Source organism: Phaseolus vulgaris, chromosome 7 (assembly GCF_051622355.1).
Source record: "Phaseolus vulgaris cultivar YP4 chromosome 7, ASM5162235v1, whole genome shotgun sequence".
NCBI classification, from domain to species: Eukaryota; Viridiplantae; Streptophyta; class Magnoliopsida; order Fabales; family Fabaceae; genus Phaseolus; species Phaseolus vulgaris.
This window is the reverse complement of record NC_143504.1, coordinates 53491909-53613804: the sequence shown is the minus strand read 5'-3', so window position 1 is coordinate 53613804 and position 121896 is coordinate 53491909. Positions and strand designations below refer to the sequence as shown.

Genomic DNA, 121896 nt, shown 5'->3' with positions numbered 1-121896 from the left:
TTATACGTATCTTCGTGTCTGTATCCGTATCGTGTCAGTATCTATGCTACATAGTTCAAATCTTGTATAAATCTTGTATGAGAAACTTTCTTCCTTACCATACTCTTTTCATACATATATTTATAATGATTATTTTTATTAACTAATCCAAATTATTACTTTATATTTCTCAAATTTACTTTTTAAAATAAAAAATTTCTAACACAAATTAAATTCACGTTCCATCATGTTTACTCACATGAGTCAGGAAGAGGAGAAAAATAGGAGAAAATTTAAAAGCCTATTATGATGAGAAAAGGGGCAACCAAAACAAGAAAAAATATACTTTACAAATCAGATCATTGTTGCAATTTTGACCATTGCAGTGGTGTTGAACTTTTTACATCACCTAAAAACTACAGTGTAAGATGAAAAAAAAAAAAACCATCCTTGATCCATGGTAGAAGCAACGGGCGTTATTGCCTCCATTATCTGTGTAAATACAACTTACAAAACTTACAAACATAAACCCCACAAAAAATTATTGCAAAAGCTCTCCATCTAAAAAATTGAAAAGAAACAAAAAATCATCAACGTCCCATATAAATAACATGCTTACTTTCTACTACCAGTTTTACGTTTCATGTCAATTGGAGCTGGATGTCTCCCTGTTCGATGTAAGACACCATTTGGTTGTTTTCGTGAAGGTGAAGGACCAAGAGAAGAATGGATGTTATTCTTGCTGCAAAAATTGCATCAATTAAGTTATCAACATGCATGTTTCTTTCATCTTAATTTTAAAAAAACTACAGAAAAACATGACTTTTTCTTTCAGAATAAACTCCCACTAAGAGAAAAACTTTGTAAGTCTTTTCATGAAGAAGCAGCATTACCTCAATATTGGGCTATTTGTTGGCTTCGAGACAGGTCTCCTAGCCTTTGATGCATTACCATTGGCTATGCTGGTAAGTTTGGAATTATTAAATTGCCAAAGCAAGTCAGGCTCCGAGGAATCAGTGGTTGTATCATCAAGATCATCCATGTCATCTGAACCAGCAATGTTAAATTGGTTGTGCCCCATGAACATATTGTAGGATCCATCTGAGTACATTTTGGAAGAATCTTGAAGATATTTCTGATAAAAGGCCTCGGATAGGTTCCCACTGTCTGCTTCCCAACAGCCTAAGATGTTGTCAGTTTTGTTTGCATCTTGCTTGTTTACCATGACTTTATCAACCCACTCTCCTGAACCAGTTTCTTTGTCATCTTCCCGGTAGTTTTGTCCAGGATTGTTCACTGGTGGCCAGGGTGGTGAATTCGTAGACATCTCATCAAAATCATAGCTTTGAGTTTTTTGTCTCAATGGGGTATTACTGTGAAGCTGCATGATCAATGGTTAAAATTCCATCAGTGTTCAACATAAGTAAATTGATTGTTCAGATTCATGCAACTTTTAGGGCGGTTACATAATTTTGAGGATCCAGCTGTTTGTATTGAACTGCAAAATTTGTATAAAGAGGAGCTATGTACATTTAACTTAATTTTGAGGATCTCTATTAATTAACAAACATGTTCTTCTCCAAAGTTAAGGGGATTACGTTTCTCCTACAATCTGACCATTCTTGCAAAGTGGACGAAATTAGAATACTGATCAAAACAGAAAACAATGAAGTATGCACACCTCTATGTTGCCGACATCAATCATTGGTTGCCGGCATCCTAGGCTATCACTCCCAATATCTACTCCCCGTTGGTTTGCATGATAAGGCGTTAGCTCGTTACCCGTTGTCCTATATTTTCCAGAGCTTCCAGATAAAGAATGCTGAGATTCACCATCCTTTCGTGCCAATGCTGCCTTGAGGCTGGCTATCTGAAACATTATTCATAAATTTAGCTTAACTGTAGTGCCAAGACTTTCTAAGATTATTATGAAGAGCTACATCGGTCAAATTTGAATATCAACCTGTTCTTTGAGCTCTTTGACATCTGCCCCATCCTTGTTTACTCGAGCAGCACCAAGTTCAACAGTGGCAACTCTTTCTGCAAACTTTAAGGTGCTAATTGTTTCTCCAATGGCATCGACCTCTGGGCTTATGTGAACAAACATAAGTGTCTTGGCCTGTCCTCCTGAAATAAACGCCAACCAACGTAATGAGATAATCAAATTGGAGAAAATTGTGTATCCAAGAGTAGAAAAGTGTACAGAAAGGAGCTGTGTACAGAAAACTAGCTTCTTAAACCTTACCAAGTGAATCTTGGAGTAGCTGTGTGAGTTTGCTATTTCTATAAGGAACGTGTTGGTTCCTCTGAGCAAGGGAAGCAATGACATCACCCAGAGCTGAAAGAGATTTGTTAATATGCTGAGCCTCTTTCAACCTGTCTCCCGTGGCCTCAGATTTGTCAACTCTCTCACTTCCTGCCAAGTCAACCAGATGCATGCATCCACGTAGAATAGTTCCAGACGTTAAATCTCTTCCTTGAACATGAACAGTCAGGCAACTGCCAATTTGATAATTTAAGAAGTCAATGGTTAATTTTTTCATTTAAGGAAACACTATAGAAACAAGAATGGACGACAGGACAATGAATAGGTTATACCTGTGTGATCTGCTACTACGGTCATTAAGGGCCGTAGCCCCAACTGCACGATTCCTTTGGCCCAGGTTCATTAGTTCAATAACATCTCTTGTTGATGATACTGGGACTAGGCATGCATCTGGTACACTGAGCCCTCGATGAGAATTACTACGAATTTCCAACGTAATCAATGGTTAAGGGAAAAAAACGCATCATCAGTAATGGTTGTTTTGTTTTCATCAGTCAAAAATTCAAAAACTGAAAAGTCAATTATATATGTATTCTAAATCATTTTAAGGTAACAGCTAAAAGGATATCTTTTGTTTGATCCATCAGAAACCAATAGATCTCTGACTTGCTCATTATAAATCTCAATCATTTGGACAGACACATCATAGCAAAAAGTGTCTCTTCTTTGATCTGCTGTAAGAAATAGATCACTTAGGGCCCTGTAATTTACACCTTGGCTTTTCTCTGTGATCTCTTTCGGTCCAGTCTACAAGATAAAAACATAAATAAGAAAAGTGTCATTAAAATTTCAAGTATTTTTAGGCCACAACTGACAACTAAGTGTAACTTACCATTGTGTAAGTTTTTCCCGATCCTGTTTGACCATAAGCAAATATACAAACATTGTAACCATCAAGAACAGACCTAATGAGTGGCTGCATATCAGAGAAGACCTCCGCTGAACGCAAGACAATTTTTTTTTATCAATATTTACTAAGACATAGTGATCCTGAGATAACTGAATTGAAAACCAAACCAACCTTGGGATGCAGCCGGTCCAAAGATTTTGTTGAAGTTGAAGGATCTGCGCCCTTTCCCATTCTTTGAAGGAATACTAATTGTGATAGTTCCATCTTCAATATTATCCACTGTGCTCGAATAAATTGGTTGTGCAGATAAGAAGGGTCTTACTCGACAGTACACCCTAATACTTCCTGATCAAACAAAATTAACCATCTTGCTTTTATCAAGACAAAATCCTTACAAAGGTGTGAATGGGATATAGGATATAACTCATAATAAGCTTAAAGCAGCTAGTCCAGCAATTTACCCTTAAGATCCTGGACTTTATTGTATAGTTTGCGATTTTCTTCAAGTACTCTATGATATCCAGAAGCAGCATGAGCTAAGCCATGAACGTGCTTGCCTATAAAGAGAAATGGAAAATCAAATAAGATGCAGAACCTCATTCACCAATGATAATGCACATTATATAGGAATGAAACAATATAGAAAAGAACTTCAAATAAATTAATCACAAGCAAAATATTACCTAGATTCGAGAACTCCTCATGAAACTTGATTTGCAGGAACTGCATACCAGCTTTGGTGGTGTGAATTGTATGCTTTAGTTCCTTAAATAGACACAGGAGGTAATATTTTACTAATAAATAAAAAAAATCGAGAAGTTAAAAAGATTAATATTATCTTAGCTGCTCCCTACTTGAATATCTCTTTGCTGTTGATCAAAGAGCACTTGCTGCTTCAAAAGTTGCCTTTTTGATTCCTCGTCATCAACAGGGGTTTTATGGAGGAATCCTTCTTTCTTCGGAACTGTAGGAATCTTGTTATCCATCTAGTCAAATAAAAACTGGATAAGTATGAGCATTTTCAAGTTTCATGAAGGTCCTCTAATATGTTAAGCTCGGGGTCAGTAGTACTATATTACCTTTTTATCTGCCATAACAAACTTTGATACAGAACCATTGCCTTGGGACCCAGCACCTCTTAAAATTTTTGTCTGTAAATTAAACTATTAATAAATAATCAAGAACACAGCTTGTCAAAATGATCAACTAACAGTTTTTCTTCCTACTAATGGAGCCATGTAGAGTACAAAAACTCACCCAAACATCACCTAAAAACAATGACATTATACATTAATAAGGTGAAATGGCATTGTACCTGTTCTCCCTGGCTTGCAATGCGATGCTCAAACTCCTCTACTACCTTGTTCAAGACTGATTCAACTAACTGTTCCACGGAGAAGACAATGTAACTTAAAGCAAGCAATCTCAAAAGCCCTCTTGCATTATGAATGACAAGATTGAGATGAGTGAATGCAAGACTAGTTTATAAATATCCGTACAGTCATTAAAGGCATAATAAGGTAGTAGATATTCCAAGCTTACGACATACTGTTGGAATTCAATTCCAAAATGTCACAGACTAATACACCATTTGTCTAATTTAATAAATAAAATTATCTAGTGAATACAGAAAAACGTAGCCCCTTACCAGTGGAACTTCTTCGGGCTTCTTATCTAATAGTACTGCACGAACAAGCATGCTCAAAGAATGAGACCCGGACTGCATGTGTAAAAATGAAAAGAAAAAATCATTTAGTTATTATTTCTGTTCACTAGATAAATTCACAGAACAGGCCAAGGCCAAAAATAAAGCTTACCAACCATTTTATTAGACTCAATATCAGATGTAAGAGTGGTCATGGATTTTTCATTGATGGATGAGTTTCTCGACAAGGAATTAGTAAATGGCTCAGAGTTTTTTCGCACAAAAGATTTTGCGGAGATTGTGGGTTTGACAGTTCCACCAAATTTCCAAACACCATTACTCCCACTCTGTTTCCATTCACTATAGGACTTAAGGGCTAAGACGCTGTTCACAATCCTGGCTGATTTTCCTCCCTAAAACACAAATCAATCATTTAGCAGAAAACCAACTCAAAACATTATAAAACTTCCAATTTCCAATGTACACAACGTTGCTAAGTGCCAAGGAATTATGTGTTATTAACAATTCAGTTCACCATGACACATTTGTTACTCAAAATTTTGAAACTGTAATATGTATGTGGTCCTTTACATACTTGATCAAGATCAGATGCCTCAAAGGTAGGAATTCCAATTTCATGCACAGCCACCAGAAAGTTCCTCACGTTTTCAAAATACTGAAATGCCGATAAGGGTGCCCCATCAGGGGTTAGTGCAGAATTAAGAGGACTCTCCACAACCTTTAAGAGTAATACAGAGTTTACATTAGCAAATAAGCAACAACATTAAAACCGAGTATAAAAAAATTAAAACCATGCTCACCTTCGGTACAGCACCAGGTTGAACCTTATTAAGAACATTGCAGAGGATGATCCCACTTCTCAAACCAAGCCTAAACTCTTGCTCAGAAGGCTCTGCTGGCAAATCTTTAGCTGCAACAACTCCAACCATTTTCCTCAGCCATCCTGCTGCTTCATACCTTCTGAATGCTGCATTTTAAATACTTTCAATCTCAGGATAACTATTTTACAAGAAAATGGCATGCATCAAGCGGTTAACCTTCAGTAAAAGCAAAACTAGCATAGCAAAAAAGGATTATAATTTAACACATTCATGGATAAACATGACAATTAGACCTGGAACAAGTAAACATTACAACGAAATGCAACGAACCCGAAATTCAAAAAAACTGAATTTTGACAAAATCCCAGAAAAAATAACGGGAAATTACCGGCTTCTTCTGCTTTTCTAGATTCCAAATCAAGATCTTTGAGACGAGTACCGTGCTGTTGAAGCACATCTTCCACCACGGATGCCACTGAAAACGACAATGCCGCCATAACAAACTACACCACACACCAAGCGAGCCTTAAGCTAACCTCTTTATCCCCCACCAGAGACTATGCTTAGCAATTCAAACTCATCAACATTGTCCTCACCAGAAGCTGGATTCCACAGCACCCAAAAAGAAAAAAGAAATGATATTGATGAGTAATTACAGAGAAGCAATGGAGAGATAAAAAAAAAGTTGAGTCTCTTCTCTCTCTCTCTCTCCCACTCACTCTCTTTATGTCTCTCTGATTATAACACTTGATGATGATGATGGTGTTGAGGGTTGCTGAGGTTTCTTTGTTACCAATTCAAACACACAGAGATTCTCATCGTGACCTTTTGCTTTTCTCTTTCTCTGTACAGATAACAAAGTGGTACTCAAACAACTCAAATGCTTCTTCCTCTCTCTTTCTCTATTACTTTCTTTCTGTATCCACTTTATACTCTCCACCACTCTGTTGCTTCTCACCTTCCCATGCCTCAACTCCGAACCTCTCTATATTCCGAACCCACGTTCCTCTGTTTTAAACTTTAATAAACACGTATTAATGTTTTGTTTTGTTTCTAACTCCGTTCTGATTTCCATCATCTTTTCTTTCACTTCATCCCAAAGCGCGTGCACTTCAACCTAGAAAACTGCAAATTTTTGTAACACTTTATTTTTTAAAGCTAGTTTTTTTTTCTTCATATTTTTCAACGTGAATGGAAGCAAAACCCACAAAATCAATCACATTCTTTAAAAGATAATGAATATTTATAATATGATGAAAAATACAAATAATAGAATATTTATTTTTTAATTATTTGACTGAAGAACAAAAACAAGTATGTGTATAAGATTATATAAATACTTTTAAATAAAAAATGTGAGATAAATAGAAAAATCACTTTATAAACAAAATATTTATAAATTGTGCATGAATCCCAACACAAAAACTCCTCTTCTTTCCCTCAATACATTTATCCAAACAAAGGAACTCATGTGGTTTATCTCCATTCATTATCATCCATCTTGATACATGGTAACAAATAAACCAGTAATCAAATAAATGATTGTTTCCTTTTCAAAATTCATAATTTTTTAACTATTAGGATTATGATTTTTTCTAGCTTCTTAGAATATTTTCAATAGATATCACGTATAAAAATTGTTTATGAATAAAATACTATTTTAATATAAATCTTACATATATAAATGGTTTTATATTAAAGAGAATGCTTTCGTATATAAGTTATGCTTAAAGCTAAATAAGATAGGACCTTTCTTCAATTTTAAACCGCTAGAACTTATATTAAAATAATACTTTATTTATAAGTAATTTCTATTAAAAGTATTTTTAATAAAACTACAAATAGAATTTGTGTTAGACCAGAAATAGTTTATTTAACTTTCCAAAAATATATTATCACAATTTGTGTTGTAAATTGATCTACACCTGTTTTTTTTTTTACTTACAACACGTTAGTTTTACCGTTTTATTATTTAATTCAGTGTTTTTCGATTAGTCTACCAATCTTTGGTCAAAAAAATACACTATTTATCTCTGTATTATATTTTTAAAAAAACATAAAATGAGAAGGAGTGATAATTGCTATTAAAATAAGTGAATGATTTGTGATACGATATATTATTTGATGATGTGAATAATTAAGAGAGAGTAAACAAAATTGTTAAAATGAAATAATTAAGACACTACATACACTCAAAAGATGAAGTATCTCATTTATATATAATTAGAGATACAAAAAGAGTTTTAAGTGAAAAATAAATATATTTAAAAAACAATTTGTTTATTATCTTTTTGCATTATTTTTTAAGTGCAAGCTTAATTTTTCTAAAATACTTATTTATTTAGTCTATTTAATTTTAATATGCAGCATCGTTTGTCATTGTTCAGACATTGTCTTGAAGAAGAATAACATTTGTTTAAATAAAACTCGAAGAACAAAAAAGATGATATATTTCAAAAATTTAAAATACTAATTGGATAAAAAATACAGGAAAACTATATCTGAAGATTAACTATTTAAATATTTTAGAGTTACAAGAAACATATATCATCCTATATTTAATCGAAACAAATACTAATAAGAAAAATCGAGACAACCTTTGACTGTTATGAATCTCAAACACCAAAGTTTTTTCTAATAATCTTTACCACTGTGATGGTTTAGAAAATACATAAAATTAATGTATTTTCACAAGCCACTTCCGTATTAGTGATTGATAAACAGTGCTGTTTAAGCCTTTGTTTTTTCAGGTGCTTTCTGGGACCACCGTTTTTACTGGTACAACTTTATTTTTGAAGGGATACTGCTCCAACTCATGCACATGAAAAAAAAAGGTTGCCAGTGTTTTTGTTCCCTTAGAATTATCTTCATTTTTTTGCAGTCTCTAGTTTAAGAAATTGTTTAAAAAGCAAAAATACGAAAGTGTTGCAAATGAAGTTGTGTCACACTCCTCTTAAATGGCGTGTCAGTGTCCGATACTTTTATGTATCGGACACCGACATTCGTATGACATCTGTAAAATACGTATCCGTGAAGTGTACAATTCAAAAAGTATTTGTTAGATTTCTGACAATTTTAATATAGTTCTAACACAATTTTAAAAAGAAAAAATACATTAATTTTTTAAAAATTCAAATTTTATTGTATAAATTGTTATTGTTATTATAAAAATAAGAAACAAATTATTGTGAACTAGTCATGAAAAACATCTTTCTGTTCCAGAAAATAATCTAGAACATACTTGTGCACATAAATCTTTATTGTCAATTTATATAATTCATAATTATATAATATATAGATCCGTGTTTTTGTATCCTACATTTTAAAGATTTTATGTATCTTCATGTTCGTGTCCGTGTCGTATGAATGTTCGTGTTAGAATATCTATGTTACATAAGAATATCTATGTTACATAACTTGCAATGCATAAGCAATGTTTTTACAGGGCCCGGATTCTAATACTAATATGTTATATAGGTTGTTGTCATAATCTCCTTTTCTCAATATTTTTCTTAAACAAGTTTAAGTGTATAGTTTAAGAAACATGATATGATGAGAGTCACTTAATGCCACGACCATTTAGACACCCTCTACATTATTCCTTACAATTTAAGTCCCACTCTGAAAGAAAAGTTGTGTACTATTTTCTGCCTAACTTAACTTAGAATAAAAATCCCACCTTTGGGATTCAAAAAAATATTCAAACACTCAAAAAATTGTCATTGAGAAGTTGGAGGTGGTGGTTGGGTTTGTCTACCTCACTAATGCTCATCCACGACACCACCTTAAGTCAATCAACTTTGTTCCAAAGAATTATTTTGCTCTTTGATTTCAAAATGTAAGAATTCAGTGGGTCCCTATCCTGTTGCAATTTTTAAATTAATCATGGTTTTATAATTCTAATAAGATAATATTAATAATGATTATGACCACCATGCAAGAGCTTCTTCTTCTATCTTTAAGTATGACTGTGACTCTAGTGACAAAATGCCTTATTATTATCATTGATTAGGCTAATTAATATGAGGAATATATAATTTAAACTTGTGGTGATGAATTGGAATTTTATGTGAATTCGTTCAGTGAGTGTCATGTCATTGTCTGATGTTAAGAATCTGTTTTTTTTTTCATCAAGTTTTCACGTCAAAATGCACAAAATCATACACAATTCAACGTTTTGATGCATTAAGATGGAACATGATCAAGTTTCGAAATTACGAAAGTGGATTATGGATAAACTTGGCCAAAATTGCCACCCAGTGTTGGATTGAGCTGTTAAAAAGGTTGCAAACTTTCAAATCAATTTTCTCACAATCTTTTACCATAAATGATACAATTGGTCTAAGTATCAACTTTATTTTAGTAGACAGAACGTCTTTGTCGGTTAGTGAAGTGGTTGTTGGAATATAGCAATTTTTATCAATTAAAAAACAGTCTAATTAATCATTAATTAATGTTTTTAAGATACTTAATAAGGAATTAGTGGATAAAAAAAAGTAGGTATTCTTCTACGGTTTCGTAGAGACACTGTATTTTAATATATGACAATAATTTTCTGTTTAATTGTTGTTCTAAGTAAGAGATACAATTATTGTTTTGAGTATAACTGTTATTACCATTATATATATATATATATATATATATTAATTTCAATTAGAATTTTGTTATCACATACAACACTAATTAATAAGATAGCATGAAATAAGAATAAATTTTGATCCATAAAAATTTCAATCAAAGTACTTTAAGAAAAAGTTAGAATTTTTTTAACTTTTGTAAGTTTTTGAAGCAACTTCTGTGAATAACACTTGAGTAAAAGTAAGGAGGGCTAATTTTTTTCTCCCTGGTCATTTTAATTGATTTGGATTTTGAGGTTAATAATTAGTATAAGTTTATTGTGTTAAAATTATGAACAAAATACTATACTTTTAGTATTATTGTAATTAATTAGAATCCAAATGTGATAATATTACAATTTGAAGTAATTTGAAGTAATTAATTTTGAGTTAGAAATAATTTATTCATGTTATGATATATAAACATTATATAATGGGTGTTTGATTTTTGTTGAAATAGTTGTGACACTGATTTAGGATTTAAGATTTTGATTTAAATAAGTTAAAGAGAACCATTAAGAGATTGTAAGGGTCATGTCTTCTATTTGGATAAGCTAAAAAACATCACCAAGAGAACACAATGGAGAGAGCCACCACTTGAACACTTACCATAGACTAGAAAGTCTTAAGAAATAGGAAAATTCACACTTCTTACACTCAAACATTGTTGTACTAAATTATCACTACAAAAAAATACCATTTAGTAACTGATTTTAACAATCAAAATAATTTGGTTGCAAATTGTGATCAAAATAGCGACCAATTTTGTTTTGGTCACTAAATTAGTACAAATTAGCGATTAATTTGATTTCCTTCACTAATCTGCTTGAGTTAGCGATCAAAATTAAGTTAGTCGCTAAATACAAATATATCATTATAAATTAACGACTAATTTAATTTCAGTCGCTAAATTCCTATAAATCAACGACCAAATTTGATTTCGGCCGCTAATTTTTAGGCCCCGTTTGAGATTGGGGTGGAGATTTGTGGGGAGGGGAGGGAGTGGATTAGAGAGGATTAGAGGGAATGTGTGAGGATGTGTGAGGTTGTTTGGATTGATGGATGGTAGAGTGGATTTATGAGGATTAAATTTATTGAAATTTGTGAGTGATGTGATAGTTAGAAGATAATTTAGAAATTATTTTAAAAATATAAAATGTAAATTTACAAATTTATCCTTGTCAATAAAAAATATTTTAATAATGAATTATGATATATTTTTTGTAAGTTTGAGTTAATTATTTTTTCCAATATATAATATTCATAATTACTCTTATTTTGTAAAAAATAATAATTTTGTGTTAAATTCAAATAAATTTATAAATATTAAAAGTATAAATATAAATATAATAAAAGTATAAATATATTTATAAAAATTAAAAACAATAAATACATAAAAAAATAAACAACAGAGTACAAATATAAATACAATTATTAAGATTAAAAAGTAAACATATAAAAAAAATTAAACAGTATCTTCTAAATGAAAAAGATATAAAAACAATAAAAACATAATATATATATATATATATTTATAAAAATTAAAAACAATAAAACATAGAATGAAAAACTAAACAACAAATACAAAATAATAAAAAATATAAAAACAGTAAAAAAAATAATAAGAAAATATAAATAAATTTATAAAAATTAATAACAATAAACACATCAACAAATGTAAATGTATTTATAACAATTTAAAATAGTATTAATAAAATTAAAAATAATAAATACATAAATCGTATTAATAAAAAATGACATTAAACACATAATACTGTAAAAAATAAAAACAAATAAAAATTACAAAATAAAAACTAAGCAATAAACATAATAATAAAAACTGTAAAACCAACACATAATAATGAAATAATGAAGAAAAGTAAATACATTTAGAAAATTAAAAACTATAAACAATAAACATATATAAAAGAATATAATTACATTTATTAGAAATAAAAAACAGTAAACATAAAAAAAAATATAGTAACCACACTTAATAAAAGAAATTCTAAATAAAAAAATATTAAAAATTTAAGTGAAGGATAAAGACATTAGAGAAGAAGAATAAGAACAAATTGGAGAAGAAGAAGAACAAACTTGAGAACAAAAAGAAGAAAGTTTGTGATGAACAAAACCAACCAAAGAACCAATTCCAAGATGCAATATGAAAAAAAAAAAAAAAACAGAATCAATTCCAACACTTTTCTCATATAGGGAGAATTGATTTTCCTTCTACCTTTAAAATGCATAGAATCGATTCTCGTTTTACCTTTAAAAGCTACAAAATCGATTCTCCTCCTACCATTAAAAGTCACAAAATCGATTCTCTCATACCATTAAAGTCACAAAATCGATTCTCTCCTACCTTTAAAAGCCACATAATCGATTCTCTTCTACCTTTAAAAGCCACAAAATCGATTTTGCACTATTTGGAAAAATCAAAAATCGATTATGCGTCATTTCAAAAAATCAAAAAATCGATTCTCCACCATTTCGAAAAATCGAAAATCGATTTTGCACCAATTTACTAGGATAGGAAAATCGATTATGAACCATTTGGAAAAATCGAAAATCGATTCTGCACTTCCAATAATAAAGAAACTGAAAACTCACTGCCCACATTATTTAATATTAGAACTGATAAAAGGATAGCAACGTAAATGTCTATTTGTGCCTCTACAATCAGAGTAAATCTTCTCAATTTTACGAGAAGTGAAAAAACTACTGAACCCGCTCGCTCGTCCACACCCACGCCCTCACATACCCTGATCCAAACAAAAGTTCTTCCCGCTCGCCCCTTCCTCCTCCGCTATCACACCTAGAAGCAAACAGAGTGTTACTGATTTAGCGATTGAAATTAAATTAGTTGCTAAATAAAAGATGATTGGTCACTAATGCCCTGTTTGCTTTTGCAGATGAGGTTGGAGCGAGAATTGGCGAGCGGGTGACTACCTTGTTTGTTTTCGCTGTTTTGGAGGTGCCTATGCGGATGGAGGAGCGGGTGGCTAGCAAATTGTCATCTTCACACAAATGCGCGATTTGAGATGATTATACGTAGGAGCATACGTTTTTACCTTGATACCCTTGCAAGCATCACAATTTTCTCAAATTGGGCACTGTGCAAGGAATCAAAGAATTCTGGAAAAGATAAAATCGATTTTGCATGCAATGTGTAGAGAACTAAAATCAATTTTGGAGATTTTGTATGGAAAGAAAAATTGATTCTTGTTTAGCTTTTAGTCATGAAAATCGATTTTGGAAACTTTGTACTCATGAGAGAATCGATTCTCATGCCTTTATAAAACACCCAAAATCAATTTTGCTTTCTTTGGTGCCATTGAGAATCGATTCTCATTCAATTTGAACTGCATAGAGAATCGATTCTCCTTGTATTTGACCTACATAGAGAATCGATTCTCTTACTGTGTTTCTTTTTTTTGGTTTTTTTTAATTATTAAAAATTTATATTTATATTTTCTCTTGCTTTTCAGGTTATATCTTGAGTGGTTGGAGTTGTGTAGTTGAAACCTAAAAAAAATATTTGATAGTACTTCAAACCTAAAAGAAAATATATCATAACTCATTATTTAAATATTTTTAATAGAAAGGATAAATTTGTAAACTTACAATTTACACATTTAAAAAAATTTAAAAACTCTCTTCTAACTATCACATTCCTCACAAATCTCAATAAACCATCCTCACAAATCCACTTTATCATCCCTCAATCCAAACAACCTCACACATTCTCTCTAATCTTCACAAATCTACTCTCTTCCATCCTCACAAATCCCTTCCCCAATCCAAACAGACCCTAATGCATTGTTTGGATCCATTGATCAACTTTTAGAGCGGACGTGCGAGCGGGTGACTCGAACGTTTGGATCAACTGATGTGAAAGAGGGTGTGCAAACGGATGAGGGAGTGAGTCTTTTTTTTTTCCCCCTCATATGCGAGGATTAGCACGGATGAGAGGGTGCATACATGTATACCCATTCAAAGTTACTGTAATACCCTTATTTCTTCATGTGTGTGTGCATGTGGAAGGTTCTTAGATTTGTTCAAGGTTATGAGGTTGAGAAAGAGGAAGAAGAAAGCATAGGAAAAGCACTCCAAGTGAGTGAAATAAATATCACTGAAGGGAGAATCGATTCTCCAGTTGTGGTGGAATCAATTTTCATGCACTCTATGTAGAAGCAGAATCCATTCTTAATTAATAATAATAAATTTTAACTATTAATAATAAATTTTAATTAATAATAATAATAATTTTAATTAATAATAATAATAATATTAATTATTATTAATCTTATTATACATACACAATATATTCATTATATTATATTATATAATAAAAATAAAATAATTTAAAAAAATATTAAAAGAATATAAATAAAATTATTAAACATTACATAATAATAAAATAAAATTATAATAAAAAACATTATATATAATAAAAAAGTTATACAATAATTATTATTATTTTCATGAATTATTATAAAATTATTACTATTATTTAAATTTAATGCAAAATTATTTTATATTTTATTTTTAAAAATTATGAATATTTCAATAATTTATTTCTATGTAACAATTTTCAATTTTTACATATATTCATTATTTTCCATCTAAAAATTATTATAATTATGAATATTATCATTTTATTTTTTAATTGAATATGAAATCTTAAAAAAAATACCTCATATTTCATTATTTAAATATTTTAAAACACAAGGGTAAATTTGTAAATTCACATTTTACACCTTTAAAAAAATATATAATTTTTTCCCAACCATCACATCACTCACAAATTTCAATAAATCATCCTCACAAATCCACTCTAACATCTCTCATTCCAAACAACCTCACATATCCTCACACATCCTCTCAAATCTTCACACATCAACTTCCTCAAATCCCCACAAATCTCTTCCTTAATCCAAACACAATCTAAATCCCTACAAATCAACGATCAAATTTGGTTTCTATCGCTAATATACATTAATTTAGCGACCAAAATCCAATTGGTTGCTAAATACAAATATATGATTATAAATCAATGATCAAATTTATTTTTCGTCACTAATTTATACTGATTTAACTATCAAAATATAATTTTATTATTATTATTATTATAATTATTTTATTATTATGATTATAATTATTTTACTATTATGATTATAATTATTTTATTATTTTAATTTTAATTGTTATGATATTTTTATTATTAAGATTATTGTTTTGATTATTATTAATATAGCAATAAAATTAATTGTAATAATAATAAAAATAATACTAATATTATTATTAATATAATAATAATAATAATACACATCTCAATAATAATTATATATTAATAATCATAACAATAATAATAACACTAATAATAGACGTAATATGATCATAAATATTATTTGGTGTAGTGGGTGTAAGTTTTATCTCTACGAACTTGTGATCAATTCCCTCTTACACATCGTTAATAATAACAACAATATTATTGAATTTGTCACTAAAAATGATTTCATTTTAATTTAAAAACTATATTTTTGGTTGTTTAATTGGTTTTCTTAAAATTTGGATAACCAAATTCTCTACGACTAAAATAACAATCGATTTTTTTAGTTGTAATTTTGTGACCAATGAAAAAAGTGGTTTGCGACTAGGGTTTTTGCTACCACCTTTGTTTGGTCACTATTTCAGTCGTAAATCAGTTTAGCTACTAATTTTTGCATTTAAACAACTGATTTTGGTGGTCGTTAAAAATAATTTTTCTTTTAGTGTATAATCAAGTTGTGTTATAAGACTCACTTGAATTCTTTTATATAGGCCTTTGACCATGAGCTAACCAAGACAAGGAAGGATATGAAACTTGATTCCTTCTCTACCAGGATTAGTTACCCCTTTATTCAAATAATTTGGATTCACACTAGCTAACCTACGTCAATGTTCACAATATTAATTACATGATTTATTTTCTACTTTATTTTTACAATATTCTTCTTCATGTTTTCTAGTCACTTTTCTTCCAAACTTTCCTTTACATGAAGATTTCATTTTCAATATCACATTAGAAATGAACATGCATATAGTGATTTAAAATGATATATTTTATTGAATTGATGGTACGTTAGGTTTGATTGTTTAAGTCATATATATGTAGTACAATATGTGACTCAATTTGTGTAATATATGCATTAAGTACATGTACATATAGTTAAGATATACATCCTAACTTCACTGAATGTTTAAATTACATACCTTAAGACCTTGAATGATAAAAAACTAACAAATTTCACATTTGAAACACACATGTGTCTGGGTATTGAATGTCTTAAATTTATCGCAAATTATAAAACTGATTTTTATATACCCAAGGTGCTTAAAATAAGTTACATTAGTATTTAATATGATATTATGACTCTTTCGATTTCTTGTTAAATATCTTTTTGATACTTAGATCCATGTATTTATCTATAGTTAATGGAATAAATGAGAGTTGATAAAAAAAAGGAAGAAATGAGACTTTGGATTATGAATTTCTTTATAGTATATGCATATTCAATTATAATTTGATTCTCATATTATCATCTTTATTCTGATAGCTTAATCTTTTTGTTTATTATTTATGTGGAAACTTTATGTGATTGTATGTGTTACATGAGCAAATGAATGTGAATGTGCAGAAATTGAACCTGGAAAATATGTATATATGTTTTGTACATCTTATTACATTTTGGATGAATGAATGTGTTTTGTACATATATTACTTTGAAGTACTATTTTGTTTGGAGGAAATGATGTATGAAGTGGAAAAGAAGGAAAAGGAGTGGAAAGTGAGATGGTTTGGATTAAGAGAAAGAGAGTAGAAAGTGAAATGAAAGTTTGTAAAAGTGTTTGAATAATTTGATAGATATGATAAATTTAAAATAATTATAAATAATTTAATATAAATTAGAATTAAAATAAATTTTAAATTAAAAATAAAATACATATTAATAACTAAAATTTAAATTATTTATTTATAATTTAAATTATTCATTTTATTATAATATAAATATATATATTAAGAATTATACATATATTTATATTAAAACATAATTTTTATACATAATCAGTATATATAAAACTAATTCTTATAAAAAAGATACTTTCTACACAAATCTCTTTAAAATAATAAAGAAAAATTGAAGGAATAAAAAGCACATATATTTTTTTTTTGTTTTTCTAACTTTGTGCTCAATATTTTACTTTTCTTTACAATGAAACGAACGGACCATTACTGTTGTAATCCTTTACCGATATATAAATTTCATATAATACCATATAAATTATTTAAAATCCTCCAACCTACTCTAAACTTTAGCTTCTTCGTGTTATATTTTGTTGGATTTAAGTAAATGCAAGAAATTATTTACGTTTTCACTTGATTTTAGAAGGTAATTTTTCAAAAATCATAATTTCACGAGTTTAATTTCTTACACATTGACATTTTAAAGATTTTTACAGTAAATATTTTATACTATCAACCAATAAAAAGTTACTATAAACATAATATAAGATTAAATGACCGTTTAGAAAACCTTTACGGAGTTAAATGTACATTAGTAGTTTACAGTGTTATTTAACTCAAAAGATATAGCTTTTAAAACGAAATAAAAAAAACCTTCGCCATACATGTTAATATATAATAAATAACAATATAAAATTTATTCGGTGAAAGAATTATAATTTAAGTTTTTTAAAATAGTCTAGAAAATAGATTTGTTGATGTGTTGTTTTAGAAGTAGATGGAAATAAAAATAAAATATTGTGCAAATAAAAGAAAGAGATGGGTGGGTATAATTGTGAATTCACGTAGAGGAGCACCGTAACGTTCAAAATATTCAAAAATGTGGTTTGGTACCAGAGCAGTGAGGTTCGGAAGCATAGGAAGAGACCACGTAGAGCATCTAAAGCGGGACCCACAGCGTGGAAACGGAGTGGGAAAATGGTTTGGACGTGGCGCCTTTCTCTTCCATCATCATAACCGCCGGCAGCTGCCAACGTGCTACTCAGTACTCACCTCTCCTTCACCAAAACCACTCTCCCCTCAAGCGCGTGCACAACAAATGCGATATTTTTGGTTTTATTGGAGATCAAGTTAAATATGATTTATTATATCCCAGATTTTTAAACGTCAATGCAAACACATATTATATTTGTCACACCACTCAATTGCTACTGATTAATGATTTCGATTATTAATGCGTGGTTTTAGTGGATAATTATGAATCAATTAAAAGATATCAAAGGGGAGATGAAAATAAGTATCCTTTCTGTGTAAAAAAAAGGTGATGATGATAACATTCATGGAAATACAGAATATATATTTTTTAGGTAAGTTCATCCTTAATTGAATTCTTAACTTGATAAAGTAAGGAGTTAATTATTATAAGTAAAGATGACTATAATACAGTTCTTGAGCACATTTTATTATTGAATGTGGTAGTTTCCCTCTCTCTTGTTTTTTTTTTCTCTTTTATGTGATTGAAACAATAAAAAAAATAAGATAATTTAACTAGAATTTTATCACAACTTTCATATTATTATATATTTAAACTCATAATACAATATATTTCAAAAATATTAAAGAGTTTGTTAAAACTGTGCGACCATAATTAGCAATTTTAAGGTATATTGTGAAATTAAGTTTTGAAAGAAAAGAATAAGGAAGATGATTTTTATTTTTATTAAATACTCTTCAATAAAAGAAAAGAGAAAAATGAATTATCGACTTGAATTTTCTTTAGACTGATATTCAATAACAAATTGTTATATGCCTTTGATAGTAATAATCTAAAATTACATTATTAATTGATTAACATTCAACAGGAGAATAAAAACAATCTTACGTTAAAAACTAGTTTTAGTATGATCTTTAAAATAGTTATTGTAAAAGTCATAAAATAAACTTAAATATAAATATTTCGTTTATTTTATGATCATATAAAAAAATATTCATTGTTATATTCCCTTTTTCTTTTACGCCCCTCAAAGTTGGAAGTTGTTTAATTAGGTCAACATCGTACTTTTTTCATCTTTGTAATGATGGTTAAAACTTAGAAATCGAAATACGGAATATAGTAATACGCATTGGAGTTGGAATATTGTTAGAAGTTTATATGGGAAGAAAAGGTTGAAAGCTAGGGTTATTATAAAGTTATGCGTTATTGCTTTTTCTTTATTATGAGTTTCACATGTAAAGTGAGCCCGGGTGCTGCCTAAACTGTTATGATTATATTCATGAACTCCCCTTTGTGAGGTTTACATCACTTTCTGGTGCACAAAATGTGCAGATTCATGCTGTCAACTCTCAAGATGGCAAGCCACATCAAACCATGCAAGCACATGCATTCCATCTTCTGGAAAGCTATGCTTCATCCCCATGACCAAAAATCAAATTACAAAATCCCTCCCAACACCTCTAGTGTATACCACTCCACCTTCCCAAAACAACCAAATATCCTCTTCTTAATACATCTCCATGTTCCTTTTCTCATATATTAAAATTGCATACACTGAAGAAGTAATAATCTGTTCAGATGGCACAAACAAAACTAATTACTCTACGAGTCTATGACCATGTTTGATATTGTTGAAACTCAAAAGAGGACAAAAATGCGAGCATTATTATTACAATCTGGTTGGTATTCTTCTTTAGTCTTTATGAATGTAGTGTACCTTTTGGCCATGATCCATAAGATGACCCCAAGATATGTGAAGATTGTTACCTACCCTATTCATAGCAATGACTTTCTGGAGGATAACTTTAAGCTGAGAGACTATTTGTTTATGTCTTGGCACAAATGCTTATTATATTTCCATTGTACTTCTCACCAGCTATAAATTGCGTGCAAAATTTCTTAAAACCCGAAAGTAAACTGCACAAAACTTGAAAATATGGCATGTAAATATTTTATATATATAAACCAAAGAGAAGGGTGAAGAAGGCCGAGCTTTACTCTTAAGTAAAAAACATAGGTTGTTGTTACATTACCAAAATGGCAGTAGGTAGGTTTAAAGTGTTTGTTTAGAAAGAGAGAAAAAGGTTACTTAATCGTTTTGTTAATTAACGGAATAAGTTGTGGAATGGTCCTGCAAGAAAAAGGGGAAAGAAAAAGGTTACTCTTTGTCACTCTTTCTCCCCCACAAGCACCACACTTTGTGAAGAGGTGGGGTAGCAGCATTCCAAAAAGAATCATGAAAGCATGTCACTCCCTGTTGTTTTAATGGGCTTAGACCAAACTATGATGAAGGTGAAAGTGTGGGTGAAACTAAAAGATTAGTGCACTGCTCTGATCCTCATATCTCACTCCTACTCCCACACATGTTTTTCTTAGTTATCCTATAACACTGTACTTCTGCTGACACCTTGTTTCTTATCTCACAACAACAATAACGCCACTCACAAAACATGAGTCCCCAATGTCAACTAATGCCATCTCCAACTTTATTCCCTCTATGTCTTTCCCATATCTGACCAAAATTTGTGAATAATATTAATCATCTTCACATATACGTACGCACCTTCACCAAAGCTGAAAATAAAGCCACAGTAAATTTCTCTTGTTTCCTCTGGATGTGATACAACATGACAAACGAATCCAATCCTATGTGTCTTGTCCTGGGATGTCTCAACTTTAGATGCCAAACACTCAAGCCTAATCCTTACTCTTTAATCTTATTTAGTTAGTACCCCACTTTATATTCACCAATGAGTTGTCCAATTATGGATCATCATTACCTTAGATTGCATGACTAAACTGCCATATTAACCCTATAAAGCTTCATTTGGAAGTAAACATTATACTTTAAACATAACATGTAGTTGATCTAAGGGGAAACGGAACCCATCACAGTCTGAAAGATAGCATGCTTAGCAACAACTGTGACCTTTCTTCATGGTTTAATACTAGGATTTAAGATGGGGGAAGCAACCCATTTTGAGTCACTACGTTTTGTTTCTTTATTTTCTTTTATATAACTTGTAAACATCCGAAAGGAAATGCAATGATTGACACTTTCATTCCCATTATTATCCTTTCGTTACGCGTGATATTTTATTTTGGTCTTCCTTCAGCCTCGGTTCCAAAATCTACACAACAATAATAATAACAAGTGACTAACACTGCATATTTATCTTTTTAGGGTAGTTGCGTTGAACCTAAGTTTAAGGATGTCCTACAACTAGTCCTCAAGGTTGGGATTGCCCCTCGTCTCTACACCTTTATCCGGCATTATGGTAAGGGGTCACATTCAATAGCTCCCCTATGGCACACACAACATCCCATTACCAAGCACTTGAACAACAATGGTGCTGAGGAGTAGCAATAGGTGCCCCTGTGCGACCAAATTCGTGGTCCAATTTTCTAGTAACACTACACAGTAGTCATGTTCCAACCTAGGGAAAAATTAACAATCCACTGAACCCAGAAAATCCTTCACCATCAACTTCTTTGTGACAGTTTAACTAACTATAGAAAATCTTTTAAATGGTAAAAACTAAGGAATTAGAATGATGTGCTGATAAAATTTATACAGCGTTATATTGTCTTGACCTAATCATTGGGTCTGTTTATATCAACCACCGAAGATCTTTTGTTCCTTCTTTACTCTGCCTTTAGTCATGTATTATGTATATCATTTGGTGGGTTACAGAATCTCAACGCTTCACATTTGCCTTTCACATTTCGTCTGTTTAGGGGATGGGCCATCCGGCCCAACAGAGGCCCACGCCACTGGAAAATTGGGCTAGGTACATCCAACGGCAAAAGTGTCTACACCGGATCATGGGAGCAAGGTCCCAAGGACCGACCTAGTACATTAATTGGGCTGCAAAATCAAACTCTTTCCGGGCCCTTCAAGGAAGAAAAAGATTGTGACACTTTAAAAAGAACTACAGGATTCTTACATGCACATCTTAAAAGATTATTTTGACATAAAAAAAAATCTTGGAATTTTCAGAAGACTACGTAGGAATGTGATTTACCAGATTTGTTAACAATGCTTTTATAATTCAAACTTTGTTGTTTTATTTTTAATAGATTTTTATTTTAAGAACTTAAAAGATTTGGAAGAATTTTGTATATTTATAAGGTTTAAAAAAATTCATGATTTTTTTAGTAAAAATATCAAAAGTATAGAAGTTTAGGGAAGTTAATAAAAACTGACAAGGTTTAGACAAAGAAAACTAAAAGAAATACATTTATTTTATAGTTTATTATAGTTCTAACTTCATATTCTCCTATATTATTCTTCTCCCTTACATCTTGTTTTGTTTTTGAATTTGATAAGTATAGATTGATGGTATTTATGATTATTTTTGCCTCAAATCTGTTGAGATGATATCACTATAGTTAATCACTACATTCGATGTATTATCCGCTCTAGAGCTTCGCATTCGAAGTATTGTCTGCTTTGAAACTCCGAGTTCCGTTATAATTTTGTTCTTAAAAGTCTTGATAGACTAAGAGAGAAATGTGTATATAAATTGTTTTTAGTTTCAATTCCTACGTGATATAAATTTATATTAAGAATATTATGTAAATTACACATGAATTATTATAACATTCTTCATAAGAAAGTTATAATTACACATAATTATTTATGCAAAGAAAAAATTGTAAGGGGAAAGAAAGAAAAGTTTGAGAATAGAAAAAAAAAAGTCTAAAAAAAGTGAAATTGATTAATAAATATAATATATATCTTACTTAAAACCACGTGAAATCTATCAAAATCATCTTAACAATAGTTCATCAAATTTGTATAATTTTAAATACTAAACAACCTTTTAGAAACTATAAAAAATACTGATTAAATATCCCAAGATCTTACTACTTTTCTTAAAAAAATTCTAAGTTATAAAATCTGATAGTAAATTTTGCATAGTTTGGGCGTATATTTCTTTTATAATTTTATTTGTATACATAAAACTTATTCACATAATTTGGAAATCTTAATGGAGTACTACAAAATAAAATTATCGAAAAAATATGTTAAAATTCATCCAATAAGCTTCCTATTTTTTTAGTGGGTAGTTAATAGTGAATTATAAGGCATGAGGGAGAACATCAATGGGACAGAATCAAGAGATTAAGTACAAAAGTAAGTTCCTGACAGCTAAATAAATATGCTTCCTGTACAATGCCAGATGATTATATGAAGGAAGACAGACACGTGGTCACCAAACTTTTTAACCTAAGTTATTTAATTTTAATAAATATTAAATAAATAAATAAATAAAATTAGGAGAATAAAATTAATTATTTTTTTATATTCTATTTCATTATATATTGAATACAGTTCATTATTTCTTCTCATTTTTTTTTCATTCCATGCTTAAAAATTAAAAAAAATAAAATAAAACACAAATCCATTATTTCTACTCGTTTCTAATTTGATTTGTTCTATATTCATAAAGAAAAAATAAAGATAACTTTATCTTAACTTACTTTTGATTTGATTTGTTCCATTCATATTGAAAAAAATAAAGATAACTCTATCTCAACTCATTTTGTAGTAAAATGTTAGTTTTATACTATAATATTCTTTATATAAGCTTCTACTATATTTCGTGCAAAAAGATTTTTTGTCTAAAAAGAGTCTAAGGGAAGAATGCTTGAAAATTATATTTTGTATTCTTTTTCATATTCTAACACTCTCTAATTAATTTGAGTATTTTTATTTTAAATACTCTAACAACATCTACTCTTTGTTTGAAACTTTTTTTGAGAAGTAAAATTAAATTTCATGCTATATATATGTTTTTTTTGTAACTAGTTATGAAAGATCACCCTTTATATATGTAAGATGTTTTTATAATTATAATTATATTAAATTATGAACTATTTTTATTATATTGATGACAATGATTATATATAAATAAAAATATATTATTTGTACTCTCAAAATTATTGATAAAAATTTCTATATTTCTTACAAGTTTAAATTTAGCATATATGAGCTTTGATGTATTCAAGATGTTGGGATCCTACAAGCCTGAGATATAATTAATGCAGCAATTGTGGTGAGAATGTTTAACTGGAAACCTTATATAGAAAGCCAAACACTGCAGCAAAATCAATAATGCATTCAAAATCAGTGGTTATATCTTATACGTTAAGTGATGTATAACTAACACATTTTATGAGAAAAAAAATTGAAGTATTGTACGTATATATAAAATTCTTTCAAATATTACATTACTGTAAAATTGTATCCAAAATTTGGAAAATACTGATAAAGATATATTTATAATTAACCATCCAATTCAAACTTTTAGGTAGTTCAATAATTACAATTTAACCATCTGCACAAATACCATGACTATTACAATTTGTTCCTCTACATAGATGCATGTGTGCACATACGCACACAGAAATGGGAAGTTGACCAGCTTAGAAAAAAAAAAAATAATCTGCAATTGATGAGTCTATTATGTTTAAGATTCCATATATTCTAGAGATAAAAACACTTTATAATATATAACTGAGCGTAAATCTTATATTATAGGTCGATTTTATAAGATTGAATTAAGTTTAAACTCTATTTCTTAATATGGTATCAGAATTATCTAAAATCTATTTTAACGAGAGTTTGATGAAATCTATCAAGTGTGTTGGAGATCCCATTTTCTAAATATCACATCTTCTAGAGATAATGACATTTTGTTAATATATTATGTATGGGTATGGTAAATTAGGCCCACGAATATAGCCTGAGAGATTACGGAAGAACAAATAAACAAGTTGCGCAGGAGGCAGAAGTGGCGAGAAGTGTAAGATGTGGATGTAGTTGAAGGAGCGAGAGAAAACCACAGGTGGAAAGGGGAAAGAAGGATTATATGATGGGTGTGGTAACCGAAAAGGTGGTGCAAGGAAATTTAATTTTCCCCTCTATTTAGGTACCATACTCATACATAATTGGTTTATCAGCATAAACCAACCATTAGAACAAGTAGGTTCTTGAGCTACTGCTGATACATAGTAAAATAGATGCAAGTTAACAAATTGATAACATTAATAAAACAGTGTTTTGCTACACAAAATGTGTGTAGAGTCTGCAGACAGACTGAATGCCAGTAAAATTAGGAAATATGCAGAGGCCGAGTAAGAAAATTATGCAAAATGAAGTAAATCCAGTAAGACGTTTTGTAATATGGAAAATGTCCCCATCATAGTAATGAATGTGTATTCATAATGTGATATTAATGGAAATATACCTGGGATGATATAGTTAGAATTAGACATGTAGAAGCTTGTAAAACATGATGCATACCTGGGGACATTAATGTTGTTAGAAAACTCCATAGGAGAGGTGTAAACTAGGAGATAGCACGAAAAGGGTGATTGGAAGGTTCATTGAGAAAACAGAACTGTTTAACATACTGGCTGTTAGGTGAAAGTACACTTGGTATAAATCAAATAAACCCACAAAAGCAAGTTCAATAGAATTTTAGTGTCCCACAAATGGATGTAACAATGGTTGGGGTGTAAACATCACTATGTGTTAAGAACATCACATATACATTGGGTCCAAAACCGTTCAAATTGTTGGAGGCCTGACACAATGCTAATGGCCTTAGTGAACTAGTGAAAAGGAAGTGGAATATTTATAGAGTGACTGGGAATGACATGGTAGCACTAAGGGAAAAGTTGAGAAGGCTCAAATAGGACCTAAAAGAATGGAATATAAATGTTTTTTAGTATATCAGTATAACTAAGCAGGGACCAATAATCAGGAAAATTGGGGAGCTGGATAAGATGGATGATGAGAAAATCTAGATGATGAAAGGAAGTTGGAGTGATTTGAGCTCTTTACTGAACTTAGGATGGTAAACCTTAAGCAGAAATCAACAATGAAGCAAAAATCTAGAGTTAAATTAGACTAGGAAGATTATTCTTAGTATTTCCACTCAATGATTAAATGGTAAAGAATCAAGAATGAGATTAAAGGTATGGAAATCCAAGGAAACTGGTGTGAGGAACCAAAATTTATTAAAGATGTGGTTAAAGAGTGTTATGAAAAGAGTCTAAGTGTAACATTGACATTGACATTAATCTCGGTAATAGCAAGTTTCCATCTTTAACAATTGAAGATAATAGGATGCTAACGAGTTGTATTGAAGAGTTAGAAATTAAGAAAGCAGTGTGACAGTGTGGGAGCTCAAAGAGTCCTGTCTCAATGGTTTTAACTTTAACTTTATTAGGAAATGCTAAGAGATTATAAAATAGGGGTGATATAAGCAGTTCACTATTTCTAAAGCTATGGGAACATACGTAAGGGTTGCAATGTGTCTTTAATAACTCAGTTCCTAAAATCGATAACCCTATTGGACTTGATGACTATATGCCTATATCTTTGACTAGGTGCACGTATAAGATAATATCCTTGTCCAATAAGTTGAAGAATATGCTCCCTAATATCTTACTTACACTCTTCTTAGTCAACATTTACTAAGGGAAGAGGATTGTTGGACAATTGCTAATGAAGTGGTGGAAGAAATTAGACTGAAAAAGAAAAGTACGGATAATAGTTAAGGTGAATTTCGAAAAAGCTTATGATTTTATGAACTGGGAGTTTAACTTTTACATAATGCATGTTTTGAGTTATACACAATTCCAATTTTGATAGACGAAAGATCATTTTAGGAATTTAAATAAAAAAAGGTTGAGACAAAGTGATCTAATAACTCATTTCTTATTCCTAATAACGGTATAAGGTTTATCTGGATGGTAGGATAGGATTAGAAAGCATATACTTAATGAAGTGAAAGTACAGAATAAGGAAATTGAGTAATTTATTACAGTTTGCTGATCACACAGTATTTGTGTGTGAATCAAAGATTCACAATATACGGGTGATAAAAAGCATATTTTGATGATTTGAGTTGGCGTCAGGGCTTAGGGTAAACTTCCATAAAACGCCTTGGGTGTTGAGAATGATTTAGGGTAAACTTCCATGAAACCTGGCTATGCATTGAAGGTATGTAGCTCCACATGGAAGTAGGGGTATAATGTAGGATATATAAGCTATAGTTGCACTATTGTTTCAGGTCTCACAAAAAATAGTGTCATTATGGTTAACCAATGTTCTGTGAAAAGAAAAACAAGCAGAGATTCTAATGTGAGTATAAGTAATGGCAAAAGACATGGCAGGGGGTGAGTTGAGTATTAAAGGCATAGCAGATGATGTAGTGATTGAAATCTACTATATAAGGGAATAAAATACTAAGCTAGAATATAACAAAAATTATTATCAGATATATAACAATGGAAAGTAAAGATGCGAGGGTGTAAAATAGCAGTGGACTAGTATCCAAACACAGTTGGTATCAATGATCGTGGGGGACATAAGGTCGGGAGTTATGTGAGGATAAATATAGGAAATGAGGAAGTATGATGTAGGGGGTGAATATGGTAGTGAACTATTGTATGGTAGCAGTAGTGTAAATAAGGTATAAAGTAGATGGGGGTGATAACTCTTTATCTGTTCCTACTTTTATAGACAAATTGCATTTCCTAAGTGCTTCTTTTGTTGTTATTCTTTACTTTTAGTATAGATTTTTATTTTTAATGTTAGATAAGTGTTTTAGTATGAATTGACTTAATTCTTTGTTTTTGAGCTGAATTTTTGTACTTTATTGACTAGTACTCATAGTTTGAACCTTGTAGGTAGCATTTTCAGATAAACAATTGGATGAGTAGATGACTGAATTTTGAAGCTGTAATGAAGACATGAAGATTGGAATACAAAACAGTGAATAAGATGTACAACAGCTGCAACAGTTTAGTTTATTTCTTAGAATTTGTATATAGGGGTGGAATTGCAATTTCACATGCTGCAGTGAAGCGGACCCACATTAGTTCATCAGTTTAGGCCCATGATTTTGAATGTTTCAGACATTATAAATAAGCATTGATTGAAGTAAAACAGGGACACACTTAGATTTGAGAATTAGAAGTAGAATACACTTTTACATTTTTCAGTTTTCTTTTAATTTTTGGTTTTTACAGGTAGTGGAATTCTCTGCCTTTTCTCCAAGAATTGTTCGGTTCATCTTCTCCATTGCACTTCTGCATTTTTTTTATTGTTTCTAGTTCTTCCAAGTTTCGATATCAACATACAACTGCATAGAGATTTCAGAGTGATCAAATTCATCGAACAAGAGTAGTATTCCTAGTTAGTTTACTGTTTTCTGTTTTAATTGTTTTCTATTTTCAGTTCCATTTTCATTCTTAGTTTGATCTCGTTCATGCTTTCATATCTGCTACGAATTACAGTTTCCTTACTTTTACATTCAGTTTTAATGTTCATTTGCTTCAAATCTAAATAGCAATTTCAATTTTTGGTTTAGTTAGATTTTTCAGTTTCTGGTTGTTCTAGTTAATACAGTTTTTACAATTGATAATTGTTTCTGGTTTAATTCCTGTTTTAGTTCAGTTCGGTTTCATATTTCTTTTGATGCCTACTTTCAATTCAACTCTTTAATGTTTCTTTTCGAATTAATTGAAATTTCTTGTTCATACATTCAATTTCAGCTTCTCACAAAAAAAGTTCATTCTGTTTCTGTTTTCTGTTAAAACCGTCAATCTCGTTAATTGCTATTCATATGTTTCTAATTTGATATTTTTTTAGCATTCTGTCTTGCTAGTTTCAATTCTACAACTGCATTTTTAAGTTTTCAATTCTATCTTTGTTTTTCAATTCTGTGTTGGTTTATTCATTTACATTTTTACTTCCATTCATATATGTCATTGTTCATTGTTTCCACCATTCAATTATTTTAATCCGTCAAAGAGAAAGTATCAAATAATGGACCTGTTTAGCATGTGTTCCAGGATTCGACCTAAATTAACCTCTTTACTCACGCAAAAATCCACCTAGATACATTGAAAGTTTACTCACGCAAAGGGAATCTAAGTTTAATACTAGCAGCACACCCAAGCTATGCTGCATGCATAGAATGTTGTGAGAGAAGAAAGAAGAGTAAATTCATGCAATTTGCCAATGGCTGCTATCACAGAAGCGTTACAGTAATATAAGGTGAAGAATTTTGTAGTGACTCTAAAGACCTCAAATGGTTGATGGTGTCTATAGGATGTGGAACTGCAAAAGCTGTTGGCCATGGTGCTCTAGCTGTAGACAAGTCCTCAACAACAACTACGTTGAGTAGGATCATGCCTACAACTAATGTTTATGGTCTATATAGCATGACCGTGACACGTGACACGGATAGTGATATGATAAGAACACAAAAATACACATAATTTCTAAAATGTATGATACGGGGACACAGATCTATATATTATATGAATTTACAATAAAAATTTATTTGCACAAATATATTTTAGATTTTTTGAAACATAAGATGTTTTTCATAGCTGATTCAAAAGGATTTATCCTTATTTTTATAATTATATTAAAAATTTATATAATAAGTTTGAGATTTTAAAAAATTAATATTTTTTTTCTTAAAATTATGTTAGAATTGTCATAAATCTAACAAATATTTTTTTAATAAAAAACTTTTTCGAAACAATTCCCTTTCAAGACCTTGCATTCCACATCTATTAGTAGACCATGCAGAGTAACCTTATTGAATCTCCCTTGTCGAATATATTGTGAAAATTTAGTAGGAAGATCCTACAACAATATCGAAATAATAAGAAAATAGAAATGAAGTAGAATATAATACAGAACATTTTTAAATAAATCAATTTTATACTAACCAGATAATTGAGTTTGATACTTAATCGAGACAACTTTATGGAAAAATGATCGAAGGGACCAATGCTTAAGGGTTCCTTCCCTTCAATTTCTTCCAAATAACGTTTACTCCACTCTGAGGGACGTCATCCATATAAACAGTTATATGGAAGGCGTTGTGACCCACATATTGGAATAAAATGTAGTTATCATCTATGAAACCATAAAAATCAAACAAATTAAACCATCCACTCAATATTTTCGGCGACAATAAATTTTTGTTATATTCCACTATATGAACGTTTCCTTCTGAATCAGCCAGGGTCTACTCCTTTCCCAGTTCTTTTTTAAACTCGATGGCGAAAGCCCGATCTACATAACTAAGCTATTGTTTTTTAAATAAAGAAAAAAATGTCAACAAATGAAGAAAATGTTGAAAAGAAGAAATTTTGGAAAAAAAAGATAAATATACATACTTCACCATGGCTGTTCATAAACCAAAAGACTCCTCTTGTTTGAAGTCTAATGATTTCTCATTAAATGAGTAATGAAGAAAACACCAAAAACTCAGTAGGAGAGAAAAAGAATAATAAAGAAACCACCAGAAAGAAAGTAGTAGAACACCAGAAAAAAAGTAGCAAAAAAGAATATTTTATAGAAGATTTAAGCATAAATGAGTACGGTTGTAAATAATAAAAAACACCACAATGTTATGACCTTTGGTTTGTCCAATGTCTATTTCATTTCAAGTACATCATTAATTAATTAATAATCATTTAATAATATTAAAAAATAACAATTAAACTGAATTATAACAAACATATTACAATATAATAATACAAAATACGTAATTATATAATATATATAATATTATATATTATGTATATAAATTTTTTAATATTTAATTATAATAAGAATAAAGTTTAATATTATGTAGTCTTGGAACCTACTTATTGTCACTAATAGGTAGCATTGTATTTCCCCTGAGGGAATAGAAGTTTGAGAAACACACCTCGAATCTGATGCACAGCAGTTAGCTACTAGTGGAAACATCAGATTTAAATGATAGGAAAATGATTTTTTGAACCCATTACTCTATCTTACACTCCATTAAATATTAATATTTTATTTTTTTTAATTTTTTTAATTTTAAAAATTATTTAAATATTTTGTATTTTATTTATATTTTTATTAAAAGTATTGTTTTATTTTTTTAATATTTTTTATTATAAATATTAATATTTTGTTACGGATGTAAGTGGGATTGAAAATATTATTGGAAAATTTTTGTGTAGGATTATAATTTCTAAAGTTAACGGGGATGTATTTTACAGCTTACAACTTTCATAATTTGAAAAGCTAGAATGATTGTAGACAGTTTTGATAGATATACTCTACTGACAAGAGAGGCAATCAGGATTCTGGAGGGTTGATGAGAATATATTGTTTATTAAAATGGAATTAAACGTAAAGTAAAAATAAAGTATTGTTTTTACCGAAATAGATAGATTTTAAAATAATATTATAGGGATAAGTTGCATCATAGGGTCAATGTTACAGGAGAAGTTGTGTTTTACCGATTTTGATTTAAGTTAAACTTAAGTTATTTTTATATTAGATTGAAGTCGTGTACCTTTAAACAAACTTCTACATGGATTATATTTCTTAATTTTAATGTAGAGTTTCTTATAACAGTCTATTATTAAAAAAATTGTTTATACACAATATATATTTTTATATGAAAATGTTATTTGTTAAATTTAAAATTAATATTGTGCAATTAAGAAATAAATAAGAATAGTAGGTAATTTTTTAGAAATTAGTAATTAAATGTGAGAATTTTTTTTAAAAAAAGTGGCACTATAAATTTGACCACGAAATGAATAAAAGGGAAAGTTAATAATGTAAATTGTAATTAAATTATAATAGAAATTCTATTACATCACGTCAACTAATTTATCTATTAGATAATGTGTCATAAGGTCGTCTTCTTGTTTGTTTTCTAGACATTCATGGAGGGTGATATTCGGAAGGAAGTGAAGGTGAATCATTTATTGTCTTTGTCGTTATCATTGTCAACTTTGCTGATATAAAAATCGTTTTCACCTTTAATATTAGGTCTTGTGATTTATAGCTTCATTTTCTTACACTATCCCACAAAATAATCAAACAAATGTTATATATATATATATATTATATTATATGTGTGAAGCTAATTTTCATGCTATTCTTGATCAATCCTATAATTTATATATTTTAACATATTTATTTTTCTTATAATTTTTTTATAAAATTACGTATTGATCTTGTTTTTTTTAATAATTACACAATAATAATTTTACATTTCATAAATAATATTTTTAGATAAACAAATAATAATAACATATTATTAATTTTTTTATATAGAATTGTATGTATTAATATTAACATAAATTATAAAATAATCTCATGTAAAAGTCGAGTCAAGGACATACGATTTTAACACAACTTCATTTAAAATAACAAAAGTATTAATTAAAATTAATCAAAATCGTGAGTTAAACTTAGCTTCTCCGCTTATACTAAAGTTGTGTTTTACTCTGACAAATCTTTACTCTCAAATTTAAAATAGTGTCATTTGTAAGACTTTTTCACAATGAAATCATACTATGTTAACACAATTTATTCATATAAATAATTTTTTATATGTGTCTATTTTAATAATTACTTTGTAAATACATTATTATGTTAAAAACCTTTAAAAAATATCACATTATATATGCCCAACTTTTTTATAATTCTCTATCTTATTCTAATTTTTTTAACTTTTAAAATTATTATTATATAATAATAATAGTAATAATAATAATAAAAACAATAAATATACTAATAATAATAATAGAACACTGTGCAGTTCTAGTCCTTTCCGTCATCTTTCTCACTACAAAAATCTATAATTTTAGTAGGGGTTTATTACTAGAGGTTATTATAACCTCTAGTAAGACATAGACTTAGTAGAGGTTTTCCAAACCCCTGATATGACATACACTTTGTAGAGCTTTTCTAAACCTCTAGTAATTTTCAAGGATTTTTTTTGAATGAGTGAGTAGTAGAATTTTTTAATTTTTTTTACCTTTCTCCTTTGTTAGTTTCTCCTTTTTTTTAGTTTTCTCCTTCATTTAATCTAATCCCCAATTCCCATTTTTCGATCACCTCCAAGGATTCACCTCCGACTCCAAAGAATCATCCCTCAAGAGAGGATTAGACACCACCGAAGATTCTTCTCACACAGCAATTCCCCTCAAACACGGTCGTATTGGCAATGTCATCCCTCACCGCGCCGATCTCCATGCGGCCGTTCAAATTCAAAACCCTACTCCTCCTCCTCCTCTTCCTCTCTCCCAGCCTCCGCCACATGCCGCTACCAATGGAGACCCTCACGCTGTGGAAGGGCAGAGGAAGCACCCGGTGTTTGACTCCGATTTTCTGTCCAGGGCTCTCGGTGAAGCTGAATCGTTCTTTCCGCAGAATTCAGGCGATAACGACTTTAACTTTGACGTAGAACCTGGAGATTTTAGTGCACCTTATCTATCGCTGAATGATTATCGGAGGACTCGGAAAGTGGAACGTTTTCGACAGATAACGAAGGAAAGCGCTACTCACTATGCTTGATTCACCTCGGAGGAGACCACAAACGAAAGGTCGTCGTCTTCTGCTGCGCCTCTAGGAATCGAGGATTCCACATCTCCGTTTTCGATCTCGATGAAGGCGATCAAAGAGGGAGGCGAAAAAGAAGCTTGTTTGTTTTTACATCACTGCACGTGGTCACAACATGGAGGTCCTTGTTTTAAAGGACTGTAGGTAAGTGCTGCGTGAACTCTTTACTAAAGATGCTGAGCTTGAATCAGTTGATGTTTGATTAACCATTCACCACTCATTGCGCATTGATTAATCATTATTTCTGACTTTTGGTTAACTGTTAGTCCCTCTTTGAGAATGACAACCATTATTTATAAATTTGTTAGTTCTTTCTAACTTGGAATTATGTTTGCTAGGAAATCTCAAATTCTGATCTCCTTGTTATCTTTCGTTACCAAATATTATTTTTCACTCTCTTGTTATTTATGTTTCTTAATGTGCAGAAAATTAACCAATGCATCAATAAAAGTCATTGCTGAGCACTGTCCTGGGTTGTGTACACTCGATCTTATGTATTTTGGACAACTTGACGGATTTATCCATGGGATATCTTACAAATATTTCCATACATTGAAGCTCTGCCGTAATCCATTCAGGTGCTTTTTTGTTTTCTGATATTTTCTCTTTCTCTTTATACATTTGCACATTACTTTTGCTAGTTTCTGATATTTCCCGTCTCATTATAAGTTTGCTGTAATCTGTCTTATCTTTGAAAGATAGATTCTTTTGTAGGAGGTTACAGTTTTTAAATAAGATCATAATGTTTGTTCCTGTGGTAATATGAATTCTATGTAGGAGTGGTTAATTAATAATTTCAAATTTGTTTTGGATATTGCTCTGATGACTTTCTCGACTTGAGTTAGATTTCAGAAGTGTTTTTAAACAATTTTGATCACATGAATTGATAATGATTTTGTAGCATTTGAAATGTCAGGAGTATTTTCTATTATGGGTCTGATCGACACGCTCCTTGTCACCAAGAGATTTGAGAAAATTCTTCTATGCATCTGTTATTATCACCATTTTTGCATATGATACAATTGGTGTTACTGGGATGCTGATAAAGAGATCTCTTATTAATTCTTGTCGATGAATAAATTTAACACAATTTTTTCTCCACTAGTGATGAAGCAATTGCTGGATTTTTGGAGATTGTTGGAGAGTCCTTAAAAGAACTTGCACTTAATAATGTTAAGAAGGTGCGTTTTTAAATTTCCTTGTTGACTTTCCCTCGATTGGCTCATATCTTACACACTTTAATAACCAAGCCCCTGATTAATTACATTATTATTATTATTATTATTATTATTATTATCAGTTTAACCTAAAAATTAATGATCGTGCCTATTATATTTCTGGTTTTTGGCATAATATGAAACAATCTCTCCCAATTGGAGGAAGACAACGTGTAATCAACTGACTCTTTAATATTACTTAATGAATTAAGGTCGTTGTTAATGTTTATTCTATTTGGTTTTCAATTAGCATTTTGGTTGTATTGACGAACAAAATCTTATTTATAATGTTTTATTTTCTGACTGTATGACACATTTGGTTTAATTCAGGTTAGGCACCATACAGCCTTATCACTTGCTAGTCATTAAAAAAATTTGCATACTCTAGATCTGTCCTGGTGCAGAAAGTTGACAGACAATGAGTTGGGTTTGATTGTAGATAGCTGCTTCTCACTGAGGTTGCTTAAACTTTTTGGATGCTCACTGGTAAATATGTTTTCATTTAACTGAACTTAAAGGCATTTCTGTGATGAATCTCCACTGGTCATAGAAAAATATATAACATTGTCGTATTAGAAGTCTTTATAAGAAGAAATAAGATGATTTTGTAGGAAAAGGTTTATTGATCTCGTCTTTGTTCTTGGATGTTACCGTTCTTTATTAGCTTAGTAATTACTTGTTCATATAGTGCAGAAAGAGGATGTCCATCATTCTATTTCTACTTTCCAGAGGCCAAAGCATCAAGGCAGCAGCAAAAGCACTTGAGAGCAATAAAGAATTATATTAACTTTTAAAGTATTGTACTACCATGACAACCACCTACCCACTTTGTCTTTATTCTTCTATTCTCTCTGTATTTGTGTAATAATAGTGCCTAAGGGAGGACAATGTCAAATTAATGTGTTTAGTAGTCATCTTTCTTTTTTGTTTAGCTTCTAATACTTATTTTTGGGAGAGCTGCATGTTAATATATTTTAGTGAATTAATTATCTATTTAAGATGAATTAACTAGAAGAATGGTTAATTAAGTCAACATATAAACTATTTTACTATTCTTTTGGTAATCTCCTTAAATTGGAAATACACTTCCGTGCAATAATTCTCCCTTCAATCTTTCATTTACTTGTATATGGTATGTCCATTGATTCATTCTAGTTTCTTTTGATGCAATCACCATTTGAATTGCAACTAGCTCTTTATTGTAGGTGGTGCATTTCCCAGACTAATAATCACCTTCAGGTTCAAGCTGAGACCTTCATTTTTCTCTGTTTTGATCAACATTTTTTTTTCACCTAGCATTTGTTCAGATTATATGGATTCATTTGTTATGATATCTCAATTTTTCATGTATAATTATTCATTCTTTTACAATGTACTGTATTGATTCTAATTATATTCAATTCTGAAAAGTATACTTTCTTACTTTGGTTCTAATTATATCAGATTTATTTTTATCATATCACTAACTTTTAAATTGGTAACTAATATAAAAAAATGTATGGTTTTTATTAGTATGTGTTAAATCGATTATGTCATAGATACTGAAATTTAAATATAATAAATGTACAATCAATTATTTTAGTTAGTAGGAACTATACACATTTAACCGATTAAGACAAATAAATATTTGATTAAATTTTTTAATTATACTCAAATGAAAAATGCTACGTATTTACTATTACACTGGTAACAGCATGACGCATTTGAATTTTTATTGCAATTCACATTATTTATAGTGATGTTGATATTTAGTTATGATTCATTTATATATTTAATAGTTTTCATTCATTTGAAAAAAAAGAGTGATGTTCTTAAATGTCCTAAAATAATAATCAATTAAAAAATTGCTTAAAAATTAGTTTTTATATTCGTAGTATATAAATTATAATATTTAGTATTAGAAAGAAGATAAAAGAGGATTAGGCACCAGATTAATCAAATTCTCTCTAATAAATTTATTAGCACACATGTTTATATATTTTAATTTAAAAATATTTGAATCTCTTTGAATATTTGTTATCGCTAAAGCCAAAAACATTTTGAATAAACATATATAGACTTTGCTTATGTAATATATGGAAAGCGTATATTTAAAAATGTAAATTATACTTTTAGATAAAAATTTATTTGTAATTTATTTTATTATATTTAAATTTTTATTATTTATCACCTACTTTTTTTATATATACAACTCCTAAAAGTAATGGGAATTTTCAACTGTCGAAAATAGTGAATGTTTTCAAATTGTTGAAAATAGCGGGGGTTTTAAACTGCCGAGAATGGTGGAGTTTTCAAAACTGTCGGAGATAGTGGGGGTTTTCAAAAACCGCTGGGAATTGCGGGGGTTTTGAAAACCGCCGGGAATAACAGGGGTTTTCAGAACCGCCGGGAATAACAGGGGTTTTCAGAACTGCCGGGAATAGCGACGCTGGATCTTCCAGGGGAAAGGCAAACTGCGGGTAATGCACTTAACGGGGGTTAAAACCGCTGGTAACGCCAAATATAACCCCTGTTAAAAATAATTTTTTTTTGTAGTGTCTCATTCATGTTACGACCCTCGCCATACCAATCACTACTACTTAAACACAGTCCTCGTTCTTTCACTTTGCTTCAGTGCTTCTTCTCCCCAAATCTAAACCTCGCAGTTCTTCACCCTCTCATACATCAATTCTTCATCCAGAAACCTCTCCCCGTTCCTTCACAATTATTTTTCCGCAAAAAATCTCTGATCCTTTAGCGCCCCTCTCATTTCTCCGAAATGTCGAACTCCAGTGGTTCTTACTCCAACAGAACCACCAGTTTCGAGCCTTTCTACAGTCCTCCAGTTTTTCGAAAACTGCAGTGAGAGTAGCAGAAACAGTTCAACTCTGACTCGGTCGAACCGGATTTGCAAACCGGTTCTTACGAACCGGCATTGTCCACCACTGCCAGTCTCAGTAATCTGGATCGCCTTTTGGACGCATTCACACCCTTCGTCCCTGCTCACTCGTCCTACAAGGTCTTCAATCTAATCGTTTAATTGACATGCTTTCATTTGTGTTCCTTGTTTCTTAGGCTACTAACTTTCAAGTTTCATAATGCTTTTGCAATGTTTTGTAACTGTTCTTCTTTTTATTTTGAAAAGTAAAATTGCACATAATTGCATGCTTGGTAATGATTGGTATTTTAATTGTTTATTTTATCACTTCCTTTGCTTGTTTGTGGTAACTTGTGGGGCTTGGCTTTGGATTGTGCAGCCTAAAATGAAAGGATGCGGAACTCGTTACTCCAGTTCCAACAATAGGACTGGTCGCCTATATATTGTGCTCGAGGATCTGTGGGAATCCTACACAGAATGGATCGCCTATGGTGTAGAGGTGCCAGTAAGCCATGCCGGAGGGGAGGACGCAAAAATATATTATACGCCCTCCCTCTCTGCAATTCAGCTATATGCTGAGAGGTAGTTTGTTTTTCTCCATTTTGGTTCACCAATGCTTATAATTTTTCTCCATTTGTCATAACTTTTTTTTTCTTTTTTTGTTATTGGTTTTGCGTCACATCAAACTTTTCTTTCAGCTTTGTCAAAATTGATTTTTAGTGATTTCCTACTTCTGCTTTGCTGTATTTTCTGACTCTGGTCATGGAACAACTTGTGTTCTCATATTGATATCATGTTGTTTTTATCTGTCCGGTATAACAAAATGGTGAGAACCAAAGATTCATGCTTGGTAGGATGGAATTTTGTCATTTTCTGTGATGCATATCGTATTGGCAGAAGTAATTCAGCACAACAGTTATAGTTTTCATGGCCTTTTATGCTTGAAGTGTTGCTTGACCTGTATCAATGCCTCACACTAATTTATACCAAAAAGTCATATTAGTGATAACCATTTATTGCCAACCAAGTTGTAACCTATCAGTTCACTGCGTCTACCTTCATTGAAGCAACTTGGTCAGTTAAATGGTTATCTGTTTAGAATTATGGTATAAATTTGTGTGAGGCCTTGATAAAGGGTGAAGCTTGATTCTTCACTATATTTGTGAATTCAAAAGGAATTTAGTTTTAGGTGTTAAAAGTTGATTGGCTAAACTTTTAATGGATCTTTCTATTTGCATTTCTCGTTGTTTACATTGGTTTGGTATTACTCAATTGTGAAGTTTTCCCAAGTGTTTGCACATCGACTTGAAAGTGTCACATGAAAGTCTACAGGACAACCATTCTATACACAAGATCACCATATTTTCTATTGTTGATGTCTCATTCCCTATTTATTTGATGGATTATAGATTTTGTGAAACTCTTTAGTAAATTTTATGTGTCAGATCTTCGTAATTTGGTAAATTTTTTGTAGTGGATGGATATTCCTTCCTCTATTTAACGCTCTCTCAACCTAATTATGCTTCCAGTTTCATGATATTGTTTTCCATTATTTCTTTGACAACATCATCATGCCCACCATTACGACGTTTAAGATGCTGCCTGGTTATTAACATCTTAATTGGTGACATGAAACTGTGTAGGAGACTTGAAGAGGACAATAGCGTTGTGTCTTCTCAGGAGACAAACTGCTCAGCTGAGGAGCTTGTCTATGAATTCTTCGAGGGAGCTCAGCCACATATTCGACCTCCTTTACATGATAAGGCAAGTCTCGTCCTTTCAGATCTACCTATTAAAATCTCCCCTTGATTTGGACACTAACAATTTCTTTTTCCTCCCAGGTTTCCATTCTTGCTTCTAAGTTTCCTTTACTCAAGAAGTGTAGAAGCTGTGATATATCACCTTCTAGTTGGTTTTCTGTGGCTTGGTAGGGGTTAAAAAGTTCGTCTGTTGTTGTAATTTAAGTTTTCACTTAATTGTTCTTTGTCCTCATGACAAATTGAACTTGGTCCAGGTATCCAATATATAAAATACCAGTCATATCATCAATCAAGAGGGTGGATGCATCTTTCCTGACCTACCATTCCCTGTCAACTGACTCCAGAAGTTGTTTCTCTCTTTCATTCTTAGTTTCTGACAATTTCAAGTACGCAAGTAGTGAAGTTCCCAACAATTGTACCTGATTTGGTATCGCTTTATATGTCACAGGGAAAAAGCAACCGAAGTTTAGTAGCAGGAAGGTTCGTGATGATGATGGATCCTTAAATATATCTCTTCCCACTTTTAGCCTTGCTGCTTATAAGTTGATAGGCTCAATGCTAGCTCCTAGTAGAGACTCTGAATGGCAGAAAGTGGACTCTCTATTGGAAGTTGCTACTGACTGGTTACAGAATTTGCAGGCAAACCACCCAGATTACCTCTACTTTGTTAGCCACCGTACCATGTAGAGATAAATAAGAAAGATTCAAAATACTCTTCCTTATACATTCAGAGTCAGAGAAGTTCCTGCATAGAGAGTATAGCATCGAGATGAAACTGAATTGATATGCTGAAACATTCTTACTAAGTAGATTCAGTCTCAATTGTGTTATTTTCTGTTTGTCCATAGGAGTTGTTGTATATAGTACAGGTGACAACTTCTTGAGTTTAGTAGTGATTTTCAGACATGTTGTTAATGATTGGACTATATTAAAGTCCCATGAGAAGTGGTAGGCAATAGGAATATGTATGCCTTAAGAGCAAGAGATGAAAGAAAGGCAGTATAGGAAATTAAGAGTATAAGGCCCCGCTTTTTGTTTTTTTTCCCTTATTTGGGGCAATTCAAAATTTTGATTCCGGGAATGAGGATAAATATGCATCTTGTCCATTTGCTCTGGGGTCTATTGATATTAAAGTCAGACAAAAGTTATCGATAACTTGAAAAAAACTCGTTTTCTTTATTTTCTATAATACATTCATACTCAGTATCTGGACACAGTTTTTCTTAGTGGACTTCATGCTCATATATGGCTTATTGTCTTTTTAAAGCGATAAGGAAAATACGAATTTACGCAGAAAATGGACGCGAGTAATACGATATTTAATAATCTGTAGTACAGTCCCTCCTAAACTAGTAACTACATAATCTCATGGTTGTAACTTACAAAGTGTTGGGTTTTGCTCCCAAAGTATCTATTTAAAAAGTCCAAAACACAAGTTCATTTTGTCTCATTTAACCCAAGAAGCAAGAAAAATAGTTAACATGTTTAGGTTGAAATTTGCCGATAGGTTTACGACCTACTATTCTTAATTTTGACCGTTGAGAAGTATGTGGTTGGAGAAATCAATTTCACGTTATTGCTCTACTTTAGGTTTCTTTTTCTTTGTTCTTCAAATTTTGAAAGTGTTATTGCTTTGATGTATTGGCTAGTTGTAAACACTTGTTTGTCTATTTGATCTAACTCTCTTGTATCTGTATTTGATCTTGGTGAAACTTGATTAACTGACTTATGTCCGTGGGTTTTTACTTCTCACATGCACAATGTTTCCCCATGTTAAAAATATTGGTGGGTCTTTTGTAATTATTGTTGTCATTTTCTATTATTGTTACTCCTCACATATTCTTGCAATTTTGGTGAAATGATTTTTATTGCATACTTTGGTACTTTTGCTTATTATGTTATTGTTTTCCTTATTAGAGTGGCATTAGAGTTCCTTAGTTTTGGGCTATATTTACTTGCTTGAATGATAGAGACAAATACAAAGATGATTGTTTTAAATTGTCCAAATTATCATTTGTGGAAGGGCAAGATGAAAGACTTGCTGTTTGCGAAGAAATTTCATATTCCTATCTTTACTACTCGAAAATCGGATTCTATGTCTGATGGATAATGGGACTTTGAGCACCAACAAGTGTTTCATTTTATTCGGCAATATGTAAAAGACAACTTTTGTAATAACATTGCTAATGAGACACATGCTAAAACTTTGTGGGAGAAGATTGGGTCCTTGTATGCTTCTAAGTCTAGTAATAATAAGTTGTATTTGTTGAATTACTTGATGAATTTAAGGTATAAGGAGATTTCTTCCATTTTATATCACTTAAATGAGTTTCAAGAGCTCTTAGATCAATTGTTATAAATGGGTATTGATAAACTCTTCATTCGCATCAAGTTTCTCAAACAAAACTAAGTTTCCCCTTCAAATGTAATACAGAGGAAAACCTAGGTCGAATCATGAGAACACGTGTCAATTGAATCTATTATTTTGTAATTTTTTTCCTTTCACAAATTCAAATTGGGGGGTTTAATGAGGTTTGTAATTGAAAATAAATAACAAAACAACAATAGAAACATTACAGAAAACTAAGATCAATGGTTATAAATGAGTATTGATAAACTCTTCATTCCCATCAAGTTTCTCAAACAAAACTAAGTTTCCCCTTCAAATGTAATACAGAGGAAAACCTAGGTCGAATCTTGAGAACACGTGTCAATTGAATCTATTATTTTGTAATTTTTTTCCTTTCACGAATTCAAATTGGGGGGTTTAATGAGGTTTGTAATTGAAAATAAATAACAAAACAATAGAAACATTACAGAAAACTAAGACAAAATAAAGTAACGAAGTACATCATCTAATGACAATCTTCTATTAGACTATCTAACAACAATCAAACTATAGAAACGAAAAATTAAATGGAATTATGCAAAATAATTAAATGAAAACTAGAAACATCATTCAAAAATTCGTATTATAATGGATAGAAACTAAAATTATAGTGATGAAACAAAAATAGAGTATATATTTGACAGTTCAAATATAACTATACTAGACTATTCAATGCATGAATGTAAAAGCGAATTAACAATACAAACTGAATTTAAGGCAACAAGTAAAACACATATGAATTCACAAATTATAAAGATTAAGGGTAACTATCATACGGTCTAATAAACCATCGTCTACCAGATTGTTTGGTAGATTTATCAATGAAAAACTCGGTGTCTAATCAATTTGTAAATGAAAAAAATGTAAAAGTGAAAAAACTATAAGCAACCGAAAATGTAAACAACAGAAATTGAAAGGAAACAATAGTATTCTTTAAAGCTTGAAACAAGAAAAATGTAAACAAATAATATATTAAAAAATATATTGTCTAATGAATTGAAAAGGTAACAACTTGGAGCAAAAAATAGAACATAATTAGAATTGAAATTATAATTAAAATACACTGAAGTTGAAAAGAATTAAATACATGAACTGAAATGTAAACACAAAAATTTTTAAAAAAAATTGTAATAATGAAAAAGAAATATTAATGTGAAACATCAAACAGAAACCATGGTCAATTTATCTTAAACTTTGAATGCGAAAAACAAAAATATGAATTCCTTGCTTAATGAAAACAAAGAACCAAACGGTTTATGTATCCAAAGAAAGCATTTCTTAATCAAGAACTGAATTCTAAAAAAATTAAGATCTAAAAAAATTAAGAGAAGAAAACAACTTGAATAGACAATAGTCTAACACGGTTTCATGCTTGATAACTTCCATTTCAAGAATTCAATAATCTTCCAATTTTAAATTTACATGACAGAAAACATAAAAGAAGATAAAATGTAATGGATAGAAGAATAAACACGAGACAAGGAAGAGAGAAAGTCAAGAATTTGAATAGCCAAGAACTATAAACTGTAAACTGAAAAATAGAGAACTAACTAAATTGTAATGTAAATTTGAAGTCATGTATGTAGTTATCTTAAGCTATTCCTTGTTTATAAGATTTTGAAACAACTAAAAATAAATGGACCTAAGTTGAACACTAAATTACAAAGAAATCCTATATTATATTGTCTTTTTGCCCGTAAACCGTTTAATGCATCAAACAGTCTACATTGAAGCTCCAAAAGTCAGAAATCTACTGCAAAAAGGATCAACTCAAATGGATATCTAAAAAAATATAAACGAATAAATCAACAATGGTCTATTAAAAAAATACAATGTTATATCTTTAAAATACAATTTTTAATATACTACGACTCTTATCTACTATAGAAAATACAAATCTATGCTAAAATTATAAATAAGAAAGATATTATGGAATAATATAAGCTTATAAAAACATGAAAAATTTAAGAGTTATCAGATATCAATTTTAATGATGAAGTTATAGGACAATGACTACTGCATACTCTACTTGTGTCTTGTGAGATATTTATTATTTCAATTACAAACTCAACCCCTAATAACATTGTTTCTTTCAAAATGAAAAAGTCTGGTCTTCTTAATGAAGAGATGAGAAGGAAGACTTATGGTTCTTCATCTTAGATTGAGGTGTTTGTCCCAAAAAAAAGGGAATATGTAAAAAAACGAATCGAAGGATGGTAGAGAGAAGAACAAGACCAAGTTTAGGTCAAGATACAAGAATGTGGAGTGCTATTATTATAATAAACCTAGGCACATTCAAAAGAAATTGTTTTTAATGGAAAAAATAGAACAATGGCAAGCAGAAAGAGAAGAATCATGATGATGATCATGTTACTACTATGACATGTGGTGATCTTGTTCCTCTTCGTGATTATGAGTTTGTCAATCTTGTATCAAATGAGAGCATGTGGATAATGATAGTGGTGCTACATTTCACGTTACGCCAAGGAATGAGTACTTCATATCTTACACTTTTGCTTGTAGTTGTGCATATTATTAATATTAGTGCTATAGTTGCATTGAATACCAAGGTGGTAGACAAAATATGGTTTTACCTGTTGTTTTAAATGCTAAGTTGTTGGAGTTAGATAAAACTGATTACAATGATATGTTGATATAATGACTAAGACATTGTCAAGGCAGAAGCTTAAAGCTTGTTGTGAGATCGTCGGATTGACGATCACATCCACGTATTCGTGAAGGGGAGATGTGTTGGGTTGAGCTCCCAACTATGCATCTAAAAAGCAAAAAACTTTTTAATCCCATTTTGTCTCACTTAATCCAAGTGGAGAAGGGTTTGATAGGTCAAGAGAAAGTGTTAATTTTCACAAACATTGAGAGAGAGAAAGAGAGGAGAAAATTGGTTGGATATTCACCGAACAACTTTAGTAAAATTATGATTTTCACTTTGTTCACCATTGAATCAAGCTGAAATTTGATAACAAGTTAAAGTTTAGCATTGTTACTCCATTTTAGGTTTTTCTTTCTTTATTTTTCAATTTTAGAAAGTTTTGATGTGTTGGCTGGTTCTAAATACTTGTTTGTGTATTTGACCTGATCCTTTTGTATATATATTTTATTTTAATAGAGCTTGATTGACTCCCTTGTACTTGTGAATTTTTACTTTCCATATAGAAAACATTGGTGTCTCTTTTATGATTTTTGTTATCATTTTCTAATCTTTTCCTCTTCAATTCTTGCAAGTTTGGAAAAATTCTTCCATGTACATACTTGATATATATTTTTATTCTATTATTGTTTTCCTATCTTAAACCACTCGTGCGACTACCCAAACACCCACAAGTCCCTCCTAGACTAAGAAGAAAAATGGTGTTTATTCCTGCACCCCTACATTTTGCTTCCTGCACCCCATTAGAAATGTGAATTGACAAAAATTAATCCTGGGAGGTTTTAAGAATCCAAGCATAGCATCTCCTTCTTCTCTGTCATTTTTTGTTGTCACTGTTCAGAGCAAGTGATGGTGAGTATTCTGTGCGATTTTTGTGATTTTAGAGCGCTCTTAGTGGACATAGACAAACATGTGTGATTTCCGACAACATTGTGATGGTTAGTGGGTGATTTTGGAAGAATTGTTCACAAAAAAGAAAGATAAAGTTTGTTTATTTTTCTTCCAAAATTAGTAATCCATAATATTTGTTGAAAAGACAAATGTTGAATGAAATGGAAGAGTAAATGCATATTATATTCCGGAAATGACAGTTGGTAACCTATTATTCCAAAGATAGTTTGTAACCATTTTAAAATATCCTTTCCATACCATATTTTATAAATTCGGAACATACTATTCCAAAAGTTAAAAAAATATGTTCCAAAAATAATATAGTTTTTTTATCTTCTAAATTTACTATTTTGAAAACACATTTTACTTATACAACACATATTCTAAAACCACCCAAAACTTAAAGCTGTCAAGGATATTTCAAAATATAGGTTACAAGAAGAAAAATATAGGGGTGCAGACACCTGAAGAAATATTGACCTTGTGGAGGTGGTGATGAAACCAGCACTCCGAATATCCAAAAAGTGATTGAGCTGCTCGAGGCAGAGGAAAAGTGAAAAGCGATTTTTAATTCTGATTTAAACTTTAATTAAACGCATGTTTTCCCCACCATATTTTTAACCTTTTTTGTTTCCTTCAAAAGAGACTTTGCCCAAACAATTTTTAAAATAAGTTCTTAAAAGTATAAGCAATCATTAGCAAAACTAAAGATAAAAAACTTATAGAAAAAGGCATAATGTTTTGGTCCCTTTTAGCCCAGTTTTTTTCATTGCCACTTCATAGTTATATATGTTTTTAATAATTTATAATGAAATGAATGACCTCTATACCTTCTTCAATCCTATGTTTATGCATGTGTTGCATTCATTCCATAGGCTGTTTTTTTTTTCTTTTTCCATTTTTACCTTATTTAATGTAGTACACCAATTTTCTAGTGTAAAAGAAGAATATTTTTCGATTCAAATGAAATACTAATAAAATGACTTACTGAATAAACATATTCCTTTATTAAGAAAAGAAATGAGATTTTAGTTAGACAAACATGTTATTGTTCTGTTGTTCATAAGCATAAAAAAAATAAACAATTTCGTTTAAAAGATTTGTCATACAGTTTTATTTTAAAAAGAAAGTTTTTTTAAAGTTAAAAAAATTAAAACGGACAAACAACTTCTAATGTAAAAGTAACTACCCAGTTTTAATGGGAAATTTAAAGGGATAGTGAGTTTTAATGGTGTTATTAATGAATATTTGAATTCACGTGTTCATTAAATGATTACTATGCATTCATTAATCGTATTTATGAAATTTAAATTTTAAAAAAGTAAAGATATTAATATGGAAGTATTTTTTAATTTATACGGTAATTTATAATTAACTGTTTATTTTTAAAAACTAAAGATATTAATGTGACTATTGTTTATTTTTTACTGTAATTTATAATTGTGTATACGATACAAAATATGTAATTATTTATTTAAAAACTAAAGATATTAATATGTGAAAATTTTAAAAGAAAAACTAAATCTCAAAATAATATTCTAAGTGATACATCATGTGCGTATAATAAAACAATGTTAAGAATTTTCAATAATGGTCATTTTAATTGAATATGTTTAGTAGAAAAGGCTTATTTTTTTGTCCTGGCATTTGGTGGGTTTTGGGGAAACTGCTTCCTGCACCCCATTAACTTTAACTTGAACCCTTAAAGCTTTTGAAAATACTATTTTACCCTACTTTAAAGTGACTTTCGGAATATCTTTTAAAAAAAATTCTAGAAAAAACTTTCCGAAATTCATGAAATACATTCTGGAAAAGATTTTCTATTTTTCAAAACACATTCCATATGTTCGAGAGAGCTTGTTCTGGAATGAATTTTATTTTTGTTTGTCTTCTCTTAAGTGTAGTATGTCTGAGCTACTGTAATAGCAATGATAGCTGTCAGGGAGGTGGTGGGGTGAAGTGAGGAAGGAGCGAACAGGATAATTTGGTCATTTCATCCAATTGTGAGGTGCAAGTACAAAAATGGGGGATGTAGAAAGTAATTATTGAATCTTGGTTTGTAGTTGGACCTTTATTCTTGGGTGAGGGATGCTTGTTTTTCTCAAATAAAGCAGTTGGAAGGTTATGTCACACTTTTACAGATAAATAATATATATAATTTGAACAACTTAGATTTATTTACATTTAAATATATGAATAATGTTTTGTTCATCACACAATAAGCGTGAATATATAAACACTTTCCATATATGGGAAGGAGGTATATGAATTTCACATATAAGAAGGTTATCCCTCAAACAACACATTATGTGACTAGACGTCATATATGTATAATTGGTGTTGTGCGCGTCTAGATAGATAGTTTTACCTATGCTAGGGTGATATAGACTCCCTATGACCATTGTCGTAGTAGGTCGTTTGAGATGATATCCATGTTCTTGAGATATATTTGGCTTGAGACGTCTTCAAATCACCATTTGTAGAAGTGTGTACTACGATAATTTAGATATAACAGACCGTTCATTGGTCTCCCTCACCATTTGAAGTAGGTGCAATCATTGTTATTGATGATTGACGATTGCACTTTATCGACTACATTGTTATTGACATTGACTTCACATCATCAACATCTGTAGTCAAATACATTTACTAGTTTTGATTAGTGTCATACTTGTACGTACTTCTTAGGGTGCATGAAGATAGATTGTTAGTTTGCCACGTCATTGCTCACATAGGCCAAATGATGGGGAGACATGATCAGTGTCACTACAAAAAAGCATCCTTGTTTGGTGAGTAATTTATCTTGTTTTGTGTATATATTATTATTTTATCGTGGTTATTTATTTTAATATTTTAAGGATCTAATGTCATCTCAACGAATGAAGGGTATATTTAGGGAGATCGTTGGCATCATATGGCACATGATCAACTGGGAACATGTGTTAAAAAGTTCGTCAGCAAGGAGAAAATCCATAGTACATTGCAGTTAGCTCATGGTGTCATAGATGAAGGGATCATTCACATCAAACTTTCACATTTTTGAATTCTAAAATTAAAAAAATTGATTGCTAAAGAATTTTTTATCATTAATACACGCGGTGTATTCTTATGATTTATGACAAAATGTTATGTAATTATTTGTTTAACTATTATTATTATTATTATTAAAAATTAATTTTGTATCAAACGACTTAAAAAAATATATATTTTGATATATACAATCCAAAATAGATGTTTTGTATTCTTAATGTATAATTTAGATTTGTATTAAGAATTATACATTTTAAAATACACATTTCAAATAATAAAATTGAAATTTCAATTTATATGAAAGTGCAGTTTAAAATCATGGTGTTTTTTTTCTCGGCAATGAATGCAATGGTTACAGAATGCAATGGAGAATAAAAACTGGGATGGTTCTTCAAGTGTCTTTCTACACTCCTTTTTTATTTTTAAGAAAATCTAAAAATTATCCTTCATGCATTCTTGGAACGTGATTTCCAAAATGTCTATTCTCGAGTATGATTTTAATTCTGAAATTCTCATTCCAAAACTTATTTCGAAATAACCATTCTAAACTATAAACAAACATTCCCAAAATAAAATATATTTTTAATTTTAAAATATAAAATAATAGATATTGTAATGACCTCTCAGAAATATAAGTACCTAATTTTAAATAGTTGTTTAGAATGTAAAAATACACTTGGGAATGTATTTTGTAATGATGTACATCAATAAATTCATTGATTTAAAAGTAACTTTATATTATCAAGATCACGTTTCCGAGTTATGTATAAATTTCTCCTAGATGTGATAATATGGACATATCAATAAATAAACAAATAAAAAATCAAGAAGAGGATAATATAGGATATTCATACCTTAATACGTCAGTTATATATCATGAGTAGTAACATCATTAATTAATATAGAATCTTTAAGCAACGATATTAGGATAAAATTAGAAAAAAATTGAAGTTTTTTAGGTGGTTGTAATATATAAGTATCAAAATATCAATATTGTTTTTAAGAATAGAGATTTGTTGGATTAAATATTATCTATTTTCTTATGTGGAACCAAAATTTCAAAGGCATATAAAAAGATCATATTACTTTACAGCTATTTGCTGACACTTCAGGGGAATAATAATATGTACTCATTGAACTCGTATATATCTTATGTTTTTATTGACTTCGTAAAATAGAAACCCACTAAATATATAGAAGTAATATTATTACTAGAATGAGTGGATAAGGAAATTTGACAAAGATTTTGCTTTGGGCTTTGGCATCACCAGTTGTAGTTCTTTTTTGAAGTTCTCTGAGAATCACTTGCAAAGTTCAACGAATAAATTCCCCATTAAAAAAATTGTTTTTTAAAAGAAGTGGACAAGGGGGCTTCTAATAAGTTAGGGTGTGTTAGGTTGAAAGGAAATATCATCACTACAACTTGCACAGTTAACATCGTTTTCAGAATTTTTAAGAACAATCATAAACGAAAACCAATTCCAAGTTGTGCTACACTCACTTTCTGAAGGTCTAAGTCAACACCGTTATCACAAGAAGTGATTGCACATGAGCTGGGACCACAATAATTATTAACCTCTTCTTTTGTTTATAAAGCATGTATTTTTCGTAATGCTTGATCTCAGACTGCTAAACTATGAAGTCTTGCAGTGTTCGCGTCTGTGCTACGTGTAGGTGGTAAAATTTTGTTTCACTTTTAAAATTCTTTAGTTTTCAAATACAATGGTGTATGCTATTTTTTTTTATTATGGTATGTATTATGAAATAATGCCACTGATGAAAAAAAATGCTTATTTTAAATAAAAAATAAATTTAGCTTTTGTAACTGTATGAATGTCAGTGCCTCTTGATCCACATCAATACACGATGGTTGTCGTGCCTGCAGTTATATGATTCTTCAAATCTTTCTTCATTTTCACGCATGTTCGTCTGGTCGGCGGGGTACCTGCAATTGCATTCTGACGTTCAAGTCAATGTTTGTGTTTAGTTAAATTTTTCTGATATTATGAAAAACGTACATTTTCTTCCTTTCAGAAATTCTTTTAGTAAGTTGACTTGGGTCTTGGCTGCATGGATCAAATAAGTGATTGCTAAAGACATGCTTAGTGATCTCTGGATCGTGTCTGGTGATTCCCTGATATTAAGGAAGTGTTATACGAAATGTCTTTGACTCATTCAATGAAAGTTATAACTTTTTATTTTCACGTGTAACCATGTTTATTTATTTATTTAATGTACCGGTAGAGCTTTCCTGTAACTCTTATAAATAAAATGCGGTCACAGTTTTATAATAAATGTGAGTCAATATTAAATCAATTGTGTAATTAACAAACGACCATATTACACCGGTTCAATATGGGAATCGATGCGGTTATTTTTTTTATTCACTTTTTGTATTGATTGTTTTAAAACCCTTGTGCACCTTCTTGTTGTCGTTTTTTAAAACATGTATTTTTGCGTTTTCATTTCTTGTAGACCTCCGTTTTTGTCCTGTCCTAAGCTTCTCTGTGTCGACAAGCCACCACAGTAATCCTCCACCACCGTGTCGTGAGTTCGCTGCTCCTCCACCGTGCCATGTGCTTGCACCGGCACCACCACATTCAACGTTGTGAGAATATTGCACCACCATCACACTTTGGGTTGCGACTTCTTGTCTCATCTATCTTTGCCAGCGTTGTAGTCCAACAAGAGTTGTCATGAAACCGCCACTGTTAGCCAATGTAATGTAAAATTCGGTTATGTGGGTTCTAGGTTGACTCCTTATTGTTGGATGTTGAGTGGATGTGTATCGGCAGATGCTCTCATGATAAAGTCAGAATCAATTTGTTGATAAAATCATTCTACTTACTTCTAAAGCAAATCATCTATTTATAGTGCTCATTTGTTGGACTTTTGACTTAACTAAACTTTTACTCTTCGTACATTGAAATTATTAAAATATACTATAAATATTTTCGACCTATTTATTATACTTTGATACATTATTTTTTATTTTATAATTTATTTATTTTAGTTTAGCTTTCATCATGTTGACGAAGTATCGACCTTTCCATCACTCGACCTAACCATTATAATTATATTTATATATTATAAAAAGAAATTATGTATACATGATTAAAGTAGGAATAATTTTAATTAAACTTTAGATTTTTTTAATATGATTAGGTTTATGATTTAATTTTATATTAGATTATGTAGAACAAATTAATATTTATTTCATTTAGTTAGAAGTGTAAATTTCCTTAATTAAATTTAAGCTTTAAATATGTGTATATATATGTATTGATATTTTTCTTTTAGTTTGATATTCATGTTTGTTATATATGTTGATTATTTGTCTACATTGAGATTTTTAATTATAGTTTGAATTAATGTAGCATATATAATGAATTTTCTACACAACAACTGTGCATTACGTATTCGTACGATAATAATTATAAATTAAATTAAATTATTGTTATATATAGATGAAACCGTTATGGATTATAAAACAATTGTGATAGTTTGTTTAATGTTAATTTTAAAAATACTATCTATCAACTTTCAACAACAATCACTTTTAAGTATTTGATGGATGACATTATCAAATTACAATTTTATACTAATATTTATCGCTCTGTTTATTTCCATGAATGTTTATTTTCATGAATGTATTATTGTTTCCATGAATGAACATGGGAGAGCATGTTATTTGTTTTCCTTGATGTGAGTAGAAAGACAAACGAGAATTTGTAGAGATAGAGTGTGGAAGTTCCTTGTTATTGAGAATAGAAAGGAAAAGAAAGTCACGTTACTCATGGTGAAATTGCTAAGATGTCTTTGTTTTTACTTAATGATTTTGTGCATTTGAACCACTTTGATGTGTTGAATGAACAAGAATGTTAGTTTTTCTTATATAACAAGAATATTTAATAATATTATTAATATTATTAATATTATTAATAAAAGTTAAAAGTAATAATAATAAACAATAGTATTAATTATAATAAGGTAAAAATATAAAAATAATAATACTAATAAAATTAATATTTAATTATTTAAATATGATATTAAATATTTTAGATTTGTATTTATTTAGGATTTCAAAGAATTCTAGAATTTTATTTATTTCATATTTTTATTAAAATAGGAATTAGGATTTGTATTTTTTTAGAATTTTTGAATAATTTAGGAATTTTATTTATTTTGTTTCATTTAAATATGATATTAAATTATTTAGATTTGTATTTATTTAATATTTTGAGTAATTTAAATTTATTTATTTATTTTCATTTTTTATTTAAATAGGAAATTAAATAATTTAGGATATTTATTTATTTAGGATTTTGAATAATTTTATAATTTTATTTATTTCATATTTTATTTAAATATGATATTAAATAATTTGGCTTTGTATTTATTTAGGATTTTGAATAATTTAAAATTTTTATTATTTCAGAATTTTATTTAAATAGCACATTAATAATTTATAATTTTTATTTATTTAGGACTTTGAATACTTTAGAAATTTTATTTATTTCAGATTTTTTTTAAAATACAACATTAAATAATTTAGATTTATATTTATTTAATATTTTTAATAATTTAGATATTTTATTTATTCCAGATTTTTATTTAAATTCGATATTAAATAATTTAGATTTGCATTTATTTAATATTTTAAATAATTTAAGAATATTATTTAAATAGGACATTAAATTATTTATAATTTTTATTTATTTAGGATTTTTATTTATGTGAAATATATGTGTCAAAATTTGTAAAATATTTTTGCATAAATTTTAATTTGTTTATATATAAGACAATTTATTTATATTTTAATTTAATTTAATTTTAACAACAAAAATAAATTCATAATATTACACTTTTATCTATTTTAAAAAATATTTTATCAATTACACCTATCACACTAATCACAAACTTTCATAAATTTATGCTTATTTTTCATATGTTTCTCTTAATACAAACTATACTTCATCAAATTCAAATAAAGCATACATGATTAAAAAAAATTAAAGAGGTTGAAAAGAAAAAAAATAAGAGAGAAAGAAAATAAAAACAAATAAAAAGTAAATTTATTTAAATGAAATGAAATAAAAATAAAGTGAGAGGAGATGAATTTGGTATATTTAATTTATTTATTTTTGTTTATTTATATATTATTATTATAATTCAAAACATAAATACTAAAAAAATGTTTACGACATAATTGGTAATATTAATATATGATATTTTTTTATTATGCTATGAATATTTAAAACATTAAAAATTATATTGAATGATGAAACTTTCTACACAAATTTTAGCCCTTTGCCTAAAAATATATTGTGCCTCTTTCTTTTTTATTTTTATATATTTCTTTCGCTTATTAATAAAAGCATATAGGGAGGGTAACACACTTCGCAGTTTTAGGCATCCTCCATTTCCGTCTGCAAATGAAAATAGGACGTTAAGTAAAACTATAATTTTTCCAAGTACAGAGCACCATTAAAATGATGTAAGGGAATTGTATCCAAAATTGTTCTCTGTATGCTAACCAGTGTGGACAGAAATAGGTAAAAAATGATATTAGAAATTAGTTTTTTAGCTAAAAATCAAGATGAGGATAATTGTTTTATTTTTACACAAAAAAAATCAACAATGACACAAGTATAAAGCGTTGTCTTTGTTTATCTAGAAACACAGCAAAAATGGGATATTTGATTTCTGTTGTATGTTCCCATCTATATAAGTCAACTTCATTTTGATAGATTTCTGAACGTGCTTCCATCTTATCACTGTTACAACAGTTGATACCAAACAAGACCTCGCCACCAGAAATTGTATGATGACACGTAATAATTCGACAAGGAACAACAAATTCTTTTGTTTTTTGTTTTGTTTTTTGGGATCCACCACTTAGATAGTGTTTGGAAGAATCCAAGTTGATGAATGGAGTTTGTAACCAAAACCATAACCTATATTATATGTGCTCTTCAACACAAGTACATTAAAGATATGGAAATCAACATTAATAGAGGGAGTTAAAACCTGCAGCAAGCTGGTGAGGAAAGTTCTGCATGCATTTATATCAGAAAGGACCTTCCTCCATCAACAGCAAAGCAAATTAAGTTGATCAACCATTGACAAAAGCATTCATGTCTGTCATAAAATCTAACAAAAGATAAGGTCCGCACCCCAAAGATTCAAACAGTGTTCCATTTTGGTCGTTTTTCAACAAAAACATGTACGTTCCACGTGAATGAAGGGTTGTGTGACATTGAGGTATTTGTCTAGAGGGAGATTTGAGGCATGTAATGTGGGTCTGCGTGCAAGAAAATGGAAGAAACAACATTGGTGGACCACGGAATTTGTATGGTCCCCTGTACCCTTAAATCACACCATGGTTTCTAGCTGTAAAGGTTCCAAAGGCCTCTTCTCCATTTCTTGGATACTGGATACTTTCGTACTTGCTCATTTTCTGCACTTTGTTCCTTTCCTTCCTGTAATAATGACCCTTCCACACTCTCAAACCATACACCACCCACTGTTTCTAGGACGGTCTTGCTCCACAATACAAACCATCTTATAACATCCAAAGCCCACAAACGACATCAACATGTAAATAAAACGATATCAACATGTAAATGATTCATTTCAACTTGGTCAGAACAAAGGAAATGAGGTGAAAAAGACTTCAAAATGAGGTTATTTCAATTATAAAAAAATAAACAAAGTTACTGTATTTAGATAGAATATTAGTAAAAAGTTAGAAGTAGATTGACTGTTATGAATACAAAAATATTAAAAATAATTGTGTTATATAATAAGTCATCGATATGTCTTTTGGTAAAAAATTACTGATAATGGTATAAAATATGTTTAAATAATGGACGACCATGAATTAAAATGTTGAATAAAACAAAAATTATTTACATAAATTACTTTAATTCTTTTAATTTATATATAAGTAAAGAAATAATGAATTGGAAATGAAGTTAGATTTTTTTATACGAATATAAAAAGTTTAAAAAATTATTATTTGTGAATTTTTTTGAATTAATTAACAATAACAATAAAATGATGATATGATATGATTTGATCAAAAAATAACAATAATAATAAAATGATGATATGATATGATTTGATTAAAAGAGATAAAAAATGTGAAAATTATATGCAAATTTATTTGTTTATATATATATATATATATATATATATATATATAATTTACTAACTTAATACTAATATTAAATTTAGTTAATTTCGATTTTACTAATCACATAATTTAAATATAAATTTTGTTCCTAAACCAACATTTATTAAAACATAATATAAAAAATATTAAAAATAAAGTTTCAATTAAATGAAAGTATATTTTAAAGATTATATCAATAAATAAGATAAAATAATTAAACCTTTTTCTCAACATCTTCATATTCACTTACTATTTCTCAATAGTTTAACATGCACTTAGTTAAGAATCGCTTTTTGACAGTAATTAATTATACATAGTATAATCGATTGTGTATCATTGCATAATCGATTATTTCTAAAGAAATAATCAATTACAAGCTCTTGAACATTTTTCCTCCATGCACCGCCTTTTTACTCATCAATATTTTCAATTCTCATATCCACGTGAATATTCTATACAGGGGCAAAGGAGTAAAGAGTCAAAAGCCTGTTGTCTTTCTTCTTCTTTTTTTTCTATTTTTTTATGCAAAACCATAGATCCAAATATATAAATAGTATCATACATTTTTCCTTCATCATTTCTTCATCAATAATGCACGTGTGGATCCAAACTGTTAAAACTATTTTATTATATCATTTGTTATAATTATATATCTCCATATATATGATATATGCTAGGAGTTATAGTTAAACTTACAAGAATTTATTTTGATAAATTTTATTTTTGCAGTTGTAAACAATTAATGTTACCCCGTAATTTATTTAAATGTGTAAAACAAGTCACTTAACCCATTAAAAGATTAATGAATCTCCCACCACTTATCCTTTGGGCTCTTCTCACTATTTTTAACATTAATTTTTGTAATGCTAGAATAGTAAGACTAACATAATGTCTCAACAATGTGTAGGTTTGAGTGATCCAAATCTCGTCAAGTCTATTCCCATTTCGAGACTCATCTAACATAGTTGTTAACAATATAAGATCCATACTCTTAGTCCATTTGATGAACTTACAAAGTTTGTAGTTAAAATCTTGTGTTTTTTCTTTCACCCTATTCATTTTGTACCCGAGAACAACTTAAGTGTAGTACATGTTATAAAAAAAAGTCACATGGCACAAATATTAAATGTGGAAAGGTTGAAAACCTTTAACATTTAACTATAGTAAACATGGTACAATGAACAACAATATCAAATTATATTATGTGTTGTCTTTCATAACTAATCCACAAGAACTTGTGTAGCATACATGTATATCATGTCCCTTATTAAGTTGACACTTTCTTTATAATCATCCTTAACAACTTGTGTAGCATGCATGTCATCCCAACAGTTCGTCAAATCCATATTAACTTCATCAACCAAAGTTCTTTCATTATCGACTCCATGAAGGAAGTTGTAAAGAATGCAACATGTCAATATTAAGATATACGACGTCTCAAAAAAATAGTGGAGTGTTGTATCACTTCACAGTATAGGAAATACTTTTTCAAAATCATAAATATTCAATTGCATTTTTCAAAGGTCCATGATATGATTAAAAAACTCTTGTGCATTTTGAGGACCTCTTTGTGAATACTCTTTCAAGTGACATCTAAACCCATGATATGAAGTAATAATTTGAACTTCCAGGATGAACTATGCATCTCCCAAGTAGTATTTCCATGCATTAAATATTATTAAGTAGTTAGTGAACAAAATTGAACAATAACATGGATGAGTAAATTACGAAGTGGTTCATGGATCAAACCTTCAACTAATACATTTTAGTTGCAATGTATATGGTTAAATCTGACCATAAATAAATAATTTTGAAACTTATATTGAATATAAGTACAAGGTCATTTTTTTCATACACACATTGCCTTAACAATTTTATATTACTTTTCTCGAATCCACATTGACTACCATTGGATCCAACCATATGTCTTTGATTATGCTTTCCTTGTTTACTGGCATGTGATCAATTATGTCTAGGTTTGCCTCAACACTACCTCCATCCACCACCTACTGTGAAATTTTGTGAGTATTGTCCTAAACATTGTCTTCTCACAATAAATTCTCTCACACATATGAAATAGAAAGTGATGGAAAACGTTCTTATTATAGTAGTCATCTTTTTTATTCTCTCATACACACATTGTCTTAATATTTTTATATTACTTTTCTCCAATCTACATTGGCTACCATTAGATCCAACCATATGTTTTTTATTATGCTTCCCTTGTTTAATGGCATGTGATCGATTATGTCTAGGTTTGCCTCAACACTACCTCCATCCACCACCTACTGTGAATTTTGTGAGCATTGTCCTATGTCTTCACACAATAAATTCCCTCATGCACATGAAATGGAAAGTGATGGAAAATGTTCTTCTTATAGTAGTCATCTTTTTTATTTCTTCTTTGAATGGATGATGAAGGATATTTGAGGAGCGGAAGCATTCAAGAAACTCAAGAGGAATTTCAATGGTTCAAAGTGGAGTTAGTGAAAGTGAGAGGTGAGACCCACTTATTAGGAAAAAGTCTAGGCCAAGTTTGGAAGGAGACTAACCTAGGAAGAACTTAGGAACAAGTAGAATGACCATAAATGGGCAACATTTCATTACTCATTCCAAGTTAAAAAAATCCAAGAGAGGTGCACTCCTATTTATAGAAGACTTGGATGTCTAAATATAAGTACTTTAACCTAAAAACACTCCATTGACAAGGTGACAAGTGGTCTCACATGTTCCATGCTTATGATCCTCTCAAATGAGAGGTTGACAAGTGTCTTCCTTTCATTTGAGAAATTCCTCTAAAATGTGAGAGATTGACAAATATCAACTCTTAATTGGTGGGGATCCTCTCTATAGAGGAAGAGTCATGTAGACCTTCATGTTTTTCATATCACACACTCATGATTCCCATGTTAAGTGATGAATCACTTTACAATATGTACACACTTTATTACTATACACACACACTTTTCTATTATACCAAATACAAGGCCAAAAAATAAATCGATGCCCAAAATCCTAAACTAATTTACACAATTATTTAAGCTAAAGTTTCGCCCTAAAAGATATTGACTTGGTCTTGCTAAAACCAGCTGAGTTCCAGTCTTTTTGTAGTTTTTTGACCAAAACTCTAGTATTCTTTCATAGTGTGGAGGTCTTCTTTGATGTTAAATACATTCCTTCCTCTTAAAGTTATCCTCTTTAATGGACCTACAAAAGATAGAAAAAAGTCCAATTAGGTCAATTTATGCTAATAAATTTATAAAAAAAGCTCTAAGTAATTATTTTGTGGATGTTGTGATTCAACTGTAGAAAGTATGTAAAATTAAAGTGTAAGATAAAATATTAATATAGAAGGGTAAAAGGATAAAATTAAAGTCTATGTAGAGAGAGGCAAGGGGTAAAATATTAATGCAGTTGTATTCCCCTCTTTTCTTCGCCTCACCGAAGGGCACCCTTCCTCTTCTTTTTTTCTTCCCCACCTTTTCCAATGAAGCACGTACATCCAATTGTGAACAATGCACCTCCTTTCTCCGCATACTTTTCAAACTCTACAGTACAGTACATATGGTGTATCCAAAGACAGTGTAGGTGATATTAGAAGACATTAGAAAATAGGATGTTGTGTAAGCGTGCCCGCATCAAAACCATGGACAGCTTACCTAATTATTTGAAGAAGGATTATCTGTTAATTTTATTATGGGCACGTAATGATTGGTGGAACTTTCTTTACACCAAATTGGACGTTGAGACAAGGACCTACTTGAGATAGGGCGACGTAAAATATATCCTTTACTAAAGGGCCCAAATGGAGTTTTTTAATTTTGTATCGTTGTTAACTTGCCATTTTAAATATCATCCTATGATATGACTTCTGAACGAAGTTGGAAAACTAAAACCAAGAACAACGACACCACGAGGAGATGGGGACCAATGGATTAAAATTGGCTAGAGCTCAACCTCGTCCAACTTCTCGCACCCAAAAAGAGCCGTCAGAAATCTTAGCATTCTGCAGTTTTGCGCACATTGTGACAATGAGCTTCTTTTCTTAACTTCTACTGGTATACCAATAAATCCACAAAAAGAGCAGCTTAAAGAAAAATGAATCAGGTTCCAATTCCAACCGCATGAATTAACTACTTTTACCCATTGAAATGTTGGTGACAACCAGTTTTTTTAAAGAATATTAATTTTGTCCGTTTCATGCATATGAAGCCATTGCATTGCAAAGAGGCAAAAAAAAAATGAAAATATAAAATCTTGAAATTCAAATTATTCAGTTAGAACACCGTATAACTAAATAATCAATTGAGGCGATGAATGAAGTCATTTGGCTATGCCTGTCTTTGGCTTGGCCTCATCCCTGTCCCAGCCTTCCGTGTCCATCCTTCATATTTCTAGAACCCTCCAAACAATACTATTAAATCATTTTTTAAAAAAGAGGTACATGCATTTCTTTATTATAATAATTGGCAAAAACGTGTTAGTGTCTAAATATTGATCCTTCACCATTGTCCCATAGAATGAATATATCATAGGTTCAAGCATCTGTTGCTACGTCCTAATCCAAGTATATTAACTTAAACCCGACAATAGAACTTTTTTCCATAATTTAATTTACAATCCAAGTTTAATATAGCCCCAGCTAGCCTAGCAATGCTAAAAGCCAAAGACGTTGCTCACATAAGCATAATTTGGAAAGGATTATACCCTACCCACTTCAAATTATATAATTTCTGACAAAACAATCAATCGATAGACTCCTTTCTAACCGATCACAGTGGCTTCTTCTATTCTGTTCTCGAATAATATTTGAAGAAATAAAAATTAATTAAAAAATACGTAACTACCACATGGAGCCCGGAAGACTCCAAGTTATCCCAAGGGCGTTTGGAATCGGTTCCTTACCCTCTCATTATGTAGACACTTACAATCAAACATGATTCTTCAACCTACTGACATCTTTCCTATGATTTCATATAACGTGCTTATCTTTCCAACATAAAATTACATTATCATTGATTAGAAGAGAGAGGATAACAGAAAGAACTGAAAAATATCCGTGCGGCGAAAAGAACAAAACCGTACGAAGTGTTCCGCCGCAGCCACCGAAGCAGTGTTTCCCTCAGAGATTCCGCGGAGCTCAGCTTTAAGCTTAGTTGCCAACGCAATCCACAAACTCATTGGATAGTTTTCATGCCTCATTTGGCTACTGCTGCCGGCAAAGATACCCCTCCCCTTATCTCAAACTAGCCTCTCTGTTCAATTTGGCTTCTATCAATGTAAACGTGGCCAACTAAGCTACCCACACAACAATATACGTGTATTCCTCCACCTCCTCCTTACTATGTTATTAACTACGACTAACTACACCAAGCCATAACACAACAATTCAACTTCTCTTGTCTTTGCACTAGCAAGCAGAATTGCGGCACCAGTTTCCCAGTACAAACACATGATATTTGAAAATATTTAAAAGGACAAACGCAATATTTGCACATGGGCTACCGCTACCCACCAACCTCACTCGCCTAGGTACTAAATCCGTAGTTCGGTTTGTACCGGTTAGCTGCTGAACACATCACAGTCTCATGAAATAAGAGCAAATTCCCAATAATAATCAAACGTGAGCCAGACAGATAAACAGAGACCACACCAGCCATGAACCAAATCAATCAAATTAAAAGTATTAAGCAACGACAGTTGCAGTGATTTAAATTAATGCATTACAAAAAAGCACAATTTCTGCTCTCCACTTCAATTCCCAGTTCCCACTCAGTTCAATTGGGCACGGGACAGTTTGAACCCTATATTTGCTGAGAGGCAACATAAGCTAAACATCATTGCTGAAATTAAACAACGTACAAGAAGAAATTCAAGAACCACCCGTTTCTTTATTTTATCTTATTTATTTTCAGAGCACAAACCACAAAATAGAAGATAGTGTGTAGAATACAAATGGCCTGAGAAACGAAGTCTAATAAAAATTGGTGAAGTAAAATATCTTATCTGTTTGTTCACAGTGAGGAGAGGAGAGGAGAAGAGAAGAGGGAACAAAATAATAATAAAAAAAATAGACCGAAATGAGAATTAAATTAAATGAAGAGAAGTGACAAAACAGTGGAGGGAATTTACCGGCGACTACCCTGGCTTAATCAGTGAGAGTGTCCGTACAAATCATAAGGAGCCCAGAGTGCGTCAAGCGGACAGGGCTGTCTGGAGTCCAATCGGAGCCAGGGCTTGCCACTACCGGACCAATGCAAAAGACTCACAGGCCCAGCGTGAAGGTCCCGGCAACTCCCCTTCACGTTATCGCCACCCAACCCGTGCTGATTCCACCTGTGCTCAATGGGCGACACGTGTCCCGCGAACACCAGCAGAAACGGCGGCAGGGAACCCAGTTCGTAGATCCGGTCGCTCTTCTGGATCTCCATCCACCTCTCTATCCTTCTGCTGTAACCATATTTCCGCCACCGCACCAGATCTATCACCATCACACCCGTGTTGAAATAGCACGGCCTCCGCCCCATGAAGGCGCCCGCGAACCGCACGTCCGACCAAAAACCCGCCGTGAAGTACTTGGTGAAGTTCGCGTGACAGTACTCGGGCGCGCCGATGGTTCTAGAACCTAAACTGGTGCTCCACAGTTTCGCAATGTCGTCCACCACGACTAGATCCGAATCTAGATATATAACCCTTCCCACGCAGCTCTCGAGAAGATCCGCCAGGTAATTTCTGGCGTAGTTGAGAGGTTGTTCGAGGGCTTGGCGCACCGAGGTGGAGATCAGGTTGCGCACGATCTCCGGATCGAAGTAATAGACCTTGAAGTTCAATTGCGGGAAGGTGGATTTGACGAGGGATTGTAGATTGGTCTCGGAGACGAGGAAGTGGAAGAAGATGTTCTCCGGGCACTGAGAGTGCTGGAGGATGGAGTGAACGGCGGCGATGGAGCCGCGGAGGTATTCGACGTCGAGAGTGATGGCAACGTGGACTAGGGAGGGATCGCAGACGCTGGTGTTCTCGGGAATGGAGGTCCGATTGGAGGCGCATTTGTCAGCATTGCGGAATGGGGCGGCGCGGCGGAAGGAAAGTGGCGGCGTCTGGAGCGGGAGGCGGAGGATGGCGTCGAGATGGGAGGAGCGGATGGCTTCGGCGGGGTGGAAGGATTGGAGGGAGGGGGAGAGGAGAATGACGAGCATTGCGGCGGAGAAAAACCCCGAGAATCTCATGAGCCACAACATCTCCTTTCTTAGTGTTGGTGTCTCGGTTCTCCTGTTTTAGTTGTTGCAATTGAAATGGGTGAGAACGGAGAAGATGGAAGTTAGGGTTGGCTTTATGTCAGGCAGAGTGGGGATGGGAATGGGAATCGGTGCCTTTCTCAATTGGAGAGTGGATGATGCCGTGGGGACGAAGCGAGCGAGGAGAGAGAAGACGACGGAGAGGAATCCATGCTAAGGTGCGCACTGTTTCCTCTTCCTCCCTTCTTCCTCTTCCTTCTGTTTCCTCCCTCCACTGCTTCTCTTCAACCAATGTTCCTTTTCTCACTACTTCCCCAATATTAATACCAATAATAATAATAATAATAATAATAATACCAATATTGGAATTCGAAACAAACGGGTTAAGCACGTTGCAGCAGCACAGACGGAGCAGTACACAGACACACACACACAGAGAAAGAGAGAGAGAGAGACGCACACTCTCACAGGTGGGCTTTTTCTCTTTCTTTCCAGCTTAGCTTAGCTTAGCCTTTAGGATCACAATTTCCACCATAGAATTCTTTCACGGCCCCAGAACACAATTATAACTCTAAGAAGACACATTTTATAATTATTTTTAATAATAATAATGCTATTTTTATTAATTAATTGAAAATGCCTTTCATCCCTCATTATGGAATGGAAATGGAAATGGAAAATAGTCCCTTGAGCTGTTGTTTCTGTGCAAGCCCCAGCTGTCCCTCTGTTCTGTCCTAGCTCTCACCATTCTCTCACGCCACGTTTTACGTTATTTATTATTTATATTCAAATGTTGCAATATTCTTCCAAAAATTCATAACCAAATAAAAATATCAATTTTAATAACTCCTAGCATTTCAAACACAGAAATTTCATGAAAATCCATTAATAATTTAATAATATATATATAATCTTTCTTATGTTATTACCTTTTTATGACAACTAATCATTTTATAACTATATATGTCAAAAATAACTTCTTTACGTATGCGCAATTATTCATTTCCACCTTATTCTACAACACTCTGAACTCTCCAGAGATAAACAACTTCTCTGTGGTCAACTTACTAGTTTTTTTTTTTCCTTTTCTGGTGGCCGGGATATATCAGTTGATGTTTTACAAAAATTACATGAAACACTTATAACAAGATTCAGACATGTGAATGTAATAAGATCCTCATGTCAATTCCATATAAAATATTACATTAATTTGTTTTTAAAAAAATAAGATAAAACTAAAAATATTATAATGCAATTAAAGAATCACCATAATAGAAAACTGTTAAATCTGATATAAACGCATATATAAGAAAAAAGTTTCTTTTAAGAAAACAATAAATAAAATATATCTTTAAGAAATTAAATTAAAATGTCACCTAATAAGTTTTAAATTAAAACATTTACAAACAAATATATTACATTCAATGTTTTCTTATGTTTTGTGTAAGTAAAACAATAATTAATAATTAATTGAAATTAGTTTGTACTAAAGGAGACATTTGATGAATTGTATTATTTATTTTAATTTTTAGAATATAAGTTTCATATCATTAACTTCCAAAATATTCTACTAAAAACGCTTCTAAAATAGTCTTTTTAACTCACTGCAATTCATCAAACAGAGGATAGTTTGAATACATACTATTAGGATTCATATCATTCTCTACTAGTAAGAAACAAGTGGTCCTTGTCTTTATATTTTATAAGATAAAACTAATAATAATAATTACGTCAAAAATAATAAGTGATTTATAGTATATTAGTATGTTGTATTGTTAAAAAATATGTCATTACTTTTAGTATTTAGTTATTTTATTTTATTTTAAAATATAATTAAGAATAAAATAGGAATATGAAATGTGTATTAAATAAAAAAAATTATAGATTGTCATAAAGAATAATGTTAAAATATGTCATTATTTTGTCCTATTTTATATTATTAAAATATATAACGCCAAAAAATTCTATGTTAATTGACTTAATTATAATAAATGCTAATTGACTTAATTATAGTAAATTTAAACTTAATAAAAACGTGTATACATACGAGATTGTTAAAAAAAACAATTGAAAGACGCTATAATTTATATCTGGTTTTACACACTATCAGATATATCTCTATCTCTAAATAAGTTTTTTTTTAAATCATTAAAAGAGTTTAATTCACAAAAATACAAATTATTAAGTATTTTCAGTGAAAATAAATTCTGTAAAATTATTTCAACTTTAAAATAAATCCTAATTTTTGTTATTTAGACTGATAATTTTAAATTTTTCAATTTAAATGAATAAATATATATTAATTAAATAATAAAAATTATATAAAGTAGTGATTTTTTTTTTTGTATAAAGTGTTGATTTTAATAAACCATATGTAAAGATAAAACTTATACATTTTAGTGATTTTATTTATCCGTTTTCAGATAATTGCTTAGATGCTTAAAAATTAAATTTCAAAAATTTAAAGAGTTTAAAAAATGAATAAGTGGATAAGCAAAAAAAAATTCCATAACATTAATCTTGTTTTTTTTTTAAAAAAAAAACTATGGGTTTCAGTAAATCAAAATCCTAATAATTCAAAGGAAAATAACAAAAAAGAAATGCACAGACAATTGTTGTAAAAATAACTAAATATAACAGTGTTATATTGAATGCACCTGAAACAAAATCGTAAACAGGTATACAGCTACAGATATTTTATTTGTAATTTTTTATTGTGTGTTTGTATGTCTACATTTTTTCATACTAAAAAAATACAAGCATTACTTATTTATACACAAGATTGAATAGTTATTTATAATATAATAATTGCGTGTAACACCTGCTCTACATTAATAAATATCTACTTATTAAAATATGTTAAAAAATGTTCTTTTTCAATACAATTAATCATGTTCTCAACAACTTTTATTTCCACGTCCTTCAAAATTATTTATATTCATCTTCAACTCCTTCTTTGATGTTTTTTTGCATTTTATCAAATAATTGCTTACATCATCTCAATGTTATTTCCATTCCATCCTAATTAGTTATATTTCCAAAAATAACAATAATAAATTAAGAAATTACCATAATGTGTGTAATAATTTATTTATTTTTAATTTGTTCTTCTCGTAATTGAAATGATTTGTTCATTTTATTTTTTCTAGAAAAACATGACAAAAAAACACGGAGAATTTATTTTTCGAAACCTTAATTACCAAAGGAAATACCTATATTGTATTAACTCAACATCTTATTCAATTTATTTGATTGTATAACATCATATATTGTTTTTATTTTTCTTTGTTTTATCGTTATAATCAGGGGCTTTATATTTAGATTTTTTGCCTCCACGTGAAGATTTGGAAATCACAACTATTTGTTATGTATTGTGAATAACATTAATGCAAATGGATTATTATTATGATGATCATTATTATTTGTTTTATGACATGTCTCAAAAAACTAAAAAATCAATTATCATTTGAAATTTTTTTGCGCTGTTCCTTTAATTGTAGATGTTTAAATAGATGGAAATAGAGTATGTATGTAATTTTTTATCTATATAAAAATAATTGGTTACTATTTTTTAATGGTAAATATTTTGGTATATATATATGAATTAAACTGTTTTTCCTTAAAATTAATAATATATATATATATTTATTGGTGGATATCTATCAATGTATATTTGTTAATTATAAATTTGATTGGAAATATTATTTAAGACCCGAGAATTTGTTAATGATACTAGGATTTAAATTAACTTGAAGAACAAAAATTCAACATTAAATTTAAATTAAGTTATTCAAGTATTCCTGCATAAAGTATAATGTATTAACACTAAAAAAAATATTTATAAAATTTAACTCTTAAACTTACAAAAATAGAGGGATAAAATATTGAAATTAAAAAAAAATTACAATTAATTAGTTCATAATTTTAAACATCAACATATAACAACAACAAAATCCAAACTTTTAATCATTTCATTGAACTTACACAATCACATGGTTCTACTTATATAAAGAATATTTTATAAACAATATATATTAAGTTCTTTTCCAAAAGAAGTTTGTCTTGTCATTTTATTTATTGTAAGCTCTACAAACCTATGATTATCCGAATTTTTGGATGTTTTAGGTGTGCAATAAACTCTTTCATAACTTTTCATTGTCTAAGATTTTAATCTAAATTATTTAAACACTCAAAAAAAACTATATTAGGTTCATCTACTTAATATTATTATTATTTCAAGTATTCATTCATCTACTTAATATTATTATTATTTCAAGTATTCATATATCATCCTAAATTTGGAATTTCAATTAACTTCTTATTATATAAAGATTCATTAGCATTTCAATAACATTTCAAATCAATCTAATTTCATGCAAATTTATATTATCACTTCATTCTTGAAAAATTGGACTAACAATCCATTATCATTTGAAAATCTCCTTTGAGAGACATAATCCTCTTTAAAAAAATCATCCAAAAAATAAAAATTATTTATGGTTTGTTCTCGCTTGAACGAAATCATCTCACTTAAGCAATAATTTTATCATTTGAGGAAGAAAACAAAACAATGGAGATTAAGATAAAGTTCTTGGTTTCATTTATGTGCTTTAGTAAGAAATTGTTTAGTTTAAGCAAAAAAATCTTTCAAAGGTGTATATTGGACTCACTCTCATTGTTGAATAAAAATGTTTCACTTAAGTGAAAAAGTAACTTCATACAACAATTCAAAATATTTCCAAAAGCCTATTCAATCAATTATACTTCTTTAACAAGTTTAACATAAATTTCAATTATTTATTACACAAATTTTATATATAAATCATTTTAACTCAATTTAACACGCAAAACTCAAAATATTGTTCAATAAAATTCAAGCATCACTCCAAATACATTTAAACTCAATAAATTAAATTTCATTATTTCACCAATTTTCGCCAATTTTAGAACTACAATTGACTATTATTCTAACATGCACCAAGTTTTAGTTAAAGCTACATGGTATTCAACATTCCCAAATCATAAAAAAAAAAGCCTATCAACTTCATGATTTCCTACATATCCAATTTCAATTCAACTCAATTCTTAGATCTAACTCACTCACAATAATTCATTAATGATAGTTTCCTTCTTTACTTGTAAGTCAATGACTTGCATTCTCAATAAAAATTAAGGAGGATTACCCGAATTTAGATGCATGAAACAACGCAACAACTCCAATCAAAATTCAATCTAGAAAAAAAATCTATTGAGTTTTTTGTTAGAGAGTAAAGTGGGTAGTTGTTGTTCTGATTAGCTCAAGAATGAAGTGCACTGACATAGTTGGTTTATACACATGCGATAGTGGTGAACCTAGTTGTTGTTGTCTGGATTTGAGGTTATCACTCCTACAAGAAAAGCAAGGTGCTATCATGGAACAATTCATCATTTTTTTTTTGTTGGTTCAAGTTCTGATTTTTTGTTGGACATGGTGGTGTTGTATCTTTTGTTGTTGCACAATCACTTAGGTTTCATTGTACAAGTCAACTCATGCATATGATCTATAGAATGTTTATAGATTTTTTGTGTTGTTATGTTATTGGTTTATTTTGGTTTGGTTTGAGGCATATAGCTCTCATTTGTGTATATGGATTATTTGTGTATATGGATTGAAGTATCCATCAAATATTCCGTTTAATTTAATTTATTCATTGTTCATAAAAAATATATTTAATAAAATAGATTTTTTAAAGAAAAATATATGATACAATATAATAAATAAAAAATATATTTTTAAATAATAATATATTAATAAATTTCTTTAAAATTATTAAATTTCAAACTAATTAATACAATTATATATACCATTTTCATTTCAAATCCTTATATATTTGAAGAAAGTTTAACATAACTATTTTCATAATGACTTTATTTTTTTTTCTTATCATTATTCGTAGAAAAATGAAAAAGACAAAGTATGATTACATCATGTTCCAAGTTTAGAATGGTTTTTTTCTAAGAACAAATATGACGGTAAAAAATATATTGATGAATAAAATTATAAGAAATAAAGTAAAAGGTAAAAATATTTTATTTAGATAAATAGAAAAATGGTAAAAAAAATTGTAAAAATAAATGTGAGCCCTTCAACTTATAATTTATTTTCTTCTTTGAGGTAACGATGAATGAGAAATTGTTGTAAAAAATATATTGAGTGAAGTTAACGAGTTTAAAAAGATGAAGATAAAAAATATGCAAGTACGATAAAAAAAAAAGTAAAAATAAAATAAAAGAAAGAATGAAAAATGTTTTTGAAAAATAAATTGGTTTTACAATAATTTTTGAATGGAGAAAAAGGGTGGTTCGTTGAGTAGAGGGCCCGCAGAATCTATGCGGGGTTGTCGCAAGTAGTGTCGTTTAGGCGCATGTTATTTACAGCACATTTAAAACGAAACTCACCCTAGCAAATGCTGAGTCGGTGGCGAGGAAAAATATCACAAGGATGTGGATTCTACACACTTGTTTCTGCATACGTCATTCACTTTACCATCCTAATAATGATGCATTTTGGAGTGCAATGCTAGTACATTCGTGATCAATATTTAATTATATCAGTTTATAATTTTTCTTAAATTTTTTCCATTCATTTATATGATCTATATTATGATAAAATATTATTTTTTCTTCTTTTCAATAGTTGTAATATAAAATAATTTACTATTACATTATCAACATAAACAACTACTACATATATTTACACTTAGATCCAATATGACAATTTTGACCATTTTTCAATCACTAAAATGGTGTCTCCGTAGCAAATGAGGCCAAAACATTGAAACATAGAAAAGTATCTACAAATCGTATTAGAGGTTCTCCATTTGTGAAATTGGTATATCTTTTGCTTGGTGAAACAACATTCTAGTGCATGTTATATCAAGAAGTGTTTCACACTTTTGTAGATTAACAAATGTCTCTTACTTTATATGTAAGCTTCACCACATTTTTCGCGGAGAACCTCTTTTAAATATCAACATTAATAAATCTTTCACATATTTGTGGACTTAGTCACACGGCTTCTGAAATATTTTATTACAAAATCAACCCATTGAGAGATAGACTTAGAGAATTATTGGGAAGCTTTTTTCTTTTTTTGTCGGTCAGTCGTGCTAGTCTCCAACCTCATTCATTGCTAGTTCCTCACATTTCCTTCCCAGTTTCGGCTCTCAACCGTCTTGTAAGCACCGAATGAGGGTATCTGCAGAAGACATTCTGAAGCTCAAGTCAGCAAAGGGTGTTCAAGACTTAGAGGTGTACAATAATTAATGATGTACCTGTTTCTTGAAATGTGTGCTATTTATATTACCTGTAATGCACTTTTCTCATTGGGTCAGGTTAAAAAGTTGGTCCGCATTTAGAGCTGCATTACCTCGCTGCTAAACCGCAGTTTAAGTTTGTTGAGTCTGTTTAGATGTGAAAAAGTTTATGTCATCGATTAGCCACTAGAACTTGGATTGGTCGGTCTGCTGGTGGAACCGAGACTCTGTAAGTGTCAGTTAATTTATTTTAATATTCTATTTTTGAATTAGTTTTTTTATTTTCAAGTTAATTTAAAAATTGAAATTACATTTAATTGCTCTGTATAAGTGTTTTTTACTAGAAGAGTGGGAAATTTAAAATTTAATCTATAATAAATTCTGTCTCACCTGTTCAAGAAGTTCCAGGTTGGCATCCACTGCTGTAGATTAATCTGGTGTGAAGCCATGTGCTACACACTGCTATCCTTAGCTTTTGCTTCCTTCTCTAGTAACGTACGGCACCGTATTCCCCTCTTTAATAAACACCATATATTATATTATTAATTTAATGCGTACAATATATCACAAAAGACGAAGAGTTTTGGCGCCAAACATATATGCCAGGGTGATATGTGACTACAGTGTAATTTGTAAAATTGCATAAAATAACAAAAATATACATAAAATTTAATCAAAACATCGGTTTAAAACAACTTAAATTAATTGACTCAAAGTAAACTTAACAACAATGTTGTTAACATTATTTATGTGCGATTACTCGTGTTAAATCACACGATATTAGAATTTTATAGAAAAAAATAAAGCAGCTGATAAACAAACCACTCATAACATGATCCATTATACAGAGGAAGAACTATGATTAAATGGAGTTAAAACAAAGAGCTGTACTGAATTGCTTACTGTAGTTTAAGAGATCCAAATAATTTTTAGATTTTCATTTTCATTTATGAGTTAATGCAATCAGATTAACTTGGTAAGAGTATTCATGGATCAAATTAGTTATGTTTTGAGTAGGAAAGTTACTATATTAAATTCCACTTTTATAACTATTTAACTGATTTGATTTTCAATTTTAAATATTAAAATTAATCTATTTATTTTATTACTATATTTGCTATTATATATACCTCTTTTTAAACGAGACACATATTTTTTATAATTAATTATTATTTTTTTCTCTCTTATAATATTAGAAGTGTTTTTTTTTTCATTCCTGTGCTTTTGTTTGTTCCATGGATCTTATGGATGAAACTCTAATGTCTTATACAATTTAAAAATATTATTCTTTGTTCAAACTTACATCATGTTATTAGATTTTGATTCTTCTTAAGAACCTGCTTTTGAGTTTATTGTTCAAACTAATTTTCAGTAAAAATATTTCCTTGCCTCGGGATAATGGTTTCTTAGGTAGAAAATTAGTTACAGGGTTCCTAGTGAAAAAAAAATCTAAATTGTCAAATCCAATTTATAATTATTTAAATTCATACTACTTTTAATCTATTTAAATGAATTTATTTTAAATTCAAATATATATTTTTATATTTTAAGTCCAACCCATTTAATTGGATATGGATTAGATATAGATTTTGGATACATTTTTTATTATCCAAAATGGATTTTGGGTTGGATTTTGACTTGGCCCAGTCCCAAATTGAGTCGAGTCAATCCGAGTCCATGTCAAGTAAAGTCGGCTCGAGTTGATCTGGATCAAAGTCGAGCCGAGTCGATACGGACCCAAGTCGAGTCTAGTCGGCCCAGGCCAAATTTGAGCCGAGTCAGCCCAATCCAAAGTCGAGTCGAGTCAAACCGGGCTCAAGTCAATCTGAGTGGGCCAAAGTCCAAGTCAAGTCGGCACCCGATCCATGTCAAGCCAAGACGACTCGGGCCAAGGTCGAGCCAAGTCGATCAGAGCCCATGTTGAGCCAAGTTGACCCGGACCCATGTCGAGAAAGATAGTGAAATAAAATTTGATAATAACATAAAAATTATGTTAATAATTAATTAAGTTAAATTACTTTCTGTAATATTATTCATGTGCAATAGTTTGAAATTAACGTTTTTCTATAGTAAAAAGTATTTTCTATACTGACACTATTTTTAAATTTAAATAAAAATAAAAATTTCCTTAAACCACTGTATATTTAAGGCTATAAAAAAGATAATCGAAGGAATCATACGAAAATTGAAAAAGAGAGTCTAAAAATAGATATAATATGACATCATTTTGTAAGGTACTAAAGCGATAATAAAAATAAAACTTAAGATATTATTTATAAATTTAAGTCTCATGTCCTCTTCCATGAATAAGAGTTATTTGATATGTAAGGAAAACATATTTAATTTCAAGGGTGAAAAGAGGGGATTATAATAAAAAGATCCAGATTTTATTTTACATTTGATACCAGGAAAAATATCCAGAAAAATAAGTGCAGGAAGTGCTAATTTTTTATCATACATATTAATTAATATAAATTTCATAAAGACTACTTTTTATAAAATAAGATAAATTGACGTAAGATAACTTTTATAATTAAGATGTGTTTTTTTTTATCTAATTATCAAATTAAAATTTATTATAAATAATATTAATATTAAAAATTATTGCATTGACAAATCATTAATATTTCAATATATTACTTAATTTAAAATTTCATATAATTTGTAAAATAAATAAATATTTAAGTCATGTATGTAAGAATGTGTAATTAGAAAAAAATAATAAAAGAAATAATCATTTAACGGTTACATAATTCGTAAAGTGTTTGATATTGAATTTCACTTATTTTTAACGTAAAATAAAAGATTTCAAGTGTTTAATCTTTTTAGAACAAAATAATGAGTGTGATACGACCAGACATTACTTTTTTTAAAATAAATTTCAAATCACCAAATTGCATCCTTTAATTATATATTACTCTTAGTCATTTTTATTAACAACATATATTTTATTTAGTAGTATATACTGTTGTTGGAGACTAACTACTCAATTAACTAATAATATGTTAACTATAAACATGTAACCACTAATGCATTATTTAACATTTAAGTTTTGCATCATAGTCTTAGTTTAAGAATTTTGTCAAACGTTGTAAATCATTTTTAAAAATAATGACATTGGTTCCTTTTTTTAAGTATCTTAGGGTTCATTCGAGAATAATGCTTCTTAAGGTTACTCATATATTTATTAACATATTAATTATTTGAATAAGGTTTAGTTTAACACATGAACTCTTGTCTTTAGCATCTTCTCTTCCAAAATCTTTCAACACATTCTACTACTTCTGACAAAAAAAGAGAGTTTCTTTTAAGTTCAATCCTCCTTAATATTCTTCTCTAAATCTTCTCAATTATGTCCATGCAATTTGGTGATTTGAAATTTATTTTAAAAAAAGTAATGTCTGGTCGTATCACACTCATTATTTTGTTCTAAAAAGATTAAACACTTGAAATCTTTTATTTTACGTTAAAAATAAGTGAAATTCAATATCAAACACTTTACGAATTATGTAACCGTTAAATGATTATTTCTTTTATTATTTTTTTCTAATTACACATTCTTACATACATGACTTAAATATTTATTTATTTTACAAATTATATGAAATTTTAAATTAAGTAATATATTGAAATATTAATGATTTGTCAATGCAATAATTTTTAATATTAATATTATTTATAATAAATTTTAATTTGATAATTAGATAAAAAAAAACACATCTTAATTATAAAAGTTATCTTACGTCAATTTATCTTATTTTATAAAAAGTAGTCTTTATGAAATTTATATTAATTAATATGTATGATAAAAAATTAGCACTTCCTGCACTTATTTTTCTGGATATTTTTCCTGGTATCAAATGTAAAATAAAATCTGGATCTTTTTATTATAATCCCCTCTTTTCACCCTTGAAATTAAATATGTTTTCCTTACATATCAAATAACTCTTATTCATGGAAGAGGACATGAGACTTAAATTTATAAATAATATCTTAAGTTTTATTTTTATTATCGCTTTAGTACCTTACAAAATGATGTCATATTATATCTATTTTTAGACTCTCTTTTTCAATTTTCGTATGATTCCTTCGATTATCTTTTTTATAGCCTTAAATATACAGTGGTTTAAGGAAATTTTTATTTTTATTTAAATTTAAAAATAGTGTCAGTATAGAAAATACTTTTTACTATAGAAAAACGTTAATTTCAAACTATTGCACATGAATAATATTACAGAAAGTAATTTAACTTAATTAATTATTAACATAATTTTTATGTTATTATCAAATTTTATTATTAAAACATTAAATACATTTGAATTACAAAAACAATTTTCAACAATTTATGAAATTTTTAATGATGAAGTTCAAATTTAATATTGAATTTAAGTTATTAAAACTCGTACTTAATATGATTTGAAGAAGATACATATTGTGTTATTTTGTGATCAACCTAGTGTTATATTGATGTAGAACTTAATTAGTCTATAGTAATTTCATTAAATTAATTACTATTTGTTCTCGTCAGTTTGATGTCGGTCGGAATTTAGATTAGTTCTTAGTGGTTTTCTTTTAAGTTCTAGTGATTCAATCATCTGAAAATGAGGAGACTTCTTCCTGCTATGACACTCCAACGCTCAAGTCAGTAAGAACATAAAATATAATGAGTATAAAATATGAGTTTAGAGTACTATATGTGTTGTGTATTAAGTAATCATTTTTGTAGAGCATAATCTGGTATATATAAACTGAATTGTAATCTCTCCACTTTTAATGAAGATTTTGTTTTAATTGAATGATTAAGACTAATTGATTGAGATTCTTTAACTCCTTATAACGTTAAATACATATGTTAGAAAACGACCCCTAAATAACCTACCTTTATGTTCCTATACTTTTTCTAAATAAAAAATCACTTAAGAAGAAAATAGAAGTAATTATTTGTCACAAACTAAATTGGTTTATATGGAGTTAATATATTATTTGTAAGTTGGTCTTAATTATGATTTGAAAAAACGCAAGTGAGATGGTGCTAGTTGGGTATTAAAACTATGATAATATAATAAAGTTGATAGGGTCAAATCAAGCATTAGGAACATTATTTATGTATAGCATACACGTTGAGTAGCCGTTGCTCTCGTTGGTTGGAACTAGCTTCTGTATTGACCTGGCAATCAACACCAGTAAACTTCCATTTTCCTTACCTAAGCAACTGTCTTTTCCATTAGACCCCTTCCCACGCTCCATCCACAATAGCCGTTGGGTTCAACATGTCATTCAAATATTCACAATAATCTATATACTTCCTTCTTTTTTTGTTTCAGCATGACTTCGATTCATGCTGATTTCGATCATGTTTGTTTAACAAGAATAAACTAAATACATAAGGTTGATCCATTGATTAAAGATCAAATTAATTTATAAGTAAAACTTTTTCTCATTTTAAACTAATTTTATGAAAATGAATTCCATTTAAAGTTATTTTTTATATAATATTAAAATATATTCTTTTATTTGTTTTTCTCTAGTAAGTTATATATATATATATATATATATATATATATATATATATATATTACTATTTCAACCAAATTCAAGAATTAGTGACATTCGTACTCTACCTAATTGATATAATAATCGTAATAATATGTAAGTAATATGATAGATAAAAAAATTGATACGTATTAATTGGTAATGAGTGTAAAATGAATTAATTTGATGGGATTAATAATTTTAAGAAAAAAAAAATATGAAATCATAGGAGTACACTTACGGTACTCCAATCCTTTTATAATATATATATATATATATATATATATATATATATATATATTTAATCAGCAATATAAAATAAAATAAATAAATAAGAATAACTAAAGAAGTGATCCAATCCTTATATAAAAGTGCACAAACATGAAAAATATCTTTTCTATAGACTTGTCACTAACTTCCTATTAGGACGAAAACTAAAAAAAAAATACGCGCCAACAAAGACCGAAGAAACAAGTTCAAGAACATACTAACACCTCATCCCAACCTCCTAAAAATTCCTAGAAATTCAAAAACTCTTGATCAAATACATACAAGCCAAAGGATCAAGGCACCAATCAGAACAAGAAAAACAAGTAAAGACAATTTTAGAAGTAGTCCAAGATTATACCTTTAGTTGGACCAAGGTGAAAATTTCAGAATGATCAATCACTCCACCTTTAATAATGAGCTTATTCCTATGACTCTAAATCTCACCAACAACTGCAGTCCAAACACTTCTCCAACGAACAACATTGCGTGAGCAACAACATTGGAAATTTTGAAAAGCATGAAGTGTGAAATAGAGTCTTGGTGATCAACTGACGCTAACTCTAACCAAGCATAATACTGGTTCCAAACTAGCCAATCAATTCTACAACAAAAAAATAGATGCCTTGTTGTCTCCACTTCCACCCCCACAAAAACAACATAAATTGCTAGCTATTGCAACCCCACGTCTTTCTAAATTATCCTTAGACGCAATTGAATTTACCAGCACCCTCCAAGTTGTGAATTGAACTAAGAGCAAGGCAATCTTCCACAAGTATTCAAACAAAGGTGAACTTTCCTCTTCTAAAGGGCCCCTTAAAATACTATAAGCTGATTTTACCAAGTACCCACTAATCTTATCATTCTTCCAAACCCAACTATCAACGGTCTCCCATACTAGATTTGTTCCTTGCACCACCCGAAGAAGCTGACCTTCCATTTCCAATTGCCATTAAGTCACTCCCCAAAAGAATCTAAATTCGCGTCTTTACTGATACACCAGGAGAACAACCTCAAATTTGCTCTTCAAATCTATATTACCTACCAAGAGATCTTCCCAGAATTTAACTTCCTTTTCGTTTCCAACACCCCACTCAAAGCGGTCCTCAAAGTTCCTACCCCACTCCTCCAACCACCAAACTCCCTTCAGATCTTTCCATCAGAGAGACTCTTTGTGATTTTTCCTCTGATCTCTCAAGCTTCTCCATCTTCCATACTTAGACTAAATAATCTCTTTCCACAGACCACCTTTGTCAGCACTCAAGCGCCATATTGATTTTCCTAACAAGGTAACATTGAATAATCTAAGATACAAGATACCTAAGATCCTCATTCAACAACCATAAACATGAATGAAAAAAAAAACATGATAGGTTAAGTTCACAAATTTCTAATCATCATCCCCTGATAATAGTTCAATACTTGCTTTCTTTGTTGGAGGGGCTTGTGGTAGGATTAGGGGGATATTACTTGAGCATTATTGGAAAGATAAAGATGAAGAAGTTCAAGGGCATGAATTTCTTCCTAAAGGAATTGACCATGGCGACCTAATGGGACAAAGTAAAAAAAGCACTATAGCAGTTTCTAAACTTCTTGGCCTCATACTTTTTACAATCCAGGATAATTTGCATTTTCAGTAGAGGTTTTTTTTGTATTACCTACTCAAATTTTCAGCTCTATTTTTTGCTTCCCTTCCCTTACCATGTAAATTTTAGATTGCTAAGATGATACTATGTGCCCTATATTTTGAGCTCACTATTGTATGCTCCTCATACATTATGTATATGGACACATATTATCTCAAAAAAAAAAACTTTCAATTTGTTCATTTGTTCATTGTGTTCCTAATTCGTTACTCCAAATATATCACTCTTCTCCTCAATGTCAGGACTCATCTATCAAATATCCACTATGAGTTAGGGTAATGAAAAGACTCTAAAAGAGAGGTTATGGGTAAAACTACCCTCTTAGAATCTTTTTATTACAAAATTAATATTGTACTTTGAAGGACAATGTTTAACCGTAAAAATGACTTAAATATCGTGTTAAAAATAGTCTTTTTGCACTAGTTTTAAATTCTTATGTACAATAATTTTTTGAATTAGAGTGATGAAAGTTGTATTGCATATTTGGACAAGTGACCTAAACTGCAAAAATCATTAATAGCATTTTCAAAGTCAAGTTGGAGGATTTTCCAATTATTTTTTATGAAATTGAATTTTAAGAAATATTTATCTATTGAGGCGAAACAAAGTTTTTCTCACTCACAAGTGTATTTATTTTAATTTTATCCATAAAGAAACTAAAAATAGTAAACGAAAGAGTAAAAAATGTGAAACCTTATTTATCATATTTTCTAGTTTAAGAAAAGAAATGAACCCTTAGGATATTAAAAAAAAATGTGAAAAAAAATTATTTTCAAGATTTTTTTTTTATGTAATCATGAAAAGCCAATAAAATTTACATTTCAAGTAACTCTGTTTGTGAAACCTAATTTAGTTAATCGATTTATTGATTTATCCTTTAATCTTAAACCTCTTCATGGACAAATTGTGCTTCCGTTTTCAAATAATGATTTGTTTATTTTGTTTTAAAAGAACCTAATTTACCTTTTCTTTGTCGGGTATATATTGACACCCTTTAAAAAATAATTACAAACTAATTACTTTCCAGAGATAAAAATTAGTTAACCTTTAATATTTTCTTCATTCACTTTTATGTTTAATTAGTTTGCTTCAAATAGTATCTTAATAAACGAAAAATAAGTCTTGCCTCAGCTGAGTTACATATATTCAGAAAGCGACAGTATTTTTTACGTATTATTTATTATGAGATTTCTATAAATAATTTTCCCTAATAATTTGTTTTACCTTTTCTCTTTTCAAAAGAATAAAAACCAACAATCTACTTTTGTTTTACTAGTATTTCTAAGACCAATTATGCATCTAATATGTTGTAACCATAAGCAATTGAAATTCCCATTTTCTAACGGGTTCAACCTACAATCCAAACATTATATATCCATATATATACATATAGATTTTTTTTGCTTTCGTTCCTCCACTACACTTAATTCGTTTGCAGAATATTTTTTATTTTCTTTATAAAATTTATGTAACTCTCACGTGATATTACAATAATAAATGCCTGAAAAGCTTGTAATAGATTGTCACTGACTCGTTTTTTAGGATAAAAATAGTAAATTAACTTGTTAATTACAATATAAATTTCATTTGTATTTTTTATAATTTGTAAAATCTCTTTTCTATAATTTTTTAATTTTAACTTGTTACAATTACTAATTTCATTTTATCAATAATTTTAGTCTATGAATAAATTAATCTATAGCATATGAGCATGAATTAGGGATCTGTCATAACTACATTCCTTGTGCGTTGAAGATTTGTTCTTATTTAAGTTAGATATTATATATAATAATTGAATATGATATACGTGGGAAGTTAAACTATGGTTGCTCGAATTTTGGAAGAAAGATTTACAGAAAATATGTATTATTGCAATAATTGACATGCTTGTTTCCTTTTTTTATTAGGTCAACGGTTGAATTTCAAATGTGATCTCAATCACGTAGAATCCTTCTGCAGAATTATAAAGGTTAGTGTGAGAGTGCGTGCTTTTGGTTATGTATACATTCATTCATGCTTCTTTTGTTACGAAACGAAACATGTTTTGATGACCTATATGTATATCATCACATAACCAACCCCTTTGACTGCGATTTTCTCCATATATGAAAACTAGAAGTTAGTAATAGACCACAAATGAAAACTAAGAAAGGGTTCTAAAATAATAACAGTTTGGTATCAGAGTAGGTTGCAACTGATAACGAGGAGTTTGCATGTCAATTACCAACTGAAAGAGAAAGATTAACAGAGACTAGAGAAGAGAAATTATCAAAATAATTTTATTTCAAATATTAATTTGTAAACATAGTTGACAAAACAGTTCTGACCTAATCAATTGTAAAGAGTCTGCAATCGATCAGTACTTCATCAATTCGATATAGTTCACATAAAAATGAGTATTTAATCAAAATCTCACATCATAATATATAAATAAATCTCACATAAGGTTGAGTTAGAATTAAAATTCATATTTTTAATCAGAATCATTTAAAGGGATCATATCCTAACAAGAATTTAATTAAACTTATCAAATTATCCGGACTATTCATGAATATATAGTTTCACATACCTACGAGTTGGAGATCTCAACTAGAGATAAAAATATTTAATAATATATAAGTGAGTATATTTTTTTTATAAATTAATTTTTTAAAGTTGAGTTATGTTTAAAATTCACTTCTTAATAATCTAATTTTTTTTTTAAGTAAATACTCGGCAAAATCAGCAACTAGTGGTCCAAGAAATTGAGTTTTACCTTAGACAATATAAATACAACACGAGTCATAGAAACAATACTGCATAAACTAAGAGTATGACATACACAATTAACACAAAGCACACGTTAATCTTTAATTTAAAGCGTCTATATTGACACACACTAACTATTACGAAGTGGACTTTAAGCCTAACTCAATCCCATAAAACCAGCTCAATGGGGTGAGGTTTGCACCCACTTATATACTATGAAAGACTCTAATCTCTAGTCGATGTGGGATCTCCAACACAACCCCCTCACGCCGAGACTGCCAACTCGTGCGTGAGACTATATATTATGGGTGGTCCGATAGCGGCCCGATAATACTCGTTAGGATAGGCTCGAAATGGCTCTGATACCATATTACAAAGTGGACTTTAAGCCTAAAGCAACCAAAATAATAATATAATAAAAGCTGGTAGGAAAATATTTATTCATATAAACTTGCATAAGGTTTCAATTGTTGTTTTTAAGAATATTATTTGCGGTTAGACTAAAAATATGGGGTGTATGTGTTTTTTTTTTTCACTAAAAAAAAGATGGATTAGTTATGAGAGAGTTTTGTCGGCCAATAGAAGATACGAATTGTGTCGGCCAAAATCACGATAAGCGAACACAAACATAAGTGATGTGAGTTAATTTCACGTTTGACAGACACTCAATGAAAGTGGAAGGAAAAATAAAAAAATAACTCAGGTTTTGCATAAGCTTGACCGATGTGAATATTGTGTCACGTAAAATTATTAAGAAATCTTTCTCTATGCTCATTTTTCTTAAATCAGAAAAACCTAAACACTTTGTGCTCACTCCGCACTATTCCTTCCACTTCACTCCGTGCTCCACTCCACGCCATGTGTTCTCCCTTCTCCACAACATTCCGGTGACATTTCTCTCCTCTCTGCGACGCTCCGTTGGCGTTTCTCTCTAGTGGGTGAGGTCCTCATTTTCTGAGTTTCCTTATTCTTCATTTGTTTTTCCTTTCATTTTTTATTTATCCATTACTACAATGTTCCATAAGTATTCCATCTTCATATTTTTGAGTTGGTCGCACAACTCCGTCTTCGCGGGCTCGGTTCAGTCTTGCTCATACTATAAGCTGTGAAAGGTAAGCTTGGTTTAAAATTAAATTAAATTTTCAATTTTGATGTGCATTTGAGACTACACTGATTTATTATTGTTGTTTGATTTATCATGGTTGAATGTGCTGGTTTGATTTGGTTAGGTTTGGTTTGATTTATTATTGTTGAATGCGTTGGTTTTGTTTATTATTAAGGTGAACTTGAACTAAAAGAGGTAATTCATTTAATTAAGTTGTATGTATTGGACCTTTTATTATTGGTTTGAATGAATGAAATATCGAATTTGAAAAGAAATTGGTTATACATCATAGTGCCTAAAATTATTTCTTTTGGTACTTATGTGTAAGTGAAACCCACACAAATCTTAAATTAAATTTTAAATATATTTTTGTGTTCCATTTTGCATGGGCTTAGGTGATATAATTTTTTTAATATTTTTATTCTCCTAACTTTGCATTGGTCTAGCCGATGTAAAGCTTTTATTTTTTAATTTAAGTCTTTCATTGATTTAGTCGATAAAATTATAATTTTTTTCGTGGGTCGTAGGATAGGTCGAATTCAAAACCTCATTTAAAAAGAATAAAATAAATATTATACTTATATTTTCTGTTTAAATTTTTTTATGGATACAACCTTTTGACAAAATAACTATATGTTTTATATTTTTCCCTGGTTATAATTTTTTCCAAAAGTGAGATGAAAAATATCCAAAAAATAATGAGAGTAATATCTGAAAGGATAATTTGTTTCTCTAAAAAAATAGAATAAATAAGAAGTATAAAGACTCCAGATAAAGGACATTAAAAAAAAAATTGTTAAGAAAATTATATGAAAAAAAGTTATGGAAATAATGAATGAGGTAATTAAAATCTAACATAAACATGATGGAGGAAGTATCAATCATAAGCGAAATATTTAACAAAAACTATCAAACTTTTTTCTAAAGTCTTAAGTATGAAACTTGAGACTTACTCTCCCAATGAAGATTCTTTTGTGTGAGAACTTAGGAGAAAATTACTCATTTTATAATTTTCAAATGAAGAGGAAGACACATTCTAGAGAAATTCAATTCTCATTCAAAGTAAAAGTGATAACAAGGAGGTGGAAGTATTCCTATAATTTTTTTACTTTTTATTTTATTTACACACTATTTCTATACATTTTTACAAAGTTGAAAAAGAAAGAAAATACTTTTTAAGTGTGATTCTCCTTCCATGTTCTTTATGATGTGATGGGTGATGGTTGAATAGTTCTATTAAAACATAATTATAAGAAAATGATGAATAAATTTGTAATAGTACTTAATGATATTTAGATAAAAAATTGTAAGTAAACACAATTTACTATAAGAAATTGTCTATATAAAATTTCTGTAAGTAAATTTTAAAAAAATAGTCAAATTATATATTTACATATAAATATTGTAATGTGTAGAACTAAAAAAGTGATAAACAAAAAAATCCAATAAAGTATTCTTAATCACTAGAATTTATGCTTTTATTTACCATTTTTTTCTTTTGTAATCTTTTACCATTTACTTTTTCCCGCTTACTTTTAAATTGATTTACTTATTTACTTTCTTTTCATATTTTAAAAATTTTATCATCGACTTATTCCTTCTGCAATTCCTTCTTTCTTATAATCTTTATTTGTTTTAAAGTATTTAAAACCTATTTTTAATTATATTAAAACATTTTACCTACGTAATCAATTTTGTATACAATTGTGACTCACGTCATTTACCTACGCACCGTATATACTTCTCTCACTCATTTTTTAACTGTATTGAAACTATATCATAACTTTTTTTTAATTCTTTTTATCATGGATTGGTGACTCAAGACTCACCATGGATTTAAGCCACGTGAATCAAATTCTTAGTAGGCTGAATTCAATTTTGGTCCACACTAAAATTTGTAGGCAAATTTTTCCCAACACCATACTCATTTCAACCTATATCTTATTATCTTTTTAAAAAATTCTATTTTAAATTTAAAAATTTAATTTCAAAAGATATAATTCGAAAATCAAAATTTAATTGTAAAAAATAAATTCAAAATAAAAAATATATATTTCCAAAAAAAAATTCTAGAATACAAAATTTGAAAATGCTGGAAAAAGATTTCTGGAATTTAAAAATGTGTTTTGAAAATTTTATTTGAAATAAAATTCTGAAAGTATTTTTTTAAATGTACCCGTATTTATTTAATATCATTTTCATCATTTTGCATTAACATTTTTTTCATTTTACCAAAAAATCGAAAGCAAGTTGAAATTAGTATAATGCAAGAAGAATTTGCCGATTTATAATTCTCTTTTAATCCAATAAAACTCAAACCCATAGTAGAGTCACGAGCTTTGATTTATTTTGATAGGATTGTTTCTTTTTGTACCTCCATTGTTTCTCCTAGTACCCCATATGTCAGGCAAAAGATCGTATTTAAATAAATACTTTTTGAATTCCACAATCCAAAAATGTATTTTTTTCTATTACATTCCTGGATTGTAGAATGTGGAAGGTAAACCCAATTTTAGAGATGGAAAAAATAGTTGTTATATTAATTAAATTAAATATTATTTTATAGATTAAAAAATTATTAATATCTAAATTAATTTTTATTATTGTTAAATAGTTTCTAAATTTCTATCTAATTAGTTAATAAGATTTTAACTATCAATTATCTAGATTCTAAAGTTAGTAGTTAAAATCTTTGTATTCAATTATGTACCAATTTAAAAATATTGATTAATAATATAAATTAATTTAAATATATAAAAAAAATATTATCTCTAAAATAGTATTAAATTAACTAATTATTTTTTATCTTTAAATTTAATCTTTATGTAATTATTTTCTAGTATTTTCAAAAGGAAAAACCCACTTAAAAATATATTTTTCGCGTATTTTTAGAATTATAAAACTTATAGAATGTTGCAAGAGCATATGGAGATGCAGAAGCAATCTTTTAACAGTTTTACATTATAATAAGTTTATTTTCAATTTAGATTATTTACAAAATTAATCTATTTCCAATTTCTTATTCTATAAGTATGAATTTAGTATTGACTAACCTACACATTTGTTTCAAACGCTAATTTGTAAGAAGGAATAATATTGACCAACGCAACACTAACGGGCAAGTTATGACTTTTTGAAGGATAAACAAAAGCTACGTGTTGGTCTAGTCAATATGAACTTAAAAAAAAAAAGTTATGCAAGTTATAATTGACAATATAGTAGCATTATCTAATCTTTGAATTATCTTTGAATTTATATATTAGTAAAATGTCAAAAATTGAAGTGAAAAATGACTTTTATTTAAATTAAAATTAACAATTTTTTTTAATCGAGAATAACAATAATTGTGTGACTGTCAACGTTAATTTACCTGGTAGATCTGAATCCGGTTCAGACGTCTGCTAGCAAAACATGATGAGACTTCTTTTCTTAACGACATTTTTTTATTAGATAAAAGTTTTTAAAATTTTAAAAAATTGCATATCTCATATTTAATGCAATAATTTTTTTATCATAATTTTTTAATTTCTAGTAAATATATTAAAGTAAGTAAATTGATTGGAATGTGTAAAGTTTTCCTCAACTACAGTAAGGGTTGTTGGTAACTGGGATGAAATAATAAATTAAAAGCTTCTGGGTGTATACGTTTTATCTCTTCATGTGATTGGAGACTAATTTTATAGTTTATTCAACACATGAAATGGAAGAGGAAAATCACATGTTTCCTTGCCATTATAAGTAAAAAAGAGACGAGAAAAAAAATATAATACCTAAAAGTTGATCTACTCCAGAATCCACATGACTTCTTTGAATATGGGCTTTGGGCCTTGGATTTTCCTTTGATTCGTTCCACTGATAATTTCTACCCGTACCTCCATTTCCATGCTTTCTTCTTACACTTTTCTAAAACATGTGAAATGATAATTTTTTTTATAGAACACATGAAATGACAATTTTATCTTTTTTTTCATTTTTCTTATCAACATCCTTCCTTCTTTATTTTTGAATTCATACATTTCAAATTCCAAAAAAAAATATTCCAAATTTGAGTGTTCAGAATGTATTTTCTGGATTCAAAAATACGAAAATGGAGAAAAAATTGTCCGTTCCACTTTGCAAGGTGTTAAATTTTAAAATACTCATGCTAATTTTTTTCGTTTAGTTAATTTCCTCATATATTTTTTCATTATCTGTTAAGAAAGATATTAACATTTGTTGATGGTGTAATTGGTGCTAAATTAAGTAAAACTCTTAACAGTTTTTTCCCGTACATATAAATAAAAAAATTGACCAAAGATTACAAGCTTATAAATGATTGGAGGTCCTCTTCTCCTAAAATCACTTGAGATACTTATTTTTTATTATGCCAAATAATCAGATTATTGCCATGAATAATAAGGTATGCAAATACATGACTATATACCAAAATATTATTAAAAGGAACACCATTGTTTTATTAGTCATGTTAATTAAATTCTTTAATATCACAAAATCAAATCATATCTGCCACCGAATAATTGCAATTACGAAATGACTAATTTATTCCGCGAATTCGATAATAAAATGTCGATTAAAAAGACAAAACTAAATAAATGACAAGACAACAAATTAAAATTTCCATACCAGTTTGTCTGAAAGTTGTTATCGTTTTTTGCTTATTTAAGAAATCATGTTCAACTTTAACAAACTAATAGTTTGTTGTGCGATACATAAACTAATGTTTGCATCAAAAACAAACCATTAAGCTAAAGAGATAATATATTTGGTTGAATAACTAAATATTATATAAAGTTAGAATTGCTTAAAATAAAAATAATAATAGTATTTTTTTCTTATGGAGCCGAAGACACCTCGATAATACGAATATTAATTATGACACATGTATTTAGGTCTATCAAATACTATAAATAGACACCATAATAAAAAAATAGTTATTATTATAACATTAATGACATTCGAATAATGAATATTTATTTGAATGGCGGAAATTTTTTTAAAAATACACTCCCAATTAAAAGTCAATACCTAACACTAAAAAATAAAAATAAAAACACAAAAAAAATCATTTTTTTTTATCACTTAGTCTCTCTGCTCCTCCTAAGAACACAATCAAAATTGACAAGTTGGTGGTTGTTGGTTTAGAAAAAAAAAACGCAGAAATAACCATACGTGGGTACGATTTTATTACATAAAAATAGTCAAAAACACTTGATAGTTAAGAAAATTAGGTTGTCTTCCTTAGTTTGTAAGTATGAAACTATTAAAAACCAAAATTACATTGGTTTGGAAGAGAGAAGCACTAGGTAAAAGGTATTCGTAGGTGTGACATTAAATATATCTGTTTTAATGTAAGAATTTTTAAATAATTTTTTTATGATTTAATAAAAAAAAATTGTAAACAAACTATAAATTAATTTGATCCATATAGCTACCTAAATATATAACGTTATGTTTATATAATTGGTGTGGTCTTAGGATATAAATGTAAGTGTTGATATAACAAATTAAATTACAAAGCTTTTAAAATCAAAGTTGGTATTTGTTAGCATATATTAGAAAGTCTAATTAATTGATCAGTTCGTTCGATGGGACTTACAATTAAGCCTATACTAGTTAAGTAAGACATACATTTTTTTATGAAATAAATTAGGTCAAGATTTATATAAAAAGATTAATTACTTGGTTAAAAAGCTAACTTAAACTTTATTTAAAAAACTTTTACTTAATAAGCTGGTCTACTTAGTAAATATAAATAGCACTTTTAATATTATTACCATAGTAATATTTTATAATATGGTAAAATTATATATTTAGATATTTTATTAAATATTAAACATGTTAATCTATATAAAAATCAAGTTTGTAAATTTATCCTTCAATAAATTTATTTAAATCAGTTCATCTATGAAATCATATTTTCCAAACAGTTAGGTTATACCTAAAAATGCCAAACTCACTCGGTTCACCTAGCTTTCATAAGAGTTTTATTCCACTTCAATCGCAACCACACAAATTTGAATCTAAACATTAGTAATAACATTGAAGGATATTTATTTAATTATGAAAAATAATTATTGATAGAAATATTATATCTAATGATGTTGTTGAAAATTCTACATTGATTAAAGATAAAAATATTTAATAATATATAAGATGTGTTATTAAAAAATAATATTGAGGTCATTATATATGTGCATAGTGTAGGTTGGTCATAAAAATTACAACATCACAATAACTCAAATAAAATATTTATATATAGAATTTTGTAGTTGAAATTAGAGTGCCCACAATTAGACTTAGAAACACTGTTAAGACTTAAAACTGAAAAATGACAAACAAAAAATCGAGAATACTTAGTCATCAGAATTTATGTTTTACTTTGCATTCTCATATTATTATTTTTTTGGTAATTTGCATTCTTATCTTTTACTTTTGATGATTTCTTGTCGTTTATTTTTTCCTACCTTTTTCGTCATTTATTGTGTTTTTCCCTTAATTTCTAAGTCTTTTATTTTCTCTTGTATCTTAATTTTCATCATTGTTTGCTTTCCTCTTACATTTATATCTATTTTGATCATTTACTTTAAACTTTATCATTTTCTTGCTTCTTCAAGTTTGTATCTTGTTTATTGTTACAATTAATGTTGTTTGTCTTTGTTTGCAATGCTTTATTTAAAGAAGTCTTTGATTTTTTTTATATCTAAAATATATTAATTATAAATAATTTTATCTAAACCTACAACTTTAGTATTTTCAAAATTTTAATTTATTATAAAGTAATAAGTGAAGTCTATATGGTTATAGTGATAAAAAAAATCAAACATGTTGCTTTTAAGTCGTCTTTAGAAACTTAATGTGATGACCTAATATGTTCTATTGATGAAATTTTAGTTAATGTCTAAAAGTTTAGAATACTCAAATTCAAAGCTTCAATAAAACGAATCCATTATATATTTCTTTTTATCTGCAAAATTTGTTTCCACAAATTTTTATCGGAAATAATAACACACTGACCAAAATCTAAAGTATATTTAATTAAATCAAGCTTAAAATCTATTATTTAAATTGATGGTGAGAATCATACTGATATCTTTTATTTTTATATTTATATAGTAAAACATATATTCTGGTGACTATATAAATATGCACTCTTAAATTTAAATTAAATTAATTTTGTTTATTTTTTAGTAGCGAATTAGTTATAATTTTTTTATTCACCGAATTACAAAATATAAATAGTCTAAAAAATTTTAAACTTTAGATATAACACAGAAGTATCTCCATGAAAAGAATTTGCACGACGACAAACTTATTAAGAAACCGAAATTCCAGCACATCGTGCATTCAACTATCCACTTTTAAAACAATAGAAACAAGGGTCAATTAAAAAATGTGGGACTCGTACCTTCTCAAATACTCTTTAACAACACAACAGTTAGCACCGAATGGCATTTTCAAATATTAAGCTATGATATACACACTGTCATTTTTCTAAAATAAGGTAAAAGTACTAAATTTGTTTTCCCAAGCTATATAACAAATAATTTACTATTACCATTGTTTTAGTAAAATGTAATTATATTTCAAGTAGGCATGGTCGTGGGCCATGCTTTCTTCCAACCCATATAATTATTTGGTAAAGAAAGATAATGAAAAATAATACTATCACAATTATTTCTCAAAGAAAGATAATGAAAAATTATACTTTGATAATCAAAGACTTGTATATAACTCTTCGAGAACTCATGATCTGGAGTTTAAAAAAAATAATTTTGTAATTAAATAATATAAAAGATGATTGAAATAATAGTATTAGAAATAATAAGATAAAAAATATTAAAATAATAAATTGAGAGTTATAGGATGATGTAGAAAGAAAAAAGTGAGTTGTAAATGTTTAATGATTTAAAGATAATATAAAACCAGGTGTGTAACAAGTTGTGGCATTTGGATTCCTGATTTTAGGTTGACTAGGGTAACTGTGTTTTTCAGCGCATAACGTGTAAAAGTCAAATATTAGGAACAATATAAATTAACCTCGGAATCAGTAGTGCCGCGTTTGCCATTCATAATACAAATTTGCGTTTGTCTATATTCCGGTGATGTTCACAATATGAGATGTAGTTTGAGAAGTGGGGCGTTGAGAAGAAGAATGAATCTATCAAATCGACAGAATCACGCTAAAAGTAAACCTAAACCCCATTATAGAGTAACTAAAAATTTTATAGAATGACAGAAAGGAAGAAATTAATCAACACGAGGGTATTGGCTTGGCCCGAGTAGTATCCAACAATTTATCATAAAGGGCTGCTTCCCCCGTTACCCTTACCGTTACGGTGGGCAAACGATTTCTGCGGCGGCGTCACGAGGCACTAACGCTCCATGCGCCATGAGGATGGACTTGTAGATCTGGATGATGGCTTTGTCGTCGTACTCCTTGGGTTGGGCCCGACCGAAGCCCGCGAAGGAGGTGTCCACAGCTGACAGGGGCCCACCGAAGCCCGAAGCTGAGGCGCCAGCGGTCATGACGCGTGAGTTGGCCAAGCCCAGCATCATCCGCACGTACGCGTCCCTCACCCAAAGCAGAACCTTCTTGGGAGATGGGATTTTTCTGATTCGGATCTTGGGTGCGAGTCTGATTCTCCACCGCCAGAACCGACCCTTCCCGGTTCGAGTGCTTCCCAGCTCAACCCGATTCCTCCTTCTCCGACCCGACCCGTTTAGCCTCCGGTAGCCTTTCCTCCTCCAATACTCTTTGACGCCCTTGCACACGGTGGCCGTGATACCCTCCATTTTCCTTTTTCTCTCTCTCTCTCTTAGGCGGAATGCAAATAAAACGGGGTTGGGGTGGGTGGGAAATGGAAGAGTGAAGAAAGGGGATAATTAAGTTAGGTGCATGCAGACGAAATAACACATGGCATTGGCATGGATAACACCCGCTCTGTGCGCAGTACTCATCTTAGCCTTCCTTAATCTAATAAATAAATAATTTCGCAAATTAATATATATATATACACATATAATAAGAAGAAGAAGATGTTGAGGCGTGAGGAGAGAGGTACAATAAATGCGAAGCCAACTCTGGTAGCTGAGTTTATCAACAATGTCATTTTCGTTAATTAATGTACTTCGCCTTGCACGTGCTGGGGTTTCCTATCTCATGCTACTGCTTCTGCTGCTCTTGCCCATTTCCTCTGGCTTTTTTCTATTTTTGTTTTTACTTTTCGCTCTACTTAAATTATATTATGTTTCATGTTGCATTATTTTTAGTATATGTACAAAAACTGCGTTGGTTAGAAAGTTAAATTCAATCGCAATTAAAACATAAAATAATGAAAGCCGAATTCTGAAAGTCTCATTCAAGAACAAATATTTTGCATGTTAATCGGCCTCCTCCTCTTATAAGCTATTTCGATCCTAGCAGGTGCAAAACTTAACTTTCTCGTTTCGTTCTTAAAATTAGAAACAAAGAAAACAACTGTTGTTCCACCATGGTGAATCATCATGTTTTGTGAGATTTATTGCGACATCTGCATTAATAAAGAATTACTTCGTTGGAAAGAAGTGTGGCGTATCTTATAACTCCTAAGATTATATATGTAATAACAAACATAACTAATTTAATTGATTAGTTTTAAATGTCACTCTTATATTAAGTTAGTCTTTATATTAATATTTTAACTGCTTTTATTATTTATACCATCCAAGGTGGAAGATGATGTCAGCCGGTTTTATGAGGTTAAGTTAGATTTAAAATCTCATTCTTAATATGGTATCAGAGCATTTTCGAACTTATTCTAGTGATCGTTTGTTGGGTTTATCAGGCCACCTGCTATCGGATCGTTATCGGATCACACATAATATGTTGTCCCACGCACAAGCTGTCACTCTCGACGTGAGGGGTGTGTCAGAGGTCTCACATCGACTAAAGATTAGAGCATTTCATAATATATAAATGGATGCAAACCTCACCTCATAAGCCGATTTTATGATATTGAATTAAGTTTAAAGCTCATTTCTTAATAGAGCTTTCAGAATTTCCAAAAATACAGGGATTTCTAGCTATTTTGTTATCTCTCTCTTTCGATCATTAGTATATATCTTATATGTAAAATCTTCTCCTTGTCTTGTTTTAGAAGTCTCCTTCCTAGTCCTTATGCAATATTAAAAGTTATAATGTCATTTCTACTGAATCACAATACTACCTAAAATCTTCTCCTTGTCTTGTTTTAGAAGTCTCCTTCCTAGTCCTTATGCAATATTAAAAGTTATAATGTCATTTCTACTGAATCACAATACTACCGCCTATGTCATAATTGGGCTTGACCCATGACACCCCAGTAATGTTTAATAAAAATAAATTAAAAGTTAAATCAAAATTATAAAACTAAATTTTAAGAAAACAATATTTAAAAGAATTGTTGTTTTTATCGAGATATAGCGATAAATCGTGTAAAATAGATATTATGCACATTCTTTCATCCTAAAGTTGTCATCTTTATTAGACATATAAAAGATAGACAAAAAAAATATATATATATTATATCCAACATAGGGTCTACATATCTAAGTATTTCAAAATAAGTATTCATCCACAATATACAGATAAACATATTAAACATAAAGTTATAGATTCATCCAAAACTACCTTTTAAATTGACAACATCTTTTGTTGATGTATCACGTACAATCACAATATAAGATCACACAAGAAACAACATAACGGTAAACTATTGAGAATTCACATCACAAAATATATATATATATATATATATATATATATATATATATTTGTATTAATCATATCTTATTAGAAACTAACATTAAATACATTTGAAGCACACGATCTATAAAATTAAATTCCAAATATCAAAATGAGCTTATTGTACAAATAACTTCACTAAAGTCATGTATCAATAATGTAAAACTCATCCTTAACTTCATACCACTCAATGTTTCAATCTATATTATATAGATTATTAGTGAAATAATGATATCTCCATGTAGTTATAGATTATATCTTCAATAAAAAAGTTCACTAAACATATAATCTCAAATATAAAATTTCAAACAATTCAATCAGAATTATTATATAACATCTCAATATTCATGTGCAAATCATATATATAAACATTTATAATCATTTAAACTCATTAGCAAAATAACTTTTAATATTGTCTTAAAAAAGGTTTTTAATTTACAATTATAACTATAAAATTTAAAGAGTTTAGTAACTATATCTTAGTAGCATAAGAAACAGTTATACAATTATATTTTATCTTACGGCTTATAAGACAACTATTATAAAAATTAATAATTATGTTTAATGCAATGTATAGTTGGATTATGAAACTCCTCGATCTAGCTTCCTACAAGAAAAATAAATTTTGTTTTTCTTTGGTTCCTAACAGTGCGTGATTATACCCAGGAGTAGGTGGGGTAGCACTAAAGTTAAATTTGACTTCCTAACATCAAAAAGTAATAGTTAAGGGATAATTGTCGCCTTCAATATTGGCAAGGATATAAACTAATTATTTTAAAGACTAAAATTTAATAATACAAACTAATTACATTTTGTATTTTCTTACTATTGGAATTGTTTTCCTCAATAGAGTTATAAATATAATATTTTAAAAATTTAAGGAGGTATATATATATATAATTTAAAAAAGAGGTAATAATGTACTATTTTTTTTTAAAAAAAAATATGCTTGTTTTGAATTTTAGAAATGGAAGTATCCATGTGATCTATAAAAATATGAGAAAGTATAGGATAATTTATTTCATCCAAATTTTAATTTATCAGAATATATATATATATATGAAAAATCTTTTTAATTATTATTAAAAAAAATATTATTGTGTAAAATTATTTATTAAATATTTTCATTTATTATTTTATTAATATTATATATTTATAAGCATAAATTTAAATTTTATTTTTATATTTTTATATACTTATTTATTTACAGTAAATATTAGTTTTTTTTCTTCTAAATGTTATACTTTCAAAAATTGTTGTGTTTTTATGAGATACTTAAATTTGAGATTAAAAAATTGTGAACAATAGTTTTTTTTTTTTTTAATTTATACTTAAAGATTAGTAAACTTTTAGTTATGCTACATGGGTCATTATAATATTAGTTACATAAATTTTATGGAGTGGAGGTCACATACACTCGTTTTCAGCATGTCCAATGGAGGGTGAACCCCAACAAAATAGATTGACTCATATTATCACTCCTATTTAATTTTAACTTTTCATTATTTAAAATTAATAGCTCTTTTTATCTAATTATTAAGATGTGTCTTAACTTAATCAATTTCGTTTTACTATTTAAAATATTTTTAATTTTTTCTAATTTTTTAAAACGAGTCTAGAAAGTTCTTTTAATCAAATTAATGATAAGAACATTATCATGTTAACACGTCCAACATGTATATATTTAAATATTTGTTACCATCTTCTTAACTTAAAAAAATCAAATAAATTTGAAAACACATCTTATTAAGAATTAAATATATTTTTAATAACACAAAATTGATTATTGTTTTTTATTTAATTTTTTTATATATTTATAATAAGTAAATTATTGAAATGACTCTTTATTTGTTTTTTTTAACATGAGATCTCCCGTTTAGATTATATTATAATACTATAACATTCACATCAACCATGACATCCTAGTCCACACTAGAAGTTTGTTTGTCTATTAAAAAAAGTTGACAAATAACACTACATCATTAAATATAAACCAATTTTAGAAAAAAAAAATGATTAGTTGTTATCTTGACTAAATTAGATACTATTTTATACACTAAAAAGATTATTAGTATCTAAATTATTTCTTATCATTGATAAATAGTTGGTATCTAATTAGTTTTTATGATTTTAACTATCAATTGGTTAGATTATAAAGTTGGTAGCTAAATAGATATCGAAAACTATTATCAATAATAAAAAATAATTTAGATACTAATAATTTTTTTAATCTATTAAATAATATCTAATTTAGTAAATATAACGATTAATATTTTTTTCTCTAAAATTAGTTTTTATTTAATGATTTTATAGTAATGGACTCATTCTAATAATTTCTTTATATAAAAAAATATAAACTTTAGATTTAGAATGAAAACTACATTAACAAAAAAATATATACTCTAATAATTTCCTTATTAAAAAAAATATATACTATAATAATTTCCTAAGTAAAAAAAAAATCTTTAGATTTAGAAGCTCTTAGTAAAAAATTTATTAAGTCCAAAATAAGTGATGTATGAGGAATTAAATTTTAAATCATATAATGAGGTAAAAAAAAATGATGTAAGACGTAGCAGTTGGTATAGCAGGAAGGAACGAGATAATGGAAACAACAGACACCGAAAGGATTTGAATTTGATGTTGTTTTTATTGTGGGACGACAATTCTGTTGGTGGCATTATTTGTCATTGATTGTGTTGAAGCAGAGATTGGTTATTTTCAGGTAGCTTAATATCAATTGTATTAATAATGCCAATTGTGTCACCACGTTAGGTATAACTTAAAGTATATGGCTACATCAACCACTAAGTGAAGTCTAAGGTGATAGTTAAAGGGAAGAATTTTGTGACGTAGGAGTGCACCTCAACTAAGTAAAGAATAGCAACAATTCAGAGACATTAAATTAGACTCCAGATTCTCTTTTACTTTTTCTGCTCAAAATACTTTGTTAATATATTTTTAAATATAAATATCAATGTAACTTAAAAGACATAATCTAAAAAACCTATAAGCTTTGCTTCTCAAACAAATAATTTTTTTTGTATATTTTAGTTCTTTATATTGATTTAACACTGTTACTATTTATTCTTGCAAAATGAAGGCAAACTTTAAGTATTTCACCCTGTTACACTATCTAATGTAACTTCTTCCCGAATATTTTTCTCTCTTTCTCTTTTTTTATTTATTTATAATTTTTATTCTTTTATACTTCGTTTATTTTAGAATTGGATTTCACCTAACAATAATTGATGAACCAACAATTAATCTCATCTTATCATATTTTTAAATAGAATACATTTTTATTTATTATAAATATATTTTTCTTTTATGATTTTGTCATCAATTTTAATGAAATCAGTTCAGAAAAGTAATCATTTCAACTTGTTTTATTATATACAGAAATTTTGTTATGTTTAAATACCTTACTTTAAACTCCTAAATTTTGGAATAATCTTGTTGTTTGGTTTTGAAAATTACTTTGATGACAAATATTTTAAGTAAGGAAAGTTATTTATGTTTTTTTTTTATATAATTTTAGGATAACTTATTTAGATAAATTAATCTAGTAATTAAATTATGTGTACTAAAGTATAAAACTAGTTAAACCAAATTTGATTATAGTTTGGTGAATATAATAATATATATATATATATATGAGTTTGATTGATTTAGATTGATTGAAGGATGATATTTAAACAAATTATAGTTTGGATTAATATTTTGAACTAATTAGAAGTTGTTCCGTTAGAATATTTTTTTAAATATTATTAAAAACACATTTGATTATGTTATTGAGGTTGATTGTATATTATTTGTGCTCAAGCAAGACGATTCTCACTTCATCAAAAATAGTCATGCACTCAAGCTTGTTTTCAAACCTGTTTTCACTCAAACAAATAATTTTTTGTTAAGTGAAAACAACATTGGAAATCAACCTTCTTGACTAAATCTAAGTTAAAATATTTTTCTCAAACTAAAATAAAACTTCTTTCTTTTCTTGTCCAGAATATTGGAATCCTAAGTCAATCCTCCACTTTACTTCCCTAATCTCTCTTTTATATATTTGTGCACCCTCCTCTTGAATGTGTATCTCTTCCTATTATAGTTCCGATACATCATCTTTATTACTCATTATTCTTTGGGATCTTTCCCAATTTGTTCGTTATGATGATAATATATCTATATACATGAATTTTTATTTTCTTAAGAACATAGTTATTTTTAAAAGTTGTAATTTAAAAATAAACTTATTCTGATATTTGATTTTAAATTAGTGTTAAATAATTTATTTTCTAATTCTCGAAAATTAGACATTTTATCTCTAAAACAGAAATAATAATAATTTCTTACATTTTAAAGATTAACAATTAAATACATTAAATTATAAATAATTTTATTTTTTTATTTTTCTGTTTTTTTTATAGAAATTTCTAAGCTAATGTTAGTAATAAAGAGTGAATAATAAATAACTTTTACTGGAAAAGATGTTTACCGGATGCTACAAGACCAAATGTGAAAACTGAGCATTGTAAGTAAACTGTTTTGATTCTTCTCCTCTTCCTTGGCCCTTTCATTTCGCTCCTATTACTTTTTATTGTTTGGAGTGACGGTGGTGTCCAACACATAAATATCATAGGGGATTTAGAAAAGGGTTTAGGGCATGTGAAATTTTCTAATCCTTCCCTAGATGAATTTTCTCATCAAAGTGCAGAAAGATAAGTAAAGGGAAGATATTCTTTCAGTTTTGTTGATCGAAGATTTTGTTATTCATGAGTCACATGAACACAAATCATGATAGTGATAATATTTTGTGTAGACATGGAAAATTTTAAATAACTCGCAAGAATATTCATGTTGAGTTTTATTTTGCATCTAGACGCTCTTTGGGGGTAGACGTGCTCTCAGACGCTTTCTATTAAACAGTATTCTTATACACTAAACAATGCTCTCAAACGCTCTCTGGTAGACGATGTTCTTAGACACTCGACGATACTCTTAGATGCAGTCTGTTAGACAATGCTCACTTTGTCAGACACTCAGTTTAAGAACCTATATATCCAGACATTGAACTCTATTTTTGCTAAATGAAAAAAACCAACTCTTTGTTTTTTGTTTTCCTTCTTTCTTGAGTGTGTTTTCCTCCCAATTAGTGGAGCATGATTTTTTCATGTATGGATATAGATGCATAGTTTTCATTTTGTTTAAAACTCATGATGCAGAAAATCCAATAGAATGTTTTGAAGGTACTTGAAAAATGATGATGATGATCAGGGTTTCATTTTCTCTAAAGTTAAGGGATGCTTTGGTCGTAGAATAAACAAGACAATGCTGGTTTTGAGGAAGATGACAAACAAAAATGCGGATTCACAACTAAGGCTTGGTGTTGTTGTTAAACGGGTTTGGGACTTGGGTGATTTATGCGAAACAAAGGGAGTTGATCAAAGATAGTGATCCTTGATTAACTGGGACTAGTTCATGGTTGGCACTAGCATGAAGGCTTAGGTAGTGATCGAGTTTTTTAGCTACATATCTTGTTTCATAATTTGCATTATAAATTGCCCTTTTGATGGAGCTTCTAGTCATATTCTACGTCTAAGAAAGTTGAAGCCGCAAGACTAAGCGTGTTGATGGCTCTAACGTTGTTTTAAGCCAAAATCCAAACACAAGTATAGAGACATGGTGATGCTGAGCATTATCCCAAACAACAACCACGATGGCTAGGCTAGTTTGCCAGAAAAAATACACATACAAAACAAGGCAACATCAAAATTTATAAGCACACTTATGCTTAAGGCTGAAGATAACAGAAAGTTACTTGGGAAAGAATATAAAAAGAATAATAGTGAACATCTGCAGAAAATATAAAGCATATCATTATCCAAATATTCAACGTTAGACATCTAAAGTTTTTTTTTTTAATCAGAAAAAAGACAACTAAAGTAATCCGTTTCTAAAAACTCAAAAAGTTGGTTACTCAAAAGACAAAAAGGTAACAGACAAGTCATAAGATTTATTGTTTGGGTGTGGCAAATGAAAAAACACAGGATAATAAATAAGAAGTTGGAGAAAAAATGCACTAACCTATAATATCATCTTGCGACATGTTTGCTGATCCCTAATTTCCTTGTACTAAAACAGACAAAGACAATTCAAAATTGATTAGTTAGTAAACCAGATCCTTACAGCAAATGTCAGGAACATATTTCTATGCTAAAACTGAAATTAAACTAGCACATTGCGTTCGTCAACAGTCATAAGCTGATCATAACAACAATCCACTGCAAGGCAACAGAACTAAACAAACTACGGAGAAAAAAATTTTATCACACGACAAAAACTGGTTTCATTTCATTTCCTAGCTTTCTTCTTGTCCTTGGAAGGTTTAGGAGTGATCTTGCGTTTGGCAGGTGATAAATTGGGCTTCTTCTTCATGGCCTCGGGGGTCTTCACCTGACTCAAACGCTTCACTTTCCCTCCTCCGGAGGCTGCCACCGCCTCCACATATTTCTTCATGTTGGGGGCTTGCTTCAGTTTCCCTCCTCCAGAGGCTGCCACCGCCTCCACATATTTCTTCTTGCTGGGGGCTTTCTTCTTCAGAGCTTCGGGCGTCTTCACCTGACTCAGCTTCTTCGTCTTCTCCGTCACCTCCTTCTCTTTCGGAGCGGTTTTGGGGTTCTTGGTTTGCGTAGAAGAAAGCTTGTAGGAGTTCTTGACCTTGTAGAGCTTCTCCGATTTGACCAAACTTTTCAACTGAACGGAGAGAAGTTTCCGGAAGTTGGGAGGAAGAACTTTGCTGTGCTTGTCCTCGACGAACTTGGCTATCGCGGGTTGACTCGAACCCGTGCGTTCCTTCAACGACGTTATTGCGTCGGCGATCATCTAAAAAGAAAACCGTAACAAAATGAAAACGCTGTTATTAAAATCTGGAATAGGAGAGAGGGTAATACCTGGAAGTAGGGAGGGTGGAGCGCATCGGTGGATTTGTTCTTGCCATTTGCTTTTGCCATTTTTCTCGGAGAGAGGAGAGAACAAAATATGTTACAATGTAAAAAGGGATAAGTAAAGTTTCCGGTGTTACTGTTTTGACCCTGGCTAGGTTGGGAGTTGGAACTCGAAGGTGTGGAAAGAAAACAGTAACTGCTACGTGTCAGTGCCGAAAAAAGAGTTCACTTTATCGCCAAATTCTTAGTTTGAATTTCAATTTTCAATCAGAATTTGGCGGCTTAAATTGTTGGTATCATTGGGCAGCCAAAAATAAAAGAGCTTTAAAGTGGGCGTTTGTTTTTCCGAGTTTTGTGGAACTTGAAACTACCTTTTCTGCAGGTCGTGGTTGATATAGTAGGATGACAACGAAGTATGAGTACTTTTGTGGTTTTTGGAATGATATTTTCAATTTTACTGGAAATGGGCGACAAACTGGGAGGTGGATTTGGAAAATTTTCGTTAAGCTGAACCTTCTAAAAATTGGTAAGGGAGCTTCTTCAGAAAAGATCGAAATGGAGTATACGGTTCTATCACCTTCGTGTCAACCGTGGTGTCTTAGAGAGAGTCTTTTTTCTATTATATGGGGATGTACCGTTGACTGTCAAAGAAATTAAAGAATATTTGTTATTTGGATTTAGAGTTTTATGAAAAAAAAGATATCTTGAATTTATTTTCATTTATTTTATTTTATTTTATTATTTATAATATTTTTTATTTTTTATTATTGTAAGGTTTTTTAATATTAAAAAATAATATTTTTTATTTATTTATATAAGATGTAATTTATTTTCTAATTTTATAGTATATATTTAATATTTTAAAAATTATATTTGTTTTTATTTAGTTTTTGTTGTGTTTATGTTAATATATTTTTGTGTATAATTATTATGTTTATGAGTTATATATTATACTTTTATTGATGTAGTATTTTTTTCTTTTTCATTACTAGTTGCTTTTAATATTAAAAAATAATATTTTTTTATTTATATAAGATTTTATTTATTTTTTAATTTTATAGTACATGATTAATATTTTAATAAATTAATTGAAGTTTTATTTATTTAATTTATTGAATAAATTATTTTTTCTAATTATAATTTTTAAATTATATCTATTTATATTTAATACATGTTTATTTTTTAATTATAATTTTTAAATCTATAAATATGTGAAAGTTGTTTATTTTTTTAAAAAATAACTCATTTCATTATTAAATTTTTTTAATAGGCAAGAGTAAATTTGTAAAATAACATTTTACATCTTAAAAAAAATAAAATTCTTTCATACACAAATTCTCATAAACTTTTCCCACACATCCAAACAACCTCACTTTTTTTTTTCACATTTTCTTCTCACATCTTTACATGTTTACTTCTTCAAATCCTCACACATCCCCTCCCAAATCCAAACACACTCACTACAAGAAAATGATGAAATAGAAACCAATTTTTAGAGACCAAAATAATTAGTTGCAATAGTAACTAAATTAGAGACCATTTTGGAAACTAAAACAAAAATTGGTTTCTAAATTAGTTTATATTATTTTCTATTATTGTTAAATAGTTTCTAAATTGGTCTCTAATTAGCAACCAAGGTTTTAGAAACTAAATAATTGGTAGATAAAACATTGGTTGCTAATTATTTTGGTTTCTAAAAATTGGTTTCTATTTGATGATTTTCTTGTAGTGACTCTTCATGAAATTTTGGAAGTACATATAGCTTTAAAACATGAACAATTTTGATTTTTTTGAAGTTTTTGAAGGAGTTCATCCAGATTTCGACCGACCTTGGCTAGAACATTTAGTACTCACCGTAAGGCTAGGTAAAACTTTTCCTACCTCCACAATATATATGTAAAATTTTCCTTATTTCACACAAGGTAACCACCCATGAAATCACCGTTCTAACATGCCAAGTATATCAAGGTTGCCTTTATATTTAAATGAGCATATTAATTTCTATTTTGTTATTATTCTCATCCATGATTGATCACCTTGAACACAAAAATCAAATGGTAATGAAAAAACATGTGTAAAACGGTCACATTACCATATGCTTAACAACATATATACTATTTATTCATGTATGGAAATCATGTTTTGTGATTGGGTGTTCAACTCCGTTGTTATAAGTTTATGCCATTGATGTTTTGTTTATTCTCTATTTTAAAATATCAAGAATTAATTTAGTTAATGAAATATTATTGTGATAATGATTTATAGACGTTATATTTTACCTATTAGGTTGATTGAAACAATTTAAGTACTAATTAAATAATTAAAGAAATAAAAAAGGAAAGCATTTGATATCATATTAATAAACCGGAAAATTATTATTATAATTTAATATAACAATTAGTAATATTTTGTTACATATAGAAGAATAAATATGGTCAGACATGTTTCGATTAGAAGTGAGAATTTATACGACTATAAATTAATTATTTTAAAATATATTTGGTAAGAATTAGGTAAAGAGAATTTTGGAAATATTTTTAACATTTTTGTCAATGATGTTTATAATACACTTTCATAAGTTTATTGTGCCTTCGCAACCTCTGGTAATTTTTCTGAATTTTAAGAAGTTTTTTGTTATTCTTGAATGAATATTGTTTTCTATTGGTTCAATTTGTCATGTGTTGGATTTTATTTGGTTAAAATATTTAAGAGGAGATTATGCAAAACTAGAAGAAATGTTATGTTGGTTATATATGGTGTTTTATGATTTTTCCTTTACAATTCCAGTTAATAATTTTCTATTAATATAAACTATACACGGCAAGCTTTTTAAGTTTTACAATTTATAAAAATTAAAAAAAAAATTTATCATCCTGAAATTCTATGAGGATGTTTATAAATGTTTAAATATGTTTTTATTTTTATTAAGGTGAATTTCTTTTACTATAAACAAAGAATTATCTTTTATGATATTATATAGATTAGAAAACTTATACAAAGAATTTTTGAAAAAATAAATATAACTTACCTATTTATCCATACCTTTTTCTTCTCAAGTTTTTAAGAATATGTCATATTGTGTTATAAAAACTTACTATACAATGTTGTTCTTATTAAAGAAATAGTACAAAAGTAAGTGGAAGAGGAAAAAATAATGATGGAGGATTTAGGGTTTAGGGTGTTTAATATTCTACCATATGGTTGGAGGATAGTTTTGTTCAAAGGCAATTTGGAATTAACTTATCCCTTATATATATATATATATATTAACTTTTAAAATAAATTAAAATTAGTTTATATATAAATTACTCAGTAAAACTTGTTTTCAACTAGCTTATTCAAAATATATTTTTTTAATTCATATAGATTAGTTTTAGATTATAAATTAATTAATTTTGTTTTAAATTATTATTATTATTTTGATAAATTTTCTCCGCGTTCCAAAGTTAACTAAGAAACACTTGTTTCCTTTTTATTGGTTAAAACTAATTTAAAAAAGAAGAATAAAAAATTGACAGAAATTGATCAAATTCATTAACATTTTCTTGCTTTTTGTTAAAAACTCCTCTCCTACCGTTAAGCAATTTCCTTTTTCCTTTGGTACATAAGAGGGTTGCTGGTTAGAATATAATATTTTTTACGAAACCCTAATGGTAGTTTTTAAACCAGATATTGATTAAAGTATTTAAAACACCTATGTCTATGGTAAAATATTTAATTTAAATTATAAATAAAATTGATAGATGAAATTTTGATAAAATTATTTAATATATGTTAAGTAAAATATTTTTTAGTAACTTTTATAAAATTAACTTTTTGTTAAGTAAAATTATTCATATTATCACTTCAAAATAACTTATCCATATAAAACTTATATTTTTTTATTTTACCTTTTAGCCTAATAATAGAAAACTCAAATATATCCAAACATTATTTATTGTTATTTTTAAATTACTTTTACATTTGTTTTAAATTATTGATTAAATGGTACAGTGATATATTACTGTTTTAATTATTTTTTCATTTTTAATAAAATATTTATTTTTTATTGAGAAGTGATAAATATTTTTAATTATAATGAAAAATAAACTTTTTATGCAAATATCACTTGAGGTGTGTAATTTATATAAAAAAATTAGATTATAAAAATATAAATTTATAATATTAAAATATGTATTTTGCCTAATGTTGAGATTTAATTTAATAATTAATCCTATCTTTATTTGTATTTTGCAACTTACAATTAATTGATATGCTAATTACTTTTTTCAGATTTTGAAGCTCACTGCTGCATGAGATGCAAGATATATATAAAGAGAACAGATAAAGAGATATCACTCTGGAAGTTGCAGTAATTTATTTGATGGTACATTCAACAGTTATCAAAGACATGCACAAACCTAAACTAAACAACAAATTGACGCTTCAGTCAAGATACTTCTATTGTTTTTCATTTTCTTCCCTCTTCTCTTTCACAGTTTGTTTTCCTCGTTCACCGAGAGAGGAGAAGAATTATGGAAACAATAATGCATGTATCAGATGAACAAGTAATAAGGAAGGCAAAGAAGGAAGACAAAAATGAAGAATTGCAAGGAGAAGTAACTAGGGCTTGAAAAGTGTATCATCTTTGCACCGCTCATGATCCCGTCAAGATCTAGTGTTCCTGGAAGGTACGGAAGCCTCGGTGGCGATAAATATTTCGGTTCCTCTGGTGTCCCCGGTATAGGGGGTAGCAAGCAGTCAATACCTCCACCTCCACACGGTGGTCTTGGCGGCGGTGGACATTCAACAACAGCTGGTGGTGGTGGAGGTGATGGTGGTATCGGCGGCGGAGGTGAGGGTGGTGGAGGTGATGACGGTATCGGCGGCGGAGGTGAGGGTGGCAGTGGACAATTTATTTCTGGAGGTGGGGGTGGAGGTGGAAGCTCGCACTCATTGCACATTAATCGTGGAACTTGGTCTTTTCCCACTGCTGAGGTAGTTTGGGTGGCGGTGGCTAATGCAGGTGATGATAGGAGAAAAATAATGGAGGAAAAGGTGAAGAGAAGAGGAAGATTAGTCATGTTGTTGAATTGGAAATGGGTTGTTTCAGAGGGAATGAAAGTGAAGAAACAACGAGAAAGAGAAGAACACAGAGAAGAATGAAAGGGTTTTGGTTACGAGGTAGAGCGATATATGGTTGTGTATTAATGGCCGCACCATTTGTCGGTGTTTTATCCTCTACCATAGATATTGTCTCATCATCATCGTTTAACATTTCTCACAACAGTTAAAACAAATTATAACGATTTGTTTCTGTGGTAAGAGATGGACAAAAACCAGAGGAAGATATGTATGGGCTTTGTGAGATATTTTATAGGTTTATTGGCTGCATATACATATACATCGCATTCTTTATCACTGGCAATTTTAGAGAATCTTGTAAAAAGAAAAAAAAAACGTGTAATATTATTGCAGCAACTCTTGCTAAGCTAGCTAGCTGTGTACGTAAGTGAGTATGATATATTTCTATTTGTATTGATCCTATTATTCATAGTTTTGAAGAAGGAGAGTTGTCAATATGCTATTGGAGATTTCAAATTCAGAAAATGTTATAAATTCTTCTTGAATGAGCATTGAATGATATATGAAGAACCCATTTTCCTATACAACCATATTACAATTTCCAATAATATTATTTTAATATTCTTTTATATTATTTAATTACAAATTTATCATTTACTATATATTTATTTTTAAACCTCACATCATAATTTTACTATATTTTCTTTCTTGAATTATGTAACCACTACAATTGGTCCTGATGGTTTGGTAAGGAGTCTTACGATCTATTCCATTCTCATCACTGTATACAATTTTTTTTATCCAATTATATGTAAAAATAATAATTTAATAATACATTTTCAGTCAGATAAGCTAGCTTTTTTAATGATATGCCCTAAGTTTTATCACTAGTATTTATAATACCAACTTAACTCATAAAAGATTATAAATAAATATAAGAAAATTAATATTTTGACACTCAAATAATTATTTATAAGAACATGTCATTTAAATAAAAACTAAATTCACTACAAAAATAGTATCCGACAGAAAAAAAATGACCACAATAAAAAAGATGGGAACGTTCATACGTTATTTACGTTCGAATAGCATTGGTCAAAAAGCCTACCCTAAAAAGGTTGGAAACTACATAATTTAACATCGATCTTACAACGTGAGATCTATCTTTCAATGTGGGCCTAGTATCATATGATAAACGGACGCAAATCAAAAGAATAATATTGAATTATAAAATTTTAGAGTGGATTAAGTGAGCGCTATTGTTTTGAAAAAATAAATAAAGTTGGGCTAACCTAAATGAAAAAAAAGAAAGTTGAAAACATTGGTATATTTTAAATGTTGTTTGCTTTCTCATGGTTGAATTAAATGTTTCACTTGAATTCTAGGAGAATGTGTCATTTACCTCATAAATTGAAATACCATTGTTATCCAACAAATCTCCATTTGAAGTCTTATGTAACCGTCCTTCTTCTCTTGCAGATTTACCGGTCTTTGGTTGTGAATGTTACACGACCAATGTTCTTCCTAAACAAAAATTTGATCATCGTGCATCTATTTGTGTCTTATAGGGTATCCACATGGCCAAACGGGATATACATTTTATTTATTTATTTACAAACCAAAAAAATATCCATCAGTCATGACATATATTCCCTTACTTTATCACAATTCCGAATCACCTACACATTCCTCGGATGTTGCTATTCCAGAATCCTCATTCCCAGAAACAATCATACCATCCTCATCTCACTCTCCATTGCCTACTCTGTCTTCTTCCTCACCTTCCGCAACGTCAGAACCCTCCATTGTCACCAATTTCGACCCTCGATGAACCTCCTCTCCGCCGCTCCACTCGTCATATTCAACTTCTTTATGTCTTAAAGAAAATATGCAATGGATATTTTACAAAACATGGGATTATCAAGTGTGAAGGCAGAAAAATTTCTAATGGAGCAAAACTTAAAACTGACAAATGAAGATGCGAAATACTTCATGACCCGAGCAAGTATCGGAGACTGGTTAGAAGATTAATATACTTGACATATACCAGACCTGACATAGTATATTCAATACGTACCCTTAGTCAATTTACGAACACACCCCGAAAGCGACATTGGGAAACAGTGTTGCGGGTTCTTAGATATATTAAAGGGACGCCAGGTCAAGGTCTTTTTTCTACCATCTAAAAATAATTTAACTTTTAATGCATATTGTGATTCAGATTAGGGAGGAAGTCGTACTACAAGGCGTTATGTGTCTTATTTATGTGTTTTTCTAGGATCATCCCTCATCTCTTGGAAATTGAAGAAACAAACGAATGTATCACGTTCGTCGCCAAATACTTGTATGAAATTGGCTTGGTTGAGATATATGCTTCGGGATTTGAATGTTGAATTGCACAAATCGACTTCGTTATTTTGTGATAATCAACTAGCTTTATATATTGAAGCTTATTCAGATCTTCCCGAACTTACAAAACACATTGAGATTGATTGTCAGGAAAAAACTCCAAACAAGTGTGATTCATCCATGTTATGTTTCTACAACGGTGTAGTTGGCAATTATTTTTACAAAATCGCTTGGCAAGAGAGCAGCTTACACTCTCCCACTTGAGGAGAAGTATTAATGAAATTATATACCAGTTATTATATGATATAATTAATTATTAAGAAAATTATACATCAGCTATTATATGATATAATTAGTTCTTATATGACATAATCAGTTGATTAAATAGACATAATTAGGTTTATATTATTTCTTTGTCTATATAGTTACAATTTTGGAATAGATGAGATCAAATCTTTTTATATATACTACACTCTTTGATGCAAAACTAGCTTGTTTTGGCTTTTTTTTTTTGTAGTTGTGTATGTTGCGGAAGAGTGGACTTGAAAGTGACATCAATGGCTGAATTGAAGTGTGGTGAAGATGAAATGAAGAGGAGAGGTAGAGGCTTAGAAGAGGTGTGACCAACTTTTAAGAAGATTCAAGCAAAACACTAATAGAAGTGCAAACTTGAGAGTGAGAATTTGAAGAAAAATGAGCTAGCAACTTGGGCAACATTTCGTTATCAATTCAAATATGATTTTCAAGAGGGCTAGCACTTGTGTTTATAGTGCTCTGTGTAGCCAAGGTGCAAACTTTAATCCTAAAAACTCTCCACTCATAGAAGGACAAATGACTCTCTCTAATTGGAGCAAATCCTCTCCAATTAGAGGTTGACAAGTGTCCTCCTCTAATTGGAGAGAATCCTCTCCATTAAGGAGATGCCATGTGGACCTTCATGCCTTCCTTGTCACTCCATGCTTTCTATTTGCACTCTAGTAATTTATTTGTGCACCCTAGATGGTCTAGAGTTGCATTGGGTCCAAGGCTCAATTGTAACTCTAGCTAGACTCTTTCTTTTTCTATTTACACCCTTCTAATTGGTCCAATACATGACCCATGAAAATTGACTCAAGATAATGGCCAAAATACAAGCCCAAAATAAAGCATATACTACTTTTTACAAATTTATAAGGTTAGGAAATTTGGAAGAAAAGTTAAAAATTAATTCTCCATAAAAATAGAGTTTTATGAATTCCTTCTTTTTCCATTCTTCTAGCCATGACTCTAGTTAAAGACCCAATATGTGTTCTTCCAGATGGTCTTCCATCACTCTTTCAATGAGAATTCATTTAATTTAAAATCAATCTCTTTATTCTTGTTTACACAGAGTAAAAAAAACAGTAAACTTATGTTTACAGGCACAATTTAAAATAAAAATAAAAATATATAATATAATGTTAAACTTGTGCTTTTAATAAACAATTTAAAAAATAGTAGAAAGAATTTTTGGAAACACGATTGAAAGTACACTTTTCTTTATAAACTCCTCTTTCTGTGCAAAATTTACTTTTTTTCCTTACAAATTTTGTAATTTAACCATTTTGATAAATTTAATAAAAGATTACACCCTTTGTTAAATTAGCCAAAAACATATTTTATTTCCATTTATTCACATGAATAGGTTTTCCCCCTTATTTTATATACATCATCTTATTTTTTCCTTCTTTTTTTGTTTGTTTTTTTATCACACCTCCCATGGCATCTTAATATTTTGGGTGATGATAACTATTCACATTAAAAAATATTTTTCATTTAAGAACCCCTAAAAATAATATAATAATATTTTATATGAAAATATAAAATAAATTTACATAAATATTAATTTTAAAAATGATTAAGTTTGTGTTTTTAATTTGAGCCATTGATGATATAGAAAAAGATATTTTTGTAATTTTATATAAAAATTGAAATTTTAGAAAAAAAATTGTATATTGAAGTATAATTTTTTTTAAGAAGTGAGTTGTAGTTAAAAGCGGGTTCAGAGGTTTTCTTTTTAAACATTGTGGAACTATTTTTTTTTCTCATTTTATTAAAATGAGGTCATTTTTTAAAAAACTAAAAATTTGAGTAAGTCGTTGATGAAAAAGCCATGCCAATTTGATGAATCACGGAAGAAGTTCACACGATTTATCTAAATTTATAATTTTTAAAAAAATAAGCTCATTTTGTTAAATAGAAAAAAAATGTCCCAGTATGGTAAAAAAACCCGGTTCAGAGGCTAATCACTGTACAGATAAAGATAAGGCACGAGATGAAGTGCTAAGAAAGAGAAAAACAAATAAAAGCAATGGAAAGAAAGTTGTCACGCAGAGCAAAGAAGATCATACCCTCTTCCATTCAAGAACTCTCCCACCTCGCTCAGCGATGCAGCGCCATCAACCTCGCCGAGGGCTTCCCCGACTTCCCCGCCCCTCCCCACATAAAAATCGCCGCCGTTTCCGCCATCAACTCCGACTTCAACCAGTACAGGTTTCTTCACTTCACACAGCATCAAACAACTACTACCATAACCTAACTTCCTTGCTTAACTTCTGCATGTCTTCATTTTCCCAACAATTGATGAAATTAAACTAGGCACGTGCAAGGTGTATGCGACAACTTGGCCAAGATGATGAAGGAAAGGCATGGTTTAGATATCGACCCTCTTACGGACGTAGCTATTTGCTGCGGTCAAAGCGAGGCCTTTGCGGCTGCAATCTTTGCAAGTGTGTTCTGTTTTCTTGTTCTCGTAGCATTGTTAGTTTAGTTTACAAACTTTAAGGTTATGAGTTGTTGAATGTTCTGTTTCAAACAGCAATTGACCCGGGTGACGAGGTCATACTATTCGACCCTTCCTATGAATCATATGAAGGATGTGTTACCCTGGCCGGTGGAGTCCCTGTAAGCTTGCTATCTTCTACCTTGTTTATGTTTGTATCATATATTGTTACTCATGATTTATGAACAATGATTAGTAGTGTAGCTTTCTTTCTGTGGGTGTTGTGTCCATTTTTCTGTGTACAATGCATGTTCACCTGATTCAATGATCCTGTAGAGATTTACACAAGGAAAGAGAAAGAACTCAGATTATGAAGTGTAAAATTAGGGAATTTACTTTTCTTCAATGATGAAGAATGCAATGTTTTATATAGAGTATCATCCTCTAAATAACAAACACAATTTACACTAACACACTTGCTCTTAGCAGGTTCAGGATGTTTGTTGTCTTCGGATGTGTTATTGATACTACATTTTGTAATTTTTTGTTTGTCCTTTATGTGTGTAATGTCTCCTTGTTTTTGTAAACTTAATTGGACAGATTCACGTGCCACTTGATCCACCTCAATGGACCCTGGATTCAAGCAAATTACTCGGATCATTTACTGAGAGAACTAAAGTCGTAGTACTGAACAGGTTACAAATTCATTATTGCCTCCACTTTAGATAGACTTCATCCTCATCTGGGGAAGCCTCCTTCCTCAGATTAGTTCCCTTGATATCCTTCAATTCAACCATTAGATTAGCGATTCAGTGAATTTTTTAAAGTAAAGATGTGAATTATAAATGCTATTCCTATCAATTTATGGTTTAAGCTTGTAATCATTTTAAATTTTGCATGTTACAAATGATTCGAATTATCCATTCCCAAGTATTACGCATCTGATATGCCGAATTTTGCGGAGGCAATGGCAGTATTTCCTTTTTTTTATGTGGTTGCAAATTTCTCTTTTGCAGGCTTATTAGAAAGGGTTAAGCATTGAGGAGATGCTTGTTTTCCTTTCATTATTTCGGATGCTTGCAGCGACTGTTATAATAAAAGCAATCACACACTACAAATTTTTTTATTACACGTCACAAATGTCTGTTAAAAATGTTCAGTTTCATGACATGAAATACAAAATGCTGACAAAAAGTTTAAACAGTCCTCACAATCCTACTGGCAAAGTTTTCACAAAAGGGGAACTTGAGATTATTGCTGGAGAATGCTGCAGCAGGAATTGCCTGGCTATAACAGATGAAGTATGTACTCCTTTACTTTGTACAATTTCAGGATTTAAACATGATATTGTGGCATGAATTAAAAGAATTAGATATACACGTCTGATATATGATTCTTCTTCTGCCCTTGCGCGAGCGCACATGTGTGTGTGGTTTGAGGGGCACAGCTTAGGCATGCTAACTATCTCATCATAGTATACTTATTTTTTTCTATTAATTGATTTCTCTTGGAAAAGTAATCACTTTTATCTGCTTTTAACTTGGATTGTGGTACTTCTCTGCATGTTTTAGCATAAGCATAGAAGTTACTGGGAATTTAAAATATGCAAGAGTAGAGCATTTCTTTATATAATGTATGTTTTGCCTTGTTTTGGATTCTTTATGTAGGTATATGAACACATAACGTATGACAATCTAAAACATATATCCCTTGTCTCATTTCCTGGAATGCAAGAGCGGACTATAATAACATCTTCTTTGTCCAAAGCATTTAGTGTCACAGGTAAACACGTGAAAGCTGGAAGTTTTTTAGCTTTATCATTATTTCTATGAAGAACTAACTCACTGTTGATCTGTCATGTATCATCAGGTTGGAGGGTTGGATGGGCAATTGCACCAACTTTTCTTGCATCTGCTATAAAAAATATCCACATTAGACTTACAGATTGTGCTCCGGCACCTTTTCAGGAAGCTGCGTTGAGTGCTTTGAGAAGTCCTCCTGAATACTTTGAATCACTACGAAGTGTAAGAGATCAAATTACATTTGATGGCAGTATTCACTCTCCTCAGAACAAAATGCTATATTTCTTAATTGTCTTTTTCCTGGTGTTATTTTTAATCTATGCAGGATTATCAATCAAAAAGAGACTATATCATAAATTTGCTAGGGGGAGTAGGTTTCAAGATTGAGTTTATACCTCAGGGCTCCTTCTTTTTATTTGCTGAGCTTCCTGACAATTGTCTACTTTCAGATGTATGTGCACTCTTTACTCTCTTCTCTTGTGGATATTAGTGTAGTAACTATTCCTTGACTCCATATAAGTAACAATTTGATTGTTCTACTGTTTTCTAGCAATAAATGTTTTGTTGTTCACAGGTAGAATTTGTGAAGAAACTAATACTAGAAGCAGGGGTAGTGGCTGTTCCAGGACGAGGATTTTTTCATACAAACTTATCATCAGATGAAGTTTCTAACCTACGTTATTCCTACCAGAAGAGATACATCAGGTTTGCATTCTGCAAGAGCGATGCGACTTTAACTACGGTGGCAGAAAAACTGGGTAAGCTTTTGGATGCTAAAGGACATCTTGTGCTATATTAAATTTGGAGAAAGAATAATGTAATGACAGAAACAGAAAACTATGATTGAGGATGGTCGAATTAAGAAGCTTGTATTACAGATTAATTTTAGGAAAACTACTGCGAAATTTGCTAAACTTTTATTTTCCTTCCCTTTTTTTCCCAGCCTTAAATGACATGTAGTTGGATCATAGCAAAATCATGCAAATGCAGTACCAAGAGAAAAAAAAGTGTAACTTGTTTTATGCACCATCGCCACCTAGGTCATGATTAATATAAAGTTGTGGTTTTAATAACGGTCTTAAGAGAGCTTATTGTCTGAAAACTAGGACAAAAATAAATTTGGTAAAAAAGGTAAAATAATATTTAATGTATTTTTTAATGCATTAAATATTTAAAAAATATGATTTGGAATGGTTGACTGATCAATTTTTGACCGGTTACAGTCAAAGGATAAAAATATTTAAAAAGTTAGTTGATTTCACTCTCCAAATTGTATATTTTAAATTATAATCCAAGAGTGTAAATTGTTTGAGTACTATTGTATATTAGAATTAGATAGTACCATTGTATACTATAATTGAGTTCAAACTATTATTAGAAATAATTAATAGAAACTAAATTCAAACGGTTCAATTGATCATTTAATATAATATTTAAATATAATATTGAAGACACATAAATTATATTATAACTTAGTTATAGGTGTTATATGTTATTATTATACAATTCATTTATATCTCATTATAACTATTTAATTTTTTAATGATTTGGGTATCTATAAATATGGCATAAATTGAATTATATATATATATATATATATAAACAAAAAGTCAAAGAAAATCATTACTATTTTTTTTGACAAATCGAATGCAAAACAAAAGAAAAAAAAAATAGAAATCTTTAAAATAAAGAAGATACAAACTTTTAATATCTCAATTAGAACGGAAGAAAAATAATTATTAGTTAATGTAATTTTACAGTGAATTAATGCGAAAAACTACATATAAAAATATGATTATTGTGGATATATTCTCACTGATAAAAGACAAAATAAACTGATTAAAAATTTGTTTTTTCAAAACCTATATTCTCCGTTAAATTTTTACTTAAATACAAAAGATAATATTTTAATTACTATTCATTAAGAAATCACTCTTCCACCTAAGCAAATTTATTTGCTTCAACTCTTATTTACAAAAAAATCATCCATTTAATCACATTTATTAATAATTAATAATATAAACTATAATTGTAAAAGATTGGCCGATTATACTGGAGGCGTAGTCTCTTTCTTCATGCATCTCCATAACTCCTATCATCCCATTGTAAAAAGGCAAATTCTTCCTGCACCATATCAATTTTAACCTCCACCATATCAATTTTTTAAATTTCCAAAACTACCCTTATTCTAAATTAAAAAATCCAAAATAATAATTATAATTGAGAAATAACAAAATACATACTGGAAAAAAAATTCTGAACACAAAACTAAAAATACATTCTAGATTTTATAATTAAAAATTGTAATTTTTTTTCTCTTTACAGCTCTTGGATCGTAATATACTTCTAAATTTTACAATCTAAAATATTTTTTTAAAAATAGATTATAGATTACAGAATTAAGAAAGTACTATTGGATCCAAAAATCCTTTTCGGATTCTATACTTTAGAAATATGTTTTAAAGATAAATCATTCTAAATTATAGAATTTTAGATTATATAAGTTGGAATGTATTTTTTAAAAGAAATTCATTTTGAACTCTACAATCCAGGTTAATTTATAGTACATTCCATATTTTTTAGACAAATTCTTCCTATACATAACATTTTTCAACTTTAAAATTCAAAAAATAATCTTTATTCCAAAAATGAAAATCCTGAATAGAAAGTAATACATTCCGAAAAAATAGATCGGAAGAATTTTTTGTGTTCTGGATATAAAAATTTGGAAAAAAAAATCAGAAACCCATTTCAGATAAAAAAATCCGCAAAACAACAAATAATACATTAAGGCATTTTCATCTTTTCCATTGGAATTGGGTGCAATGATATGGTGCAGGGAGCAATTGTGCATTTTTTAAACTATGATACGGGCTTCAGCCCAAATACAGAAGCCCCACCTAACGGCAAAAGTACTAAAATAGCCTCGTGGGAGACTTGGAGTGGAACGAAGAGGAGTTCGTGGGAAGAAATGCCGAGTGAGGTAGATGATGGTGTTGCAGAAGAACAGGAAAGACCTCTCATCATCAACCATGATTTTGATTCTTCAATTCATATCCTTCATCAAAATGAAGACACTATCACTTCTTTGCCATTCAGTCACACGGACACGCTATCTTTACCCTCTCTTTCCGTTCCTAACCAACGCCTTGCTTCTCTCGATGTCTTCCGCGGTCTAACCGTTGCGGTTCGTCTCCGCTACTTCCTTCATCACTTCAATTACTTCATGTTTATCATTCAATCGAAAGCGCCACTAATTCAACACGGTTCTAAATACTTTTACTAGCTTAGCGTTAATTGCTTACCATCGATTAAACAACGCGAAGAAAATTAGCTTATAAGACAATTATTTTTTAATTTTACTGTCAGTTACTTACTTGTATCCATCTTGTGATTTCAATAACTGGATTGTAGTTGCTTCTTCTTGCATTAAAATGAATCTCTTAAACTCTGCTGCAGTTGATGATATTAGTTGATAATGTGGGAAGAGAATTCCCGTCCTTGAATCATTCACCATGGTTTGGGGTGACGCTAGCCGATTTTGTAATGCCATTTTTTCTCTTTGTGGTTGGCGTTTCGATTGCTCTTGTATTCAAGGTACGCAATCTCCCAAATTTTCGTAAAATTTACGAAACTCGTGTTCTATGCTGCGGGTTTGTACTGTATATCACTTAATGAGTGCTGTTTAGGGTTTATGGCTTTCTTATTTATAGGCGCTCAAATAATGAAATAACAATAACTTTGAATGAAGTTTTCGTTCTTGGACAATCTTTCAGAAAGTCTCTAGCAAACCGAAAGCCACGAAAAAGGTTGTATTGAGGACAATTAAGCTTTTCCTTTTGGGGCTGTTACTTCAAGGTATGCTACCCGCTGAAACTTGTCACGCAAGGTTCCCATGTATTCTTTTGAGCAACTTGTTATTCATTGTCCATATTATTTAAATCCAGGTTTTGTGTATTTGTAGTAATTCTCTCTCTATATGTATGTATAAGGGACGCAACTGAAAAAAACCCTTGCTTTAATGCTTTTGTCTGAAACTTATTCATAGGTGGGTATTTCCATGGACGTGGCAAATTGACGTATGGAGTTGATTTGAGCAAGATTCGCTGGTTTGGTGTACTTCAGGTAGCTGCTATCAGTAAATTTGTTAACCGTAACTTATTGCTTTTTTCTTTCGGTTATTTCTAATTCAGTAGGTTTTGTATTATTGTTGTACATGTAATTTTATTTATGATTCACTACATGCTGCTAACAATTGGCAGTTTAATTGGTATTTTGTCAAATAACTTATCTGTTTTATCTATAGGTTAATGAGTGATTTTCACTTGCTATCTTTATAATGTCACTTTTTGACTATAGTCAATGCTTGGTGAATTGTGTTGGGAAAGTACATCCAATGTTTTCTCAGTAATGTTTTATGTTAAGGATGGTTTCAGATTTGCGATAAGTAGAAGGGTCATATGTCATTGAAATTAGTTGTACTATTTTAGGATATAGGTATTACTGCTGAGAAAAAAAGGTTGACACTTAAGAAAATAATCAATCACCTATCACTTTAATTTTTATAAATGTGTCATCAGTTTGATGCATAATTTTTTTGTATGGTATCCAGAGGATATCTATTGGATATCTATTGTACTATTTTAGGATATAGGTATTACTGCTGAGAAAAAAAGGTTGACACTTAAGAAAATAAGCAATCACCTATCACTTTAATTTTTATAAATTGTCATGAGTTTGATGCATGATTTCTTTGTATGGTACCCAGAGGATATCTATTGGATATTTCTTGGCCTCAATATCAGAGATTTGGCTTGTAAACCATAATATTTTGGTTGACTCACCGGCAGCTTTTGTGAGGAAATACTCCATCCAGTGGTTAGTTTACTTTTCTTGTGTTTAGTTTTTTTCAGGGGATTGAGCTTGGCAATTAAAAGTTTAGATTTCTATGTTGAATATCACTATAAAATACACATAACAATGCCATGCTTTTGTCATTTTCTTATAAATGTTTGTATAGTAGATGATTTCTTTATGCTAATTCTCATACATACCGATGCAGATTCTGTCACCTGATTCATGAAATGATGCATATTACTTTGGGTTCTATAATGCTCTTAAGTTTTAATTTTTGACATTATGAAATGGACGTACTTGTCATGTGTCATGGATCTTTTTGATATACAGTTCACTATGCTGGATTTTAAGGTGAAAACTTGATTAAGATAAACATTTTTTTCTGCGTATTCTGATTTAATTCCAACTTTTGTTGATTGGATTTTAGTCTCTTGAGATGAAAATGTCTCAGCTATCATTAGAACCTGACAATTCAATATAAACTAATGCTACAACTTGCACCTGAACTTTGTTACAAAAGATTAATAATGGACTAGTTGTGAATCATGAAATTTTGACCTTCACATTGTTAGGCTAAATGCGACCTTTATTCAAAAGCCTAAACATATCTTTTATAAACTTTTCAAGCTACTATTTGCAAAAATAAATATATAAATGAAATTCAGGTTACATTAATGGATCCAAGATACTAGCTCTCAGCATCACTACCTTTGCTTGCCTTATGATATTCTTTGGCGCTGATTGCTTGTTTCTTTATGCAGGATGTTTTCTATCTTACTATGCTCTGTGTACCTTTGCTTGCTCTATGGTCTCTACGTTCCAAATTGGAATTTTGAACATTCTAATTTGCTTGGGCCCAGTCATTTATCAATTATCCAAAGTGTGAGGATTGTCACTGTTTTGTTGAATTCTGAAAGACATATGATAAATTTTTTATTTATTATTTCTTCTTGTGCACTTAACTCATGACTCATTGCATACAGTAGACAAAGTCAACATATAATTTGTTTTTTGTTGCTGATATCCTTTGTGGAATCTGTGACAAGTATATAACCCCTATACATCTCCAATTCTGGTAAAAAAGCGACTCTTAAAATATAGTAGGGAGGTTTTTGTTTGGACTCTGTTACATGTAATTTGGGTTATTATTGCTGATAGTCAATATAATTTATGAAACCCCTCCCTTAATTTTCAGAAAAAGAAACTCATAATTTTTGGAATTATTCATAAACTGTCTATTGATCATGGTTAATTCTCATAGATCAGAGTGTTTACAATTGTTGTATTTTGTTTAGAAATAGAATTGCATATTTAGTATCCCCTTCTGTTTGTTAATAAGTTGCTTGGTTAACCAATAAGAGCATTGTTGTGAACTTACAACATTTATAATTACATAAGCTAAACTATATGCTAGTGAAAACCTCTTTTTGTGACAAATCTATTTTTTATAATTCTAAAATTGGCCAAACAGTTACCTTGGAAATTTGCTTATACTATCAAGTAGTTGTTTAGTATTCGGATGGCATATAAGCTTCTGTTTTGTACTTCAAAATATCACAAACCCTCTCTTTGACTAATCCATGGATCTTCGCTTTTTAAAAGTCAAACTTTAATTTGCATTTAATAAAATGAACTATCGTAGACTAGCAGCAAAGCATCTTGCTAGTTAAAAATGATGTAGCGTACTTAATGAACTGAGAAAACAATAATCTAAAGAGATTATTATTCATAGATAATCCATAAATATTAGAGAATAGATGCAGATGTGTGTAGTGTCACATTATGATGATTGGCATTTAATTTCATTTTTCATAGATTATGATGGGTTGGTTTTCGTGATTATTATCATTTTTAAATTATGTGTTATTTTTATGACTCTCCCTAGCTACGGGAAAAAAATTGGTTTGTAGTTATGTATTTTTGTTATCATGGAGAATGAACTCAACATACCATATTTGTTTGTCAGGTTCATTGTGAAGTGCGGGGCAGTCTTGAACCTCCTTGTAATGCTGTGGGATTTGTTGATAGATTAATTCTTGGTGAAGATCATTTATACCAGCGACCTGTGTACATAAGAACAGAGGTTATTTATCCTCTCAGTGACACCTTATTCCTTTATTGAATCTACTGCCGCCTCAAATTTAATTTATCTTATCTGTTAAATGATCTTATTCGTGATTTTCATTTTCAGGAGTGTAGTGTCAACTCTCCTGACTATGGACCCTTGCCTCCAAATTCACCTGGATGGTGCCTTGCACCATTTGATCCTGAGGGTATTTTGAGGTGGAAAAACATTTCCTGCTCCCTCCTTTTATCCCTTCTTTTATAATTATTAGAGTGCCATTGAAAATGATGTTTTAAATCTTATAATTTGAGTCACCAAAAACAAGATATTTTATTGATTTTTTGGGGAGTACTTATTTATGTTATGTTAATATGTTTTCACTGTTCTCTCGTGTATTGGTATTTTTATCCTTGAGATTAGATTGGCATTGACAGCTTTAAAATATAATCAATGTAATGTCTGCTAATTAATTTTCTTTAATCTTCCAGTTCACTGATGGCCGTGATTACTTGTTTCATGGGATTGCAATTTGGGCGCATAATTGTACTTTTGCAGGTTTCGATTATGATTCCTTTATGATGCCTTAGGTGGAAGATTTAAATTTGTCCCTGGGATATGTCTATTTCTATGATTCAACTGGTGTCTTGTCCATTCAGGATAACAAGAAGAGGGTACTTCTTTGGTCTGTGTTTTCCTTCGCTCTATTGTTAGTAGGATACATTCTGGAGATTTTAGGTACTCTTCTAATTATAAGTTTCTTAATATAAAAAAAGGTTCTATTCTCTAACAGCAGAATAGTTTTTCAGGAATTCCTTTATCAAAAGCACTGTACACGTTAAGCTACATGTGCATAACAGCGGGGGCATCGGGCTTAGTCTTGACTGCCATCTATTACATTGTAAGTTCATCTTAGTGTTCTAAGTAGAAATAATTTATATCCCAGGAAAGCGGAGATTATAGGCAAATAAACAAAAGGTGGTAGGCCTTCATGCAGTTAATCTCCTACTCCCAATGGACAAATGTACATGTGTTTTGAGGGCCATTGTTTGGACCCATACAGCCCGATAGCCTTATGTGGTGCAGTTGTTGAGCCTATAAGCAGCCACCCACCCATTGTTGAGCCCATTTTTTAATCCAATTGAATCACTGCCAAAAAACATATTGACATTCTGTTCTTAATAGGGGACTATAATTGCTGGCTAATGTTTAAAAACATGCAACTTCATCGAAACATATTTTCTTGCAGGTTGACATAGAACATCACAGAAAGCCTACAATTTTACTGCAATGGATGGGAATGAATGCTCTTATTGTATATGCATTGGCAGCTTGTGACATTTTCCCAGCAGTTATCCAGGGTTTCTATTGGCATGCTCCTGAAAATAATTTGGTAATGTTTGTTTCCGATTGATTCTTTGAATATCTCCTCTTTTATTATAAGTTTATACCTAGAGCTTGTTTTTCCTTTGAAGATTAAACTTTTACTAATGAGAGTTAACATTCCCCATCCTAGATTTCTGTAAACTCCTCTTTGGAATTAGAATTAAACTGCTATTGCCCTGTCAAGTGGCATTTGCCCAAATACTAACCAAACCGTTTGCCTTCTTTGTTTGTGGAGGATGTGTAGATTATACTTGTTTGAGTACCTGGTGAATTTGGAATCATAAATTGCTTCACACTTGCTTTGTACGAGAAAAAAGTGACAGTGCTGAATGTACAGTGCAACCTATATACATAACTATTCACATATTTTGTCCACTGCAATTGAAATGATTCAAAGTATTTTTCACCCTCTACACAAGCAAAATGTAAACTAAAAGCTATTTAACTCCATTTTCATAGTCGAACAAATATAGCATGGTTTGTTTCCATATGGCGAGAATTGTGAAAACTACGTTTTTCTAGCATTCCTTAATTTGTCACAACTGCATTTTTGGTGGAGGGATATCGCTGCAATTACCTTTTTCATACTTAATTAGTAAATTTGGTTATTTGGTAATTTAATATGCAGGTTGACGCCACTGAAGCTTTAATGCAGGCCATACTTCATTCCGAAAGGTGGGGTACAATGGCCTTTGTAACGGTTGAGATTTTATTCTGGGGTATTTTTGCTGGTTTCCTCCACAAGAAAGGGATATATATAAAATTGTAATTGATGATGCAATCTCGCAAAAGGCAATGAATTGTACATATATATGTTCCTTGTGTATATCTTCCATTAGAAACTACCCATGCTTTTTTCAGTAACTACATATCTTGTTGGTTATATTTGTTGATTCGCCTATGACCAGTCAAAGTTGTCTTTCTTAACTTTACCTTGAGAGTGTCTGAAAGGCATTTACTTCCACTGTCTTGAAAATATTAATGCGAGTAAAATTCAGCATGCGACTGAAATAATGCTTAAATAATAATAGCTTTTGGACGTAAGCCCCCCAATACGATTAAGTTCCATTTTGCTTTACAAAACCAAGTTTGTTTAAGCGATTTGCCATTAATAGGGGGAGTAAATGTAGAGTTGACGAGGGTTACCCTTCGGCCAAGTGTTATTAGACAATTTCTTCCTGCATCATATCACTTTAACCTGCACCCTATATTTTTCAAATTTTTCAAAATTATCCTTATTCCAGATTTGAAAATCTAAAATAATAAATATAAATTACAAATAAAAAAATACATGTCGGAAATAAAGTTCAGAACACAAAATTGAAAATGCATTCTGGATAAGAATTTTCAAAATTCAAAAATGTGGTTTGGAAATTTAAATCTGGAATATTTTTGGAAATAAAGTTTTGAAAGTAATTTTTATCCACACCCTCTTTTTATTTATAGTCATTTTTGTATTTTTGAGGAGATTTTTGTCATTTCAAATAGCAGAGATTGGATGTTAGAATTGATATGGTGCAGGAAGAATTTGACGTGTTATTATGCTTAGATTTTTCATTAATGAGCCCAAAGTGAGGTTCAAGTTGTACCACAATACACGTAGTTGAGATAAATCTTTCTCTGAATCAGGCAAACTGTTTCTCACTTTGAATCCTTACCGTTTGCTTTATCTGAAAATGTGTTCAAGATAGAGTCAGTACAATAAAGTATGTGCTCTTTTCAGTTAAGATTCTGCACCACGCATACAGTGTTGATTCCTGTGACCACTAATTGAAGCTAAAGGTTTGAATTGGTAGATTAAAAACTGAGTTAATGCACACATAGTCTCACCTTTGTTGTTCGTTCTCGTGCCTTGAGCTTGAGGTCTTGTATTCATGCATGAAGATAAGGTTTAATGGTTGAAAAAAGAGAAGAGATACGTCCATAATAATTATCTCAACCACATAACCGACTATGTGTACGTGTAAATAGACATAATTGGTTATACCTTTCGTTCAAATTTATGTGTACGTGTAAATAGACATAATTGGTTATACCTTTCGTTCAAATTTATGCGAGTTTGTAATGTGGCATGACATGTCTTTAGTTCAAAATGATACATAATCAACTGAGTGTGTAATGTGAGATGATCAGTTCAATTCAAAACGATACATAATATTGCCTAACCGATTATGTAAATTTGTAATGTGGCATAATTGATTATGTCTTTAGTTCAAAATGATACATAATCAATTTTGAGTATGTAATATGAGATAATCAGTCAGTTCAAAACTATACATAATCGATCATAAACTTATTTTTTATATCATTTTCAATCCCATCTTTTTAGGTACATAATCAATTTTGAACTATATTTTATGAGAGAATATATTCCTGAGTTACTTATCATCATGTCGATAATCGATTATAATAA

At 29.8% G+C, this 121896-nt stretch overlaps 7 protein-coding genes and 1 long non-coding RNA gene across 18 annotated transcripts; 4 read left to right on the top strand and 4 right to left on the bottom strand.

Moving 5' to 3' along the window:
* Positions 1-302: 302 nt before the first annotated feature.
* On the bottom strand, positions 303-6607 carry LOC137830233 (kinesin-like protein KIN-14I). 5 transcript variants are annotated; one of them, XM_068637431.2, is made up of 21 exons: positions 6362-6607; positions 6031-6244; positions 5622-5788; positions 5396-5539; positions 4977-5213; positions 4804-4875; positions 4471-4539; positions 4235-4306; positions 4010-4141; positions 3839-3920; positions 3617-3712; positions 3327-3500; positions 3138-3244; positions 2874-3052; positions 2578-2739; positions 2225-2478; positions 1943-2106; positions 1661-1849; positions 873-1360; positions 599-721; positions 303-471 (listed from the first exon to the last, which is right to left on the bottom strand). In XM_068637431.2, exons 2-21 carry the CDS (start codon positions 6137-6139, stop codon positions 468-470), a joined length of 3024 nt encoding a protein of 1007 aa, XP_068493532.1. In that variant the 5' UTR covers positions 6140-6244; positions 6362-6607; the 3' UTR covers positions 303-467. The 5 variants fall into 5 exon arrangements, with proteins under 5 accessions (XP_068493532.1, XP_068493531.1, XP_090160638.1 ...); XM_068637430.2 differs by having other exon boundaries at positions 4235-4318; positions 6362-6543; XM_090304512.1 differs by having other exon boundaries at positions 457-721; positions 4235-4318; positions 6362-6543.
* Positions 6608-33065: 26458 nt separating this feature from the next.
* LOC137830231 (uncharacterized) lies at positions 33066-35928 on the top strand. Of its 2 annotated transcripts, none has more exons than XR_016522870.1 (5): positions 33066-33844; positions 34126-34278; positions 34806-34881; positions 35248-35403; positions 35611-35928. It is a non-coding gene; the product is annotated as an uncharacterized LOC137830231 (long non-coding RNA). The 2 variants fall into 2 exon arrangements; XR_016522871.1 differs by having other exon boundaries at positions 35606-35928.
* A 1268-nt stretch (positions 35929-37196) lies between these two features.
* LOC137829416 (uncharacterized) lies at positions 37197-40575 on the top strand. The gene is made up of 6 exons (XM_090304851.1): positions 37197-37232; positions 37772-37915; positions 38154-38356; positions 39418-39538; positions 39616-39701; positions 39789-40575. The coding sequence occupies exons 1-6, from the start codon at positions 37197-37199 to the stop codon at positions 39955-39957; spliced, it is 759 nt and encodes a 252-aa protein (XP_090160977.1). The 3' UTR covers positions 39958-40575.
* A 17945-nt stretch (positions 40576-58520) lies between these two features.
* LOC137830229 (putative galacturonosyltransferase-like 7) lies at positions 58521-63727 on the bottom strand. 3 transcript variants are annotated; one of them, XM_068637421.2, is made up of 2 exons: positions 61822-63727; positions 58521-58896 (listed from the first exon to the last, which is right to left on the bottom strand). In XM_068637421.2, the coding sequence occupies exon 1, from the start codon at positions 62925-62927 to the stop codon at positions 61842-61844; it is 1086 nt and encodes a 361-aa protein (XP_068493522.1). In that variant the 5' UTR covers positions 62928-63727; the 3' UTR covers positions 58521-58896; positions 61822-61841. The 3 variants fall into 3 exon arrangements, with proteins under 3 accessions (XP_068493522.1, XP_068493524.1, XP_068493523.1); XM_068637423.2 differs by lacking the exon at positions 58521-58896 and adding an exon at positions 60660-61258; XM_068637422.2 differs by lacking the exon at positions 58521-58896 and adding an exon at positions 61349-61532.
* Positions 63728-89549: 25822 nt separating this feature from the next.
* Positions 89550-90566, bottom strand: LOC137830228 (uncharacterized). The gene has a single exon (XM_068637420.2). It carries the CDS (start codon positions 90308-90310, stop codon positions 89849-89851), a length of 462 nt encoding a protein of 153 aa, XP_068493521.2. The 5' UTR covers positions 90311-90566; the 3' UTR covers positions 89550-89848.
* Positions 90567-98412: 7846 nt separating this feature from the next.
* LOC137830226 (uncharacterized) lies at positions 98413-99432 on the bottom strand. The gene is made up of 2 exons (XM_068637419.2): positions 99230-99432; positions 98413-99161 (listed from the first exon to the last, which is right to left on the bottom strand). Exons 1-2 carry the CDS (start codon positions 99287-99289, stop codon positions 98631-98633), a joined length of 591 nt encoding a protein of 196 aa, XP_068493520.1. The 5' UTR covers positions 99290-99432; the 3' UTR covers positions 98413-98630.
* Positions 99433-108912: 9480 nt separating this feature from the next.
* Positions 108913-112092, top strand: LOC137830222 (uncharacterized). 2 transcript variants are annotated; one of them, XM_068637415.1, is made up of 9 exons: positions 108913-109147; positions 109253-109383; positions 109473-109558; positions 109977-110071; positions 110581-110677; positions 111044-111158; positions 111246-111400; positions 111504-111629; positions 111753-112092. In XM_068637415.1, the coding sequence occupies exons 1-9, from the start codon at positions 108966-108968 to the stop codon at positions 111975-111977; spliced, it is 1212 nt and encodes a 403-aa protein (XP_068493516.1). In that variant the 5' UTR covers positions 108913-108965; the 3' UTR covers positions 111978-112092. The 2 variants fall into 2 exon arrangements, with proteins under 2 accessions (XP_068493516.1, XP_090160564.1); XM_090304438.1 differs by lacking the exons at positions 108913-109147; positions 109253-109383; positions 109977-110071 and having other exon boundaries at positions 110393-110677.
* A 1987-nt stretch (positions 112093-114079) lies between these two features.
* Positions 114080-120366, top strand: LOC137830221 (uncharacterized). 3 transcript variants are annotated; one of them, XR_016523036.1, is made up of 13 exons: positions 114080-114365; positions 114638-114775; positions 114955-115036; positions 115227-115303; positions 115947-116056; positions 116797-116917; positions 118002-118118; positions 118227-118318; positions 118589-118655; positions 118757-118835; positions 118899-118998; positions 119347-119490; positions 120112-120366. XR_016523036.1 is itself a non-coding variant. In XM_068637414.2 (13 exons), the coding sequence occupies exons 1-13, from the start codon at positions 114150-114152 to the stop codon at positions 120250-120252; spliced, it is 1476 nt and encodes a 491-aa protein (XP_068493515.1). In that variant the 5' UTR covers positions 114080-114149; the 3' UTR covers positions 120253-120366. The 3 variants fall into 3 exon arrangements, 1 of the variants encoding a protein (XP_068493515.1); XM_068637414.2 differs by having other exon boundaries at positions 118907-118998; XR_016523037.1 differs by lacking the exons at positions 119347-119490; positions 120112-120366 and having other exon boundaries at positions 118589-118771; positions 118907-118995.
* Positions 120367-121896: the final 1530 nt, after the last annotated feature.

Bases quoted from the DNA above. Each gene is read 5' to 3' on its own strand.
- LOC137830226 (XM_068637419.2), bottom strand. From the start codon at position 99,289: ATGGCAAAAGCAAATGGCAAGAACAAATCCACCGATGCGCTCCACCCT. The intron at 99,162-99,229 runs GTATTACCCTCT...TTTTCTTTTTAG, and splicing joins TCCACCCTCCCTACTTCCAG to ATGATCGCCGACGCAATAAC.
- LOC137830229 (XM_068637421.2), bottom strand. From the start codon at position 62,927: ATGTTGTGGCTCATGAGATTCTCGGGGTTTTTCTCCGCCGCAATGCTC.
- LOC137830233 (XM_068637430.2), bottom strand. From the start codon at position 6,139: ATGGCGGCATTGTCGTTTTCAGTGGCATCCGTGGTGGAAGATGTGCTT. The intron at 3,501-3,616 runs GTAAATTGCTGG...TTGTTTGATCAG, and splicing joins TAAAGTCCAGGATCTTAAGG to GAAGTATTAGGGTGTACTGT. The intron at 3,245-3,326 runs GTTGGTTTGGTT...TCTTGCGTTCAG, and splicing joins TGGACCGGCTGCATCCCAAG to CGGAGGTCTTCTCTGATATG.
- LOC137830222 (XM_068637415.1), top strand. From the start codon at position 108,966: ATGGAAAGAAAGTTGTCACGCAGAGCAAAGAAGATCATACCCTCTTCC. The intron at 110,678-111,043 runs GTATGTACTCCT...TTCTTTATGTAG, and splicing joins GCCTGGCTATAACAGATGAA to GTATATGAACACATAACGTA. The intron at 111,401-111,503 runs GTAAGAGATCAA...TAATCTATGCAG, and splicing joins ACTTTGAATCACTACGAAGT to GATTATCAATCAAAAAGAGA.
- LOC137830221 (XM_068637414.2), top strand. From the start codon at position 114,150: ATGCCGAGTGAGGTAGATGATGGTGTTGCAGAAGAACAGGAAAGACCT. The intron at 115,037-115,226 runs GTATGCTACCCG...ACTTATTCATAG, and splicing joins TTTGGGGCTGTTACTTCAAG to GTGGGTATTTCCATGGACGT. The intron at 115,304-115,946 runs GTAGCTGCTATC...TATGGTACCCAG, and splicing joins GCTGGTTTGGTGTACTTCAG to AGGATATCTATTGGATATTT.
- LOC137829416 (XM_090304851.1), top strand. From the start codon at position 37,197: ATGGTGGAGTTTTCAAAACTGTCGGAGATAGTGGGG. The intron at 37,233-37,771 runs GTTTTCAAAAAC...TGAGAGTAGCAG, and splicing joins AACTGTCGGAGATAGTGGGG to AAACAGTTCAACTCTGACTC. The intron at 39,702-39,788 runs GTAGGGGTTAAA...AACTTGGTCCAG, and splicing joins AGTTGGTTTTCTGTGGCTTG to GTATCCAATATATAAAATAC.
- LOC137830228 (XM_068637420.2), bottom strand. From the start codon at position 90,310: ATGGAGGGTATCACGGCCACCGTGTGCAAGGGCGTCAAAGAGTATTGG.